This window comes from Lagenorhynchus albirostris, chromosome 14 (assembly GCF_949774975.1).
Source record: "Lagenorhynchus albirostris chromosome 14, mLagAlb1.1, whole genome shotgun sequence".
Lineage (NCBI taxonomy): Eukaryota > Metazoa > Chordata > Mammalia > Artiodactyla > Delphinidae > Lagenorhynchus > Lagenorhynchus albirostris.
In genome coordinates, this window is record NC_083108.1 from 29,872,512 (window position 1) to 30,016,690 (window position 144,179).

The window sequence follows — 144,179 nt, forward strand, 5'->3', positions numbered from 1 at the left end:
ACAACGACCCAAAACCTGTGGGATGCAGCAAAAGCAGTTCTAAGGGGGAAGTTTATAGCAATACAAGCCCACCTTAAGAAGCAGGAAACATCTCGAATAAACAACCTAACCTTGCACCTCAAGCAATTAGAGAAAGAAGAACAAAAAAAAACCCAAAGCTAGCAGAAGGAAAGAAATCATAAAAATCAGATCAGAAATAAATGAAAAAGAAATGAAGGAAACAATAGCAAAGATCAATAAAACTAAAAGCTGGTTCTTTGAGAAGATAAACAAAATAGATAAACCACTAGCCAGACTCATCAAGAAAAAAAGGGAGAAGACTCAAATCAATAGAATTAGAAATGAAAAAGGAGAGGTAACAACTGACACTGCAGAAATAAAAGAGATCATGAGAGATTACTACAAGCAACTCTATGCCAATAAAATGGACAATCTGGAAGAAATGGACAAATTCTTAGAAATGCACAACCTGCCAAGACTGAATCAGGAAGAAATAGAAAATATGAACAGACCAATCACAAGCACTGAAATTGAAACTGTGATTAAAAATTTCCCAACAAAGAAAAGCCCAGGACCAGATGACTTCACAGGCGAATTCTATCAAACATTTAGAGAAGAGCTAACACCTATCCTTCTCAAACACTTCCAAAATATAGCAGAGGGAGGAACACTCCCAAACTCCTTCTATGAGGCCACCATCACCTTGATACCAAAACCAGACAAGGATGTCAAAAAGAAAGAAAACTACAGGCCAATATCACTGATGAACATAGATGCAAAAATCCTCAACAAAATACTAGCAAACAGAATCCAACAGCACATTAAAAGGATCATACACCATGATCAAGTGGGGTTTATTCCAGGAATGCAAGGATTCTTCAATATACGCAAATCTATCAATGTGATAAACCATATTAACAAATTGAAGGAGAAAAACCATATGATCATCTCAATAGATGCAGAGAAAGCTTTTGACAAAATTCAACACCCATTTATGATAAAAACCCTGCAGAAAGTAGGCAGAGAGGGAACTTTCCTCAACATAATAAAGGCCATTTAATCCATTCACATTTAAAGTAATTATCGACATGTTTTCCTGTTACCATTTTCTTAATTGATTTGGGTTTGTTTTTGTAGGTCATTTTCTTCTCTTGTGTTTCCCGCTTAGAGAAGTTCCTTTAGCATTTGTTGTAGAGCAGGTTTGGAGGTGCTGAATTCTCTTAGCTTTTGCTTATCTGTCAAGCTTTTGATTTCTCCATCAAATCTGAATGAGATCCTTACTGGGTAGAGTAATATTGTAGGTTTTTCCCTTTCATCATTTTATATATATCCTGCCACTCCCTTCTGGCCTGCAGAGTTTCTGCTGATAAATGAGCTGATAACCTTATAAGGATTTCCTTGTATGTTATTTGTTGTTTTTCCCTTGCTGCTTTTAATATTTTTTCTTGGTGTATAATTTTTATAGTTTGATTAATATGTGTCTCACCATGTTTCTCTTTGGGTTTATCCTGTATGGGCCTCTCTATTCTTCCTGGACTTGATTGGATATTTCCTTTCCCATGTTATGGAAGTTTTCAACTCTAATCCCTTCAAATATTTTCTCAGGCCCTTTCTTTTTTTCTTCTTCTAGGACCCCTATAGTTCGAATGTTGGTGCATTTAATGTTGCCCAAGAAGTCTCTGAAACTATTCTCCATTCTTTTCATTCTTTTTGCTTTTTTCTGCTCCATGACAGTTATTTCCACCATTCTATCTTCCAGCTCACTTATCTGTTCTTCTGACTCAGTTATTCTGCTATTGATTCCTTCTAGAGTATTTTGAATTTCAGTTATTGTGCTGTTCATCACTATTTGTTTGTTCTTTAGTTCTTCTAGGTCCTTTTTAAATGTTTCTTGTATTTTCTCCATTCTATTTCTGAGCTTTTGGATCATCTTTACTAACATTACTCTGAATTTTCTTTTCTGGTAGACTGCTTATCTTTTCCTCATTTGTTTGGTTTTGTGGGTTTTTACATTGCTCTTTTATCTGCTGCATATTTCCCTGTCTTCTCATTTTATTTAACTTACTGTATTTGAGGTTTCCTTTCTGCAGACTGTAGGGTCATAGTTCCTGTTACGTCTGTTGTCTGTACCCAGTGGGTGAGGTTGGTCCAGAGGCTTGTGTAGGTCTTCTGGTGTGTGGACTGGTACCTTCATTCTGTTGGGTGGAGCTCAATCTTGTCCCACTGATAGACAGGGCCATATCCTTTGGTGTGTTTTGTGCAGTCTGTGAGCTTAGTATGACTTTAGCCAGCCTGTCTGCTAACAGGTGGGATTGTGTTCCTCTCTTGCTAATTGTTTGGTATGAGGTATCCAGCACTGGAGCTTGCTGGCCAATGGGCAGAGCCAGGTCTTAGTGCTGAGATGGAGACCTCAGGGAGAGGTCTCACCAATTAATATTACATGGGGTCAGGGGTTCCCTGGTGGTCCAAAGTCCTGGACTCAGCTGTCCTACTTTGGAGGCTCAGGCCCAACACCCAGTTAGAGCACTAAGACCCTTTTTGGAAGTCTGAGATCCCCTCCTACCATTCAGTAGTTGTTCTGTGGGTGCTGTTCCACAGGTAGATGTATTCTTGATGTATTTGTGTGGAAGAAGGTGATCTCCATGTCTTATTCCTCTGCCACCTTGCAGGTCTCTTTGTCTCATGGCTGTTTTAGGTTGAATTGTGTCTCCAAAAAGATATGTTAAATCCTAATAAGCAGTACCTATGAATGTGACCTTGTTTGGAAACAGGGTCTTCGCATGTGTAATCAAATTAAGATGAAGTTATACTGGATAAGAGTGGATCCTAGGGGCTTCCCTGTTGGCACAGTTGTTGAGAGTCCACCTGCCGATGCAGGAGACACGGGTTCATGCCCCAGTCTGGGAAGATCCCACATGCTGTGGAGCAGCTGGGCCCACGAGCCATGGCCGCTGAGCCTGCACGTCCAGAGGCTGTGCTCCGCAATGTGAGAGGCCACAGCAGTGAGAGGCCCACGTGCCACAAAAAAAAGGGGGGGTCCTAAACCTAATGATTAGTGTCCTTGTAAGGTGAGATATACAGAGCCACAGAGCAAAGCATAGTAAAGAAGACTATATGATGATGGAAATGGGGATTGGAGTGATGCATATAAAAACCAAAGAATGCCAAGAATTGCTGGCAATCATAAGAAGCTGGAAGAAAAAAGGAAAGATTCTTCCCCAGGGCTTTCAGAGGATTATGTCTCCATGGACACGTTGATTTTGGACTTCTAGCCTCTAGAAATCTGAGAGAATAAGTTTCTGTTGTTTTAAGCCACCCAGTTTGTAGTAATTTTTATAGCAGCCCTAGGAAAATAATACATGGACCAAGGTAGTGTCTGGACATTTGCTAATACATCTTGCTGTACCTGGATAAATGCCTCAGTTCAAGTGAAAAATTCAAGATATTAACTATGATATTTATGGTGAGGAAAAAATGAAGTTTCAACTTAGATTTATGAGTATATTTTTTCCATTTTATCTTTGAAATCACACTCTCTACCTGTAGGTATTACTCTGATCTTTCAAGGCCAAGCTAAAAATAATTTACTTCAAGTAATGTCAAAATATCTTAGTAAAATTTAGTATCCCCTTCTCTAAATTCCTTCAATAACCCTTTCAGAACTTTGTTTATCCATATCATCTTGCACTAATTACTTGTTTTTGCATATACAGGTTGAATATTATCAAGGTTGAATGGGATCTCCATTTTATTCATTTTAGTGTCTTCTGGAATAAATACGATGCCTGGCTTATTTTATGCATTCTAAGTTGCCAATTAAAGTTTAGTGAATGGATCAATGCTTTACACCTGTTTATTCTTCATTTTATCTCTCATATGGTTATACTTAATTGCAATTAAAGTATGGAACTGACAGTCATAGTCAAGAGAGCAGAGTAGGAGGATGCAGAGTTCACGTCTGCTCACAACTAGAGCACATACCAGGCACTGGTGGGGGAACCTCTGATCAACTAGGTAGAACATAGGAAGGAGGGAGGGGGAGGAGAAGTGGAGGCAGGATAGAACCAGCACTGCTCAGGGGAAGCTGCGGGAGAGAAGGGGTTCCCACACATGGAGTGGTCCACCTTTGGTGAGGAGAACCATGGGAATGGGAAGAGACCCTTGAGAGATTGCAGGATCAGAAGGGAATGAGGTCAGCATTTACCCTGCTCACTGTGTCCCCAGGAGGTTGCTGAGGTCCTGGGCCTGTTCTTCTACCCTCTGAGGTCTCATCTGGTCACATGGGTCCTGAGGATGTTGTAGGGAGAGATAGGGGGAGAAAAAGGAGATGTCAGATGGGACCAGCACTCCTGGAGGAGGGGAGGGGTTCCTATGCTTGGGAAAGGCGCATCTGCAATGAAGTGATCAGCAGAGATGGGAAGAGACCCTCAGGAGATCGGGGGATCAAAAAAGAACTCAGCCAGCATTTTCCCTGCCCACTCGGCCCCCAGGAGCCTGCTGAGGTCCCAAACCTGATCTTCCACACTCTGAGGTCCCCTCTGGCCATGATGAGGCTACACTCCACCCCTGTATCCACTCCAAGGGCCTTACCTCCAAACTCGGCAATCTAACACCCTCTGCGGCCATGCTGCCTATTCTGGCCACATTGTATTTTCCTGCCTCATGGGTCCTGAGCCTAAGCCCCGCCCCCTGCTTAAACCCCACCTTTTCTAATCCCCACCCCCACCGAGGCTCTGTTACCCCACAGCCAAGGTATTTTCCTGCCTTTTTTTTTTAGGTTGTGGTTCTGTTAACCTTGTTGTTGTTTCATTTATATTTTTATTTTCTCTAATAAATTTTTATTTTTCTAATTTTATTTTATCTTTTATTCTTTTTTTTAAATTTAATTAATTTATTTATTTTTGGCTGTGTTGGATCTTCGTTTCTGTGCAAGGACTTTCTCTACTTGTGGTGAGTGGGGGTCACTCTTCATCGCGGTGCATGGGCCTCTCACTGTCGCTGCCTCTCTTGTTGTGGAGCACAGGCTCCAGATGTGCAGGCTCAGTAGTTGTGGCTCATGGGCCTAGTTGCTCCACAGCATGTGGGATCTTCCCAGAACAGGGCTCAAACCCGTGTCCCCTGCATCGACAGGCAGACTCTCAACCACTGCACCACCAGGGAAGCCCCTTATCTTTTATTCTTTGTTATTCTTCTTGTTTTGTACCCTGCCCTTTCTTTTTGCTTCTATTTTACCTTCTTGTTTCCTCTATATTTTTACTTTTTCTAATATATGTTTTATTTATCTAATTTTATTTGAATTTTTATTCTTTGTTACTGTACTGTTTTTTGTTTGTTTGTTTGTTTTGCCATGCCACACATCTTCTGGGATCTTGGTTCACAGACCAGGGGTGGGACCTGAGCACCTGTGGTGGGGCCACTGAATCCAAGCCACTGGATTAGCAGAGAACCTCAGACTCCAGGGAATGTTAACCAGAGTGAGGTCTCCCAGAGGTCCTCATCTCAGTACCAAGACCCAGCTCTATCCAACTGCCTGCAAACTCCAGTGCTGGACACTTCAGGCCAAACAGACAGTAAGACAGGAACACAGTCCCACCCAACAAAAAAATGACACAACAAAAAATATGTCACAAGTGAAGGAGCAAGATAAAAATCTACAAGAAGAGGAAATAGGCAATCTACCTAAAAAGAATTCAGAGTAATGATAATAACAATGATCCAAAATCTTAGAAATAGAAAGGAAGCATGGCTTGAGGAAATACAAGAAATGTTTAACAAAATCCTAGAACTAAAGAATGAACTATGATGAACAACACAATAACTGAATGAAAAATACACTAGAAGGAATCAATAGCAGAATAACTGAGGCAGAAGAAAGAATAAGTGAGCTGGAAGATAAGATGGTGGCAATAACTGCTGAAGAGCAGAATGAAGAAAACAGAATGAAAAGAATTCAGGACAGTCTCAGAGACTGCTGGGAAACATTAAACACATCCACATTCAAATTATATGGGTCCCAGAAGAAGAAGAGAAAAAGAAAGGCACTGAGAAAATATTTGAAGAGCTTATACTTGAAAACTGCCCTAACATGGGAAAGGAAATAGCACCCAAGTCCAGGCAGCACAGAGAGTCCCATACAGGATAAACCAAGGAGAAACACACCAAGACACATATTAAGCAAACTAACAGAAATTAAATTTAAAGAAAAAATATTAAAAGCAGCAAGGGAAAAGCAACAAATAACATACACGGGAATCCTCATAAGGTTATCAGCTCATGTTTCAGCAGAAACTCTGCATGCCAGAAGGGAGTGGCAGGATATATTTAAAGTGATGAAAGGAAAATACTACAACAAATATTACTCTACCCAGCAAGGATCTCATTCAGATTAGACAGAGAACTCCAAGCTTTTCAGACAAGCAAAACTAAGAGAATTCAGCACCACAAAACCAGCATCACAGCAAATGCTAAAGGAACATTTCTAGGCAGGAAACACAAGACAAGAAAAGACACACAAGAACAAACCCCCCAAAATTAAGACAACTGTAACAGAAACATACATATTGATAATTACCTTGAATGTAAGTGGATTAAATGCTCCAAACAAAAGACACAGACAGGCTGAATGGACACAAAAACAACACCCATATATATGCTGTCTACAAGAGACCAACTTCTGTCCTAGGGACACATACAGACTGAAAGTGAAGGGAAAATGACATTCCATGCAAATGGAAATCAAAAGAAAGCTTGAGTTGCAATACTTATATCAGATAACATGGACAACCTGGAAGAAATGGACAAATTCTTGGAAAGGTACAACTTTCCACAAATGAACCAAGAAGAATTGAAAATATAAACAGACCAATCACAAGTACTGAAATTGAAACTGTAATTAAAATTTTTCCAACAATCAAAGGTCCAGAATCAGATAGCTTCAGAGGTGAATTCTATCAAACATTTAGAGAAGAGCTAAAACCTAGTCTTCCCAAAGTCTTCCAAAAAATTGCAGAGGGAGTAATACTCCCAAACTCTTTCTATGAGACCACCATCACCCAATACCAAAACCAGACAAAGATCCTAAAATAAAAGAAAATTACAGGCCAGTATCACACAAAAATCCTCAACAAAATACTAGCAAACAGAATCTAACAATACATTAAAAGGATCATACTCCATGATCTAGTGGGATTAATCCCAGAGTTGCAAGGATTCTTCAATATATGAAAATCAATAAATGTGATTCACAATATTAACAAATTGTAGGATAAAAAACATATGATCATCTCAATATACGCAGAAAAAGCTTTTGAAAAAATTCAACACTGATTTATGATAAAAACTCTCTAGAAAGTGGGCACAGAGGGAACCTACCTCAACTTATTAAAAGCCATATACAACAAATATCATTCTCAATGGTGAAAGACTGAAAGCATTTCCTCCAAGATCAGGACAAGTCAAGGATGTCCATTCTCACCACTCTTATTCAACATAGTTTTGGAAGTCCTAACCATGGCAATTACAGAAGAAAAAGAAAGAAAATGAATACAAATTTGAAAGGAAGAAGTAAAACTGTCACTGTTTGCAGATGACATGATACTATACATAGAGAATCCTAAAGATGCCACCATAAAACTAATAGAGCTAATCAACGAATCTGGTAAAGTTGCATGATACAAAATTAATGCACAGAAATCTCTTGAATTCCTATACAGTAACAATGAAATATCAGAAAGAAATTAAGGAAACAATCCCATTTACCATCACAACAAAAAGAATAAAGTATCTAGGAATAAACTTAACTAAGGAGGCAAGAGGCCTATATGCAGAAGACTATAAGAGGCTGATGAACGAAATCAAAAATGATAGAAACAGATGGAGAGATATACCATATTCTTGGATTGGAAAAATCAATGTTGTGAAAAATGACTATACTACCACAGATCCAATGTGCAACCATAGATCCAATGTAATCCCTGTCAAATGTTCAATGACATTTTTCACAGGATTAGAACAAAATAATTTACACTTTGTATGGAAACACAAAAGGCCCTAAATAGCCAAAGCAATCTTGAGAAAGAAAAAGTGGAGGATCAGGCACCCTGACTTCAGGCTGTACTACAAATCTACAGTAATCAAGACAGTATTGTACTGGCACAAAAACAGATATATAGATCAATGGCACATGATAGAAAGCCCAGAGATAAACCCACATGCCTATGGTCACCTAATCTATGACAAAGAAGGCAAGAATATAAAATGGAGAAAAGACAACTTCTTCGATAAATTGTGGTGGGAAAACTGCACACCTACATGTATAAGAATGAACACTACCTAACACCATACACTAAAATAAACTCAAAATGGATTAAAGACCTAAATGTAATGCCAGATACTGTAAAACTCTTTGAGGAAAACAGTAAAAGCACTCTTTGATGTAAATCACAGCAAATTTTTTTTTTTTTTTTTTTTGCGGTACGCAGGCCTCTCACTGTTGTGACCTCTCCCATTGCAGAGCACAGGCTCCGGACACACAGGCTCAGCAGCCATGGCTCATGGGCCCAGCCGCTCCGTGGCATGTGGGATCCTCCCGGACCGGGGCATGAACCCATGTCCTCTGCATCGGCAGGTGGATTCTCAACCACTGTGCCACCAGGGAAGCCCACAAAATATTTTTGGACCCATGTCCTAAAGTAATGAAAATAAAAAACAAAACAAGCAAATGGGACCTAATGAAACTTAGAAGTTTTGCACTGCAAACAAACCATAAACAAGACGAAAAGACAACCCTTAGAATGGGAGAAAATTTTTGCAAATGAAACAACGAACAATGGATTAGTCTCCAAAATATACAAGCAGCACATGTAGCTCAATATCAAAAAAACAAACAACCCAATCAAGAAGAGGGCAGAAGACCTAAACAGAGATTTCTCCAAAAAAGACATTCTGATAGCCAAGAGGCACAGGAAAAGATGCTCAACATCACTAATTATTACAGAAATGCACATCAAAACTACAATGAGGTATCACTTCACACCGGTCTACCAACAATAAAGGCTGGAGAGGGTGTGGAGGAAAGGAACCCTCTTGTACTGTTGGTGGAAATGTAAATTGATACAGTCACTATGGGGGAACATTATGGAGGTTCTTTAAAAAACTAAAAATGGAACTACCATATGACCCAGCAATCCCACTACTGGGCACACAGCCAGAGAAAACCATAACTCAAAAAGTTACATGTACCCCAATGTTCATCGCAGCACTATTTACAATAGCCACACATGGAAACAACCTAAATGTCTATCAACAGATGAATGGATAAATAAGATGTGGTACATATATATAATGGAATATTACTCAGCCATAAAAAGAATGAAATGGGATCATTGTAAAGATGTGGATGGAGCTAGGATTTGTCATACATAGTGAAGTAAGTCAGAAAAAAAAACAAATATTGTGTGCTAACGCATATACATGAAATCTAGAAAAATGGTAGAGATGAACATATTTTCAGGGCAGGAATAGAGACACCGATGTAGAGAATTGTTGTGTGGACACAGTGGGGACATGGGATGAATTGGGAAATTAGGATTGACATATTTACACTACCATGTGTAAAATAGACAGCTAGTGGGAACCTGCTGTATAGCACAGGGACCTCAGCTTGGTGTTCTGTGATGACCTGGACAGGTTGGATGAGAGAGGAGGGAGTTCCAAGTGGGAGAGGATATAGGTGCACATATAGCTGACTCACTTTATTGTACAGCAGAACCTAACACGAATCTGTAAAGAAATTATACTCAATAAAAAATAATAATAATAAAATATGGAACTGTGAAATTGATAGGGCATAAGAGTTGATTTATAGCATATAGGTTAAACATCAGCTATGAGTTCAGTCCACCTAAACTTACTTGTGTCAATGAAAAAGTCAGGAAATTATGCATACTTATTCTCACTTTCCTAAGTCCTCCCTTGTTCTCTGGGTCCTTGTTTCAACATTTTGTATTTAAAATGAGGAATCAGTTCTTCCACAGCCATTCCTGTTTTTTAATGTTATTCATTAATGAGGTAATTTTATGCTATTGAGACAAATAAATTTACTAATAGGGTAATGCATTAGAGCTGAGTTAAATTCACTGGAGTGTCTACAGATTCAATGCAATCCCTATCAAAGTACCACTGGCATATTTCACAGAACTAGAACAAAAAACTTCACAATTTGTATGGAAACACAAAAGACCCCAAATAGCCAAAGCAATCTTGAGAACGAAAAATGGAGCTGGAGGAATAAGGCTTCCTGATTTCAGACTATACTACAAAACTACAGTAATCAAGACAGTATGGTACTCACACAAAAACAGAAATATAGATCAAGGGAACAGGACAGAAAGCCCAGAGATGAACCCACACACATATGGTCACCTTATCTTTGATAAAGGCAGCAAGAATATACAGTGGAGAAAAGACAGCCTTTTCAATAAATGGTGCTGGGAAAACTGGACAGGTACATGCAAAAGTATAAAATTAGAACACTCCCTAACACCATACACAAAAATAAACTCAAAATGGATTAAAGACCTAAATGTAAGGCCAGACACTATCAAACTCTTAGAGAAAAACATGGCAGAACACTCTATGACATAAATCATTGCAAGATCCTTTTTGATCCACCTCCTAGAGTAATGGAAATAAAAACAAAAATAAACAAATGAGACCTAATGAAATCTAAAAGCTTTTGCACAGCAAAGGAAGCCATAAACAAGACCAAAAGACAACCCTCAAAATGGGAGAAAATATTTGCAAATGAAGCAACTGACAAAGGATTAATCTCCAAGATTTACAAGCAGCTCATGTAGCTCAATAACAGAAAAACAAACAACCCAATCCACAAATGGGCAGAAGACCTAAATAGACATTTCTCCAAAGAAGATATACAGATTGCCAACAAACATATGAAAGAATGCTCAACATCATTAATCATTAGAGAAATGCAAATCAAAACTACAATGAGATATTATCTCACACCAGTTAGATTGGCCATCATCAAAAAATTTAGAAACAATAAATGCTGGAGAGGGTTTGGAGAAAAGGGAACACTCTTGCACTGTTGGTGGGAATGTGAATTGGTACAGTCACTAAGGAGAACAGTATGGAGGTTCCTTAAAAACTACAAATAGAACTACCATACGACCCAGCAATCCCACTACTGGGCATATACCCTGAGAAAAACATAATTCAAAAAGAATCATGTACCAAAATGTTCATTGCAGCTCTATTTACAATAGCAAGGACATGGAAGCAACCTAAGTGTCCATCAACAGATGAATGGATAAAGTAGATGTGGCACATATATACAATGAAATATTACTCAGCCATAAAAAGAAACGAAATTTAGCTATTTGTAGTGAGGTGGATGGACCTAGGGTCTGTCATACAGAGTGAAGTAAGTCAGTAAGAGAAAAACAATACCGTATGCTAACACATATATATGGAATCTAAGAAAAAAAGAAAAGGTCATGAAGAACCTAAGGGTAGGACGGGAATAAAGACACAGACCTACTAGAGAATGGACTTGAGGATATGGGGAGGGGGAAGGGTAAGCTGGGACAAAGTGAGAGAGTGGCATGGACATATATACACTACCAAACATAAAATAGGTAGCTAGTGGGAAGCAGCTGCATAGCACAGGGAGATCAGCTGGGTGATTTGTGACCACCTAGAGGGGTGGGATAGGGAGGGTTGGAGGGAGGTAGATGCAAGAGGGAAGAGGTATGGGAACATATGTATTTGTATAACTGATTCACTTTGTTATAAAGCAGAAACTAACACACCATTGTAAAGCAATTATACTGCAATAAAGATGTTAAAAAGAAATCTCTGGAGCGTTTCCAACTGTTTTTTTTTTTTTTTTGTCCATCTCCCAGTCAAATATAGGAATGGGCTTCCAATGTCTATTAAGTTATAATTTCCATTTCTACATAGAAAATGGAACTACGGTTCAGATATAAGCACTCTGTTTTGAGCTGGCAACTGACTACTATGTAATTATCATTGCTATTCTTTATTAACTGCCCATATTTGCTTTATGTGGTGATATGTTGATAGAAGTAACCTCAGTCTTGTTGCTATGGTGACAGTAACCGTAGCTGAGAAGAGTTTGTTTGTGGTAAACAAATTCAGGCATATGCTTGAAGCCTGGTGGAACAGTTTTCCTGCTTCTCTTACACTGCTTTCCTTGCATAAAATTAAAGAACCCCAACTAAAAAAACCCACAGCCTGGATTTGAAATGGAAAAATGAGAACCAGTCCTGAGATTATAATTTTCTCTGTGTGTGAGAATATACTGATGTGTATGTCAATGTTCATAAGACAGGGTCTCTTCTGCTGGAGGGTGTTCCCTGTGGGACAGTTTCAGAGAAATGGACCTGAGAGTGAGAGAATGCCTCACACCTCAGGGGACTGTTGGCATAAATAGCAAAGCTGGGGCAACCCATTATCATAATTACAAAAATTGTTTCTCTCTTTTTCTTCCTAAATCCTCTCTGCTACAGCTGCCTGACTGTTTAAATGTTGGAGAGAGAATTCCTTCCAGAAAATACACTCATAAACATTTAAGTCCGTCACACTTAACCCCACTTCTTAAATTTTTGGATTCTATGAAAGTGAACCACCATTTGAAGGAGAATAGCTCTCATGTGAATTAGAGCTATTATGTTTGTGGTTTGTCTGGTTTCAATGACCTAAGACACTCCCCATCTGTCAGTCCCTGTACCTTCAACCTACCTCCTCAAGCGTTTGCTCTCCAACCCAAAAACTGATGTCTACAGTTAAAACACCAAAACTTTTCTCCCCACTCTTCTCCTTTCAAGGAAGACTTTGATGGCTCAACTAATAATGGAAATTTGAAAAACCTTAAGATATTATCTGTTATTTGTGCCCAGTAGTGTGCATGAATTAGAGCTCTTTTCCAAGTACGAAACAATAGAGACAGAAAGTAGATTACCCAATTGCATATGTAAATCTTTCAATAGAGAGCAGAAGGACCACTGGCCTGAAATACCAAGAACCACTTTTTTATACTTAGTAATAGTTTCTGAGGACTAGTAGAATCCTGATGTGCTTGCTTGGATTTTTTGCCTCTTTTTAATAAAAGAGCTTGCTGACACCTAGCTTTCAGGTTCCATGGTCCTCCAGTAACTAGCTCTACTAAAAGGTTGGGTTTTAACATAACAATATAAGGAGACGATTTTCAATCTCTCAACTACAATTAAAGTTCCTGCTAAATATTTTCATGTTTTAACCTTCTATTCATATGTTTGTTTCATAGGCCCATACTGAGATTAGAGTGCCATGGGGTTTGATGTAGCTCATTAATTCATGTCCTCCAATTAGGATTCTGGGGGTAGGAGTGGGGTGAGCAGTACAGGCCAATGTTAAAGTGATTTCTTTCCTAAGAACATTAATCAACATACTACTGGATGGTGTGGGATTTTTTAAAATAATTTACATGTATAAGGTAGTGAAAACAAAAAACAAGTATTTCTTGATAAAGAACTCTGAAATTATAAAAGTGATAACAATAATAAATAAAAGAGAATAGTTTTACAATTTAAAAGAAAATTTTCTGTTTCATACAATCAAAATGTGTTGAAGGGCTTCCCTGGTGGCACAGTGGTTGAGAGTCCGCCTGCCGATGCAGGGGACACGGGTTTGTGCCCCGGTCCGGGAAGATCCCACATGCCGTGGAGCAGCTAGGCCTGTGAGCCACGGCTGCTGAGCCTGCGCGTCCGGAGCCTGTGCTCTGCAACGGGAGAGGCCACAACAGTGAGAGGCCGGCATACTGCAAAAAAAAAAAAAAAAAAAATGTGTCGAAGGCATGAAGCTGAATAAGAAAGATGACTCAAATGGACTTGGTGATGCAGCTTCCCACTCTCAGACTTGGTGTATTTTTAGTTCCTTAGTGTCTTATTTAAAATTTTTGATTGATTCATTGATTGATTTTTAATTTTAGGTGGGATCTTCTTAAAATTTATTTCATTGAAATATAGTTGATCCACAATGTTGTGTTAGTTTCTGCTGTACAGGAAAATATTTTGTTTATATACATACATATATATATATATACACACACATATGTATATATATATTATTTTTCATACTTTTCCATTATGGTTTATTACAGGATATTGAATATATTTCACTGTGCTATACAGTAGGACCTTGTTGTTTACCTATTCTATATATAATGTTTGCATCTGCTAATCCCAAACTCCCAATTCATGCCTTCCCCACCCCCCTCCCTCTTGGCAACCACAAATCTGTTCTCTATATCTGTGAGTCTGTTTCTGTTTCATATATAAGTTCATTTGTGTCATATTTTAGCTTCCACAATAAGTGATATAATATGGTATATGTCTTACTCTTCTGACTTACTTCACTTGGTATGATAATCTAAGGTCTATACATGTTGCTGCAAATGGAATTATTTTATTCTCTTTATGGATGAGTAGTATTCCATTGCATGTATATACCACATCTTCTTTATCCATTCATCTGTTGGTGGACATTTAGGTAGTTTTCATGTCTTGGCTATTGTAAACACTGCTGCTATGAAAATAGAAGTGCATGTATCTTTTCAAATTATACTTTTCTCCATATATATGCCCAGGAGTGGGATTGCTGAATAATATGGCAACTCTATTTTTAGTTTTTTGAGGAAACTCCAACAGTGTGGGAAGTTTCCCTTATCTCCACACTCTCTCCAGCATTTGTTATGTGTAGACTTTTTAATGATGGCCATTCCGATTGGTGTGAGGTGGTAACTAACTGTAGTTTTGATTTACATTTCTCTAATAATTAGTGATGATGAGCATTTTATCATATGCTTAATGGCCATCTGTATGTCTTCTTTGGAGAAACGTCTGTTTAGGTCTTCTTCCCATTTCTTGATTGGGTTTTGGGGTGTTTTTTTTGTTATTGAGTCATATGAGTTGTTTGTATATTTTGGAAATTGTAAGTCCTTGTCAGTCTTATCATTTGCAAATATTTTCTCCCAGTTCATAGGTTATCTTTTTGTTTTGTTTATGGTTTCTTTTGCTGTGCAAACCTTGTAAATTTGTTTATTTTTGCTTTTATTTCTATTGTCTTGGGAGACTGACCTAAGAAAACATTTGTACAATTTATGTCAGAGAATGCTTTGCCTATGTTCTGTTCTAGGAGTTTTACAATGTCATGCCATTTTGAGTTTATTTTTGTCTACTGTGTGAAGGTGTGTTCTAACTTCATTGATTTACATGTGGCTGTCCACCTTTCCCAACACCACTTGCTGAAGAGACTGTGTTTTCTGCATTGTATATTCTTGCCTCCTCTTTTTTTTTTTTTTTTTGGTGGTACGCATACCTCTCACTGCTGTGGCCTCTCCTGTTTCAGAGCACAGGCTCCGGACCCGCAGGCTCAGCAGTCATGGTCCATGGGCCCAGCCACTCTGTGGCACGTGGGATCCTCCCAGACAGGGGGACGAACCTGCATCCCCCACATCGGCAGGCGGACTCTCAACCACTGCACCAGGGAAGCCCTCTTGCCTCCTTCAATGAAGTTTAATTGACCATATGTGTGTGGGTTAATTTCTGGGCTCTCTATTCTGTCCAGCTAATCCATATGTTTATATTTTTGTCAATGTCACACTGTTTTGATTACAGTAGCCTTGTAGTATTGTCTGAAGCCTGGGAGGGTTATGCTTCTTGCTTTGTTCCTTTTCTTTGTTCAGGATTGCTTTGGCAATTCTGAGTCTTTTATGGTTCACTATAAATTTTAGGATTATTTATTCTAGTTCTGCAAAAAATGTCAGGGTTAATTTGATAGGAATCATATTAAACCTGTAGATTGATTTGGGTAGTATGACCACTTTGACAATACTGAATCATCTTCAATTTTCTTTATTCATGTTTTATACTTCTCACCATATAAGTCTTTCACCTCCTTGGTCAGGTTTATTACTAAGTATTTTTAATGCGATTTTAAAAGGGATTTATTTTTTGTATTCCATTTCTGATATTTCATTATTAGTGTAAAGAAATGCAACCAACTTCTGTATGTTAATACTGTCTCCTGTTACCTTGCTGAATTCATTTATCAATTCTAGTAGTTTTTGTGTGGAGCCTTTAGGATTTCCTACAATACATAGAGTATTACATCATCTGCATATAATGACAATTTTACCTCTTCCCTACCAACTTGAATACAATTTTTTTTGGTGTGATTGCTGTGGCTAGGACTTCCAATACTATGTTGAAGGGAAGTGGTGAGAGTGGGTATCCTTGACTTGTTCCACATTTTAGTGGGAAGTCTTTCCATTTTTCACCATTGAATATTATATTGGCTGTGGATTTGTCATAAACAGCTTTTATTATGTTGAGATATGTTCCCTCTTTACCTACTTTGGTAAGAGTTTTTTATCATAAATGGATGTTGAATTTTATCAAATGCTTTTTCTACATCTATTGAGATTATTATGTGGTTTTTGTCTTTCGTTGATTTGGTGTATCACACTGATTGATATGCGGGGTTTTTTTGTTTTGTTTGTTTTTTTTTTTTTTGTGGTACACGGACCTCTCACTGTTGTGGCCTCTCCCGTTGTGGAGCACAGGCTCCGGACGTGCAGGCTCAGATTTCCTGTATCTGGAAATCTGTTTCCTACTTTAGGTTTGGGAATTTTTTCAGTCATAATTTCTTCAAATACAATTCCAGTCTCCTTTTCTCTTTCTTCTCCTTCTGGGATCCCTATTTTCTGTAGATTAGCATGCTTTATATTATCCCATAGGTCTCTTATATTGCTTTCATTTTTTTATTTGTCTTTCTGTTTGCTGTTCTGATTGGGTGGTTTTCATTATTCTAGCTTTCATATCATTATTTATCACTTATTCATTCTTCTGCATTACTCAATCTGATATTTATTGCTTTAAGCTCAGCTTTCATCTTGGCAAATGAGTTTTTTAATTTTTCTTGGTTCCTCTTTATATTTTCTATTTCCTTTTTAAAAGTAATCTGCATTTCTATCCCTAGCCCTTCTTAATTCCTTCAGTATTTTCATTATCTTCTTTGTGAACTCTTTGTCTTTTACACTGAAGAGGTCTGTTTCATTGTTTGTTTATTCAGAGGTATTCTCTTGATCTTTTAATTGGGAGAAGTTCCTCTGCTTCTTCATTCTACTCATATTTCTATCACTCTAAAAGTAAGGAAAAACAATTATCCACTGTGGTATTGGGGGTATATTTTTATGTGGGAGCATCCCTGCGTAGGCTGTGTGGATTTAATATTTTTGGTATGAGCACCATTTTTTAGTATATATGACTGCCAAATCTTCCCTTGGTGTGTGCTGGCCATTATTCCCTAGATAGGGTATGTGACTGGTGTTGTGGTGGCCATAGCCCACACTGTTGAATGGGGCCTCCTCTTTGCTCTATGGTTGACACAGCCCTGCTGGAGGCAGGGTCTGCTCCCTATTGTTGGAGTAGAAGCCCCCAGATTCATTTCTAACCTGTAGTGTGAAGTAGGCAGGATTGGAGCACTCATTCTGGGAGAAGAGCCACTGAGTATTCCTCCACTAGAGCTGTCCAGTGGGAAGTGAGCTTTGTGGTGTCATCTGTCACCCATTGTGCAGGCTTACAAAGCACACTGTTGTTCACACTGCCTCAGCCCTGCCTCCACTCTGGGAATGAAGGCAATCAGCCCTGGTGCCCCTCAGGCACTGTGTTCACAAACCAAAAGTGCAGATCCATAGGCACCAATTCACTAAAGTTAGGTACAAGGACTGCAGTAGTGGTGTACCTGGGCCTGCTATAGGGGCTATGGAAGCAGCTTATACCCCAGCTCTGCCTCCGTGTGCATGCACCCAAAAAGCCCACAGCTGTTAAAGTCAGACCAATCACAACCAAGGGAGCACCCATTGTCCACTTGGATGTCCTGCAGTCACTGAGTTTATCAAGCTGGTTGCAGGGGCATAAATCTATGGATTTCACAGCTGTGGGGAGAGGGCTCTGATTTCAGTCCCACCTCCATGTGTGGGCAAACCATAGACATTTGCATGCTTCCAGAGCTCATAGAGCTGTGACCAAGAAAGAGGCTGCTATGGCAGGCCCCAACCCTCCCTTCACGTGCACAATTACAAAGGGGTTTCAATGGTGGTGCACACCAGCAGTGAGCACGCCAAAAATGAGGCTGCTATGACAGGCCTCGCACCTCCCTTTGGGCACCCATTAACAACGGTACTTTGCTTCTATGGTGGACTGGGTTTCTTCCATGTACAGGCCCTTGTTGTGGCCTGTAGCACACTCCAGCCCCTTCAGGCTGTCTCTGAACAGCTAAATCCAGTCCTCTCCCCACGTCTGTCCTCTAAAGGCTGACTTTTGCACCAAGCCACCAAAGCTGCACGCCTTGGGCTAGAGATTGCAGTGACATAGCACATATCCTCTGTGCTGGCCTCTCTCTGTTTTGCCTGTGGCAAACCGAGTGTTGTGCTCTCCTCCAATCCTCTGAAACTCCCTTTCTGCCCCAGCTGATCTCCCCACCAATGAAGTGGCTTCCCATGGCACAGGAACATTTTCTCTTTCCAGCTCCCTCCCAGGGATGCAGGTTATATCCCATTTCGGTTTTTTTTGTTTTGTTTTGTTTTGTTTTGTCCTATTCGGTTATGTGGAGATCTTTCTTAATTTCTGGGTGTCTGAGGATTTCTGCCAGTGTTCAGTAGGGATTCTGTGAGAATTATTCCATGTGTGTGTGTAAGTATGTATATATACATACATACTGAATATATATATTCAGGTACACAACAAAGAAACTCAGCAATACAGATACATGTATTAATTCTCCTCCAAACTCCCCTCCCATCCAGGCTGCCACATAACATTGAGCAGAGTTCTCTGTGCTATACAGTATGCCCTTGTTGGTTATCCATCTTAAATATAGCAGATCCCAAACTCCCTAACTATCTCTTCCCCACACCTTTCCACCCTACCCTGATAACAATAAGTTCAACCTCTAAGTCTGTGAGTCTGTTTCTGTTTTGTAAATGAATTCATTTGTGTCATTTCTTTTTATATTCTACATATATGGGATGTCATACGATATTTCTCTTTCTCTGTCTGACTTACTTCACTCAGTATGACAATCTCTATGTCCATCCATGTTGCTGCAAATGGCATTATTTCATTATTTTTAATGGCTGAGTAGTATTCCACTGTGTATATGTAGCCCATCTTCTTTATAAATTCCTCTGTTGATGGGCATTTTTGTTGCTTCCATGTCTTGGTTATTGTAAACAGTGTTGCAATAAACATCGGGGTGCATGTATCCTTTCAGACTATCTTTTTCTCTAGATTAAAGACCTAAATGTGAGACTGGACACTATAAAACTCCAAGAGGAAAACAAAAGCAGAACACTCTCTGACATAAATTGCATCAATATCTTTGTTGATCTGTCTCCCAGAATGATGGAAATAAAAACAAAAATAAGCAAATGGAAACTAATTAAACTCAAAAGCTTTTGCACAGCAAAGGAAACCATAAACAAAGCAAAAAGCCAACCCACAGATTGGGAGAGAATATTTACAAATAATGTGACAGACAATGGATTAGTCTCCAAAATTTACAAACATCTCATGAGGTTTAATATTATCAAAAAATGTGAAGGAGACCTAAATAGAGATTTCTCTGAAGAAGATATACTGATGGCCGAGGCAAATGAAAATATGTTCAACATCGCTAATTATTAGAGAAATCTAAATCAAAGCTGCAATGAGATATCACCTCACACCAGGCAAAATGGCTATCATCAAAAAATCTACAAACAATAAATGCTGGAGAGGGTATGGAGAGAAGGGAACTCTCATACACTGTGGTGGGAATGTAAATTAGTACAGACACTAAGGGGAACCATATGGAGGTTCCTTTACAAACTAAAAGTAGACCTACCATGTGACTCTGCAATCCCACTCCTGGACATACAACCACATGTAGATATATTTTTGATGTATTTGTGGGATTACTTGAGTTCCATGTCCTTCTATTCCACCATCTTCATTGGAGCCTTAGTGTCTTAGTATATTAATAGCATATATGCTCATAGCATATAAGTTTGAATCCACTGATATTCTAGTTCACTTTCTGGGACCTTCACCCATAATATTTACCCTCTCACCTGCTAGTTTTTAGGGTCCTTCTATTCTTCTGTAGTTGCTCAAATACCATTTACACACACATACACACTGCCCTACTCTTCACATGTGCCCTGTTTATTTATTTTTTGAGGTGTGTGTGTGTGTGTCTGTGTGTGTGTTTGGCATCATTTGTGTGTGCCTTTTTTTTTTCTTCTTTTTTTTTTTGCAGTACACGGGCCTCTCACTGTTGTGGCCTCTCCCATTGTGGAGCACAGGCTCCGGACGTGCAGGCTCAGCGGACATAGCTCACAGTCCCAGCCACTCCGCGGCATGTGGGATCTTCCCAGACCGGGGCACAAACCCGCGTCCCCTGCATCGGCAGGCGGACTCTCAACCACTGCACCACCAGGGAAGCACTGTGTGTGTCTTTGGTATCATTTTATTTTTCTTCTTCCAGTTTCATTGAGATATAATTGACATGCAGTGTAAGCTTACGACGAACAGTATAATGATTGGACTTACAGACATCACGAAATGATTACCAAAATAAGTTTAGTGAATATCCATTATCTCATTTAGAAACAAAATAAAAGAAAAAGAAAAAATATATTTTTCCTTCTGATGAGAACTCCCAGGATCCACTTCTTAACAACTTTCATATATACAGAACAGTAAATTGTATTTTTTATGTTGTACATTAAAGCCCTAGTATATGTTTATCTTATCACTGGAAGTCTATACCTTCCAGTTCTTTTTTATAGTATCAGAGATTACATATTTGCATTTTCCAAGTTTTCTGTGATACTGAAAATTACTTGTCATCCATAAAAACATGCTTATTAAAAAAACAAATAACCTAGAAGTAAATGATGTAAATTACATAGACCCCCTTTAATTCTTCCTCTCCCAATCCTAGTGCCTTGGGCAGAGAAAACCGTCAACATCTTGATATGCATTATTACAGACTTTTCTCTAGGCACAAACAGACACACACATGTCATATATATGTAAACAGGTCCATAACCATATAAACATAAACAGGAGTGTGCGATTCAGTATTATTGTGCAACTTGTTTTTCATATCACTATGTCTTAGAAATATTTTCATGTCCACATGATAGAACTCTTTTTATCTGCTGCAGAGTATTGCATGGTAGGAGTTGGTATGTATTACTTCAAAAAGTTCTTCATTTATGTACAATCATGTTGTTTCAAATTTTTTATTATTTCAAAAAATGCTTTGATACACATACTTATACCTGACTCCTAGGACTTGCATGAAGATATCTTCAGGTAGGATGCTTACACTCAGAGCTGTTAAATCAGAGGCTAGCCACCATTTAAGTATTGATATACACTGCCAAGTGGTCCACCTGAAAAGCTACATGGATTTATACTTTCTCCAACAATGACAGAGTGCTCACTATCTCCAGCACTAGTTATTAACAATCCTTCCATATCTGCCTTTTCAAGGGATGGGAAAATGGTATTCATTTTAATTTTTGACTGCTTATGAAGTTGAAAGTTTATACATGTTTGTTTATATTTCTTCTTTATAAAAATATTTTTATATCTTTTTTTGGTCTCTAGGTGATTTTATATTAAGGATCTTTAACTTTCTGTTATATTTCACATAATCCCCCAAACTTTTGTCTCCTATTTATATTTGTGTACAAAAGTTTTTTTTTTAAGGTAGTAAAATCTATCAGTTATTTTTTCTTTTTTCTTTCACGAATATTGGGCTTTGTGTGTGTGTGTGTGTGTGTGTGTGTGTGTGTGTGTGTGTGTTTGGTAACATTTTTATTAGTGTATAATTGCTTTACAATGGTGTGTTAGTTTCTGCTTTATAAAAAATTGAATCAGTTCTACATATACATATATAGCCATATCTCTTCCCTCTTGCATCTCCCGCCCTCCACACTGCCTATCCCACCCTTCTAGCTGGTCACAAAGCACCAAGCTGATCTCCCTGTGCTATGCACCTGCTTCCCACTAGCTATCTATTTTATATATGGTAGTATATATATGTCCATATATACACTACCACTCTCTCACTGTCCCAGCTTACCCTTCCCCCTCCCCGTGCCCTCAAGTCCATTCTCTAGTAGGTGTGTGTCTTTATTCCCATCCTGCCCCTAGGTTCTTCATGACCATTTTGGGTTTTTTTTTTAGACTCCATATATATGCGTTAACATACAGTATTTGTTTTTCTCTTTCTGACTTACTTCACTCTGTATGACAGACTCTAAGTCTATCCACCTCACTACAAATAACTCAATTTTATTTCTTTTTATTCCATTGTATATATGTGCCACATCTTCTTAATCCATTCATCTGTTGATGGACACTTAGGTTTCTTCCATGTCCTGGTTACTGTAAATAGAGCTGCAATGAACATTATGGTACATGAGACTTTTTGAATTATGGTTTTCTCAGGGTATATATCCAGTAGTGGGATTGCTGGGTCATATGGTAGTTCTATTTGTAGTTTTTTAAGGAACCTCCATACTGTTCTCCATAGTGGTTGTATCAATTAACATTCCCACCGACAGTGCAAGAGGGTTCCATTTTCTCCACACCCTCTCCAGCATTTACTGTTTGTAGATTTTTTGATGATGGCCATTCTGACCAGTGTGAGGTGATACCTCACTGTAGTGTTGATTTGCATTTCTCTAATGATTAATAATGTTGATTATTCTTTCATGTGTTTGTTGGCAATCTGTATATCTTCTTTGGAGATATGTCTATTTAGATCTTCCACACACTTTTGTATTGGGTTGTTTGTTTTTTGATATTGAGCTGCATGAGCTGCTCAAAATTCTGGAGATTAATCCTTTGTCAGTTGCTTTATTTGCAAATATTTTCTCCCATTCTGAGCGTTGTGTTTTTGTCTTGTTTATGGTTTCCTATGCTGTGCAAAGCTTCTACGTTTCATTAGGTCCCATTTGTTTATTTTTGTTTTATTTCCAATTCTCTCAGGGGTGGGTCAAAAAGGATCTTGCTGTGATATATGTCATAGAGTGTTATGTCTATGTTTTCCTCTAAGAGTTTGATAGTGTCTGGCCTTACATTTAGGTCTTTAATACATTTTGAGTTGATTTCTGTGTATGGTGTTAGAGAGTGCTCTAATATCATTATTTTACATGTAGCTGTTTTCTCAGCACCATTTATTGAAGAGGCTGACTTTTCTCCACTGTATATTCTTGCCTCCTATATCAAAGATAAGGTGACCATATGTGTGTGGGTTTGTCTCTGGGCTTTCTATCATGTTCAATTGATCTATATTTCTCATTTTGGGCCACTACCATACTGTCTTGATTACTGTAGCTTTGTAGTATATTCTGAAGTCAGGGAGCCTGATGCCTGCATCTCTGTTTTTCTTTCACAAAATTGTTTGGCTATTCGGGGTCTTTTGTGTTTCCATGCATATTGTGAAATTTTTGTTCTAGTTCTGTGAAAAATGCTGGTGGTTGTTTCATAAGGATTGCATTGAATCTGTAGATTGCTTTGGGTAGTATATAAATTTTCATGATGTGGATTCTTCCAATCCAAGAGCATGGTATATCTCTCCATCTATTTGTATCATCTTTAATTTCTCTCATCAGTGTCATAATTTTCTGCACACAGGAATTTTGTCTCCTTAGGTAGATTTATTCCTATGTATTTTTTTTTATTTTTTGTTGCAATGGTAAATGGGAGTGTTTTCTTAATTTCACTTTCAGATATTTCATCATTAGTGTATAGGAATGCAAGAGATTTCTGTGCATTAATTTTGTATCTGGCTATTTTTCCAAATTTATTGATTAGCTCTAGTAGTTTTCTGGTAGCATCTTTAGGATTCTCTATGAATAGTACCATGTCATCTGCGAACAGTGACAGTTTTGCCTCTTCTTTTCCGATTTGAATTCATTTTATTTCTTTTTCTTCTTTGATTGTGGCTAAAACTTCCAAAATTCTGTTGAATAATAATGGTGGGAGTGGGCAACCTTGTCTTGTTCCTGATCTTAGTGGGAATGCTTTCAGTTTTTCACCATTGAGGACATTGTTGGCTGTATGTTTGTCATATATGGCCTTTATTATGTTGAGGTAAGTTCCCTCTCTGCCTATTTCCTGGAGGTTTTTTATCACAAATGGGTGTTGACTTTTGTTGAAAGCTTTCTCTGCATCTATTCAGTTGATCATATGGTTTTTCTCCTTCAATTTGTTAATATGGTGTAGCACATTGATTGATTTTCATATACTGAAAAATCCTTGCATTCCTGGGATAAACCACACTTGATCATGGTGTATGGTCCTTTTAATGTGCTGTTGGATTCTGTTTGGTAGTGCTTTGTTGAGGATTTTCGCATCTTTGTTCAACAGTGATACTGGCCTGTATTTTTCTTTCTTTGTGACATCTTTGTCTGGTTTTGGCAACAGGGTGATGGTGGCCTCGTAGAATGAGTTTCAGAGTGTTCCTCCCTCTGCTATATTTTGGAAGAGTTTGAGAAGGATAGGTGTTAGCTCTCCTCTAAATGTTTGATAGAATTCACCTGTGAAGCCATAGGGTCCTGGGCTTTTGTTTGTTGGAAGATTTTTAATCACAGTCTCAATTTCAGTACTTGTGATTGGTTTGTTCATATTTTCTATTTCTTCCTGATTCAGTCTCAGAAGGCTGTGCATTTCTAAGAATTTGTGCATTTATTGCAGGTTGTTCATTTTATCGGTGTATAGTTGCAGGTAGTAATCTTTCATTATCCTTTGTATTTATGCAGTTCAGTTGTTAATTCTCCTTTTTCATTTCTAATTCTATTGATTTGAGTCTTCTCCCTTTTGTTCTTGATGAGTCTGGCTAATGGTTTATTAGTTTGTTTATCTTCTCAAAGAACCAGCTTTTAGTTTTCTTGATCTTTCCTATCGTTTCCTTCTTTTCTTTTTCATTTATTTCTCATCTGATCTTTATGATTTCTCTCCTTCGGCTAACTTTGGGGTGTTTTCATTCTTCTTTCTCTAATTGCTTTAGGTGTAAAGTTAGGTTGTTTCTTGTTTCTTAAGGTAGGGTTGTATTGGTAAAAACTTCCCTCTTAGAACTGCTTTTGCTGCATCCCATAGATTTTGGGTAGTCGTGTTTTCATTGTCATTTGTTTCTAAGTATGCTTTGATTTCTTCTTTGATTTCTTCAGTGATCTATTGGTTATTAAGTAGTGTATTGTTTAGCCTCCATGTGTTTGCATTTTTTACAGATTTTTCCCTGTATTTGATATCTAGTCTCATAGCATTGTGGTCAGAAAAGATACTTGATATGATTTCAATTTTCATAAGTTTACTGAGGCTTGATTTGTGACACAAGATATGATCTATCCTGAAGAATGTTCCATCAGCACTTGAGAAGACAGTGTATTCTGTTGTTTTTGGATGGAATGTCCCATAAATATCAATTAAGTCTATCTTGTTAAATGTATAATTTAAAGCTCGTGTTTCCTTATTTATTTTCACTTTGCATGATCAGACCATTGGTGAAAGTGGGGTGTTGAAGTCCCCTACTGTGATTGTGTTACCTTCAATTTCCCCTTTTATGGCTCTTAGCATTTGCCTTATGTATTGAGGTGCTCCTATGTTGGGTGCATATATATTTACAATTGTTATATCTTCTTCTTGGATTGATCCCTTGATCATTATGTAGTGTCCTTCCTTGTCTCTTGCAATAATCTTTATTTCAAAGTCTGTTTCATCTGATATGAGATTTGCTACTCCAATTTTCTTTTGATTTCCATTTGCGTGGAATATCTTTTTCAATCCTGTCACTTTCAGTGTGTATGTGTCCCTAGGTCTGAAGTAGGTCTCTTGTAGACAGCATATATACGGGTCTTGTTTTTGTATCCATTCAGCCAGTCTGTGTCTTTTGGTGGGAGCATTTAATCCATTTACATTTAAGGTAATTATCGATATGTATGTTCCTATTCCCATTTTCTTAATTGTTTTGGGTTTCTTATTGTAGGTCTTTTCCTTTTCTTGTGTTTCCTGCCTAAAGAAGTTCCTTTAGCATTTGTTGTAATGGTGGTTTGGTTGTGCTGAATTCTCTTAACTTTTGCTTGACTGTAAAGGTTTAAATTTCTCTGTGAAATCTGAATGACATCCTTACCTGATAGAGTAACCTTGGTTATAGGTTCTTCCCTTTCATCACTTTAAATATGTCTGGTCACTCCCTTCTGGCTTTCAGAATTTCTGCTGAAAGATCAGCTGTTAACTTTATGGGGTTTCCCTTGTATGTTATTTGTTTTTATTCCCTTGCTGCTTTTAATATTTTTTCTTTGTATTTAATTTTTGATACTTTGATTAATATACATCTTGGTGTATTTCTCTGTGTAGTATCCTGTATGGGACTCTCTGTGCTTCCTAGACTTGATTAACTATTTCCTTTCCCATATTAGAGAAGTTTTCAACTATAATCTCTTCAAATATTTTCTCAGTACCTTCTTTTTGTCTTCTTCTTCTGGAACCTTATATTTCGAATGTTGGTGCCTTTAATCATGTCCCAGAGGTCTCTGAGACTGTCCTCAATTCTTTGCATTCTTTTTCCTTTATTGTGCTCTGCAGTAGTTATTTCCACTATTTTATCTTCCAGGTCACTTATCCATCTTTCTGCCTCAGTTATTCTGCTCTTGATACTTTCTAGAGAATTTTTAATTTCATTTATTGTGTTGTTCATGATTGTTTGTTTGCTCTTTAGTTCTTCTAGGTTCTTGTTAAAAGTTTTTTGTATTTCCTCCATTCTATTTCCAACATTTTGGATCATCTTTTCTATCATTATTCTGAATACTTTTTGAGGTAGATTGCATATTTCCTCTTCATTTGTTTGGTCTGATGTGTTTTTACCTTGCTCCTTCACCTGCTTTGTGTTTCTCTGTCTTCTCATTTTGCTTAACTTACTGTGTTTGGAATCTCCTTTTCATAGGCTACAGGTTCGTAATGCCCATTGCTTTTGGTGTCTGCCCCCATTGGCTAAGGTTGGTTCAGTTTGTTGTGTAAGCTTCCTGTTGGAGGGGACTAGTGTCTGTGTTCTGGTGTATGAGGCTGGATCTTGTCTTCCTTGTGGGCAAGTCCACATCTGGTGGTGTGTTTTCAGGTGTCTGTGACCTTATTATGATTTTAGGCAGCCTCTCTGCTAATGAGTGTGGTTGTGTTCCTGTGTTCCCAGTTGTTTGGCATAGGGTGTCCTGCCCTGTAGCTTGCTGGTTGTTGTTTGCAGCTGGGTCTTGGGGTTGAGATGGAGATATCTGGGAGATTTTCGCTGTTTGATGTTACACGGAGCTAGGAGCTCTCTGGTGGACTAACGTCCTGAACTTGTCTCTCCACCTCAGGGGCACAGCCCTGACACCTGGCTGGAGCACCAACAGCCTGTCATCCACATGGCTCAGGATAATAGAGAGAAAAAAAGAAAGAAAGAAAGGAAAATAAAATAAAATTAAATAAATTTAAGAAGTTATTAAGATAAAAAACAAAAAGTAATTATTAAATAAATTTTTAAGTAATAAAAAAAAAAGAAAGAAGAGGACAACCAAACCAAAAAACAAATCCATCAATGATAGCAGGCACTGAAAATTATACAAAAAAAAAAAAAAAAAACAGAAAAAACACTAGGACAAATGATAAAAGCAAAGGTATACAGACAAAATCACACACAGAAGCATACGAATACACACTTACAAAAAGATAAAAAGTGGAAAAAAAATGTATATATATCGTTGTTCCCAAAGTCCATCTCCTCAGTTTGGGATGATTCTTTGTCTGTTCAGGTATTCCACAGATGCAAGGCACATCAAGTTGATTGTGGAGATTTCATCCACTGATCCTGAGGCTGCTGGGAGAGATTTCCCTTTCTCTTCTTTGTTTGCACAGTTCCTGGGATTCAGCTTTGAATTTGGCCCTGCCTCTGCATATCGCCTGAGGGCATCTGTTCTTCACTCAGACAGGAAGGGGTTAAAGGAGAAGCTGATTAGGGGCCTCTGGCTCACTCAGGCTAGGGAGAGGGAGGGGTACAGAGTGTGGGGTGAGCCTGCGGTGGCAGAGGCTGGTGTGACGTTGTACCAGCCTGAGGCACACCGTGTGTTCTCCTGGGGAAGTTGTCCCTGGATCACGGGACCCTAACAGTGGCGGGCTGCACAGGCTCCCGGGAGGGGAGGTGTGGATAGTGACCTGTGCTTGCACACAGGCTTCTTGATGGTTGTAGCTGCAGCCTTAGTGTCTCATGTCCGTCTCTGTGGTCCATGCTGATAGCCACAACTTGCGCCCATCTCTGGAGCTCCTTAAGCAGCACTCTTTTTTTTCTTTTTGCTGTCCGCGGTCCTCTCACTGTTGTGGCCTCTCCCGTTGCAGAGCACAGGCTCCGGACGTGCAGGCTCAGCGGCCATGGCTCACGGACCCAGCCACTCCACGGCATGTGGGATCTTCCTGGACTGGGGCATGAACCCGTGTCCCCTGCATCGGCAGGCAGGCTCTCAACCACTGCGCCACCAGGGAAGCCCAAGCAAGCACTCTTAATCCCCTCTCCTCGTGCACCCGGAAACAAAGAGGCCAGAAAATGTATCTTGCTTCTTTGCCAGTTCCAGACCTTTTCCTGGACTCCCTCCCTGTCAGCCATGGCGCACTAGCCCCCATCAGGCTGTGTTCATGCAGCCAACCTCAGTCCTCTTCTCGGATCTGATGTCCGAAATCCAAGCCTCAGCTCCCACCTCCCACCCGTCCCGGCGGGTGAGCACACAAGTCTCTTGGGCTGGTGAGTGCTGGTGGGCACCAATCCTCTGTGTGGGAATATCTCCGCTTTGCCCTCTGCATCCCTGTTGCTGCGCTCTCCTCCGTGGCTCTGAAGATTCCACCCTCCACCACTTGCAGTCTCCACCCACAAAGGGGCTTCCTAGTATGTGGAAACCTTTCCTCCTTCACAGCTTCCTCCCTCTGGTGCAGGTCCCATCCCTATTATTTTGTCTCTGTTTTTGCTTTTTTCTTTTGCCTTACCCAGGTACGTTTGGAGTTTCTTGCCTTTTGGGAGGTCTGAGTCTTCTGCCAGCATTCAGTAGGTGTTCTGTAGGAGCTGTTCCACATGTAGATGTATTTCTGATGTATTTCTGGGGAGGAAGGTGATCTTCACTTCTTATTCTTCGTCCATCTTGAAGCTCCTCCACCAAAACAATCTTATTCACTCCTCCTCATAACAACTTTGTTATTAACTCCCTGCTCTGGGCGAAATCCCAGGTTCTAGGCCTTGGGGCCTCGTTTACTCAGTGTGCCCCACCTTTTGCTTCCTCTGACAGGCAGACACTAGGCACGTCACAGGGAGCCGTTCAGTGAGGATTGCACGAGCTACCAACGCCAGGCCTGACCTGGATGCCAGATGCTGCCTGGGGCCTGGTTCAGCTCCGACCCATGGAACTCAGAAGCTCTGGAAGTCTATACCTTCTGAGTCCCTTCATCCCATTTCTCCTACCCCCTCCCCATGCTTCTGATAACCAAAAGTCTGATGTCTTTTTTAAAAGTTTGTTTGGTTTTGAAGTGCAGTTGATCTACAACACTATGTAAGTTCCTGGTGCACAGCATAATGATTTGATATTTCTATAGATTACAAAATGATCACCACAATAAGTCCACTTACCATCTTTGATCATACAAATGTATTACATAGTTATTGACTATGTTCCAGACACTGTACATTACTTAACTCTGACTCATTTATTTTGGAACTTGAAGTTTGTAACTTTTAGTTTCCCTCATTTATGACTTTCATCTCCCCACCCCCACCTCTGGCAACCACCTGTTTTTTCTATGTATCTATGACTGTTCCTATTTTTTGTGTTTGCCCATTTGTTTTGCATTTTAGATTTCCATGTATAAGTGAAATCATGAGGTATTTGTCTTTCTCTCTCTGATTTACTTTGCTTAGTATAATACCCTCTCTATCCGTGCTGTCACAAATGGCAAGATGTCATTCTTTTTTAATGGCTAATAGTAATATACTAACAGTAATTAGTAATAGTAATATATATAAAATAGATATTATATATACCACTACATATATATATATATATATAAAATACATATTATATATACCACTATATTTCTACCACAGCTTCTTTATCCATTCATCTATTGATGAACATTTAGGTTGTTTCATAATTGGCTATTGTAAAAATGCTTCACTGAAAACAGGGGTGCCTATATCTTTTTGAATTAGTGTTTTCATTTTCTGAGATTAATATCCAGGAGTGGAATTGCTGGATCATATGGCAGTTCTAGTTTTCATTTTTTGAGGACTCTCCAAATTGTTTTCCATAGATGCTGTAACAATGTACACTCCCACCTACTATGCACTAATGTTCCCTTTTCTACACATTCTCACCAACATTTGTTATTTATTGTATTTTTGATGATAACCATACTGAAAAATGTGAGGCAATATCTCACTGTGGTATTGATTTGCATTTCCCTAATGATTAGTGATGTTAAGCATATTTTTATGTGCCTCTTGGCCATATGTATGTCTTTTTTGGAAAAATGCCTATTAAGATACTCTGCTAATTTTTAAACCATATTGCAAATATCTTTTATCCCATTCTGTTGCCAGCTTTTCATTTTGTTGATATTTCCCTTCACTATGCAAAAGCTTTTTAGTTTGATATAGTCACAGTTGTATATTTTTGCTTTTGTTTCCCTTGCCTGAGGAGACATATCCAAAAAACGTTGTGAAGACCTACATCAGAGAGCATAATATGCATGTTTTCTTCTAGAATATTTATGATTTCAGGACTTACATTTAAGTCTTTAATTCATTTTGAGTTTATTTTTGTATATGGTGTCAGAAAGTAGTCCAGTTTGATTCTTTTGCATGCCACTGTTCAGTTTGCCGAACAACATTGTTGAAGAAGTATTTCTTCCCCATTGTATAATTTTGCCTGCTTTGTCCTAGATTAATTAACCATAGAACTGTGGGTTCATTTCTGGGCTCTCTATTCTCTTCCATTGATCTATGTGTTTGCTTTTGTGTCAGAATCATACTGTAGTTCTGTAGTATAGTTTGAAATCTTTGCTACTGTACATCTAACAGTTTTGAGAGTACATGTCTTTTGCCTCCTTAGATTTATTCCTAGGTATTTTGTTCTTTTTAATATGAATGTAAATGGGATTTTCTTAATTATTCTTTCTGATAGTTTATTGTAAGTTTATAGAAAGCAGTGGATTTCTGTAGATTAATTTTGTATTCTGCAACTTTACCAAATTCATATGATGAGTTCTAATAATTTTTTACTGGTGTCTTTAGGATTTTCTATGTATGATATCATGTCATAGGCAAACTGTGACAGCTTTACCTTTTTTTTTCCAATTTTGATTCCATTTATTTCTTTTTCTTGTCTGATTGCCTTGGCTAGGACTTCCAAAATTATACTGAAGAAAACTGACAATAGTGGGCATTCTTGTTTTATTCTTGATATTAGAGGAAATGCTTTCACTTTTCATCATTGAGTGATATTAGCTGTGGGCTTATCATATATGACCTTCATTATATTGAGGTATGTTCCCTCTATATCAACCTTTAGAGTTTTTAATATTAAAAGGATGTTGAAATTTATCAAAAGTATTTTTCTGAGTTTATTGAGATAATCATATGATTTTTATCTTTGTTTTGTTAATGTGATGTATCACATTGATTGATATGCAGATATTGAACCATTCTTGCATCACTGGGATGAATCTCACTTGATATTGGTGTATGATACTTTTATTGTATTGTTGAATTAAGTTTGCTAATATTTTGTTGAAATTTTGCATCTATGTTCATCAGTGATGTCAGCTTGTGTTTTTCCTTTTTGTAATGTCTTTGGTTTGGTATTAAGCTGATGCTGGCCTTTTAGAATGAGTTTGAAAGTATACATTCCTCTTCAATATTTGGAATAATTTGATAAGGATAGATGTTAACTCCTCTTTAAGTGTTTGAAAGAATTCACCTGTGAAGCCATCTTGTCCAGGACTTTTGTTTTGCGGAAGTTTTTTGATTAGTGAATCAATTTGATTATTGGTAATTGGTCTGTTCATATTTTCTACTTCTTCCTGATTCAGTCTTGGAAGACTGTACATTTCTAGGAATTTGTGCATTTATTCTAAGTTGCACATTTTATTAGTGTATAATTGTTCATAGTATTCTCTTATTATTCTGTGTATTTCTGTGGTATTGGCTGTAACTTCTTTTTCATTTCTGATTTATTCATTTGGGCTCTCTCTCATTTTCTTTTTTCTTGATGGGTCTGGCTAAGGGTTTATCAATTTTGTTTACCTTGTCAAAGAACGATCTCTTAGTTTCATTGAACTTTGCTATTGATTTTTGTCTCTATTTCTATTTATTTTTGCCTGGATTTTTATCATTCATTCCTTCTAGTAATTGTGCATTTTGTTTATTCTACTTTTTCTAGAGCCTTTAGGTATAAGCTTTGGTCATTTATTTGGATTTTTCTTGTTCCCTGAGGTAGGCTTATATTGCTATAAAGTTTCCTCTTATAACTGATTTTGCTGTGTCCTATAGATTTTGGATAGCTGTGTTTTTGTTTTATTTTGTCTCCTGGAATTTTGATTCCTTTTTTTCTTTCTTTAGTGACCCATTCATTGTTAAGTTGCATATTGTTTAGCCTCCACTCCATGTATTTGTGGTTTTTGCAGTTCTTTTCTAGTCTCATAATATTGTAGTTCAAAAAAAATGCTTGAAATGATTTCAACCTTCTTAATTTACTGAGATTTGTTTTGTGTCTTAGCATGTGATCTGTCATGAAGAATGTTCCATGTGCAGTTGAGAAAAATATATTCTACTGTTTTTGGATGGAATGTTCTTTATATATCTATTAAGTCTATTGTTCTACTGTATCATTTAAGGGCTGTGTTTCTTTATTGATTTTCTGTCTGGAATGATATGTCCATTGATGTAAATGGTGTGTAAAAGACCCTTACTATTATTGTGTTCCTATCATTTTTTCATATTTTATGTGTTAATATTTGTTGTATACATTTAGGTGATCCTATATTCAGTGCATATATATTTACAATTATTATATCTTCTGGTTGAACAGATCCCTTTATCATTATGCAATGTTCTTTTTTGGCTCTTGTTACAGTCTTTGTTGTAAAGTCTATTTTGTATGGTACATTTATTGCTACCTCCACATTCCTTTTATTTCCATTTGCATGAAATAACTTTTTCAATCCTTGTTTTTTCAGTTTGTGTGTTTCTTTAGATCTGAAGTGAGTCTTTTGTAGCCAGCATACATATGGGTCTTGTTTTTATATCCATTCATCCACTCCACGTCTTTTGATTGCAGCATTTGTTCAATTTACCTTTAAAGTAATTATTAAAATATATGTACTTATTGCTATTTTATTAATTATGCTGGGGTTGCTTTTGTAGTTTTTTGTTGTTGTTGTTCCTTTTTTCTTCTTTTGCTCTCCCTTGTGATTCAATATCTGTCTTTAGTGTTAGTTTGGATCCCTTTCTCTTTTTTCTTTATGTATCACAAATTTTGGTTGGTGGTTACAATGAGGTTTATTTTTAGCAATCTCTCTCTATATATATACATGATTAATTTAACTTGATGATCTAAGTTTGAATGTATTTTTTCCTCCTCCCACCCAATGATTAATATCTTTGATATCATATTTTACATCTTTTTGGTTTTGTATCTATCCCTTAACCACATATTATGGATATAGATGATTTTACTACTTTTGTCTTTTAACCTTGCTCTTAGCTTTATAGGTCATCGATAATCTACTTTAACTTTATATTTTCCTTTAACAATACTATTTGTCTTTTCATACTTTTTTTATTTCTAGCTGTGGCCTTTGCTTTCCTTTTAAAATTTCTTGTAGAAACACTTCTGTGGTGCTGAAGTCTTAGTTTTTGCTTGTCTGTAAAACTCTTGATTTCTCCTTCAAACCTGAATGATAGTCTTGCCAACTAAAGTTCTCTAAGTTCTAGGTTTTTGTTTTTGTCCTTTCATTACTTCCTTTTGGCCTGGAGAGTTTCTGCTTAGAAGTCCATTGATAGCCTTATGGGAGTTTCCTTGTACATAACTAGTTGCTTTTTCCTTGATGTATATAATATTCTCTTTTTAGTTTTAATTCTTACCATTTTAGTTACAATTTAGTTACAATTTACCAATTTAATAACAATATGTCTTGGTGTAGACCTCATTTGGTTGATTTTGTTTAGGATACTCTGTGCTTCCTGTGTCTGGATGTGTTTCTTTTCAATTTTAGGGATGTTTTCAGCTATTATGTCTTAAGATACATTCTCTGTCCCTTTATCTCTTCTCCTTCTGGTACCCCTACAATATAAATGTTAGTACCCTAGATGTTGTCTGAAGTCTCTTAAACTCTCTTTTTTAAATTATTTGTTTTCCCTTTTTCTGTTTAGCTAGGTTGATTTCCACTACTCTGTCTTTGAGTTCACTGATCTTTTCCTTTGTATCAACTAATCTACTGTTGATTCCTCCTAGTGTATTTTTATTTCAGTTATTATATTATTCAGCTCTGTCTCATTCTTACTTATATTTTCTAACTCTGTTAAAATTCTCACTGTGTTTGTTCATTCTTTTCCTGAGTTCTCTGAACATATTTATGTCACTACCCTGAACTCCTTATTGGGTAATTTGCTTATTTCCATCTCACTTAGTTCTTCTTCTGAGGTTTTATGTTTTTCCTTATTTTGGAACTCATTCCTCTGTTGCCTCATTTTTTGCCTAATTCTCTGTTTTTATTTCTGTGTTTTAGATAGATTGATTATGTTTCCTGATCTTGGAAAAGTGACCTTATATAACAGACATTCTACAGGTTCTAGCAGTGCAATAACCAGAGGTATATGCTCTAGGGGTGCTCTCTATGTGGGCTGTTTGGGCCCTTCTACTGTGATAGGGCTAACTACTATGGACACAGTGATAGGCATGGCTGGCTCCTAGCCTGGTTGTTGCCAGGCCTGCCTAGTGTGGAGGTTTCCATCTGCTTGTGTTCAGCCCATGTACTGGGCTTGTGTTCAGCCCATGTACTTATATATCTATTAAGGAGTCAAGGAGTCCTTGTCCTGGTGCCACCCTGTTGCTTGGTGGGTTAGGTCAAGGAGTGGCTGGATGCATGGCCCTTGGTTCGTGGATCTGGTGTCAGCCCACTGGCAGGTGAGCTGGGTGCTGACATGACTATCTGTAGGGATGCAGTGTTCCCAGATCTTTTGTCACTTGTGGATGGACAGGGTCTGGGCCTTGTGCTAGTGCCATCCCACACTGGTGGGTGGGGCTGGATCCTGGTATGGTTGGCTGAAGGTCCTAAGTTGTCCCATAGCTGATGTTGTTCACTGGTAGGTGGGGCTATATCCCAGTGAGACCTGAAGCTGATACCCACTCACTGGTGGATAAGGTCCCAGGACTAGTGTTAGCTTACTGGTGGGTGAATTTTTATCTTGAGGTCTTTGGCTATTGGGTTCAGGATTCTCAGAGCTGACATTGGTTCTTTGGTTGGTGAGGCTAGGTTCTGCATCTAGAACAAGTCCACTGGTGGGTGGGATCAGATCCCTGAGTGGCTGACTGAGGGGTCCAAAGTGACCTGGAGTTGGTGCTGGCCCACTGGTGGCAGAAATTGGGCCCCAAGATCTCTGACTGTGGGACCCTGACAACCCTGGAGTTGATGCCAGCCTTTTGGTCGGTGAGGTTGTGTCCTGATGGGACTCAAGGGATCCCAGGGATAGTGCTGGACCACTGGTGGATGGGGCTTAGTCCTGGGCCCTCTTGTGGGTGTCAGGATACTGGGACGCCTGGGGCCTTAGGGGTCTCTACAGCTGTTTCCAATCTGCTGTTAAGTGGAGCTGTGTCCCCATGCAGCTAGCTGCTTGGTCTGGGAAGTCCCAGAAATGGTGCTGGCTGGGTGGTGAGTGGGGCTGGGTCCTGGTGCTAATAAGCTAGAGGGAAACTCCAAAATTCTGCTTGCCAGCACCAGTGTACTCCTGGTAGAAGTGTTCTCTAAAAGCATTGCCATCAGTGTCTATGTTCCCAGAGTGAGTCCCAGTTGCCTCTTGCCTCTCCAGAAGGTTCTCCAAGATTAACAAGTTGGGTCTGATCCAGGCTCATCTTAAATTACTACTTCTGCCCTGGGTCTCAGAGCATGTGAGATTTTGTATGCACCATTTAAAAGCAGAATCTCTGTTTCATACAGTCCTTTGGCTCTTCTGAAATCCAGCCCTTCTGACCTTCAAAGCCAAACTTCTGGAGGCGAATCTTCCTGGTACAGGATTCCCAGGCGCAGGATCCCAATGTGGGGCTTGGACCCACCCCACCATCACTTCTTGGGGATCACCCTTGCAATTGTGATTATCCTCTTATTTGTGGGTCACCTACCCAGGGGTCGGATCGTGACTATACCTTGTCTCTGGCCTTACTGACTTTTTGTGGTTCCTTCTCTATATCTTTAGTGGTAGGTTATATATTCTGATAGTTTTCAGGCCATTATCATTGATAGTTGCTCTGTAAATTGTTGTAATTTTGGTGTGCCTGTGGGAGGAGGTGAGCTCAGTGATTTCCTACTCCACCATCTTGGTCACTACTTTTGCCCTGCTTTCTTTTCTAACTCTGTGAAAACATCCCATTTAGCCACTCACCACTATGACTCCTCATTGTTTGGAAATTACATTATATTTGTGAGTATCTAATGAGAATATTGGCAAACATTATCTCTTTTTTTTTATGACAACCAGTTGAAATATATGTACTATTTCTCATGTGTCTGATGGAGAAATTGGGTATGGAAGGTCACACATATCTAAGAATCACAGTTTTAACTCATGCCTATCTGACTACAGAGCCCATGTCCTTTATCAAAAATACTTTGTTCCTGAGCAAAGCTTCTGCCCATAAAACCTGTTTCCCTACTTTTCATGCTGAGAATATCTGTGAATCCTAGAATAAAACTTCAAAGACTCACTTACCTCTCGATTTTAGAGTCTGGAGCCAAATCTGGCCAAAAACAACTAGTGCCCAATCCTTCTCTTCTTTCCCCTACCATGTGCCTCTAGCTCTGCTTAGAGAGTCTCATCCATTAAATGTAACTTCAAATATGTCTTCCCATCTCAAAATTCCAACCATAGAGGGAAGAGGTCAGAATTTATTTGTCCATGGAAATTATGATACTTTTTAAAATAATTTCAAGGCTGATGCTTGATCGTCATTTGAATTGTAAACACTTGGCAGTTACATTCAGTCTTATCCTAAGAAATACAGCATAATAATGGAGCAGAAGGGAAGAATGTGGATCTAGCATGCCTCAGGAACTAATAATTCATTAATGTTTCACTTTCAAACTAGTCTTATTGTGGTGATCATTTTGTAATGTATATAAATATTGAATCACTATGTTGTGCACCTGGAATTAACACTCTGTAGGTCAATTATCTTTCAGTTAAAATAATTAATTAATTAAAAAAATAACAACAGTATTTCACTTCCAACCTCTTCTACAAAAGTCTGGGGACTCCCCTGGTGGTGCAGTGTTAAGAATCTGCCTGCCAATGCAGGGAACACGAGTTTGATCCCTGGTCCGGGGAGATCCCACATACTGTGGAGCAACTAAGCCTGTGTACCACAACTACTGAGCCTGCACTCTAGAGCCCTCAAACCACAACTACTGAAGCCCACATGCCTAGAGCCTGTGCTCTGCAACAAGAGAAGCCACCACAATGAGAAGCTGCATACCTCAAGAAGAGTAGCCCCCACTCTCTGCAACTAGAGAAAGCCTGTGCATAGCAATGAAGACCCAATGCAACCAAAAATAAATAAATAAATAAATTTAGGGGGGAAAAAGCAATCTCTCTTACAGGAAGGACTGCATTATAAAAGTCTGACTATGCAAGGTCAAGAATAGCTGACTGTAAGCTCCTTCTCACTGTACAGTTCAAGAGGTTTTCACATTTTAAGAAATAAATGGGAGGTGTTAGAGGTAAATAGGGGATTTTTAAGGCAGTGAAACTATTCTTTATGATACTATAATGGTGGGCATGTTATTATACATTTTTCAAAACTCATAGAACTATATAACACACAAAAATATTTTTTACTTAATAATATTAATATTTTTCATCAGTTGTAACAAATGTTCACACTAATGCAAAATGTTAATAATAGGGTAAACTGTGGGGAGGAGAAGAGGGGAGCATATGGAACTGTACTTTCTGATCAAATTTTCTGTAATTCTAAAACTGCTGTAAAAGCAAAGTCTATTAATTAAGAAAGAGAGAGGTTAGTCCATATTTCTGGCAAGGGGAAATGGAAACTGAAGAATGTCAGAGGTTGAAGGTGAGGGTGTTTGGCTCTTCTTAGTACCCTTAGTTATTCCTCTACTTATTTCTGAAAATGTTTAGACTGTTATGTCTACCCATGTAAACCAGTCATCTGGGCTCTGAGGTGAATTGTATTTAAAATTATTATGAAGGTAAAAATTATTGAACAGCCCTCCTTCCTCCCCCAAGAGAAAAAACAATTTACCTATGCTTCCGTTTCTATAAAATTCACTGGTTTCCTCGAATTTAGTTGTCTTCCTGGGGAACAGTAGTGTTCTGAAGTTTTTAAATACTGGAAAATCACAGGACCTGACACTGTTTTGGAACACAAAGTAAGAGATAAACCCCAAATTAAAAGCAGTATTACTTGGGACACTGTAGTTTAACACATATTACAGTCAATCTTTCCCTGTCTACTAAGTTTTCTTTCTTATTTCTTGCAGAATACCTTGTGTCATGATACTAAGGGCAGGCCTTGATTCAATCTTTCATCCTAACATAAGAGGAGGAAGATTAGGTGAAGATTACATGTGTAGTCTTTTGACAAAAACTGCATGTACTGTTTTCCAACACTTTAATTGTCAGCCTCAGTGCCAGCATTGTCACCCATTTCTAGAACCTTCACATCTTTCAGAGATTAGATCAAATCTACCTCCTAAAACTATATCTTGATAGTCATCTTCACCCGTGCTTTCAGCTTCTCACTGAGCACTTCAGCTGGCCAACTCAAAGTTCAGAACTTGACCACATGCCATTGTATTGTACATTGTACTTTCAATTTACAATCTTGTCTAACTTAAAATATAGAATATATATATGTATATGTATTCCTAAAGCTAGGACTTTCTTATTACATCTGTTGAAACTTTACTTCTAACCACTCTCAATGCCTGCCACTGTGTGTGTTTGTTCAAAGCAATATGTTGGAGATTTGAAAGGAAAAAAACCTCAGAAGCCCTCTGTGTGCACTATTTCCTTTCCTAATTAGACCCTGAAACTCTAAATTTTTACCGTTACATTCCTAGGCTTACTGGGTTGACTCTGATATTATCCTATTTGATATTTATTATGAAAATTTTGTTTCATTAGTCAATTAATACAGACCCTTTTAGCTTATGCTTGAGATTTTAGGAAAGCAAGGTATCCTGTTTAAATAAGGAATGTGAGAATAGAGTCTTTCTATGAATAGAGAGGAAGAACAGAATAGCAAAGCTGTGGGACAGAGGGCACAGGCCCTGTATGATTAGATCAGTTTGGAGCATCAACCACACAGTGTTGGACCCTGAGATAGAACATGTTCCCAAGGAAGAAATAAGGATTTGGGATTCAAATACTTGTTCTAATACTTTAAAGTCCTGTGAGCAAGTTTCTTACCTTAAAACTCAGTTTTCACATTTGGAAATAAGTTTTGCTTCTGTCTCACACACATCAGTGAAAGCCACATAAGACAATACCTAAGAAAGTTACAAAGTGCAAACTACAGGTATGGATTTGTCAGTGATAAATGAAAAGTTAGCATGATAGCATTTTCTATTTTAGGAAGGTGGGATGTATAATGAGAGATATAGATTCTAGAAAAACAGGAAGTGATTGCCAATTATAAAGTTTCCCTACTTCTTTATTTGAGATTAAGCCTGTTCAAAGAAACAGAGAATTCAAAATGACTGAAACAAACTTTGATAACTGTTTAGTTGAATGTCTTTGTTTTCTAAATAATGAGATTGAGTCACCAAAAGATTAAATGCAAGCCCAAGTTTCGATACATGAAACATAGTCACATTCATATATCTTTGGCCAAAGCATGTGAAGATTTCCAAATTATTGGCTTGAACTTGGGCAATTTTTTCTTATTGATTATCTTAGCCATAGTTTTTATTCTTATCATGGAAATTTTGAAAGCCATCTGGCAAAAGACCTGTCAATTTACCTCTTTGGTTTTCAGTATTGAATCAACTACTTTGCCTAATGTTAGCACTAACTAGCACCCCAAAATGGTTAGGAAAAATTTATGTTGTACTTTGCATTTATACAGTTTTGCTTTCTCCCATCTATGTAATACAGTGACATTTTCTGCAAAGTAGAAGGAGAAATTTGTCCTCTGCTGGTGTTCCTTTTCCTATAAACTCCTCCCAATCACTTGCATTCCCAAAAGTGAATTCTCTCATGGAATTCTGTATCAATGACAGACTAAACCTAAGGCTTGTTTGTTTTCCTTTCTTTTCTTTTTTTTTTTTTTTGTCACAGAACTGACCAAGAACTGATGAATAGTCAATTAACCAGGATTTATTGAGAGCTTACTATGTGTTAGATAAAGATCAAAAAGGACGCATAAAGACCCTGCCTTATTCAAGGAGGCAAGCTATATACTTCACAGAAACAAAAGAGGCTATGATGTGGGGCAAACTGAACTCTAACAATGATACATGGAGTTCATTGGAAGGGTAGTTGTACTAAATATGGAAGCTCAGAGGTTGATGCACAGAATGGATCATGTTGAAGATGTTCTGAGAAATGTCAAGGTTTAAATCAGCAGAGTGGAGGAGAGGAGAATGCCATGTGTAGGAAACTGGAATTAACGAAGGGCAGGATTAGGCAAATCAAATAATAAGCTTGAGGAGAAGATTGTTATGCCTGGAATGTAAAGTTGGTCTGGGGAGATGATGAAAAATGAGGCAGAAAAACATTTTAGGATAGACTGTGGATCACCATTCCTGCCAGGATGAGAAACCAGGACTTCTGTTGTTAGCACTGATGTGTGAACACAGAATGGGTTTTCAGAGCCTGAGCACAGAGCCAGAGACATTCAATTTTGACTTGTGACACATAAATCCACCATCTGCAGGACTGGGGTAACTTGCATGATTTCTCTGATTCTTGATTTCCCTCAATGTAAAATTAAATTAATAAAATCTCATAGGTCTATGTACTATGTAAAGTAAAGTAGGTACTATAATAGAGTAGGTGCTGAAAATTGTTTGGGGGCTATTGCTTTACAGTATTGGTTTATATTTTGTTTGTTTTGGAATAGCAGTCATGTTGATGTGATTGTTTTTCTTCTTAGCTTCTTAGTAATTATCTGACTTAGAATACTACTTTAAAAATACATCTTTTTCTATCTATTCTCATTAATGGTTTTCAGAGCCAACATATTCTTCCTGATTATGGGATCATGAACTTTAAATTTCAATTTCCCTCTAGTCAGCACTTCTTTACATTTTGGGAGCTACAACCATCAGTCATCATCTGACCTTGTGTCATTTTCATAAATTAAAAGTTATAGAATAAATCTTTATAATGAAAAATGACAAGTAACCTGCAAATAACTTTTATTTTTATACTAAAAGAAAAAAGCTGCTTCATGAGTAGGTAAAATCAGCAACTTTAAAAGAGTTTTCTTCTTCAACAGAAATATTTCCCTCACTGACCTCCCATGGTGCCTGAAATTCCACCATATGCTCTCCTCCTTAAAACGTCATGGACCCAACATGAGCACATTGATACGATTATGGCTTTCATGGGCATTATATTCTCTGGGAAAGGTAACACATTTACAAGCCAATACACCAAAAGTATATCTTTCATCTCATATTGGTCACCCTGTTACTCTCCTCTAACATCATGGAAGTGCTTCAAAGGTGGTCAATGACAAAATAAGAATTATAGAAAATACCTATAGTACTTGCTATATGCCAGGTATGTAAAATTCTTATAACATTTTTTGGAGATGAGTACTAATACTACCCTCATTTTACAGTCAAAATAACTGAAGCAGAGAGAGATGACTAAGTTTAAAAAATAAGTTACAGGACTGGAATTTGATTGAACTCAGATCCTTTGGCTTTAAGTCTAGTGCTTAACCATTGCTTGAAACTATCTTGATCTATAAAATGGTTGCTTATTTCCTCCTCCATGATCAATGATGGGACCTTTTTGGGAGACATGAGGGAAATAGAAGTAGATCTGATGACAGAATTTTTTTTGCGTCTATAGGGCTTCGTCAATAATTGTGTACATCTGTGTTCCCTCCTCCTCCACCTTTGGAGATTGTAATTGCCATTTCAGGGCGGCTTCACCTGCAAAGCTTTGTAAGGCTATCAATGCTTATCTTTACCTGATCAGGGGAAATTAAAGTAGTTGCCTTCTTATGCCTGGCCTTGTTTCAAAACTTTAAAACTGAAAAGCAAACGGTATTTTATTAAAGTTTTTACAGTACACATTCAAGGTCTCCACAGCCTTGTATAGACTAAATTCTAGCCAGCAATGAAAAGCATACATTCTGTTAAAGTACTTGAACAAGGAGGCCATTAGGCTATTAAACAAGGTGGGTCTTATGACTTGGCAGCATAGGTAAGCAAACCAAAACCTAAGCTAGTCTCAATTCTTATAAATGCCTCAAGGTTAATAAATCAAAATTTAAGAAAAACTAATCACAAATAGCCAATTAGACTTTCCCAAATAGGGCAACAGCTTAAGTTATAGTCAATCAAATCATTTCCCTGTTTGCTTGTTTTGCTTCCAGTCTGCCCGATAAAAGTCTTTCCCTTAGCTCCTGCTGATGGAATATTTCTAATCATTTTTTGGCTTGTTGCTGCCTGATTCAAATAGATCTTTGCTCAAATAAAATCTTCAAAATTTTAATGTACCTCAGTTTACCTTTTAACAGTCACATTATGCTAAATCTCCTCGGAGTCTCATTTTATCAGCAAAGACCTGGGAAGATGTATATAGAAAAAGAAAGGAAAATGTCCCACATCATGTATGATTACCCATCCTGACAGAATGGAAACAAGATCAGATAACTTTGATAGGGGAAGAAGCTGAAAGAATGATGCTCAAAAGAGCATGAAAGCTCAGAATTTTTCATGAAGTAGAACATATAAAGCAGAAAGAGATCTAAAAGACAAGGCTGTAATATATGGAGGATTTGGCACATACTATCTGAAGCTTAACAACCCAGAGATTGCATATCAATAATTGTGGAAGATTATATTTTCCAATGATGACCACAACAGTATCTACCATTCCTTTGTTCTGCAATGTGACTTTGCTGCTCTTCCATCAAGAGTAAAATCTATATCTCCATACTCCCTCTTTGAATCTGTATGACATGGGGTCAGTGACTGTTATCTAATATAATCTGGTAGTAGTGACACTGAGAATCCAGTAAACATGCTGGGACATCCAAGGTGCATGGAGTAATCATGTATAGGTGTTCCCATAGACAGTCCCAGCTTCCAGCTAACAGCCAGCATAAACTACAACCACATAAGTGATCTTAGTTATCTAAACTAGTCCATTCTATCAATGGTTCCAGCTCCAGCTGTTGTCTGACTGAAGCTACGTATAAGGCCTTGAGCAAACACTGGGCTGGTAAGCTCAGTCAACCCACAAAACCACAGAGATAATAATAAATTGCTGTTTTAAACTACTAAGTTTTAGGATGACTTATTATACAGAAATAAGATAACCAAAAGAATACTGCAACCAAAGGGGGCAGAACATAATACTACATAAAGAATTCTTAATATCTAAGAACTAAGCAGAAGAAATTCTAGGGTACTGATACACCAGCATATGACAACCACACTAGACATACCTTCCCCTTTATTGAGGTCCTATGCCCTAATTCTAATGAAGACCACCATTCTCACTTCCTTTAGCACAGAAAAGACTTAATTTCTTCTTGAGATTTTTGGCCTCTTTCTTCTGAATCAATGTACTGCAGATTTACACTGGAGGTTTTATCTCTAGGTCCTGCTGTAGTTCCTATGAGGAGTAATTCCTCCCCTGAACCCACCAGACCTAATAATAAAGACCTATCAGGAGATGGGGAGTAATGGACAGGAGATCACTTGAAACTCAGAAAGAGGCCAATAATTCCACTCTCATCTTTCATTCTTCAAATATCAATGAACATTTTTCATGAAAAAGATAAAAATAAATACAGCATTGACCAAAATAATACCTCCTGCACCAGTGAATTATTGGTGAGTTTCTCTATTTCCATCTTCATCTTCCAAATTCCTTTCAAATCTTCTGCAGGTGTGTCATGAAAATTCAAACAGGATATCTTTGAAATACTCTGGCCACTTGCTGTTGAACTTGGGCCTCTAGAACCTCCATGAAGTTATTATACTTCTTCCTATTCTCCTATGCTTTTGATGTGGCTGCTTGCAGCTTGTTATCTGTATTCTACCCTCTCAGGTGCCTTCAAAGTATGTCTGATAGTTTCACTAGTTTAGTCAATTTATATGTATTTGATTTTTTCCTGCTTTGATTAAATGTCAGTGGCACTTCAGTTGATAGCACAAACACATTAATGTTACCAGTAAGCTTAACAAAAAGCACAAGTTTTTCTCCAGCTTCTTAAACTTCCATTTCTAGATATTATTTTGGAGAAGATTACATCATAATTCTAAGATTTTCTTTCTTATCAAAATAAAGGTACAATAATAGATCCTTTCTTGAACTCATCTATTAATAGAACTCAAAGTGTTCCTAGATACCAAATGCCAAGGTGGCTAAATAAATCACATTATTTAGATATGTAATAGATTAACAACTATCTACTTGAGTATACTTTGCTTTGAAAAGTCTACTGTGAAGTGGTCCAGGGGGTTATAAATCCCTGAGAAGAGCCTTTTTAGGCATGGTGATTCAAAGTAGAGTTGGGCAGTGGCAATCAAAGAGTTGGAGCTGTCGCTAGGTGATAAACTGAGCCTAGAATTAATACAGTTCAGGAGCGAAGGCACATTTCTGCCTGGATTCTTGTCTAGCAGATAAGGTAGGCTTGGGGTTCATGAGCGTGGGTGGAATTTAACAGCAGTATAATTGCTAGCTCTCTGCTGTATTAGTTTTGGTGAAGATTGACCCTATGCTCGTGTCCTTGCAAAAAAAGTTGTCCTTTTATTAAAAGCTGATGCTTGAAGAAAGTGTCCAAATTTCCTTGTGCATAGAATCATTCAGTGGCTGTGTCCACCAAGAAGAGTAACTGCTCCATGCAACTGAGAGAGTATGTAGAATATTTCTGTCTTGGCATAATTTGTCAATTTTATTTTTTAATCTCTTAGTGTGATCTGCTAAATAAGCTGCTTTAAAAACTAAAATAAGACCCAGAAAAAAGATCATTTCATAAAATCAATACAGATTTTTAGCTCCAAAGGTAAATCTAAACAACAGATTGCCTTCAGTAAATTGCTTTTCCCACTGCACAGTATAGTTTTTGTTTTGTTGCATGTACAAGTGTGTGTGTCTTTGTGTAGGTCATAGGTCATCATCATGATGTTTTTCTTTCACTCATTAATTTACTATTCTTTTTTAAAAAAATTTGTTCAGCAAATGATTGTAGAGTACCTACTAAGTCCCATGCTCTCTTTAAGTACTGGGATATGATATTGAATAACACGCTCAAAACCTGATCAGAGAGACAAAGGAATAGTAACAGTAGAGGGTAAGGGCTGAGAGGCAAACATGGACCTTGTGCTAAAGGAACACAAATGAGAGGGTGACTTACTTTTCCTGGAAGTGTCAGAAAACCTTTGCAGGAGTGGGAACTGAAGCGAATATTAAGGGATTTTCCAGGTTGTAAGCTATATTTTTAAAAAGTGTACATTTTAGAAAAAGAAATAGAAAAATAGAACGCACAGTGCACTTGGGGTTTAGTATGGCAAGTAACAAAGCCCCGTGTTAAAGAGGGTAAGCACCAAGCAGGCTTAATCCCTGGTCTACCTGGCTGGTTGTGGGAACTTAAATAAGCCTCTGACCTCCCTGTGTCTCACTTTCCTCATCTGGCAATAATAATTATATCTACCTCATAAGGTTGTTCAGCAGACTAAAACAGTTAGTTCCTGTCAAGTTCTTACAAAAATGAATGACTACATAAATGTTTTATTGAAACATGGTGATTCAAAGTAGAGATGGAAAAGTGACAATAAAAGACTTGATTTTTATAGATGAAATTAAGGGTCTGATTTGGGAAAGAGACGGGAATGAAATTAAAACTTAGGAAGGTATAGAGCATAACTGAAGATTGTAGTATGAAGTTTGGATTTTATTTCTATCCAAGATCATGCCTTAGAAGTGCTTTTAAGTAGAATGATTGCCTAATTAAGTACTCATCTATAAAAAGTTCCTTGATGGTGATATATAGGAAGGAAACTCAATTTTGAGCTCCTTACAATAATGCAAATAAGATAAATACTTGAGCTAGAAACAAGGGAACTGGAGGAGTGAGAATGTATATTAAAGATTATAAAGACAACCTATAGCTTTTGGGAACTATATTTTGGATTATAAGTAGCCTAAAATAATTGACATATTCTTGTTTACATAACTAGATGTACAGTTTCTATTCATTAAAATAGAAAATTCAGGAAAAATGTAAGTTGAAAATAGTATAATGAGTTGGTTTTCAGACATGATGAGCTTGAAGTATTTAGGGCTATCACGGTAGGCAGCTATATGTCCTGATGTCAGGTGTTGAATATTTATTCAATATGAATCTTGAAATATAGAATTAATAATCCAAAGCTTAAGTATGGTTAAGCCATAGAAACAGTTAGATAATAAAACTAGAATTTACTGAGTACTTATTATATGCTAGGACACAAACTAATCTCTCTGCATGGATAATCCTACATGTTATAAACGTCAAAGGGAAGAGTCTTTAAAAGCTTAGGTAACTTGCGAAAGTTCACATAGCTAAAAAGTGGAGAACAGGAATGAACAAATTGCTACTAAATTCTTGTGAGTGACAGATCCCTCAACACAATAGTGAGTTAAATAATGTTAATGCATTTCCTTTTCATCTCAAATAAATCTAAAGGGACCCAATTTCCTTCTAATTTATTTCTCTGCAATACTTAGCATCTGGTGTTCTTTTCAAATTCCATTGTGTCTGTATTCCAACCAGCAGAAAAGAAGAAACTAAAGTATGTTACTCTGGTATGAACTCTCTCTAGAAGTTGGACCCAATGCTTCTTCTTACATTCTACTGGTAGTACTTAGTCACATGACATTCTACCTTCAAGGGAATCTGGAAAATGCTGTGTTTTAATTTTTCCTCCTGGGGAGCTATTGCTCAGGTAAAAATTGCAGATTTAATTACTACATAGAAATTGGAAAATAGATACTAAAACAGAAATAACAACCTCTACTTCAGGGATCCACTAAAAAAGGTAAAGTTTAGAAAACTTAACTGAATACATCAGTTAGATTCCTGGAGAACTTCAGCATTAAATGGAGAAGCTGAAGGAAATGAGTCAAAAAACATACTCAGATATCCTAGCAGACTAGGATAGGTCTGAGACTTATTATTGTTATCATCATGAGTACATTAATGGGATGAATATTGAGGCCTAACAGTAGGTTGGGCACACTGAAAAATGAATATTCTTGGTAGGAACTTGGTGTACGTAATACACACAACTCTGTTGAAGAGAAACATGGAGAAATCTGGAGAGCTATAACTAGATATGTCAAGGCATCAATTTAGTTCAACCCTCACTTTAACACCACTACAAATAAACCAAGCATAATGAAACGATGATTATTTACTTATTAAATGTTTGCTCAAATTACAAAAGGATTTATCTCAAGGTTTCTGTAAATAATGAACTCCCCTAGTGCACTTAAAATATAATTCATTTTAAGACATTGAATTTGCAGGAACTTTTCAGAAACATATTTATGAGGTAAGCAAGATGTACCTAAATCTCAGGAATAGAAAGGAGTGATTAGCGCAAAGAGGATCATTGCATGTAAATATTTAGATTTGAGGAGAGAAACTAAGTGTTTATGTTCTGAGGGAGCTCCTTTAGGGAGAGAGGTTTTTATATAAGATGCTTACCTTCAATAGTTTTTCTTAAGAATACCTGAAAAGAATCTTCAAATAGAATTCTCCTGAATGTTCTTGGTTTTATGTCAAAGCTAATTCTCAAATGTATACTTCCATATAATTTTGAAAAAAAAGTTGTGAATGATGAAGAGGTTTTATAAATTGCCTCACAGACCTGACTTATGTGAGAGGAGAATAGAGAGGCAAATCATCACACTGTCCTGCCTATACATTTCCTGTTTTTCAGGGATACATAGATACATAAAAACATACATATATACCATTCACCTAGAAACATTTGCAAATTAAAATTGAATCAGAGATTCAATAACTGGCTTTGAATCCTTAGGATGTGTACGACAGTCCTTACATTTGTAAGTCAAAGACAGTGCCTTTTGCCCCAAAGGTAACCTGGTCTCATCCTTAGTCTAATTCTGTGTTTAAACTTTTTGCTGAAATCTAGACACATTGATTTACTACAAAAGTCTCTTTAGCACCTCCCCAAAACCCTATCCTTCATATCTGTCATTTTAGTTTGGTGAAACCTGCAATTTCATCATTACAAATGTATGGCTTTAGTTTAAGCACAATGGGATATTTTACCTTTATACGAAGGGTTCTAGTAATAGAACATAGAAATCTTGCCACCTATTTACACCTTAGTTACCAAAGGAAGAACTAAAGTACCTGAAGATGGTGTATAAAGGGTATAGAAATATGAACTGCGAGTATATTTCTATACTGTACTTGATATTCAGAGAGTAAATTGCAAATTGTTTAAGAGTCTCCTCAGCAGAGTTTCCTCTAGGCTATTTCTTTTCTTTTTAATTAACTTTTTAGTGAGGTATAATTGACATTTAACATTACATTAGTTTCAACTGTACAACATAATGATTTGATATTTGTATACACTGAAAGATGATCACCATAATAAGTCTAGATAACATCCATCGCCATATATAGTTACAAAAGTATTTTTCTTGTGATGGAACTTAATTATTTTTATTTAAGTATCCTTGACATACAATATTATATCAGTATCAGGTGTAAAACGTAGTAATTAAATATTTTTATAGATTATACTTCACATAAAGTTATTACAAAATATTTACTATATTAACTGTGCTGTATATCAAATGATTGTAACATTTATTCTGTACCTAGTACTTTGTACCTCTTAATCCCCTTCACCTATTTTGCCTGGACCCCCACCTCACTGTCCTCTAGTAAAACACTAGTTTGTTCTCTGTATCCATGAATCTGTTTCTGTTTTGTTATATTTGTTCATTTGTTTTATTTTTTATTCCATACATAAGTGAAAATATATATTATTTGTTTTTATCTGTCTGACTTATTTCACTAAGTATAACACACTCCAGGTCCATACATGTTGTCACAAATAGCATAATTTCATTCTTTTAGATGTCTGAGTAATATTCCAGTGTGTGTGTGTGTGTGTGTGTGTGTGTGTGTGTGTATAACATCTTCTTTATCTGTTTATCTGTTGATTTACAGCACTCAGGTTCCATATCTCAGTTATTATAAATAATGCTGCTATATCAATTGAGGGTGCATATATCTTTTCAAATTAGTGTTTTCATTTTCTTTGGATAAACACTGAGGAGAGAAAATGCTGAGTCTCATGGTAGTTCTATATGTAATTTTTTGAGGTGTCTCCATACTGTTTCCATAGTGGCTGCACCAATTTACTTTATCACCAACAGTGCAAGAGGATTCTCTTTTCTCCACATTCTTGCCAGCATGTGTTATTTCTTGTCTTTCTGATGATAACCATTCTGACAGGTGTGAGGTCACAGCTCATTGTGGTTTTGATTTGCATTTCCCTGATGTTGAGCATCTTTTCATGTGCCTGTTGGCCATTTTTATGTCTTCTTTGGAAAACGTGCCTATTCAGGTCCTCTGCCCATTTTCTAATCTGGTCATTTTGTTTTTTGGATGTTGAGTTGTTTATATATTTTGAATAGTAAACTTTTATTGGATGTCATGTTTGCAAATATCTTCTCCCATTCAGTAGGTTGTCTTTTTTGATTTGTTGATGGTTTCCTTAGATGTGCAAAATCTTTTAAGTTTAATTAGGTCCCATTTATTTTTGCTTTTGTTTCCCTTGCCTAAGGACACAGATATAAAATATATTGCTAACACCAATGTCAAAGAGCATCCTGCCTATGTTTTCTTCTAGGACTTTTAGGGTTTCAGGTCTTACAGGTCTTCAGGTCATACATATAAGTCTTTCATCCATTTTGAGTTTATTGTGGTACATGGTGAAAGAAAATGTTTTAGTACCATTTTTTACATGTAACTATACAGTTTTAGTGGCACTACTTATTGAAGAGACTGTCTATTTTTCATTATATATTCTTACCTCATTGTTGTATATCCATTGACCATATGTGCATGGGTTTATTTCTGGGTTCTCTATTCTGCTCCATTGATCTATGTGTCTACTTTTGTTCCAGTACCACACTATTTTGATTACTATAGCTTTTACTATACTCTGAAATCAGGGAGTGTGATACCTACATGTTTATTCTTTTTTCTCAAAATTACTTTGACTATTCAGGGTATTTTGTGGTTTCACACAAATTTAGGATTATTTTTTTTTAGTCCTGTGAAAAATGCCCTTGTTATTTTGATAGGTATTACATTGGATCTGTAGATTGCTTTGAGTAGTATGAACATTTTAACAATATTAATTCTTCCAGTGCATGAACACATAATATCTTTCAATTTATTTTTATTTTCTTCAATTTCCCTCATCAATTCTTATCAGTTTTAGAGTACATTCTTTTACCTCCTTGGTTAAATTTATTCCTGGGTATTTTATTCCTTTTCATATAATTTTATAAGGGGTTGTTTTCTTGATGTTTCTTTCCGTTTATTGTTAATGTATAGAAATGCAGCAGATTTCTGTATATTAACTTTGTATCCTGCAAGTTAACAGAATTCACTGACTAGTTCTGATAGTTTTTTGGTGGTGTCTTTAGGGTTTTCTATATATAATATTATGTCATCTGGAAATAGTAACAGTTTTACTTCCTCCCTTCCAACTTGGGTGCCTTTTCTTTTCGTTTCTTGTCTGATTACTGTTACTAAGACTTCCATTACTATGTAAAATTGAAGTGGTGAGAGTGGGCATGTGTCTTATTCCTGATATTAGAGGAAAAGCTTATAGCTTTTCACCCTTGAGTATGATGTTAGCTTGTCATAAATGACCTTCATTATGTGGAAGGAGGTTCCCTCTATAACAGCTTTGTTGAGAGTTTTAAACATGAATGGATGTTGAATATTGTCAAATGCTTTCCATGCATGTATTAAGATGATCGTATGATTTTTATATTTCATTTTGTTAATGTGGTGTATCACATTGATTGTTTTTTGGTTATTGAACCATCCTTGCATCCCTGGAATGAATCCCACTCAATTATGATATATGATCCTTTTTATATATTGTTGAATTTAGTTTGGTATTATTTTGTTTGTGATTTTTGCATCTGTGTTTATTAGAGATTTGGTCTGTAGTTTTCTTTCTTGGTAGTGTCTTTGTCTTGTTTTTGTATCACATATGCTGGTCTTGTGAAATGAGTTTGGTAGTGCTCCTCTCTCTTCAATTTGTTGAAATAGTTTGAGAAACTGTCTTTAAATATTTGCTAGAATTCCTCTGTGAAGACTTCTGATACTGGACTTTTGTTTGTTGGGAGTTTTTGATTACTGATTTAATTTTTTTACTAGTAATTGGTCATTTCATATTTTCTATTTCTTCCTGATTCAGTCATGAGAGATTGTACATTCTAGGAATTTATCCATTTCTTCTAGGTTGTTCAGTTTGTTAGTGTGTAACTGTCTATAGTGTTTTCTTATGGTTGTGCTTTTGTGATATCAGTTGTAATGTCTCCTTTTTAATTTCTAATTTTATTTTGGGGGTCTTCTTTCTTTACCTGGAGGAGTCTGGCTAAATATTTATCGATTTTGTTTATCTTTATAAATAACTGGCTGTTAAATTTATTGATATTTTCTATTACTCTTTCGTCTCTATGTATTTCCACTCTGGCCTTTATTATTTCCTTCCTTCTGCTTACTTTGGGCTTTTTTTCCTCTACTTTTTCTAATTCCTTTAGCTAGAAAGTTGGGTTGTTTATTTGAGATTTTTCTTTTCTTGAAGTAGGACTGTATCATGATAAACTTCCCTCATAAACTTCCCTCAAAACATTTGACTACAGACCTAGGCCATGAAAGGTTTCATCTTTGTTTACTACTCTAGAAGTTTTTACTTTTGTTTAATAGTGGCTTTACTAAGATGAAATTCACATTCCATACAATCTACCCATTTAATTGTTTAGAGAACAATTAAGGTTTCTTTTTATATTTAAAGATTTACACGTATTTACAGATATGTGCTACCATATGGGCTACCAGATATGGGCTACAGATATTTACACATATTTACAGATATGGGCTACCATCATCACAGTCAATTTAGATCATTTTTGTCACTTCAAAAAGAAACTCTGTACACTTTAGCTATCACTCTTGTAATTCCCGATATCCCCAAGCCATAAGCAACCACAAATTTACTTTTAGACACAATTAATTTACCTATTTTGGACATTTAATAAAAATAGAATCAAATAATATATGTAATTTGTTACTGATTTCTTTTCACTAAACAATATTTTCAAGGCTTTCCTATGTTATATTTATCAGTACTTTCTAGTTTTCTGTGACTGAATAATATTTAATGGTATAGATATAAACATTTTGTTTACCCATACATCATTTGATGGATATTTAGAGGTCTTTGTTTTTCATTTTACCTTTTATATTTATATTTACTGTCCATCTGAAATTGAATTAGGTGGTGATATAAAGTAGAAATTCAAGACTTGTTTTTTTTTTTCCTTATGGATACTGAATTGATGCAGTACCATTTATTGAAAAGGTCATTCTTTCCTCACTACATCAATATTAGGAAGTTTGTTTGTTGTTTTACTCTTCTGTTGCTGTTTATTATCATGCACCAGGTCATTCTATAATGTGTGTTTGTGGCCTCTTTCTTCTGTCTCCCCTGTATTTTTTTTTTTACATCTTTATTGGAGTATAATTGCTTTACAATGGTGTGTTAGTTTCTAGTGTATAACAAAGTTAATCACTATAGGTACACATATATCACCATATTCCCTCCCTCTTGCATCTCCCTGCCACACTCCCTATACCAATCTTCTAGGTGGACACAAAGGATCAGGCTAATTTCCCTGTGCTATGCAGCTGCTTCCCACTAGCTATCTATTTTATATTTGGTAGTGTATATATGTCTATGTCACTCTTCCATTTCATCCCAGCTTACCCTTCCCCACCCTGCGTCCTCAGGTCCATTCTCTATGTCTGCATCTTTATTCCTCTCCTGCCCCTAGGTTCTTCAGAACCATTCTTGGTTATATTTAGATTCCATACATATGTGTTAGCATACGGTATTTGTTTTTCTCTTTCTGACTTACTTCACTCTGTATGACAGTCTCTAGGTCCATCTACCTCACTACAAATAACTAACTTTCGTTTCCTTTTCTGGCTGAGTAATATTCCATTGTATATATGTGCCACATCTTCTTTATCCATTCATGTGTTGAGGGACATTTAGGTTGTTTCCATGCCCTGGCTATTGTAAATAGAGATGCAATGAACATTGTGGTACATGACTTTTTCTGAATTATGGTTTTCTCAGGGTATATGCCCAGTAGTGGGTTTGCTGGGTCATATGGTAGTTCTATTTTTAATTTTTTAATTTTTTAATTTTTTACTGTTCTCCATAGTAGCTCTATAAATTTACATTCTCACCAACAATGCAAGAGGGTTCCCTTTTCTCCAAACCCTCTCCAGCATTTATTGTTTCTAGATTTTTTGATGATGGTCATTCTGACTGGTGTGAGATGATACCTCATTGCAGTTTTGATTTGCATTTCTCTAATGATTAGTGATGTTGAGCATCCTTTCGTGGGTTTGTTGGCAATCTATACCTTCTTTGGAGAAATGTCTATTTAAATCTTCTGCCCACTTTTGGATTGGGTTGTTTGTTGTTTTGCTATTAAGCTGCATGAGCTGCTTATAAATTTTGGAGATTAATCCTTTGTCAGTTGCTTCATTTGCAAATATTTTCTCCCATTCTGAGGATTATCTTTTCATCTTGTTTATGGTTTACTTTGCTGTGCAAATGGTTTTAAGTTTCATTAGGTCCCATTTGTTTATTTTTGTTTTTATTTCTATTTCTCTAGGAGGTGGGTCAAAAAGGATCTTGCTGTGATTTATGTCACTGAGTTTTCTGCCTATGTTTTCCTCTAAGAGTTTTATAGTGTCTGGCCTTACATTTAGGTCTTTAATCCATTTTGAGTTTATTTTTGTGTTTGGTGTTAGGGAGTGTTCTAATTTCACTCTTTTACATGCAGCTATCCAGTTTTCCCAACACCACTTATTGAAGAGACCTTTTCTCCATTGTATATTCTTGCCTCCTTTATCAAAGATAAAGTGACCATATGTGAATGGATTTATCTCTGGACTTTCTATCTTAATTCATTGATCTATATTTCTGTTTTTGTGCCAGTACCATGCTATCTTGATTAATGTATCTTTGTAATATAGTCTGAAGTCAGGGAACCTGATTCCTCCAGCTCCATTTTTTTTCCTCAAGATTGCTTTGGCTATTTGGGGTCTTTTGTGTTTCCATAGGAATTGTGAAATTTTTACTTCTATTTCTGTGAAAGCTGCTCTTGGTAGTTTGATAGATTGCATTGAACCTGTAGATTGCTATGGGTTGTATAGTCATTTTCACAATGTTGATTTTTCCAGTCCAAAATATGGTATATCTCTCCACCTGTTTGCATCATCTTTAATTTCTTTCATCAGTTTCTTATAGTTTTCTGCATACAGGTTTTTCTCTCCTTAGGTAGGTTTATTCCAAGGTATTTTATTCTTTTTGTTGCAATGGTAAATTGGAGTCTTTCCTTAATTTATCTTTCAGAGTTTTCATCATTAGTGTATAGGAATGCAAGAGAATTCTGTGCCACACCCTATTTGCTGGCAGAGTTTCTGCTGAAATATTGACCTTATGGGGATGTCCTTGTATGATATTTGTTGCTTTTCCCTTGCTGCTTTTAATTTTTTTCTTTGTACTTAATTTTTGATAGCTTGATTAATATGTGCCTTGGCATGTTTCTCCTTGGATTTATCCTGTATGGGATTCTCTGTGCTTCCTGGACTTGATTATTTCCTTTCCCATATTAGGGAAGTTTTCAACCATGATCTCTTCAAATATTTTCTCAGTCCCTTTCTATTTCTCTTCTTCTTCTGGGACCTCTATAATTTGAATGTTGGTACATTTAATGTTGTCCCAGAGTTCTCTGAGACTGTTCTCAATTCTTTTCACTTTATTCTACTCTGCAGTTGTTACTTCCACTACTTTATCTTCCAGGTCACTTATCCGTTCTTCTGCCTCAGTTATTCTGCTATTGATCCCTTCTAGAGAATTTCTAATTTCATTTACTGTGTTGTTCATCACTGTTTATTTGCTCTTTAGTTCTTCTAGGTCTTTGTTAAACGTTTCTTGTATTTTTTCCATTCTATTTCCAAGATTCTGGATCATCTTTACTATCATTACTCTGAATTCTTTTTCAGGTAGGCTGCCTATTTCTTCTTCATTTGTTTGGTCTGGTGGGTTTTTACCTTGCTCCTTCATCTGCTGTGTATTTCTTTGTCTTCTCATTTTGCTTAACTTACTGTGTTTTGTGTCTCCTTTTCACAGGCTGCAGGTTCATAGATCCCATAGGCTTTGTTGTCTGCCCACAGTGACTAACGTTGTTTCAGTGGGTTGTGTAGGCTTCATGTTGGAGGGAACAGGTGCCTGTGTTCTGGTGGATGAGTCTGCATTTTCAGCAAATATTTGTATAACACCTTCTAAGTTGAAGGCACTGTTCTAGGAAGTAGGAAGAGAACAAAGTTCTTGCCCTTACGTACTTTACATTCTAGTGGGGGAGAGAGGTGAATAAATAAGTCAATATATGGAGTGTCAAGTGGTGGTAAATGCTGTGGAGAATAACAAAAGAAGATGAAGAGGTGAGGGAATGTGGTAGGTGATCAGGGAAGTCCCCTCTATTAAAATGTCGATTGAGCAGAGCCTTGAAGTGAGAAACAAGCCATTGGATATGTGGGAGAGTGGAGATGGGGTGGGAGGGTGTGTCCTGGGAGAGTGGAGATGGGGTGGGAGGGTGTGTTCTGAAGCAGAAGGAATAGTATGTGCAAAGTCCCTGGGGCACGATTGTGCTTGGCATATTTGAGGAATAGTAAGGAAGCCAGTGGGGCTGGACAGGGGAAAGTGAGTGAGGGCAGGGCAGTAGAGGATGAGATCAGGGAGGCTGGCAGGGCAAAGGAGGGAGGTGGATGATGTAGGTCCTTGTAAGTCATAGTTTCAACTTATAATTCAGTTGGAGAAACAAACTGATATTTGTTTATTAAGAGTTCTCAATGCTATGCTAAAAACTTGGGCTTTATTCTGTGCTAAGTGAAGATGTTTAAGCAACAGAGCAATCCAGCCAAGTTTATATTTTAGAAAGGTAACAGCGTCACTATCCAAGACACATTGTAGACTAAGTATATAGTATGTACATAGTATGCTGCTCTTCTATAAAATACAGGATATCTGTTACATACAAATACTTACATACAAGATACAACTGTGAATGTAAGCACTTGGGAAATATCTGAAAGAGCCACACAAGAAACTGGGAGAGTGGGACAACTTTCCATGTCCCATATGATTGGTATTCTGAAGGGTACACACACGAACTAATGGACGTGTGCTACCAGCCTCCGGCTAAGGAGGGAAATTGCAGGCATCAGAATCCTCTTTACTAATCAAGTGCGTTAATCCGCCTGCGTGATGACGTCATCTCGATGCGGGGTGACGCATGCGCAGTAAAAAAGTGGTCCGCGAGCTGCGTGGGCTTGTGCCTAGGCGCCTGTGGTTCTTGGCCTTGTGCTGGCACCGGGGGCGCCGGGTTGGCAACTTTGTTACTCCTGGCATTGGGTGGGCGGTATCTTGGGGGTGACGTGAGCCAGTGGCATCATACCCGCGGGCGTTGGGGTCAGCATTGCGGCTTTCCCGGACGTTCGTTCGTCAGCATGAGGAAGGGTGGAAAGCACATCCCGGAAAGGTAATACGCCTTGGGCCCTGGGCGTTGCTGGTGGAGTTCAGAGCCCCTGGGCCTGAGCTTCGTCTCTTGTGCTGTCGCCTGTCACAGTTGCCCCCGCGCGCTGGCCCGTCCGCGCTGTGCTGGGGGTATTGGTCGTCTCGTGGCTCAGTTCACAGTAGCTGAAAGGGACAGTGTGTGATGTTCTGCTTTCTCCCCATCGTTTTAAAAGGGAGGCTCTGGCCATTGCTCCTTGGGTAAAATGCAGAGGGACTGCTTTTTAAGATGGGACTGTCAGTGTTGGGGACACTCCTTAATTACCAAAATGGAATTCCCTTCAGTTCCTCAAGCTGTGTTGTTTAGGCACAGAAAACGTGCGTAATAGTTACTGGAACTAAGTTTGAGTGAAAAAACGCACGGGTAGCGCCGAATTTTCCATCGAAACAGTTGATTTGTGTTGTCTCTAGGAATTATAAAGGCCGTACTGTTGCTTCCTAACCAGTGTCATTTGAGAGATCTACCTCTGTACGTTCAAATGATTAATTTTGAGGCTGTGCTCATGTGTATAGTAAACCCTGAAATTCCCTAAGACCTTCCTTTCCTCCATCTCATACCCCATTAAGCCCGCTTCAGTTTATCTCCTGAATTTCTTCCGAATCTGTCACCTCTTCCTCAACATCCTAATACTGAACTTGCCTGTGTGCTGCAATTAGGTCCTAACTAGTGTCCATATATCTTGTTTCCTTCCAATCCATCCTGCACACAAGAAACCATAAAAGCAAGTTGGAACATTGCTCATAAACATCGCTCAAAAGCATTGTTTTGAGAATAGAAAACAAACTGTTGGCCTTTAAGACTCTGCGTGGTCTAGAATCCTCTCTGATTCTCTAACCCCATCTTGTGCCACTATTGCCCTCACTTTCTATGCTTCAGATATACTGAATTAACCTTAGTTCTAACTCATCTTACAGAAGTCAGTTCAGATATTATTTTTCACTGTGATTCCTAGCATCAAGGAATTTTATTATTCAGGTTTTGTATAAGGACTAAAAGTAAATTATGAAGTGGAATAATTGAGTTTAAACTATTTCAATCAACACGCATGTATTAATGATACCTTAGTAGTCCACACCAGGCTAGGTTCTATCAGGGATACAGAAGTTCTGGCCACCTCTGGTTTTAGATATCCCTTATTTGTTGAGACCGTTGCATTGTTTTGTTGCCTTTTATCTGTTTTCAAGATGGGAAAACAGGAACAAGGGAAGTATAGCTTATTACAAGGTGGGGTTGAATAAGTGGAGCAGCAAAGTGCAAAGCAGAAAGAAGAGGGACCTACTATAGAGGGATATGATTTCCATTTTCAAGGCGCATTCATCCTATGCAGGGAGACAGCCTAACATAAAATTTGCCTAACAAAAAATATACTAACAGGCGGTAAGACTATCTCCCAGTTGAACAGCGGATGCCTGGGACTCGTTTCATTGCTTTCAAAGTTACTTTAAAAAAGGTAAGCAAAAGTTAATACCGTATTCTTCCAGAAATCTGAATTCACCATATAGAGCCCTGACTCTCAACCCCATCGTACTCCATTTTCCCTTTATATAGCAAATTATTTTTACTACCACTTTTGCTATCCAGAAATGGAATTCATAGATAAATACAACCTACTTTTGTACTTAATTTAAAAAAACAACAAAAACAATGGAATACCCTAACTATAAATAAAGAATATAGTAATGTATAAGAAAGTAATATGTATCTCTGTATGTAAATGCTTGGGGATGACTATACTAGAAATAAAGAAATAGTCAGTTACTTGTATCAGGAATGCAATAAACTATGGACTTTGATTGATACTGATGTGTCAGTGTTGGTTCATGAATTCTCACAAATGAAGCACACTGGTATGGCATGTTGATAATGGGGAAGGCTGTGTGGTTTGAAGGAGAGAGGGTATAAGTGGGAACTGTGTACTTTTAGCTCAGTATTTCTGTGAATCTCAAACTGCTCTAAAACTAGTCTACTAATTTAAAAAGAAAAGTGTGTTGCTGGCACTTGAATAACCAAACAGATCAATCGAACAGAGTACATAAATAAGCCAAATACATAAAAGATTATTTAGCAGTGAAAACCATCCTTGATATAGGTAGATATTCAAGAACTATTTATTTATGTGTCTATTCACAGGCACTCTGCTTGGAGCTGGCAGTACAGCGGTAGGCAAAATTGATGTAGTCCCTGCCTTCTGGGAGTTTACAGTCTGGTTAGGAGACCAACATGAAATAAAGAAACAGAGAAATAAATATATAGAGGTGAGCTTATTTTCTTCCGTCTAATCTCTCTGGAAGAAAGGATCGTAATACCGCTTGTAAACTCCAGAGGAAGAAACTTTACTTTGAATCTCATATGTTAGCATCACAGAGTTTGAATAAATGGATAATATAATAAAGGATTTTAAACGCATGTTCTTTCTTACTTTATTCTTTCTGACAGAGTTTTGAAAAGAATCTTGCTCCAGAAGAATGTATTTCCACCTTGGATTTTTTTTAACAAACTCCAAGAACACAACGAAGAACTTGGGCTGATTATTGAGTTAACATATACTCGCCGCTATTATAAGCTAGAGGTAAATGGAACCCGTAATTGAAAATGACCTTCTTTCTGATACTGTAATAATTCATAGTAGTTCAGTAATTATCATCTTATGCTAAGGTGAATCCTGACCTTCTTTCATGGGTTCAAAAAGGGAAGCTAGTCGTTTCCTTAAATACACATTTGTAATTGCTGTTTCAAAATTAGATTAAAGATATGAATTGCACTATTGTATTTGGCAGTAGGCTCTAGATATGCTTAAGAAGTGCTATAAGCTTCCATGTTCTATATTTTGAAAATGAAGTAAACTTTTAGTAAGAATAGTAGTAGCCTAAAAGGAAAGAAAGGTATGTCCATTATGTCTTTAGCACTTATTTTAAGCAGTTGCCTGAGCATGTTTAAGCATCGGGGTAAAAGACAATTGTTCTCTAAGTTTTATGCTTTCTTTTCCTAATACCTTCTGATATAGTACAGAAACCCATATATTCTCTTGGCCCATGTAGGACATACCAGTGCAAAAGAATTATCCTTCTTCTGACCTGTTCCATAGCTTTGGGAGACAGTAACACCTAATGTTTGTTAATATTTGTATAGCAGTTTGCCATTTATAAGGTTCTTTCATATCCATTGACTTAGTTAATCTTCACAAGAGTCCTTTGCTGTTGAAGTGGAAGTAGTACTGATACCTCCTACTGAATGCTTACTCTTCACTAAACTCAGAGGATAGACAACTACAATTACGAATTTTAAAGACGATGAAACTGACTCTCGGACAAGGAAGAATTGAAATTTCAACTCAGTTATTCCTCTTTTTTATTGTGGTTAAATATACATAAATCATATTTATTTTAACCATTTATAAATATGCAGTTCAGTGGCATTAAATACAGTCACCGTGTTGTGTAACTATCACCACTGTCTATAACCAAAACATTTTCATCATCCTCAACAAAAACTCTGTAACCATCAAAAAGTAACAACCCCATTATCCCTCCCACCAGCCCTTAGAAACCTCTATTCTATTTTCTGTCTCTATGAATTTGCCTATTCTAGGTACCTCGTGTAAGTGGAATCTACAATATTTATCCTTCTATGTCCGGCTTATTTCACTAAACCTATTGTTTTCAAGGTTCATCCATGTTATAGCATGTAACAAAATACCATTCCTATTTTGGCTTAATAAATCCCACTGTGTGTATATACCATATTTTGTTATTCATCGGTTGATTGACACTTGGGTTGTTTCCACCTTGTAGTTATTGTGAATCTTGCTGCTATGATCATTGGTGTACAAATATTTGCTCAAATCCCTGCTTTCAGTTCTTTTAGATGGGCAGTGTAGGTAGTAGCAGAGTTGTTGGATCATACGGTAGCTCTACATTTAATCTTTGAGAAACTGCCAAACTGTTTTCTACAGTGTCATCTTGATTTTAAACAATTATCACAAATTTTAAACATTTACAAAAGTATACAAAATACTGTAAGTGTTCCTTGTATACCCATGAACTCATCCAGCTTTAATATTTACCAACTGATGGCTGTCATGTTTTATCTGTACCCCCACCTGTTTCACCCCATTCCATATTATCTTGAAGCAGCTCCGAGACAACATGTAATTACACCTATACATTTTTTAAAATTAATTATTTAGTTTATTTATTTTTTGGCTGTGTTGGGTCTTCGTTTCTGTGAGAGGGCTTTCTCTAGTTGCGGCAAGCAGGGGCCAGTCTTCATCGCGGTACGTGGGCCTCTCACTATCGCGGCCTCTCTTGTTGTGGACCACAGGCTCCAGACGCGCAGGCTCAGTAGTTGTGGCTCAGGGGCCTAGTTGCTCCGCGGCATGTGGGATCTTCCCAGACCAGGTCTCGAACCTGTGTCCCCTGCATTGGCAGGCAGATTCTCAACCACTGCGCCACCAGGGAAGCCCCAGCTATATATTTTTGGTATGTATATTTAAAATCTAGGACTTCTATTCCTTAATATCATTTTTTAATAGTAAATACCCAGTGACTGCTCAAATTTGCAGTTGTCTCCTAAATGTCATAAAAAATTGTTTTTAAGAATTTTGAGTTAGATCCAAATAAGGTCCACACTTTGCCGTTGATTGTTAGGTCTCTGAAGTCTTCTTTAATCTCTAGGCTCTCCCTCCATGTCTCTGTCACTTTTTTTTTTCCTCCTTGACTTTTATTTTTAAACAAACCAGGTAATTTGTCCCATCTAGATTTTGATGATTATATTCACCTCTCTAAGTGAAGTGGCACAGGAATACTGGCCTTGCCTGTCATTGCCAGGATTAACTGAATAGTTCATTAGCTGCCCTGGTGCTCAGGTGTTGAGTACATGGTGATTTACACACCAGGCCCTATTCGTGGGCCTCCTGATGCAGCAGTTCCCTTGGCTCTGCCCCTGTCGTCAGCTACCCCTAGGATAACTCTGAGCCCTAGCCACCTCTCTCGTAGATTTCCCTATCCCCCCACTATAATCACACCTGAATAAGGCAACTCAAACCTTTCAGAGGTGTGTCCTGAACCTCTTGTTTTCTTAAATACCTATCTGGTGGTTGTGAGACTTAAGGCCAGCCTCCCCAAGAGACCTTTTCTATTTCTCCTAGTACACCTAGAGTCACCTTCTGTCATCTTCAACTCTACTCAGATTTGGTTCTTTCAACCCTGACCTCTGACCCTGCTTTTCACTTCTGCCATTTCATCCTCACTCCTGCTTCCTTTCATAAATCCATAAATCTCTTTTGGCCTTCCTAGCCCTGGGCCAAGTTCCTTCCTCTTTCCTCAGTTTTTACGCCTTCATTCTCCTATCCAACATTCAGTTCTTCCTTTCTCATGCAGACTTTGATTCCAACCCCATCAAAAAAAAAACAAAAAAACACGCCACAGTTAGCAGCATCTCAAAATTCAAAAGGTTTATTACTCATCTATTAATTCTGTTACATTTTTTATTCAGTTTTATTGTTTTAAAATATACCAATATAAATAAATTTATGCCTATCTTGTCTATATATGGAAGAACAGCTGGTCCCCAAGGTGGCACCAGCAATCCTAGCAGCTCTTACTTTAAATATCTGTAGTAGTCAGCAATTTCCATTTCTTTTTCCCTCTCAATGAAAAATTGCAGTTTCCCCAAAGAGGTGTATTTGGCAGCATTCTCACCTTGTTGTTGGGCCCGCCTCTTCATGGCCTCCCGCTCTGGCCTCTGCTCTTTTTTGATGGGCTTTGACATTACTGCCTCAGGAACATTGCGTTCCCTCCATGGAACTGGTTGCTTGCTGAAGTCTTGGAGTAGAAATGGGGTTTGGAGCTTGGCTGGGGACTGGCGCTTAGTCACAGCCGGGGGAACAGGCTCTCGCTGGAGAGAAGTGCAAGATAAAGTTCTGTAGGGTGCAGGCCTAGGAGCAGCAGACTGAGGGACACTAGGCTGGGTACGGTCGGTCCAACCTGGTTACGTTGGGTTGGTCACAGTTGGCTGAGATGGTTTGGCAGGACCTGGCAAAGAGGCAGGAGCTGGCTGGGAAGAACTGACTGCAGCAGGTTGAGCTGAGTTAGTAGAAGCAGGGTGGGCACGGTCAGCAACAGCAGGCTGATGAGAGGCCAGAGACTGTGGCCTCCGAGGAGCAGGTCGACCTTGGGGCTTGTCCCAGGCAGAGAAAGGCAGAGGTATCAACTTGACCTTCCCAGGAAGCAGCAGCTCATACTGGGGTGGAGACGGACACTCTCTTTCAGCACTGCTGTCTGGTTTCTGGGCTTTGACTTGAGTTTTCTCAGGACCCTTACCCTCACGTGGGGTATTCCGCCATGGCTGGATAGCTGGGGGTGGCTGGGGGTCTTTAGGTTTGCTTGAATTTCCCAAGACCCAACAGGAGGAGAGCCCAGTTCTCTTATCATTCTTCTTCCCCAGTGCATGAAAAACCTTCACAGACTCCAGCATGCGCATGCCTATGGAGGTTCGAGGCTTTTTAAAGCTCTCTTGGATAAGCTCAGTTTGGTGTTGCTTTCGCTTCGTCTGGGGAATTGTTGGCTTCTCTTCTGCCTTGACTTTGTTCCCTGACTGCTTTTTCTCTTCAGCCTTCTTTCTTCCTCTGGTGCTTTTTGTCTTTTCCTGCCCATGGCTCGCTCATTTTGCTGATCTTTCTGGATGCAGCTTTCTGAGGTTTGCCTTTAGAATCCTTGGCCGTGTTCACAGGAGCCCTGTCACTGACTGCAGCATTGCATAGAACCACTTCTCCCCCTAACAGGCACTCGATTCTTTGGCTGGATTTTGGCCTTGGGAGCACCACTGATAGGCTCAGAGGCTTTATGTTTGTTCTTCCTGGGTTGATCAGAGGGAAGCTTTATGACACCTGTCTTTTCCTGCACCTGATTCACCTTAATGGCTCTGTTGCCTTTGGCTTTGATCATGTTGGGACCTTTTGATTGATCAAAATCTTTCAAAGAATTAAAGAGCTGGGGAAGGTGAATATCCTCTGCCAATGTAGTAATGTCTGCAAAACCACTGCTAGATTCCATCCCATTTTCAACTGTCCCTCGGTCCTCAAGACTCAGGCTGTTCTTTCCCAGATCAGCATTTTCAGAACCAGCCTTCTCCTCTTGGCTGAGGGGATCAGTGCAAGCCAGGAGCTGGTGAGTATCAGGGATTTCTTGAAAACTTGTTTCTGTGATGGGTTGAGCATACACAGGGTAGTAGATTCCAGAGGTGGAAGCTGGTGGTTGGATATTTGTGGGCTGAACCTCCCTTAGTACCATTACCAATTCTGGTTGCACAGAGGCCCTACTTCCTGTGTATGACACAGAGCCATAGGATTGCAGGCAGGAGCCAAGTTCTCCATACAGTAAAGACCCCAATGTGCCGTAGTTATAGTAATATACCTGGCTTCCTTCCTGGTAGGGAAGTGACAGGCTGTGTCCCTGATTGGGAATTTGAGATGGTGTTCCCTGAGCAAGTCTGGAAGAAAGTGATGGATATAGAGGGGCCATGTTATTGGGGCCTGCAGTTTTATCATACTGGGCTGCCATAAACATGGAGGAAGCAGCTGTGTGTGGGTCAGTGACTGCCAGAGTAAAGTCTCCGAGTGAAGAAGAATTCTTTTCAGTGCTTCCTGTGATGTCCCAGTCAAGAACACCTGGATAGGAAGCAGCTGAAGTGGAGATCTGGCTCTGGTCAGTGACTCCAGATAACATAGTTGTGCTAGACTGTTGGTGAAGGTAGGCACTACACATGAGTGTCCGGAAGGAGATACCAGTAGCTGATGCCAAACTGACGGCAGGAGCAGAGACTCTGGAGAAGTTGCAGACACTTCCTGTTATGGAAGTTGCATTCCTCACCACAGGAAGAGAGTGCTGCAGAGAATTTAGAGTTCCAAGTACAGGTGGATTTTGGAAATTTTCTGTAAGAACAAGAGAGTAATGAAAAAATCAGGGAGATTGATAAATTCTCACTATGTTTGAGGAACAGCATTATCTTAAGATTCTTGCTATCAGGACACCTCTAACGTCAATACTTAACTGAGAAACCAAAAATCAGACCGTTATGATGGTTGTAAGGACTGAGCAGTTTTACACTCTTCTGTATTAACTGCCTGTGCTCCCATATTGGGCACAGATGGGCAGAAGACCCAAGTGGTATGGTTCAGACATTGTTCTCTAGGCTGGAAGCAACCTTCTCCCTGCCCTATCTTTCCCTTCAGCCTGCGCTAGTATTGACTTCTATGCTGTTTCCTAGACTGGAAGCATTTTAGAACTAGGAGGTCCTTAGAGAACTTCTATTTTCACAGTCTCATTTCATGAGGAAGGAAACTGAGGCTCAGAGAGGTCGGGTTGAATTGTTCAAATTCTCTCATTATGTTAGTATCCTTACCAGGTTTCAGAACCTAAGTATCCTGACTTCCTTGGCAGGACGCTACTCTGAGCATGATACTGCCAGAAAGCAGGAGAAATAGAACTTATACTATAGGCAGTTTTTTTTTCTGTTAGAAAACAGTACGGCTATTACCATTGTAATCTTCAGTGTCTCACTTTGCTTGTGCAGTTCCCATGCTATTACCTAGAGTTCACATATAGCTCAGTCCACCTGGTAAATTTAAAGAGTCATTTTTACCCTCTTCAAGCCTGGTTTCTCATCCTACCTCAAAATGATTACCTGAAAGTGAATTTCTTAAGAAAGTGAATTTCTTTTCTTAAGAGAAAAGTTATCTGATTACTTCAGATTACTCATCTATAAAGTGGTTATAACACCACCACCAATAATAATAGCAGTAATAATTAATACATGAATAAACTGTTATATTGTATATGATTTATATGGAGGAAGATACAATAAGTTCTAGAAAGACAAAGAAAAATCATGAAAAACATATTACATAATGAAAACGAAATACGTAGTTATGAAAACTGGGGTATGTGGCAAGTATCAAAGCATAATGAGTTTACTAACAAATGACATTCTGTACCATACATGCAATGTTATGAAAATGAATTTTGCCCACTGTATTTTAGTGAATACTATTAACCAAAAAACACGATAGAAGGTGATTTTGAATGAATTCCTAGCCAATACATACAGACAGAGAAGATATATCAGTAAAAATGCATAAAAAGCAACAAAATTCAATCAATGTGAAAGTATAGGTAGCCACAATATATGCAGACAAGTATTTCAATGAAAACTGGTACAAAGCAGACAGCAAAATAATAAGTGTAAAAGAATTTCATTATTGTGCTCATTCATATTTTTACACAGCAAGTAACAGGTATTAAGCCTGGTAGAAATATATGTTTCAAAGAATAGAAATATATAATAAGCAGAAAGGAAGCTTAAAAAGTATCAAGAAGGTTTTTGTATTTATCCTAGAACTTAGATTATAATCATCTTCAACATCCAAGAAGATGACATCCCAAAACCTAAAAAAAACATCATCACTAGAGTCCAATTAAAAAAGATTTTTCAAATTTAAGAACATCGAAAGGACTCCGCAATATTGTTCTAGATAAATGTGGAATTTTTTTTTTTTTTGCCACGCCGCGTGGCCCTGGCAGTGAAAGCACCGAGTCCTAACCACTAGACCCCCAGCGATTTCCCTCAATATGGAATTAGAAATGTGGGGCTTGACTTTTTCTTTTTCTTCTTAGGTAGCTAAGATGTAAAAACGAAGGATGGCTGTTGATCAATGTGCTCTCTGTGTTAGGAAGGAAAGAACTGTAAAGATGAAAAGCAACCTTGCCTTAGAAGCTACATATCACACAAAGGAAATAGTCCTTCTGATTCAATTTCGAAGATACCATTTAAAATGTTTAATTGGTAAAATGTCTACATAGTTTAAACATTAGAAAGAATAAAACATTGAAAAGCAGACCCCTAGATAACCACTTTGGTTTCTTGTATATAGGAAGCATCATTTCTAGGACATATTTCTAAAATGTTTATATTGAAAACTGTCAAGTGCCAGCTGTATTCAGAGAGGCAATAAAAGAAAAAAAAAACTGAGTATGACTTTTCTGGTAAGCTGCCTTTCCTGGTGATACCCTCTTCTGTCCTTACTTTCCTCTTAGTCTGTTAAAATAAGGATTTGCTACAATCAACTTTGTTTTGCCCTGCTCTGAGCAGAATTCACTCTATGCTGTTTCTGCTTTAATTTAAAATCTTTGGTTCCCATCAACATTCCATTGCAAACTACGTTTTTCTTGAGAGCTCCTCAATGCTTTCCCTCTTCATTCTTATATTGTTTCCTATCTCTTGGTTCCTGTTGACCTGTGCTGATGAAAACAATCCTAAACTTCCTTACGTTTGACTCTGTGCCTCCCTATATAGCCCAGTACTCTCCATCCTCTCTCCCTGTTTTCTCTTTTCAACTAGTCGAAATATTAGTGGAGGGAGACCAGTAGAGATGAAACATCTTGCTATATATTGCTAGTTTTCTATGTCACCTGGCTTTTCTGTGTTTCTGTTGAAACACTCTTGAGAAGTCCCTGCTTTCATTTTCTACATGGGTACCCTTTAAGGCTCAATATTAGAGAAGAAAGGGATCAGAGTGATCAACCAATGTAGTATCCTAACGTAACAGATAAGGAAAATATCAGGCTTTGTGAGACAGTCACTGATTTGTCCAAAGTCACACAGATAGTAAAGTCAAACCTGAAATTAGGTCTCCAGACTTCTAGTGCAATACGTTCCCTCATTATTCCATGCTATTTTGAATCTACTAGTAAATTTAGGGGCAAAATAAATCTAATGAAAAACTTTTAAAAGTTTCTTTTCTTAGCTGACATGGTCAGAGAAGAAGAGAAAACATCAACTGCAGATACAAGGGATGAGGAGGCAACACCAGAGGATGTCTGAGTGGCTGCAGCTGAATGGCGCATGTGTCCAGTACAAAGGTCACTGGTTACTGCTCACTGGTCACTTATATGATATAGGAGAATGATGTCACAAAGCAGGCAGTTTCAAGGTATGAGATAGCCAATAGGGAGGTCTGATCCCCAACAGGAAGGCGGGGGTGGATGGAGAGAGTGTAGGAGAGCTAAAACAACACCTAAATTTCTGAGCTCTGGGGAGGAAATCCTAGAAGACAGATTTACCTCCCCCAGGCTCTTACATTAGGGAAATCATTACAACATTTCTTACAGACGTTCATTAATATAATTTACTAACAGTTACCTATATCCTACACAGTATTATATTTTATGTATCATATACTTAGAGCTATATATATCTTATTTAATTAATATCCTTAGGAAGGCAAGAGCCATCTAGTTTGAACTATTACAGTTGCTCTGAAATCATATCTGTCTAATTAGTGAACTTATAGCAGCTTTTAAGGAGCAAAAGTAAGGATTAAGAAGCTCTTTTTGTAACTTGGTTAAAGCATAGGGTGAAGTTCGTTGAGTGTACCTTGTGGAGAGTGTTGTGGTCCAAGGCTCTTCTCTTTTAATTTCGTCTCCTTGACTCCTACCTTCCTTGGGCTGGGCCAGGCTGGGCCAGGTTGGACTTGCGACTTACATTTCTCTTCTGCTTTCTTTTTTTTTTTTTTTCCATTATGGGCATTGTTTCTAGGACAAGCCTTGATCTTACCCTCATGGATGTTACTTCCTGTCAACTTCAAGCAGCAGGAGTCTTCTTTTCAGTGTTTGATGCTTCACAAAATAGACTCTGCCCGTTGGACGCAAATACCAGAGAGCTAGGAGACAGAGCTGGTTGCAAACATTTCCTCTTCCAGCCTTTGGTTACAGTTGTTTTCCCCATAATTTGCTACCTCTAGTTCCTTGGGCCACACAGGTATCCTGCCGTCCAGCTCTTTTATATGTGAGAGACATTCTGAATACTGTCCCTTTTTCTTTGCACAGAAGTATATACAGTGTGGCAGTTACTGTAATCTCCTCCTCCCCCTTGCAAACAGCCACTCTAGAATCTTGGACCTCTAGGATTCTCTGTCTTGCATGCTTGGGTGCAAGGCCAAGCAAAATGAAGAGGAGAATAATTAGAGAAGGAAGAGGACATTCGTGGAGAACTGGGAGCAGATAAGGTGAAAGGGCACAGGAGAAAAGTGATTCATGTAGATTTTTTGGTTTCTGTGGGAAACAAGTTGACACACTTTGGCCTCATTTTGTATTACCAGAACAGACAGTCATAGATGTAAGTAGCTCGATAGTGCAGCAACTGCCATGAATTCTGTACACTAAAGGGAACAGTCTTACATATATTTCTCATTTTGTTTTATGTCATATTACCTTATTAATAGCATTCACTGGTATGTTTGTAGAATACAGATTATTTTAAATGCTCTGGTTTTGTCTACATGGTTATCTCCTTGTCATATTTTTAAGGACTGCAACATTGTAAGACACATTGCATGTTTTTCTCTTGACAATTGTTTATCTCAAAGCATCATGAACGAACATGACCTGTTGGATTTTGTGGAGAAACTTTAAAAAGGGTCTGTGAAAAAGGCATTGTGGCGAGTCGCATTATGCACCCAAGCGTAAGGAGCAGATATCTGCCATCAGCCCAACTTGGCCTGGGTGACCTCTGTTTTAGTTCCCGTGGTTAGTGCTTTGCTCCCTAACCACTCTCGTGACTGTGATAATGTGAGTAAAGGCTGAGTTGCTAATGATTTATGTTTGAGGTAAGCTGGTTTGAGGGAGGAAAGCTATGGATCTAGTCATTTTCCTTGGTGGTAAGCTTTCAGGGAGGGGTGCAAAGATTGATCTTTCTGGCGACTTTTCTAGTACCAGGAAGATATCCCATAGATGGGACCTCCAAAGACACACATTTAATATTTAGGCCTGTTTTTATTATTATGAGATATGAGTTTTTTCACTGATGGGGATGATGCTTATCTGAGAAGAAATTGTGAAAGGTGGTGTAGTATGGAGATGTGGCTTAAGATTTTAAGTGTTTTTCAAGGTTTTTCCCCTTAGCTTCCTACTTCAGATGGCCTACTTACATGATACTAGTATGTGATGTGAGGCTAACAACTTACTAAATACCTGCAAGCCAGATCAGTGTCTCTTTTCTCTATATTTCCATGGAAATCAAGGGACCCATAGCCACTGCAGGTTAGGGTGGGCGGTGTGAGATTGGGGGGAGTGTGGTAAGCCACATTTTGGGGTCAGTAAAATGTTTACATATTAAAATATTCAGTTCCAACATTCAATTCTGTTTAGTTAGGCAAACCGTTAGTTAGGCTTTTCCTGGTTCCGAGCCTATGTAACTTAGTTTCCCTCCCTGGTTCCAGCCATTTAACTTTAGCTTGCAGGCTCAGAATCATCTTAACCTCTAAAAGAATCTTACATGTAGGAGGAAGAAACTAAAGAGCTCTATTTCAACACTTAGGAACATGAGGCCCTACCCTGACCGAAACCTTTATTCTTACAGTTAGGGTATTGTCTTGTCCCGTATACCCACTTCCTGCATTTTGAACCCATCAGGTTAACTGAGACATGTCTTGGTGTAAACATCCCCAGTTCGTCTACCCCTGAGGCTGTCCTTAATTCTTCCCATTGTCACATTTTGATTTAATTAAATACTGGAATCCCTCAAACCCTTGCATGGTACCTGAGGCCCTATGGGATACTGGTAGATTTTGTTAGTGTCAAATACTTAGCTGTCTGATTCTCCAAATATCCCTTGTTCCTATATTTTCCATCCCAGCATACTACATACCCATTAAGGCATTATTTCATCTCATGTTGGACCCACTCCCATCCAGAGGCCTACTCTTTGCTAGTTCCCATACTTTCTGGAAACCCCGTTATGGCCAGGTCTGGATTTTTTTGTGTTCCCACCCAAAGCCTGTATCTTTTAGCAAGCTGGAACTATAAGACCAACATAGATTTTCTAGTTTCTGATAGATTTATGTCACAATTTGTACATTGTCATGTCTATAGATATTTGTATCATTTGTACTTTTTGGCCATTACATGCCTATTGGATATTTTTCATAAATTGCAAAAGAATATTTTATGACTTAGCACCAAATTGAATGTGCCTAATTGTAAGTTTGTGAACTAGGTTGTGCTAACTTGTATCTTTTCTTTATCCAAGTAGTAATTGACTACTATTGTCCCATTTGTAATTATGTGGAAGTTTTCAGAATTGTAAATAAATGCTTGTGGATTGAAACTTGGTTAGACTATGGACTGTCCCAGATACATTAAAGCTACTGAACTTTTTACTCATTCATTCATTCATTCAATAATTCTGACCTTCCTGACTCAGTTTACCCAGCTCAAATGGTTGTGAAGAAGATTACTAACAGTGTATGTCAGATACTTTCAGAAATTAGAAACTGAAAAGTAAAACTAACAAAAAACATAGGTTATTATAAATAACAATGGAATTTAGTATGCTATTATACCTTCAGACCTACTGTAGGACATGCTGTTCTTTGCTGTTCCACTTGTGGCAGGATTCATAGTTTTTCTAACAGGTACAGATCCCTATGCCTGATACTGTGAGGAAATGTTATACTTGAGCTCCACTCTTATCTCTCTCAGGCATATTTTGGTATTGTCTAAAATGTAAATCCATACTGTCAACCTCCAGCATGATACCAGGCACATAATAGAAACCCAATAAATGTTTCACTGTGAGTGGAGTATAAGTTGATAGAGTATTTTTGAAGGTTGATTAGGCAGATTAGATGGATTGAAAATCTTTCAATATTTTAAGTTTGCATCTCTTTCATTCAAGAATTTCTATGTCTAGAAATTTGTATATAGCTATACACATGTATAAGAGGTTCACATTGCAGCCTATCTATAACAGAGGACAAAAACAAACAAACAAAACAAACAAACAAAATACCCCCAAACTGATAACAACTAAAAGTCCGTCACTATTGGACTGGCCATGTAAAGTATGTAATCTGACGCAGCTATTAAAGAGAATCGAATGGATGTACGCAAAAATTGACTGGCAAAATCACTATCCAAGACAGATTGTAGACTATGTATAGTATGCTGCTCTTGTATAAAATACAGGATCTCCATTACGTAGAAATACTTACATACAAGATACAAGTGTGAACGTAAGCACTTGGGAAATATCTGAAAGAACCACACAAGATACTGGGAGAGTGGGACAACTTTCCATGTCCCATATGATTGGAGTTCTGAAGGGTGCACACACGAACTAATGGACCTCTGCTACCATCTTCTGGCTAAGGAGGGAATTGCAGGCGTCAGACTCCTCTACTAATGAAGTGTCTCGGCGTGAGGACGTCATCTGGACGGGCGGTGACGCATGCGCAGTAGAAGGAGGTCCGCGAGCTGTGTGGGCTTGTGCCTTGGCGCTTGTGGTTCGGGGCCTTGTGCTGGCACCGAGTGCGCCGGGTTGGCGACTTCAGCACTCTTGGCGTTGGGTGGGCGGCATCTTGGGGGTCACGTGAGCCAGTGGCATCATGCCCGTGGGCGCTGGTGTCAGCGTCGCGGCTTTTCCGGAGGTTCGTCGGCCAGGAGGAAGGGCGGAAAGCACATCCCGGAAAGGTAATACGCCTTGGCCACTGGGCGTTGCTGGTGGAGCTCAGAGCCCCTGGGCCTGGGCTTCGTCTCCTGTGCCGTCACCTGTGACTGTTGCCCCCGCGCGCTGCCCCGTCCGCGCTGTGCTAGGGGGTATTGGTCGTCTCGCGGCTCAGTTCACAGTAGCTGAAAGGGACAGTGTGTGATGTTCTGATTTCCCCTCATCGTTTTCAAAGGGAGGCTCTGGCCATAGCTCCTAGGGTAAAATGCAGAGGGACTGCTTTTTAAGATGGGACTGTCAGTGTTGGGGACACTCCTTAATTACCAAAATGGAATCCCCTTCAGTTCCTCAAGCTGTGTTGTTTTGGCACAGAAAATGTGAGTAAGAGGACCTGGAACTAAGGTTGAGTGAAAAAACGCACGGGTACTGCCGAATTTTCCATCGAAACAGTTGATTTGTGTTGTCTCTAGGAATTATAAAGGGCGTACTGTTGCTTCCTAACCGGTGTCATTTGAGAGATCTACCTCTGTACGTTCAAATGATTAATTTTGAGACTTTGCTCATGTGTGCAGTAAACCCTTTAATTCCCTAAGACCTTCCTTTCCTCCATCTCATACCCCATTAAACCCGCTTCGGTTTATCTCCTGAATTTCTTCCGAATCTGTCACCTCTTCCTCAGCATCCTAATACTGAACTTGCCTGTGTGCTGCAATTAGGTCCTAAGTAGTGTCCATATTTCTTGTTTCCTTCCAATCCATTCTTCACACAAGAAACCTTAAAAGCAAGTTGGAACATTGCTCATAGACATCGCTCAAAAGCATTGTTTTGAGAATAGAAAACAAACTGTTGGCCTTTAAGACTCTGCGTGGTCTAGAATCCTCTCTGCTTCTCTAGCCCTATCTTGTGCCACTATTGCCCTCACTTTCTATGCTTCAGATACACTGAATTAACCTTAGTTCTAACTCATCTTACAGAAGTCAGTTCAGATATTATTTTTCACTGTGATTCCTAGCATTAAAGAATTTTATTATCATGTTTTGTGTGAGGACTAAAACTAAACTGTGAAGGGGAAGAATTGAGTTCAAACTATTTCAGTCAACATGTATGTATTAATGATACCATAGTAGTCAACACCAGGCTAGGTTTTATTAGAGATACAGAAGTTCTGGGCATCTCTGGTTTTAGATATCCCTAATTTTTTGAGACTTTTGCATTGTTTTGTTGCCTTTTATCTGTTTTCAAGATGGGAAAACAGGAACGAGGGAAGTATAGCTTATTACAAGGTGGGGTTGAATAAGTGGAGCAGCAAAGTGCAAAGCAGAAAGAAGAGGGACCTACTATAGAGGGATATGATTTCCATTTTCAAGGCGCATTCATCCTATGCAAGGAGACAGCCAAACATAAAATTTGCCTAACAAAATATATATAAATAGGTGGAAAGACTATCTCCCAGTTGAACAGCGGATGCCTGGGACTCGTTTCACTGCATTCAAAGTTCCTTTAAAAAAGGTAAGCAAAAGTTAATACCGCATTCTTCCAGAAATCTGAATTCACCCTATAAAGCCCTGGCTCTCAACCCCATCATATTCCATTTTCCCTTTTTATAGCAAATACTTTTTATACCACCTTTACTATCCAGAAATGGAATTCATAGATAAATACAACCTACTTTTGTACTTAATTTAAAAAAAACAAAACCAGTGGAATGCCCTAACTATAAGTAAAGAAAAATGTAATTTATAAGAGAGTAATATGTATCTCAGTATGTAAATGTTTGGGGATGACTATACTAGAAATAAAGAAATAGTCAGTTACTTGTATCAGGAATGCAATAAACTATGGATTTTGATTGATACTGATGTGTCAGTGTTGGTTCATGAATTCTCACAAATGAAGTACACTGGTATGGCATGTTGATAATGGGGAAGGCTGTGTGGGATGAAGGAGAGAGGGTATAAGTGGGAACTGTGTACATTTTGCTCAGTTTTGTTGTGAATCTCAAACTGCTCTAAAACTAGTCTACTAATTTAAAAAGAAAAGTGTGTTGCTGGCACTTGAATAACCAAACAGATCAATCGAACAGAGTACATAAATAAGCCAAATACATAAAAGATTATTTAGCAGTGAAAACCATCCTTGATATAGGTAGATATTCAAGAAGTATTTATTTATGTGTCTATTTACAGGCACTCTGCTTGGAGCTGGCAGTACAGCGGTAGGCAAAATTGATGTAGTCCCTGCCTTCTGGGAGTTTACAGTCTGGTTAGGAGACCACCATGAAATAAACAGATATAGAAATAACTATATAGAAGTGAGCTTATTTTCTTCCATCTAATCTCTCTGGAAGAAAGGATCGTAATATCGCTTGTAAACTCCAGAGGAAAAAACTTTACTTTGAATCTCATGTTAGCATCACAGGGTTTGAATAAATGGATAATATAATAAAGGATTTTAAACGCATGTTCTTTCTTATTTTATCCTTTCTGACAGAGCTTTGAAAAGAATCTTGCTCCAGAAGAATGTTTTTCCCCCCTTAACAAACTCCAAGAACACAATGAAGAACTTGGGCTGATTATTGACTTAACATATACTCGCCGCTATTTTAAGCCAGAGGTAAATGGAACCCGTAATTGAAAATGACCTTCTTTCTGATACTGTAAAAATTCATAGTAATTCAGTAGTTATCATCTTATGCTAAGGTGAATCCTGGCCTTCTTTCATGGGTTCAAAAAGGGAAGCTAGTCGTTTCCTTAAATACACATTTGTAATTGCTGTTTCAAAATTAGATTAAAGATATGAATTGAACTATAGTCTTCAGCAGTAGCCTCTAGAGATGCTTAAGAAAGTCTATAAGCTTCCATGTTCTATATTTTGAAAATGAAGTAAACTTTTAGTAAGAATAGTAGTAGCCTAAAAGGAAAGAAAAGTATGTCCATTATGTCTTTAGCACTTATTTTAAGCTGTTGCCTGAGCATGTTTAAGCATCACTGTTAAAGACAATTGTTCTCTAAGTTTTATGCTTTCTTTTCCTAATATCTTCTGATATAATACAGAAACCCATGTGTTCTCTTGGCCCATGTAGGACATACCAATGCAAAAGAATTATCCTTCTTCTGACCTGTTCCATGGCCTTGGGAGACAGTAACACCTAATGTTTGTTAACATTTGTATAGCAGTTTGCCATTTATAAGGTTCTTTCATATCCATTGACTTAGTTACTCTTCACAAGAGTCCTTTGCTGTTGAAGTGGAAGTAGTACTGATACCTCCTACTGAGTGCTTACTCTGCACTAAACTCAGAGGATAGACAACTACAATTACGAATTTTAAAGACGATGAAACTGACTCTCGGACAAGGAAGAATTGAAATTTCAACTGAGTTATTCCTCTTTCTTTTACTGTGGTAAAATATACATAAATCATATTTATTTTAACCATTTATAAATATGCAGTTCAGTGGCATTAAATGCAGTCACAGTGTTGTGTAACTGTCACCACTGTCTATAACCAAAACGTTTTCGTCATCCTCAACAAAAACTCTGTAACCATCAAACAGTAACAACCCCATTTTCCCTCCCACCGGCCCTTAGTAACCGCTCTTCTATTTTCTGTCTCTATGTATTTGCCTATTCTAGGTACCTCGTGTAAGTGGAATCTACAATATTTATCCTTCTATGTCTGGCTTATTTCACTAAACCTATTGTTTTCAAGGTTCATCCATGTTATAGCATGTAATAAAATGCCATTCCTATTTTGGCTTAATAAATCCCACTGTGTGTATATACCATATTTTGTTATTCATCGGTTGATTGACACTTGGGTTGTTTCCACCTTGTAGTTATTGTGAATCTTGCTGCTATGATCATTGGTGTACAAATATTTGCTCAAATCCCTGCTTTCAGTTCTTTTAGATGGGCAGTGTAGGTAGTAGCAGAGTTGTTGAATCATACGGTAGCTCTACGTTTAAACTTTGAGAAACTGCCAAACTGTTTTCTACAGTGTCGTCTTGATTTTAAACAATTATCACAAATTTTAAACATTTACAAAAGTATACAAAATACTGTAAGTGTTCCTTGTATACCCACGAACTCATCCAGCTTTATTATTTACCAACTGATGGCTGTCATGTTTTATCTATATCCCCACCTGTTTCACCCCATTCCATATTATCTTGAAGCAGCTCCGAGACAACATGTAATTACACCTATACATTTTTTTAAATTAATTATTTAGTTTATTTATTTTTTGGCTGTGTTGGGTCTTCGTTTCTGTGAGAGGGCTTTCTCTAGTTGCGGCAAGCGGGGGCCAGTCTTCATCACGGTGCGCGGGCCTCTCACTATTGAGGCCTCTCTTGTTGTGGAGCACAGGCTCCAGACGCGCCGGCTCAGTAGTTGTGGCTCAGGGGCCTAGTTGCTCCGCGGCATGTGGGATCTTCCCAGACCAGGGCTCGAACCTGTGTTCCCTGCATTGGCAGGCAGATTCTCAGCCACTGCGCCACCAGGGAAGCCCCAGCTATACATTTTGGGTATGTGTATTTAAAATATCGGACTTTTATTCCGATGATATCATTTTTTAATATTAAATACCAAGCGAGTGCTCAAATTTGCAGTTGTCTCCTCAATGTCATAAAAAATTGTTTTTAAGAATTTTGAATTAGATCCAAATAAGGTCCACACATTGCCTTGATTGTTAGGTCTCTTAAGTCTTGTTTAATCTCTTGGTTCTCTCTCCATATCTCTCTCACTTTTTTTTTCCTCCTTGAATTTTATTTTTAAAGAAACCAGGTAATTTGTCCAATCTAGATTTTGATGATTATATTCCATGTGTTGTTAACATATTCTTCAATCCTTTTATTTCCTGTAAATTGGTAGTTGATCAGAATGAAGCTTGCATGTTTTGTTTTGGCAAGACAGTTTCGTAGGTGATGATGTTTTCTTCCATGGAGACATATAATTGTCTCTTTCTGTGATATTAGCAGTCACTGATGATTCATACCTACATCCATTAATTCACTTGAGGCTTCAAATGTTGGTGAATTCTGTTGTTCTTTTTTTCACTTATTAGCTGGGTATATTTCTATGGGGAGAAGATTCCCCTCATCAGCTATTTGGTTGCCCAGTTGTAGAGGCATGATTCTCTTCTCTTGTTTAACAGTTTTCAAAATAATGAGTTGATTCACAAATATCCTCCAGTGGTGACCAGTTTTGTAAAATTTATTTATTCATATCACCGTGGACTCTGTTACAGTTATTATTCTAACTGAGACCCTATCTTTGGCCAGTTGGAGCTTCTCAGTGACTCCTGAGTCCTTTTGACATGACATCAGTTTTTTCTAGACTTTTTCAGTGGTCAGAGCTAGGAAATATGTATGTTTGTTTTTAATATTTTTAAAATATGTCATAGGTTCATACTGCTACTTTCCATTTAAATTCAGAACTAGAGAATTTTCACTTATCCTTTTCTGTCTTCTATTGATAGTCTATTTCTCCCATGCCAGGCATACCAGTTGTCAACAATGCCTGAAATTTGCTCTATTTCCTAATTCGAATCCAAGTTCTTCTGACTCTATTCTACTATTCTACTTAAATCACAGCTGCTTTATGGCCCTTGAAATGTAAGATAGAACATAAATGTAAGTAGAACTGTTTATATCATTTTGAGTTACATGTGCATTCATTCACATAGATTTGCTTTTCTTTTTGCATGCCTAGTAACTGTCCATTCTGCAGTTTTAATGAAAATCAAGTGATAATTACTGGTTAAAACAGCTTTGGAAAAAATGGCTCTTATCAGAATGACTGACATACTAAGTTTAATGTACTCTCCTGGTTTATATTCTGCCTTCTCTAATGAATATTTTATTCTTTTCCTACAAAGGAAATAATACATATTTTCATGGTTTTGCCTTATAGGACTTACCAGAAACTATTCCTTATTTAGAAATTTGTACAATTGGGTATCAGGTGCCAGATGACGACACTAGTTTTAAATTCCAGTGTGCTGTTAATGGGTTTCTGAAAGAAAATAAAGATAATGGTGAGTTGTTTTTGTTTTTGTTTTCCTTTACCAGAACTTTGGTATGCATTTTGAGTGGGGTTGGGGATTTTTAACATTTTTAATACTTCTGACATTAGGCCTGTTGTGCTTGGTAACATTAAGGTGGAAATGTCAGATGGTGCTAATAGAGGACGGTGTTTTTCCTGTTCATGGTCACAAACAATTTAGTTTGGAAAGTGATTTTGTGAGAAATATGAACTGAACTAGCTTACTTATCTCTTTTTTAAAAATTTGAATGGAAAATACATAAAAAAATTAAAATGTTCTTTTGTCCTATTTATTGGTTGAGCGGTGGAAGAAAAGGTTAAGACTCTCAGGTTCTTAGCGTATATAAAAGAGAAAACATAAAGCAAAGGTTTGCAGTGAGACAGATCCCTAGAGGCAAAGCAAAACAAGTGGACCAGAAGAGTGGCTTCCTTATCATACTTGTTTAAGATATTTTTGCTGCCTTTACACTTTGGGTGCAAGTGAGGAAGTACACTACCACCTCTTATTCTCATCTTCAGGCAGGAAGAACTTAAAAGGCTGGTGTTTTATTGTTTCTGCTTTAGGATCTACTCTGTTGATAGTAGATCTTAAAAGCATGTGAATTTTAAGGATCCACATGCCTTTTTCTAGCATCTATCTATCAGAAGGAACATGGTGTTTGCCATGTTTTAAGACTGAGGAATCTTTTGTCTTTGGAACGCCACTCACCCCCATGAGAAAGTGTTCATTTTGTCCTCTTTCTAAATTGAGCCTGAGGAGTGTGCACTTTATTAAATAAATCTAACAGACAGTAAATATTCCGTGTATATATAAAATGATGCACATATATACATAAAACAGGGAGTAGGGGAGAAGGAATAGAGATGGAGGTGGGAAGATAGGGGAAAGGAGGTGAGAGAGAGAGGAAGAGACTGGAATTTCAAGATAAATTTTCATTCTATAACCTGGTGGCTTAATGCAGGTACTAGCTCTTAAATATCTTAAGCCCTATTCACAGATTGTCCCTGTACTTTAGCTTTAAAACTTTACAGGCTTGGTCTTGCGTGTGATAACCAGGGTGTCTAGAAAGGAGGCAAATTATCTGATTTGTGTAAGCTGTAGTCACAGAAATGTTACCTCTTAAGATGTTAGGGTGCAGCTGCTGACCAACTTGCTTCCTCCAGGCTCCTTTGTGTGTGTGTTCTGTCTGTTCCCCATGGGCTAGAAGATCCTTACAAGTGCATGAGAACACGTTTGTAAACCTTGATTGTTCACATGTTATACCAAGTGTAGTCCATTGCATATGCTGACTCCTCTGTGGGTCTTCTGCCTCCAGTGAGCTAACTTCACCATACTCTCTGCCATTGCAGTCTCAGGACCTTAGTTATGATCCTTTGGTGACTTCCTCTGCTATAAGCCCCTCCCACAGATGCTAGGCTCACTGATAATGAGGAGGAGACTATACTATCCACTCCCTAGAATTGGTAGAGACTCAGAAAATAAATTGTTTCAGTAAACACCGAGAGCCTTATAGGTTTGTTGTTATGGCACGGGGATACAGAGGTGAGTAGAAGTCTTTGTTCAGTAGCAACTTACAGTTATCTAGGAAGATAAACATGTAGTGACTATAAGTGGGTTAATTATGATAAAAGAATCAAGTGCATCAGGAATATAGAGGAGAAATTGAGGAAGGCCTGACTGAGGAGACAGTGTTTGAGCTGGGCTTGGGGTAAGAGGATTTTGCGGAATGAGGAAAGGACAGCCCAGGTATTGGGAACAGGTACAAAAGGCACAGGGCTTGAACTTGTGCTCTGGAAGGGCAGCCTCTGGTGTGACTAGAGGGTAATGTGAAAGGGCAAAGAATCCATACATTCATTTTCAGCAAATATTTGTATAACACCTTCTAAGTTGAAGGCACTGTTCTAGGAAGTAGGAAGAGAACAAAGTTCTTTCCCTTACGTACTTTACTTTCTAGTGGGGGAGAGAGATGAATAAATAAGTCAATATATGGATTGTCAAGTGGTGGTAAATGCTTTGGAGAATAACAAAACAAGATGAAGAGGTAAGGGAATGTGTTAGGTGATCAGGGAAGTCCCCTCTAATAAGATGTCGGTTGAGCAGAGCCTTGAAGTGAGAAACAAGCCATTGGTTATGTGGGAGAGTGGAGATGGAGTGGGAGGGTGTGTTCTGGGAGAGTGGAGATGGGGTGGGAGGGTGTGTTCTGAAGCAGAAGGAATAGTAGGTGCAAAGTCCCTGAGGCACAACTGTGCTTGGCATATTTGAGGAATAGTAAGGAAGCCAGTGTGGCTGGACAGGGGAAAGTGAGTGAGGGCAGGGCAGTAGAGGATGAGATCAGGGAGGCTGGCAGGGCAAAGGAGGGAGGTGGATGATGTAGGTCCTTGTAAGTCGTGGTTTTTTTGTGGGGTTTTTTTTGCAGTACGCGGGCCTCTCACTGTTGTGGCCTGTCCCGTTGTGGAGCACAGGCTCCGGACGTGCAGGCTCTGCGGCCGTGGCTCACGGGCCCAGCCGCTCCGTGGCATGTGGGATCCTCCTGTACCGGGGCACGAACCCATGTCCCCTGCATCGGCAGGTGGACTCTCAACCACTGCGCCACCAGTGAAGCCCGTAAGTTATAGTTTGAACTTATAATGCAGTTGGAGAGAGAGACTGATACTTGTTTGTAAAGAGTTCTCAATGCTGTGCTAAAAACTTGGGCTTTATTCTGTGCTAAGTGAAGAAGTTTAAGCAACAGAGCAATCCAGCCAAGTTTATATTTTAGAAAGATAACATCTTCCATGTTGTGGATTAGTTGAAATAGAAGAGATTTTTAGAATTGTAGGGCGATAGTAATCCAGGCAGGAGATGACGAATGCCAATCACCACATAGTCACAGACATATCTTTTGCAGAGATCAGCTACGTGTTGTTGTGTTTTATTTACTTTCTCATATAATTTTTTTAAGTGCTGGACCACGAAATACTGTGGCATAGTTGGGAAAACCTGAGACTCAATTCTAGTCTTTTTTCTGTTTGCCTGCTGTGCAGCTTGGGCTTACGTCTTAAGCCTTACTTTTTCATTGTGAAACAAAAACGGTACTAGTTAACCCAGGAACTCCACAAGCACATAGACCCGTGGCATGTGAGGAGCACTGAATGAGAGAAGGAATGGAAGTGCTTTGGGACCCCAAGAGCCCTTCAGAAACCGTTTGTTCTTTTTAATATTGAGCATTGAAAGTGAAGGCATTCCATCTGTTTCACTCAAAAACAAATGCTATTCTTCTGGTAGCCTGTTTTTTTTTTTTAATCCACTCCCTTTTTCTATAGTCACATAAGTTCCTGATGGGCATTCTCCAGTCCACGCTACTGCATCTGATTGGAGGCTATGCAAAATTTCCCAGAGACAATGAATTTTGACATATAGTAGTTAATTCTTGATAGTACATTCCTGCAAAAACACTCTTTTCTTCAGAGTTTTTCCTTTTCAGGATAGTGGTAGTGTTGTGGTAACTAATAAAGGCTACTCTTCAGAAAATTGTATAACTTGGTTTTAGTGTATTTGCTTACTTAATTCCATATTCCCTGTTTTATAGACAGACTTATTGGTGTCCACTGTACCCATAATTTAAACAGGACTGGCTACCATATCTGCAGGTGAGTTGCCAACCCCAAGAGGCAGACCATGTTTAAATTGTTCTGTTTACAGCAGTAATGTAAGCTAATGTAAGCTGAATGCAAAAAATGCAGTCATAGAAATGTATGAAGTGGAAGGCAATTGTGCCCCCTACTCAGAGGTTACCACCAGTAATAATTTAGCACATATTTTTTCAGATGTAAAAAATGCAGATAGAAGCATATACAGTGGTCCCTTGGTATCTGCAGGGGTTTGGTTTTAGGACTTCCCATGGATACCAAAATCCTCCGATGTTCAAGTCCCATATGTAAAATGATGTAGTATTGTCAGCCTTCCATATCTGCAGGATATGGAACCGTTGGATATACAGCACTGACTGTACATTTGATTTAATGGTATAGTATTTAGACATTCTGGTTTATAATTTAATATATGGTGGACATCTTCCTATGAAAATATTTGGAGACCTCAATCTTATTTATTTATTTATTTATTTATTTATTTCCCTCCAAATTTGCTTTATGTAGTTGGATATAAATTAATGAACCAAAACTTAAGCAAGATACATGTAAGGATTTAATAGAACCTGATACTCTAATTCTTTCAGGTTTTCTCAAACTCATCATGGGGCTTGTAAGAAAATTAACCAACACGGATACTACTACAGTTGAATGTCAAATCCTTAAGTGCTTATGACATACTAAATTCTTCTATAATGCACTTATGAAGAACCCTTCAAGAGACTTGTGTTTTGTATGTAGAAAAGTGTTGATTTCTTTGAGGAGAGAAGAATTCAGCTTTCGTGGATAAATCCTTGTTAGGCTGAGGCAATCATTATCATATCCCTCCTTGCCATGAATTGTCTTATGAATGGTCATATCAATCTGTTTTGGCAAATGAGTAATTAGGGGAAGACTGTTATTGTGCTTATGAGAATGATATTTTTCTCTGAAGAAAGATAAATATGCATTAGGAAAATGACCGTTGGGACTCTTTTTCTGCTTCCTCCTTGTTTTGTTAGAATATGATACTTGGTTTTACAGCAGCCATCTTGTGACCCTGAGATGATCGTATGCCAATAATGACAAATGGTAGATTAGAAAGAACCAGCAAAGACAGAAAACAGCAGCATCAATAGGAACAACAATCACAGCAAAAGAACAATGGGACCTTAACTTGTGGAGTTCCTATAAAGTAAAAAATAAATGCTCTATGTTTATTCTAAAAAAAAAAAGAACTATGCAAAAAAGCTTAAAACTACTTTTTTTGTGCCAGTGTTATAAAATGTAGCTTTAAATAAAACCTTGACCTAAATGCCAGCAACTTCAGAAAAGAATTTGGGTAGGGGAAAGAAGAAAGATATCTCACTTAGGAAAAACAACCACTATCTTTATCCTAATCTTCGACACACAACTGAAACATATATAGCTGCTGTAACACTTTACACAAATCCTATGTACTGGAGCAATAACAAGATCTAAATACAATTATATTTTTAAACACTGAGCGAAGGCTTTACATAAAAATAGCATCCTACTTTTCCCCCTAAATTTCTAAACTATTACGTACTTTTCCCCAACATCTGCAGCCGTTCAGGAATTTTTAGGAAACTTTCATGCATGATCTTATTCCTAATCCCCCGCTCTTTGGGCTCAATGACAAAAGATCAAAACCACCAAAAATGATGGTTCTCTTGAAGTCAGGTGAGAGACACTGGCTCAGTTAGTCTCGTAGGACAAAAGCAGTGCTGCATCAACTGTCTCCATGCAGGAGGGGCACGTGAAGGATCTCATCAGCCAGTCATCTGTACAGCCCAGGTGATCTGCATACACAGCAGAAATAAAATTGGGTTCTCATAAACAAAGTCCATCATACAGATCACACACTCCCGGATCTTTTTTTATAATATTTGTTTTATTCTATTGATTGATTTTTTTTTTTTTTTTTGGTTGTGCTGGGTCTTAGTTGCAGCCAGTGGGCTCCTTTGTTGTGGCATGCAAACTCTTAGTTGTGGCATGCGTGTGGGATCTAGTTCCATGACCAGGGAATGAACCCGGGCCCCCTGCATTGGGAGTGCAGAGTCTTTATCCAGTACACCACCAGGGAAGTCCCCCGGATCATTTTTTCTGATCCATTTCTTCCAGGGTCATAAACTGCTTTAGGCTGATGTTGTATGAGGCCTGTTCTTTTGAGCTATCCTATTTTGTTCCTCTCAGCTGAGTTGCTAGGCAAGTCTGGCTAGGTGTTGGATGATAGACTAAAACTGGAACTTGATCCAGATATGGCAGCAGCGGCTCCTGATCCAGCTCCGTCCCCTTGCCAAAGCTAGCCCAGTCGGACTGAGACTTGTGAGGCAGGGAGATGTCATCCAAAGTGGGGGACTTACGGCACTTCCCCATCTTCTGGGGCTTGAGTATGTGATCTGTGTGCTGTTTTGACAGTCTTCCAACCTCATTCTTTTTTTTTTAATTATTAATTAATTTTTTATTTATTTATTTTTGACTTTTAAAAATTTATTTTTTATACAGCAGGTTCTTACTAGTTATCTATTTTATACATATTAGTGTATATATGTCAATCCCAATCTTCCAATTTATCTCACCACCACTGACCCCCGCCCTGCCCCGCTTTCCCCCCTTGGTGTCCATACGTTTGTTCTCTACATCTGTGTCTCTAGTTCTGCCTTGCAAACCGGTTCATCTGTACCATTTTTCTAGATTCCACATTTATGCATTAATATACAATATTTGTTTTTCTCTTTCTGAATTACTTCACTCTGTATGACAGTCTCTAGGTCCGTCCACGTCTCTACAAATGACCCAATTTCATTCTTTTTTATCTCTGAGTAATATTCCATTGCATATACGCACCACATCTTCTTTGGCCTTTCATCTGTCGATGGGCATTTAGGTTGCTTCCATGACCTAGCTGTTGTGAGTAGTGCTGCATTGAACATTGGGGTGCATATGTCTTTTAGAATTATGGTTTTCTCTGGGTATATGCCCAGTACTGGGATAGCTGGGTCACATGGTAATTCTATTTTTATTTTTTAAGGAACCTGCATACTGTTCTCCATAGTGGCTGTATCAGTTTACATTACCACCAGCAGTGCAAGAGGGTTACCTTTCCTCACACCTTCTCCAGCATTTGTTGTTTGTAGATTTTCTGATGATGCCCATTCTAACTGGTGTGAGGAGATACCTCATTGTAGTTTTGATTTGCATTTCGTTAATAATTAGTGATGTTGAGCAGCTTTTCATGTGCCTCTTGGCCATCTGTATGTCTTCTTTGGAGAAATGTCTATTTAGGTCTTCTGCCCATTTTTTGATTGGGTTGTTTGTTTTTTTAATAATGAGCTGCATGACCTATTTATATATTGTGGAGATTAATCCTTTGTTGATTCGTTTGCAAATATTTTCTCCCATTCTGAGGGTTGTCTTTTTGTCTTGTTTATACTTTGCTGTGCAAAAGCTTTTAAGTTTCATTAGGTCCCATTTGTTTATTTTTTTTAAGGCTGCATTGTTGCTTTGCTCACTGATGAACATATAAAAGTCCGAAGTTTTTGATATTATAAAACGTCATAGTAATGAACATTGCTGTGTGAACACCTTTGAATATATATGCTTTATCTCAGTTAACTTCACTCAGAATGGGACTTCTGCATCAAAGAATTGATGCCCTTATGCTTTTTGTGGATGTTGCTACACTGTACCAATTTATGGTGGTTCATGCAGGAAATACTTATTGAGCATGTGTTATGTTTAAACACTGTGCTGGTTGCTAGCAAAAAGACTTGTGAAATTTTGTGAGTGAAGAGACTTGACCTGCCCTTTGTGAATTCTAACAGTCCAGAGAGGGAAGAATAGATATTCAAGAATCATACTCTGCATGTAGAATTACAACTCTGACAAGTGCCAAGGAGAGGAACATGGTACCATGAGAGCATATTTTAGGGAGGATTTGATCTCATCATGGAGATTAGAGAAGGTTTATTTAGGGATGTTTCAGCTGATATCTGAAGGATGAGTAGGTATTAAGCAGATAGGGACGTTTCGGAGAGATTTCTGAGCATAAGGAATAACAAAAGACCCTATAAGAGGAAAGCATATGTTGTGTTGGAGGAACTGGCCAGGAAGGTGGGGCTGTTGGGGGAGCATGTGATTATAATGGAGCTACAAGTGAGGGTAGGAGCTCAATCGTGCAGGCTTATGTTTAAGGTTTCAGACTTTAAGAGTAAAAGGAAACCATTGAACTTTTTTTGTTGAAGGTGAGTGTGTGGAACATACCCAATTGCATTTTCAACCTATCATTTTGCTACCGAGTGGAGAATACACTGCAGGGAAAAAGAATGGAAGTGAGGAAACAAGTTAGGAGACTTTTGTAGAAATTGGGCATAATGGTGGCTTGAACCAGGGTATGGTGGTCATTTTGGTGGAAAGATGTGGACAGATTCTAGAGGTATGTAGGCAGTATCATTGTTAGCACTGGTGGTGGGTTGAGGATGAGGGTGAGGGAGAAATAGCTGTCAGTGATGGTGATTCCTAAGTTTCTGGCTCCTATGGTTGGTTAGATAGGATTTTTTAGATATGATGTTAATATTTATCCTAATTTGTCTTTTGTTATTTGTTGGTTCTTGATGAATACTCTGTCATATTAAGTCTCCTCTTTTTAGCGTACAGAGCATTTTCACCGAAACTGTTGCATGTTATCAGATAACTTTTTAACATCTGCCAGTTTGGTCCTGTATTTTATTCTCTTTCATTTATTAGTTAAGTTGTTGTATTAATGTAAATAATTATATTAATAGAGTTTCTAAAGTTGCATTATTCTTGCATCCTTGGAATAATGCCTTTTTGTAGTCCTGGTGTATATCATTCTTTAATAATTATTGATTAGATGTGCTGATAGTTTCTTACGATTTTTATATCTATATTTGTAAAGTGAAATTGGACCTTTTTTTGCAAAAAGGTTTTTTTTTTCTTTTCTTTTTATTTACAAATAACTCGAATTTTGTTGTTTTGTAGATATTTGATTGATGTAGAAGGTATGTGGCCAGATGATGCAATTGGATGTAAGTATAACGGTTGTCACTACTTTTCCCTTTTTATAAAATTTGAAGGTAGAAGCGTAGGGGAATTTCTCAAATTTTGGACAAAAAGAAAAGTTTGTAATTCATTTGTTCTGACATAAGATAACCTTTTACCAAAAGTTTTTAAAGGGATGTATCTGGAAATAGCGGGATATAACAGCCTGAATAATTAGTCAGTGGATTTCGGCATTTTTTTTTTCTTTTTTAAATTTATTTAATTAATTACTTTATTTTTGATATTATATCCACTGCACCACCAAGGAAGTCCCTTTTTCTTCCTTCCTTCCTTCCTTCCTTTCTTCCTTTCTTTAAAGCTCCAAGTCATTTAAAATATTTGACTTCTTACTAAAAATCTCCAGTTCATATAACCAAGGGGTTTATAACTTCTCCTCTAAAAGTTATATTCCTGGGACTTCCCTGGTGGTCCAGTGGTTAAGACTCTGCATTTCCAGTGCAGCAGGCATGGGTACAATCCCTAGTTGGGGAGCTAAGATCCCACATGCTGCATAGCCAAAGAAATTTTTTTAAAAAGTTATATTCCTGTATTATTGAATTTAGTGGTTTAGATTTTCTTTTAATGTTTAGAAGATTTCAATTTATTTACCAGGAACAAACAAAACAAAATGTAAAAATAGTTTTCCGGAAACTATTTCCATCATTCTCTTCTCCCCTTTCTCCTGCAGACTGGTGTTTTATCTTTACAAGTTCTCCATCATTCCATAAGAAAGCTGCTCTTCTTCTGGTTTCATAAGAGATGGTGAACAGTGGTAAAATATCCAGTTTACCTAAATTTCTAGAGTACACTTCGGGGAACGAATGATGGGGTGGGATGTTGGGGCAGAGTGAGAGATACAGATTCTGGTGAGACTGAGAGTCATTCACAGAAATTACTGGGCTGTGGTGAAGGGAGAACAAAAATAAATCAGGTTCCTGCTGGTGGACAGGAAGCCAAAATGAAGAAGAATAGTGCGTAGCTGGGCAGTATAATTAGGCCCATAAGTGCTGTGTCTTCTGATAGTAATTATGAACAGAAACCAACTAATAATTACTAATAACATGTAGGTGACCAATCCTTGAGAGCTGAGGCAGAGAGAAGGAAAGATGGCATTATACCTTGTCTCTGGTTCATTGAGTTTCCCAGGCTGGTTTGTGACCAATCTTGGGTGAAACCATAACTAAATCATTTTTGCTAAGGTGATCAGCTTTCGTGGGGTCCTTTCTCTGCACTCTGTCCAATGATAAAGCCCACTGGTTTATGCCTCCTGGAAAACAGTTATTTCAAAACAGTATAAGTAGGGCTTCCCTGGTGGCGCAGTGGTTGAGAGTCTGCCTGCCGATGCAGGGGACACAGGTTCGTGCCCCGGTCCGGGAAGATCCCACATGCCGCGGAGCAGCTGGGCCAGTGAGCCATGGCCACTGAGCCTGCACTCCACAACGGGAGAGGCCACAGCAGTGAGAGGCTCGTGTACCAAAAAAAAAAAAAAAAAAAAAAAAACACCAGAATAAGTGAAGCATTGATGAAACAGCCATGAGGAACATGTTTCCACATGGCCTCGCACCTCCTTTTCAAAGTGCTTTAAACCTATTTTCATCCAAAAATCAATAAAAGAAAAGGATTGGGATCAAATCCCGTACAGAGGTAGTGTAAGGGAAAAGAGAATAAGAATAGCATCTCTTCAGACAATAAAATAAATTTGGAAAAGACAGGTCCACAAAACAGATCAAAACTGTAACCTATTATTTCAAAGTGGGCTAAAAGATGTTAGGAAAAACAGTGGAAAAGATGAAAGAACGTGGATCGAAGAGGGAATGGGAAGTTATTGTTTAATGGCTCTAGAGTCTGTTTGGGATGGTGAAAAAGTTCTGGAAACGGTAAATGCTGATAAATGCCACCTATGGGTGTTTGGTTTTAGTTGATCTTCTTCCATGAAAGGGTTTGGAGAGATTCAGAAACTATGCTGCTGCCTCCATCTTTCTGAGGTCCTGCTCAATCTTTAGACATAATTATTTTGAATTTGGATAGTGGTGATGGTCACACAGCATTGTGAATATATTTAATGTCACTGAATTGTATACTTGAAAATGGTTGAAATACTAAATTTTGTTTTATATATATTTTACCATAATGAAAAAAAAGTGAACGAACAGCATAAACCAGAATTAGGTAAGATGTTAGAACTCAGGACAGAATTCAAAATAAAGGAAAAAAATTCAGAAATGAGGACTAAATTTAAAATAATACAAGAGTGGGGACTTCCCTGGTTGTCCAGTGGTTAAGAATCTGCCTTCCAATGCAGGGGATGCAGGTTCGATCCCTGGTTGAGGAACTGAGATCCCCCATGCCGCAGACAAACTAAGCCCGCACACTGCAACTACTGAGCCCACGTGCTGTGGAGCCCACGCGCCACAACTAGAGAGCCCACGAGCTGCAAGGAAGAGCCCACGCACTGTAACGAAGAGCCCACATGCTGTGACTAATACCCGACACCTCCAAAAGTAAATAATTTAAATAAAATCATATGAGTGAATGAACATAATACCTTAAGAGAAACAAACAGGAAAAGGAAAAATTATTTTTGAAGATAAAAAGAATTTTAGAGAAATGGAAAACATAAAAGATAGGCAAAAAGAGTCAGGACAGCTCTGAAAAGAGTAATATAAATATGTATAAGAATCTATTATAGGGCTTTCCTGGTGGCGCAGTGGTTGAGAGTCTGCCTGCTGATGCAGGGGACATGGGTTCATGCCCCGGTACGGGAAGATCCCACATGCCGTGGAGCGGCTGGGCCCGTGAGCCATGGCCACTGAGCCTGCGCGTCCGGAGCCTATGCTACACAACGGGAGAGGTCACAACAGTGAGAGGCCCGCATACCGCAAAAAAAAAAAAAAAAAAAAGAATCTATTATACCATAAAAGTGACATTTCAAATCAGTGGGACAGGTTAGTCAATAAATTGTGATACATACATGTTGAGGTATAAATTGTTCTCTGGAAGGATCCACAGCATGGCAAAAGCAGATGTCTCTGAGGAGGGAAATGTGTGGCTGGGGAACGTGGGGAAAAGGTTGACTTTTCATTGAATACCCTTGTGTACCTTTTCTAATGTTCTGTCATGTGAATTTATTACCTCTGAAGTTCGCCTGAGTTCAAACCCCAGTTCCCCAAATTACTAGCTCTTGATCTTGGGCAAACTCTTCACACTCTCCAGGCCTCTTTATCTGTGAAATAAGGTCAGTAACTTAGCCTGGTGCTGCCTGGCACAGAATAAACTGTCAATAAATGGAGATTATTAGTGTAAAAAAACCAAATGCCCATCAATGGATGAATGGATTTTTTAAATGTGGTGTATATGTGAAATATTATACAGTCATAAAAAGGAATGAAGTACTGACACATTCTACGACATGGACGAACTTGAAAACATTATGCTAAGTGAAAGAAGCCACACACGGTGGTCACATTTGTATTATTTCATGAAATGTCCAGAAAAGGCAAAACTATAGTGACAGAAAGGAAATTAATGGTTGCAGGGACTGAAGGAGGAGGGGATGAAGAGGGCCTGCTGATGGTTACGCGGGGTTCTTTGTGGGGTGATGAAAACGTGATGGGTTAGATGACGGTGATGGTTGCATAGGCTTGTGAATGTACGAAATGACACTGAATTTGCAGTTTCAGAAGGTGAATGTTATGGCATGTGAATAACATCTCAAAAAATTAATTTTGAAAATGAAAATTGCCAGTTTTCCCATGGTCACTATCCAGTATCCACTGTCTCCATCTCTCCCTTCTCCCCACTATATTCCTTTTGACGCCCACCCCTGCCACTCTCTCCCATCCTCACTCCCTCGACCTGCCCCACAAGGCCTCCCAGGGAACCCGTGAACCGCTGGGCACCTGGGTCCTGTGGCTGTTGGAGCGACTGCCCAGTGTGCGTGCCTCCACCGCTTTCACCCGTGAGAGTGGACGCTTCCGTCGGATTTTTCTTGTGCGTTTCAGTTGATGGTGATGTTTACAGAAGGCGGCACACACCCTGGTCAATGGAGGAAGCCCCTCAAGATAATATTTAGGCCCGTCCAGAAGTTTGATCTCGTCCACCAGTAACCTCAGGATGCTGTTCTCTGAAAGCCAGGTTGGCCGCCTGCGGGCATTTGTAAATACTGAGGACTTCGGAGGCATTTGGGCCTCCAGTTGAGGCCTTGTACCTCCACATGCGACGGGACCTCAGCCCTTTGCTGCACCTCTCTAAGTGAAGTGGCACAGGAATACTGGCCTTGCCTGTCGTTGCCAGGATTAACTGAATAGTGCATTAGCTGCCCTGGTGCTTAGGTGTTGAGTACAGGGTGATGTACATACCAGGCCCTATTCGTGGGCCTCCTGATGCAGCAGTTCCCTTGGTTCTGCCCCTGTTGTCAGCTACCCCTAGGATAACTCTGAGCCCTAGCCACCTCTCTCGTAGATTTCCCTATCCCCCCACTATAATCACACCTGAATAAGGCAACTCAAACCTTTCAGAGATGTGTCCTGAACCTCCTGTTTTCTTAAATACCTATCTGGTGGTTGTGAGACTTAAGGCCAACTTCCCCAAGAGACCTTTCTCCTAGTAAACCTAGAGTCACCTTCTGTCATTTTCAACTCTACTCAGATTTGGTTCTTTCAACCCTGACCTCTGACCCTGCTTTTTACTTCTGCCCTTTCATCCTCACTCCTGCTTCCTTTCATAAATCCATAAATGTCTTTTGGCCTTCCTAGCCCTGGGCCAAGTTCCTTTTTCTTTCCTCAGTTTTTACCCCTTTCCTTCATTGTCCCATCCAACTTTCAGTCCTTCTTTTCTCATGCAGACTTTGATTCCAACCCCATCAAAAAAAAAAAAAAACAAACACACACCACAGTTAGCAGCATCTCAAAATTCAAAAGTTTTATTACTCACCTATTAATTCTATTACATTTATTTATTCAGTTTTATTGTTTGAAAATACATCAAAATAAATAGAGAAATTTATACCTATCTTATCTATACATGGAAGAACAGCTGGTCCCCAAGGTGGCACCAACAATCCTAGCAGCTCTTACTTTAAATATCCGTAGTAGTCAGCAATTTCCATTTCTTTTTCCCTCTCAATGAAAAATTGCAGTTTCCCCAAAGAGGTGTATTTGGCAGCATTCTCACCTTGTTGTTGGGCCCGCCTCTTCATGACCTCCCGCTCTGGCCTCTGCTCTTTTTCGATGGGCTTTGACATTACTGCCTCAGGAACATTGCATTCCCTCCATGGAACTGGTTGCTTGCTGAAGTCTTGGAGTAGAAATGGGGTTTGGAGCTTGGCTGGGGACTGGCGCTTAGTCACAGCAGGGGGAACAGGCTCCCACTGGAGAGAGGTGCAAGATGAAGTTTTTTAGGGTGCAGGCCTAGGAGCAGCAGACTGAGGGACACTAGGCTGGGTACAGTCGGTCCAACCCAGTTGGGTTGGGTTGGGTTGGTCACAGTTGGCTGAGATGGTTTGGCAGGACCTGGCAAAGAGGCAGGAGCTGGCTAGGATGAACTCACTAAAGCAGGTTGAGCTGAGTTAGTAGAAGCAGGGTGGGCACGGTCAGCAACAGCAGGCCGATGAGAGGCCAGAGACTGTGGCCTCCGAGGAGCAGGTTGAGCTTGAGGCTTGTCCCAGGCAGAAAAAGGCAGATATATCAACTTGACCTTCCCAGGAGGCAGCAGCTCATACTGGGGTGGAGACGGACACTCTCTTTCAGCACTGCTGTCTGGTTTCTGGGCTTCGACTTGAGTTTTCTCAGGACCCTTACCCTCACGTGGGGTATTCCGCCATGGCTGGATAGCTGGGGGTGGCTAGGGGTCTTTAGGTTTGCTTGAATTTCCCAAGACCCAACAGGAGGAGAGCCCAGTTCTCTTATCATTCTTCTTCCCCAGTGCATGAAAAACCTTCACAGACTCCAGCATGCGCATGCCTATGGAGGTTCGAGGCTTTTTAAAGCTCTCTTGGATAAGCTCAGTTTGGTGTTGCTTTCGCTTCGTCTGGGGAATTGTTGGCTTCTCTTCTGCCTTGACTTTGTTCCCTGACTGCTTATTCTCTTCAGCCTTCTTTCTTCCTCTGGTCCTTGTGGTCCTTTCCTGTCCATGGCTCTTCATTTTGCTGATCTTTCTGGATGCAACTTTCTGAGGTTTGCCTTTAGAATCCTTGGCCGTGTTCACAGGAGCCCTGTCACTGACTGCAGCATTGCATAGAACCACTTCTCCCCCTAACAGGCACTCTGGATTCTTTGGCTAGATTTTGGCCTTGGGAGCACCACTGATAGGCTCAGAGGCTTTATGTTTGTTCTTCCTGGGTTGATCAGAGGGAACCTTTATGACACTTGTCTTTTCCTGCACCTGATTCGCCTTAATGGCTCTGGTGTCTTTGGCTTTGATCACGTTGGGACCTTTGGATTGATCAAGATCTTTCAAAGAATTAAAGAGCTGGGGAAGGTGAATATCCTCCGCCAGTGTAGTAATATCTACAAAACCACTGCTAGATTCCATCCCATTTTCAACTGTCCCTCGGTCCTCAAGACTCAGGCTGTTCTTTCCCAGATCAGCATTTTCAGAACCAGCCTTCTCCTCTTGGCTGAGGGGATCCGTGCAGGCCAGGAGCTGGTGAATATCAGGGATATCTAAAGGGAGTAGTGAAGGCTCTTGGTTTTCTCTTGGGATCTGGTAGGCATCCAGAGGCTTTGAAAGCTTGGTTGTAATATCCTCCAAGTGCTTCCTGTCTATTTTTCCCTGGCTTGGAGCTGGAGGCAGGGCCAGGAGACTACTGGCACTCTGGACTGGAGCTGTCCCTGAAATGTCCCCAAGTTCAGGTGGTGGGTTACTCTCAATTATCTGAATATTTCTGCCCCTGCAGGACTTGGGGAGTTCTTGAGTTTGTGTCACACAAAATGTCTGGCTTGGAGGCTGCAATCCCAGGGAATTTTTCATCACCAGGGAAGTCTCCATCCCTACAAAGGAATCAAGGTAGAAGTCATTCCCTGGTAAGTGAGATGGTCCCCCTAAACACCAACACAGCAATCACGTACCTTTCAAGGTACGTGATTGCTGTGTTGGTGCTTAGGGGCAAGATGGGCAAGGCATTTCTACTAACTCTTCTTAAGAATCACAGACAGTGCCCTATGCTACGAGATAAGTGGAGACTGTTGTAATTCTTACTGGTGATCATTTCATGTCACTGATTTCTTGGCTTTCTTTGTATTTCATAGGATTGTTAGAAGTCAAATAAAAAATGAGTCTTATTTTTTTTAAAATGAAATGTTTTACAAAGCCTAGCATTCTCATATAGAGTCCTTTCAATTCTCCCCACTTTCCTGAAAGGCTAAGAACACTTCACACCATGAACTAGGAGAGGGAGTAGAGCCCTTCCTGATGAAACATATAAACAAAGACAGAGTCTTAGCCTACTTGCTCTGGACAGGATCCCGGACCACAAGGTCTTAAATCCTGGTATAATTTAAGGAAGTGAGGACAGGTAAACTGGCACTATCATAATAAGAGATCTGAAACACCTTCCAAAGAGACTCTAGCAGTAGATCAGGGAAGGGAGTGATACACTGTGGTAGTACAGGGGGAATGATCGGCTACAACAGTGAAAAATGTGGTACCTATTGGTATGCTCTCAGGGTTCTTGTACATGTAGCATAGATGACCTTTAGAGAGTCCCTCCCACCTTCCCACCTCAATTAGGTGTTCTTTTTTTTTAATTTATTTTTATTTATTTTTTTTGCACTTATTTATGTTATGCATGAATTTTTTTGGCTGCACTGGGTCTTCATTGCTGTACACGGGCTTTCTCTAGTTGTGGCTAGCGGGGGCTACTCTTGGTTGCAGTGTGCGGGCTTCTCATTGCGGTGGCTTCTCTTGCTGCGGAGCACGGGCTCTAGGCACGTGGGCTTCAGTAGTTGTGGCTCACGGGCTCTAGAATGCAGGCTCAGTAGTTGTGGCACATGGGCTTAGTTGCTCCACGGCATGTGGGATCTTCCCAGACCAAGGCTCGAACCCGTGTCCCCTGCATTGTCAGGCTCAGTAGTTGTGGCACATGGGCTTAGTTGCTCCACGGCATGTGGGATCTTCCCAGACCAAGGCTCGAACCCGTGTCCCCTGCATTGTCAGGCGGATTCTTAACCACCGCACCACCAGGGAAGCCCTAGGTGTTCTTATATAGAGTCGAAAAACAGAGAGCCCTGAGTGAAGGTAGTGGTTATTAAAGGCTCAGGATCTAAATTCTACCTGTCTGTACACCACTTTCCAGCTGTAGACATGACCCCATTTTTTAATGCTGACCTCATTGTTCAACTTTCTTGCTGTTTGTACTCACCTTGAAAACTTGTTTCTGTGATGGGTTGAGCAGGCACAGGGTAGTAGATTCCAGAGGTGGAAGCTGGTGGTTGGATATTTGTGGGTTGAATCTCCTTTAGTACCATTACCATTTCTGGTTGCACAGAGGCCCTACTTCATGTGTATGACACAGAGCCATAGGATTGCATGCAGGAGCCAAGTTCTCCATACAGTAAAGACCCCAATGTGCCGTAGTTATAGTAATATACCTGGCTTCCTTCCTGGTAGGGAAGTGACAGGCTGTGTCCCTGATTGGGAATTTGAGATGGTGTTCCCTGAGCAAGCCTGGCAGAAAGTGATGGATATAGAGGGGCCATGTTATTGGGGTCTGCAGTTTTATCATACTGGGCTGCCATAAACATGGAGGAAGCAGCTGTGTGCTGGTCAGTGATGGCCAGAGTAAAGTCTCCGAGTGAAGAAGAATTCTTTTCAGTGCTTCCTGTGATGTCCCAGTCAAGAACACCTGGATAGGAAGCAGCTGAAGTGGAGATCTGGCTCTGGTCAGTAACTGCAGATAACATAGTTGTGCTAGACTGTTGGTGAAGGTAGGCACTACCCATGAGTGTCTGGAAAGAGGTAGCCGTAGCTGATGCCGAACTGATGGCAGGAGCAGAGACTCTGGAGAAGTTGCAGACACTTCCTGTTAGGGAAGTTGCATTGCTCACCATAGGAAGAGAGTGCTGCAGAGAATTTAGAGTTCCAAGTACAGGTGGATTTTGGAAATTTTCTGTAAGAACAAGAGGGTAATGAAAAAATCAGGGAGATTGATAAATTCTCACTATGTTTGAGGAACAGCATTATCTTAAGATTCTTGCTATCAGGACACCTCTAATGTCAATACTTACTGAGAAACCAAAAATCAGACCGTTATGATGGTTGTAAGGACTGAGCAGTTTTACACTCTTCTGTATTAACTGCCTGTGCTCCCATGTTGGGCACAGATGGGCAGAAGACCCAAGTGGTATGGTTCAGACATTGTTCTCTAGGCTGGAAGCAACCTTCTCCCTACCCTATCTTTCCCTTCAGCCTGCACTAGTATTGACTTCTATGCTGTTTCCTAGACTGGAAGCATTTTAGAACTAGGAGGTCCTTAGAGAACTTCTATTTTCACAGTGTCATGAGGAAGGAAACTGAGGCTCAGAGAGGTCGGGTTGACTTGTTCAAATTCTCTCATTATGTTAGTATCCTAGCCAGGTTTCAGAACCTAAGTATCCTGACTTCCTTGGCAGGACGCTACTCTGAGCATGATACTGCCAGAAAGCAGGAGAAATAGAACTTATACTATAGGCAGTTTTTTTGTCCATTAGAAAACAGTACAGCTATTACCATTGTAATCTTCAGTGTCTCACTTTGCTTGTGCAGTTCCCACGCTATTACCTAGAGTTCACATACAGCTCAGTCCACCTGGTAAATTTAAAGAGTCATTTTTACCCTTGTCAAGCCTGGTTTCTCATCCTACCTCAAAATGATTACCCGAAAGTGAATTTCTTAAGTGCTTTTGGAAAGAAAAAAGTTATCTGATTACTTCAGATTACTCATCTATAAAGTGGTTATAACACCACCACCAATAATAATAGCAGTAATAATTAATACATGAATAAACTGATATATTGTGTATGATTTATATGCAGGAAGATGCAATAAGTTCTAGAAAGACAAAAAAATCATGAAAAACATATTACATAATGAAAACAAAATACATAGTTATGAAAACTGGGGTATGTGGCAAGTATCAAAGCATAATGAGTTTACTAACAAATGACCTTCTGTACCATACGTGCAATGTTATGAAAGTGAATTTTGCCCACTGTATTTTAGTGAATACTATTAACCAAAAAACACTATAGAAGGTGATTTTGAATGAATTCCTAGCCAATACATACAGACAGAGAAGATATATCAATAAAAATGCATAACAAGCAACAAAATTCAATCAATGTGAATGTATAGGTAGCCACAATATATGCAGGCAAGTATTTCAGTGAAAACTGGTACAAAGCAAACAGCAAAATAATAAGTGTAAAAGAATTTCATTATTGTGCTCATTCATATTTTTACACAGCAAGTAACAGGTATTAAGCCTGGTAGAAATATATGTTTCAAAGAATAGAAATATATAATAAGCAGAAAGGAAGCTTAAAAAGTATCAAGAAGGTTTTTGTATTTATCCTAGAGCTTAGATTATAATCATCTTCAACATCCAAGAAGATGACATCCCAAAACCTAAAAACACCATCATCACTAGAATCCAATTAAAAGAGATTTTCAAACGTAAGAACATTGAAAGGACTCCACAATATTGTTCTAGATAAATGTGGAATTTTTTTTTTTTTTTGCCGTGCCGCGTGGCCCTGCCAGTGAAAGCACCGAGTCCTAACCACTAGACCGCCAGCGAATTCCCTCAATGTGGAATTAGAGATGTGGGGCTTGACTTTTTCTTCTTAGGTAGCTAAGATCTAAAAATGAATGATGGCTGTTGATCAATGTGCTCTCTGTGTTAGGAAGGAAAGAACTGTAAAGACGAAAAGCAACCTTGCCTTAGAACCTACATATCACACAAAGGAAATAGTCTTCTGATTCAATTTAGAAGATATCGTTTAAAATTTTTAATTGGAGAAACATCTACATAGTTTAAAAATTAGAAAGAATAAAACATTGAAAAGCAGACCCCTAGATAACCACTTTGGTTTCTTGTATATAGGAAGCATCATTTCTAGAACATATTTCTAAGATATTTATATTCAAAACTGTCAAGTACCAACTGTATTCAGAGAGGCAGTAAAAGAAAAAAAACAGAGTATGACTTTCCTGGTGAAAAGTTGATGAAAACTATCCTAAACTTCCTTACCTTTGACTCTGGACCTCCCTATAGCCCAGTACTCTCCATCCTCTCTCCCTGTTTTCTCTTTTCAACTAGTCGAAATATTAGTGGAGGGAGACCATTAGAGATGAAACATCTTGGTATATATTGCTAGTTTTCTTTGTCACCTGGCTTTTCTGTCTTTCTGTTGAAACACTCTTGAGAAGTCTCTGATTTCATTTTCTACATGGGTACCCTTTAAGGCTCAATATTAGAAAAGAAAGGGATCAGAGTGGTCAGCCAATGTATTATCCTAATGTAACAGATAAGGAAAAAATCAGGCTTTCTGAGAGAGTCAATGATTTGTCCAAAGTCACACAGTTAGTAAATGCCAAAATCAAAACTGAAATTAGGTCTCCAGAGCTCTAGTTCAATACTTTCCCTCATTATTCCGTGCTATTTTGAATCTACTAGTAAATTTAGGGGCAAAATAAATCTAATGAAAAACTTTGAAAAGTTTCTTTTCTTACCTGACATGGTCAGAGAAGAAGAAGCAGCATCAACTGCAGATACAAGGGATGAGGAGACAACACCAGAGGATGTCTGAGTGGCTGCAGCTGAATGGCGCATGTGTCCAGTACAAAGGTCACTGGTTACTGCTCACTGGTCACTTGTGATGATCCAAATTTATTTACAGACAACTCCACGGAAACCCCAAGACTGTACCAAGTGGTAGTGGGTTTGGTAGGAGAATGATGTCACAAAGCAGGCAGTTTCAAGGTATGAGATAGCCAATAGGGAGGTCTGATCCCCAACAGGAAGGCGGGGGTGGATGGAGAGAGTGTAGGATAGCTAAAACAACACCTAAATTTCTGAGTTCTGGGGAGGAAATCCTAGAAGACCAGTTTACCTCCCCCAGGCTCCTACATTAGGAAAATCATTGCAACATTTCTTACAGACATTCATTAATATAATTTACTAACAGTTACTTATATCCTACAGAGTATTAATATTTTATGTATCATATACTTAGAGCTATATATATCTTAATTAATATCCTTTGGAAGGCAAGAGCCATCTAGTTTGAACTATTACAGTTGTTCTGAAATCGTATCTGTCTAATTAGTGAACTTATAGCAGCTTTTAAGGAGCAAGTGTAGGGTTTAAGAAGCTCTTTTTGTAACTTGGTTAAAGAGTAGGGTGAAGTTTGTTGAGTGTAGCTTGTGGAGAATGTTGTGGTCCAAGGCTCTTCTCTTTTAGTTTCATCTCCTTGACTCCTACCTTCCTTGGGCAGGGCGAGGATGGGCCAGGTTGGACTTACATTTCTCTTCTGCTTTCTTTTTTTTTTTTTTTTTCCATTATGGGCATTGTGTCTAGGACAAACCTTGATCTTGCATTCTTACCCTCATGAATGTTACTTGCTGTCATCTTCCAGCAGCAGGAGTCTTCTTTTCAGTGCTTGATGCTTCACAAAATATACTCTGCCTGTTGGAAGCAAATACCAGAGAGCTAGCAGACAGAGCTGGTTGCAGACCTTTCCTCTTCCAGCCTTTGGTTGTTCTGATTCTTTGGGCCACACAGGTATCCTGCCATCCAGCTCTTTTATATGTGAGAGACATTCTGAATACTGTCCCTTTTTCTTTGCACAGAAGTATATACAGTGTGGCAGTTACTGTAATCTCCTCCTCCCCCTTGCAAACAGCCACTCTAGAATCTTGGACCTCTAGGATTCTCTGTCTTGCATGCTTGGGTGCAAGACCAAGCAAAATGAAGAGGAGAATAATTAGAGAAGGAAGAGGACATTCGTGGAGAACTGGGAGCAGATAAGGTGAAAGGGCACAGGAGAAAAGTGATTCATGTAGATTTTTTGGTTTCTGTGGGAAACAAGTTGACACACTTTGGCCTCATTTTGTATTACCAGAACAGACAGTCATAGATGTAAGTAGCTCGATAGTGCAGCAACTGCCATGAATTCTGTACACTAAAGGGAACAGTCTTACATATATTTCTCATTTTGTTTTATGTCATATTACCTTATTAATAGCATTCACTGGTATGTTTGTAGAATACAGATTATTTTAAATGCTCTGGTTTTGTCTACATGGTTATCTCCTTGTCATATTTTTAAGGACTGCAACATTGTAAGACATATTGCATGTTTTTCTCTTGACAATTGTTTATCTCAAAGCATCATGAACGAACATGACCTGTTGGATTTTGTGGAGAAACTTTAAAAAGGGTCTGTGAAAAAGGCATTGTGGTGAGTCGCATTATGCACCCAAGCGTAAGGAGCAGATATCTGCCATCAGCCCAACTTGGCCTGGGTGACCTCTGTTTTAGTTCCCGTGGTTAGTGCTTTGCTCCCTAACCACTCTTGTGACTGTGATAATGTGAGTAAAGGCTGAGTTGCTAATGATTTATGTTTGAGGTAAGCTGGTTTGAGGGAGGAAATCTATGGATCTAGTCATTTTCCTTGGTGGTAAGCTTTCAGGGAGGGGTGCAAAGATTGATCTTTCTGGCGACTTTTCTAGTACCAGGAAGATATCCCATAGATGGGACCTCCAAAGACACATTTAATATTTAGGCCTGTTTTTATTATTATGAGATATGAGTTTTTTCACTGATGGGGATGATGCTTATCTGAGAAGAAATTGTGAAAGGTGGTGTAGTATGGAGATGTGGCTTAAGATTTTAAGTGTTTTTCAAGGTTTTTCCCCTTAGCTTCCTACTTCAGATGGCCTACTTACATGATACTAGTATGTGATGTGAGGCTAACAACTTACTAAATACCTGCAAGCCAGATCAGTGTCTCTTTTCTCTATATTTCCATGGAAATCAAGGGACCCATAGCCACTGCAGGTTAGGGTGGGCGGTGTGAGATTGGGGGGAGTGTGGTAAGCCACATTTTGGGGTCAGTAAAATGTTTACATATTAAAATATTCAGTTCCAACATTCAATTCTATTTAGGCAAACCATTAGTTAGGCTTTTCCTGGTTCCGAGCCTATGTAACTTATTTTCTCTCCCTAATTCCAGCCATTTAAATTTAGCTTGCAGGCCCAGCATCATCTTAACCTCTAAAAGAATCTTACATGTAGGAGGAAGAAACTAAAGAGCTCTATTTCAACGCTTAGGAACATGAGGCCCTACCCTGACCAAAACCTTTATTCTTACAGTTAGGGTATTGTCTTGTCCCGTATACCCACTTCCTGCATTTTGAACCCATCAGGTTAACTGAGACATGTCCTGTTGCAACATACCCAGTTCATCTATCCCTGAGGCTGTCCTTAATTCTTCCCATTGTCACATTTTGATTTAATTAAATACTGGAATCCCTCAAACCCTTGCATGGTACCTGAGGCCCTATGGGATACTGGTAGATTTTGTTAGTGTCAAATACTTAGCTGTCTGATTCTCCAAATATCCCTTGCTCCTATATTTTCCATCCCAGCATACAACATACCGATTAAGGCACTGTTTTATTTCATGTTGGACCCACTGCCATCCAGAGGCATACTCTTTGCTAGTTCCCATACTTTCTGGAAACCCTGCCAGGTCTGGATTTATTTGTGTTCCCACCCAAAACCTGTATCTTTTAGCAAGCTGGAACTATAAGACCAACATAGATTTTCTAGTTTCTGATAGATTTATGTCACAATTTGTACATTGTCATGTCTATAGATATTTGTATCATTTGTACTTTTTGGCCATTACATGCCTATTGGATATTTTTCATAAATTGCAAAAGAATATTTCATGACTTAGCACCAAATTGAATGTGTCTGTTTGTAAGTTGGTAAACTATGTTGTGCTACCTTGTATCTTTTCTTTATCCAAATAGTAATTTACTACTATTGTCCCATTTACAATTATGTGGAAGTTTTCAGAATTGTAAAAAATGCTTGTGGATTGAAACTTGGTTAGACTATGACTGTCCCAGATACGTTAAAGCTACTGAACTTTTTACTCATTCATTCATTCGTTCAATAATTCTGACCTTCCTGACTCAGTTTACCCAGCTCAAATGGTTGTGAAGATTACTAACAGCGTATGTAAGGTACTTTCAGAAATTAAAAATTGAGACAGGAGAAGATGGTGGAAGAGTAGGACGCAGAGATCACCTTCCTCCCCACAGATACATCAGAAATACATCTACATGTGGAACTGCTCCTATAGAACACCCCTGAACGCTGGCATAAGACCTCAGACCTCCCAAGAGGCAAGAACCTCCCCCACATACCTGGGTAGGGCAAAAGAAAAACGAAAAAACAGAGACAGAAGAATAGGGATGGGACCTGCACCAGTGAGAGGGAGCTGTGAAGGAGGAAAGGTTTCCACACACTAGAAGCCCCTTTGTGGGCAGAGACTACGGGTGGTGGAGGGGGGAAGCTTCAGGGTCATGGAGGAGAGTGTAGCCACCAGGGTGTGGATGGCAAAGCGGAGAGTTTTCCGCACAGAGGATCGGTGCCTGCCAGCACTCACCAGTCCCAGAGGATTGTCTGCTCACCCGCCGGGAAGGGCGGGGACTGGGAGCTGAGACTTGGGCTTCTGAGCTTAGATCGCAGGGAGAGGACTGGGGTTGGCGGCATGAACATAGCCTGAAGGGGTTAGTGTGCCACGGCTAGCCAGGAGGGAGTCCGGAAATGTCTGCAGCTGCCAAAGAGACAAGAGACTCTTTCTTGCCTCTGTTTCCTGGTTCGCGACGAGAGGAGATTATGAGCACTGCTTAAAGGAGCTCCAGAGAAGGGCGTGAGACGTGGCTATCAGTGAGGACCCCAGAGACGGGCATGAGCCGCTAAGGCTGCTGCTGCAGCCACCAAGAAGCCTGTGTGCGAGCACAGGTCACTATCCCTACCTCCCCTCCCGGGAGCTTCTGCAGCCCGTCACTGCCAGGGTCCCGTGATCCAGGGACAACTTCCCCGGGAGAACACACAGCGCGCCTCTGGCAGGTGCAACATCATCTCGGCCTCTGCCGCCGCAGGCTCACCCCATATCCATACCCTTCAGTCCACACGGCCTGAGTGAGCCAGAGCCCCGGAATCAGTGGCTCCTTTAACCCCGTCCTGAGTGAAGAACAGACACCCTCATGCGACCTACATGCAGAGGAGGGGCCAAATCCAAAGCTGAACCCCGCGAGCACTTTCACCATGAGCACTGTCACCATGGGTACAGTCACCATGGGCACTAATACCGTGAACTATATTCCCGTGAGCACTATAACCGTGAGCTCAGTCACTATCGGTACTGTCACTGTGAGTACTGTCACTGTGAGCACTGTCAACATGGTTACTGCAACCATGAGCACTGACACCATGAGCACAGTCACCATGGACACTATCACTGTGTGCACTGTCACCATGGGCACTGTCAGCATTTTGCACTGCCACCATGTGCACTACCACCATGGACACTCACTGTAGAAACTGGCACCATGAGCACTATCACCGAGAGCACTGTTACCATCGGTACTGTCACCATGGGCATTACCACCATGAGCACAGTCACCATGGACACTATCACCGTGAGCACTGTCACCATGGGTATAGCGACTATGGGCACTGTCACCATGGGCAATATGACTGTGACTACTGTCACCATGGACAATGTCACCATGTGCACTGTCACCATCGGCACTGCCACAGTGGGCATTGTCACCATGGGAACTGCCATCATGGGCACCGTCACCATGGGCATTATCACCTTGAGCAGGGTCACCATGGGCAATGTTACCATGTGTGCTGTCACCATGGGCATTGCCACCATGGGCACTTCCACTGTGAGAACTGTCTCCATGGGCACTTCAACCATAAGCACTGCCACAATGAGCACTGTCACCATGGGCACTGCCACCATGAGCACTGTCACCATGGGCGTTGTCATCGTGAGCATTGTCACCATGGGCACTGTAACCGAGAACCCTGTCACCATGGGCACTCTGACCCTGGGCACTGTCACAATGGCCACTATCACCATGGGCAATATCACAATGGGCACTGTCACTGTGGGCACTGCCACTGTGACTATCACCATGAGCACTGCGACCATGGGCACTGCCACCATGGGCACTGTCAGCATGAGTACTATCACCATGAGCACTGTTCCAAGAGCACTGGCACCATGGGCACTATCACCCTGAGCACTGTCACCAAGAGCACTGCCACCATGAGCACTGTCACTATGAGTACTGTCACCATGAGCACTGTCACCATGGGTGCTATCACCATGAGCACTCTCACCATGGGCGCTGCCACAATGAGCACTGTCACTATGAGCAATGTCACTATGGGCACTGTCACCATGGGCACTGCCACCATGGGCACTGCCACAGTGGGCATTGTCGCCATTGCAACTGGCACCATGGGAACTGTAACCATGGGCATTATCACCTTGGGCAGTGTCACTGTTGGCACTATTACCATGGGCACTATCACCATGGGCACTGTCACCCTGGGCACTGCCACCGTGAGCACTATCACCATGAGCACTATCACTGTAAGCACTTTCAATGTAAGCACTGTCACCATGAGCAATGTCACCATGGGCATTTTCACTGTGAGCACTCTCACCATGGGCAATGTCACCATGTGCACTGTCACCATGCACACTATCACCGTGAGCACTGTCACCATGGGCACTGTTACCATGGGCACTATCACTGTGAGCACTGACACTGTGGTCACTGTCACCATGGACACTGTCACCATGAGCACTGTCACCATGGGCACTGCCGCCATTGGCACAGTCACTGTGAACCCTGTCACCATTGGTACTGCAACCCTGAGCACTGACCCCATGAGCACTGTCACCATGGGCACTATCACCATGATCACTGTCACCATGAGCAATGTCACCATGGGTACTTTCACCATGAGCACTGTCACCATAAGCACTGTCACCAGGGCGCTATCACCATGAGCACTATCACCGTAAGAACTAGCACTGTAAGCACTTTCACCGTAAGCACTGTCACCATGAGCAATGTCACCATGGGCATTGATACTGTGAACATGGTCACCATGGGCACTGCCACCATGGGCACTGTCACCATGGGCTCTATCACCATGAGCACTATCACCATGGGCACTGTCACCATGGGCACTAAGACTGTGAGCACTCTCACCTTGTGCACTATCACAGTGGGCAATGTGACCATGGGCACTTTCACTGTGAGCACTGACCCCCATGGGCAGTATCACCATGGGCACTGTCACTATGAGCATTTTAATTGTGAGCACTGTCAACATGGGCATTGTCACTGTGGTCACTGTCACCATGGGCACTGTCACCATGAGAACTCTCACCATGGGCACTGTCACCGTGAGCACTGTCACCATAGGCACTATCACCATGGGCACTGTCACCATGGGCACTGTCACCATTGGCACTGTCATCGTTAGCACTGTCACCATGGGCATTTTCACTGTGGGAAATGTCACAATGTGCACTGTCTCCATGCACACTCTCACCATGGAGACTGTGACCGTGGGCACTGTCACCATGGGAAAAGTCACAGTGGGCACACTCACCATGGGAACTGTGCATACTGTCACCCTGAGCAGTATCACCAGGAGCACTGTCACCATGAGCAATATCACCGTAAGCACTGTCACCATGGACACTGAAACCATTGACAGTGTCACTGGGAGCACTGTCAACATAAGCACTATCACCATGAGCACTGCCACAATGAGCATTGTAACCATGGGAACTGCCACCATGAGTGTTGTCATCATGAGCAATCTCAACATGAGCACTCTCACCATGGGCACTGTCACCGTGAGCAATATCACCATGAGCACTCTCAGCAAGGGCACTGTCAACATGGCCACTATCACCGTGAGCTCTGTCACCTTGAGCGTTATCACTGTGGGCAATGTCACCATGGGCACTTTCACCGTGAGCACTGTCACCACTGGCACTATCACCATGGGCACTGTCACAATGGGCAGTTTAACCATGAGCACCATCACCATGGGCATTGTCACCATGAGCACTGTCACCATGGGCAGTGTGACCCTGGGCACTTTCACCATAGGCACTGTCTCCATGGGCACTTTCACTATGGGCACTACCACCGTGTGCACTATCACCATGAGCACTGTCACAATTGGCACTGTCACCATGGGCACTGCCACCATGGGTACTATCACTGTGAGCACTGTCACCATGGGCACTGCCACCATGGGTGCTATCACTGTGTGCACAGTCACCATGGGCACTGTCACCGATAGCACTGTCACCATGGGCACTACCACCATCGGCAGAGTCACTGTGAACCCTGTCACCATGGGTACTGCAACCCTGAGCACTGACCCCATGAGCACTGTCACCATGGGCACTGTCACCATGAGCACTGTCACCCAGGGCGCTATCACCGTGAGCACTATCACCATAAGCACTAACACCGTAAGCACTTTCACCATAAGCACTGTCACCATGGGCATTGACACTGTGAACACGATCACCATGAGCACTGCCACCATGGGCACTGTCACCATTGGCACTGCCACCTTGAGCAATGTCACCATGAGCACTGCCACCATGGGCACTATCACCTTGTCCAGTGCAACCATGAGCACTGTCAGCATGAGTACTGTCAGCAAGAGTAACGTCATCATGGGCACTGTTACCGTGAGCAATATCACCATGAGCACTATCACCTTGAGAACTGTAACCATGAGCACTCTCACCATGGGCACTGAAACCATTGACACTATCACCGGGAGTACTGTCACCATGGGCACTGTCAGCCTTTTGCACTGACACCATATGCACTAAAACCATGGGCACTCTCACCGTAGACACTGTCACCATGGGCACTATCACTGAGAGCACTGTCACCATGGGTAGTGTCAACATAGGCACTGCCACTATGTGCACTGCCACCATGGGCATTATCTCTGTGAGCACTGTCACCATGGGCAGTGACACCATGGGCACTGCAACCATGAGAACTGTCAATATGGGCACTGTTACCGTGGCCACTGCCACCATAGGCACTATCACAGTGAACACTGTCACCATGTGCACTGTCACCATGGGCACTGTGACCGTGGGCACGATCACCATGGGCACTATCACTGCGGGCACTGTCACCATGGGAACTATCACCGTGGGCACTGTCACCATGGGAACTGCCACCTGAGCAATATCACCATGAGCACTGCCAACGTGAACACTATCACCATAAGCACAGTCACCATGGGCACTATCACCTTGAGCACTGTCACTATGGGCACTGCCACCATGGGCACTATCACCGAGTGTACAGTCACCATGAGCACTGTCACCATGAGAATTGTCATAGTGACAGTGCTCTTGGTCACAGTGCTCATGGAGATAGTGCCCAATGTGACAGTACCCATGGTGGTAGTTCACATGGTGAGTGCACAATGGTGAGATTGCCCATGGTGACAGTGCACACGGTGATAGTGCCCATGGTGGCAGTACCCATAGTGACATTGCCCATGGTCACAGTGCTTATGGTGATAGTGCTCACAGTAGCAGTGTTCATGGTGATAGTGTCCACGATGACAGTGTCCATAGTGAGAGTGCCCATGGTGACAGTGCCCATGGTGAGAGTGCCAACAATGAGAGTGCCCATGGTGAGAGTGCTCACGGTGACAGTGCCCATGATGACAGTGACCACGGTGACAGTGCTCATGGTGATAATGTCCATGGTGACAGTGCTCATGGTGAGAGTCCCCATGGTTCCAGTGCCCATGGTGAGAGTGCTCATGGTGACAGTGCCCATGGTGATAGAGCCCATGGTGACAGTGCTTATGGTGATACTGCTCACAGTGGCAGTGCTCATGGTGATAGTGCCCATGGTTGTAGTGCCTACGGTGACGTACACTATGGTGTTGGTGCACACGGTGACAGTGCCCATGGTGACATTGCCCAGTCACAGTACCCATGGTGACAGTGTTCACAGTGGCAATGCGCATGATGAAAGTTCCCATGGTGACACTGCCCATGGTGAGATTTCTCACAGTGACATTGCCCATGGTGAGAGTGCCCATGGTGATAGTGCCCATGGTGACAGTGTTCATGGTGATAGTGCCCATGGAGACAGTGCTCACGGTGATAGTGCCCATGTTGAGAGTGCTCACGGTGATAGGGCCCATAGTGACTCTTCCCACCATGACAGTGCCCATGGTTATAGTTCCATGGTGACAGTGCTCACAGGGAAAATGCCCATGGTGAGATTGCCCAGGCTCACAGTGCTCACAGTGATAGTGCTCACAGTGACAGTGCCCATGATGACAGTACCCATGGTGACAGTGCTCATGGTGACAGTGCTCATGGTAGCAGTGCCCATGGTGACATTACCCATGGTGATAGTGCTCCTGGTGACAGTGCCCATGGTGACAGTGCTTATGGTGCTAGTGCTCACTGTGGCAGTGCTCATGGTGATAGTGCACATGGTGACAGTGCACATGGTGACAGCGCTCACTGTGATAGTGCCCATGGTGAGAGTGCCAATGGTGGTAGGGCACATGGTGTCATTGCAAAATGGTGACACAGCCCATGGTGAGACTGCTCATAGTGATAGTGCCCATGGTGACTGTGCTCATGGTGACTGCTCACGGTGACTGCTCACGGTGACACTGCTCATGGTGGCAGTGCCCATGGTGCCAGTGCGCTTGGTGATAGTGCTCACAGTTGCAGTGCCCACAGTGACAGTGCCAATGTGGACAATGCCCAAGGTGATACTTCCCATGTTGACATTGCCCAAGGTGAGAGTGTCCATAGTGACAGTGCCCAAGATTACAGTGCCCATTGTGACAGTGCTCACGGTGACAGTGCCCATTGTGAAAGTGCCCTTGGATAAAGTGCTCACGGTGACAGTGCCTATAATGACAGTGCTCACAGTGACAGTGCACATGGTGACAGTTCTCATGGTGATAGTGCACATGGTAATAATACACTTGGTGGCCGTGCCCATGGAGACAGTTCCCAAGCTGACAGTACACATGGTGACAGTGCTCATGGTGATAGTGTCCATGATGACAGTGCCCATGGTGGTAGGGCCCATGGTGTCATTTGAAAATGGTGACACTGTCCATGGTGAGAATACTCATGGTGATAGTGCCCATGGTGACAGTACTCATGGTGACAGTGCTCATGGTCATAGTGCCCATGGGAACAGAGCTCACGATGAAAGTGCCAATGGTTAAAATGCCCATAGTGCCAGTGCTCAAGGTGATAGTGGCCATGTTGAGAGTGCCCATGGTGACAGTGCCTATGGTGACAGTGCTCATGGTGACAGTGCCCATGGTGGTAGTTCACATGTTGGCAGTGCAACATGGTGACAGTGCCCATGGTGACCATGCCCATGGTGGCATATACCATGGTGACAGTGCCCATTGTGGTAGTGCCCCTGGTGAAACTTCTCATGGTAACAGTGCCCATAGTGACAGTGCTCATGGTATTGGTGCCCATGGGGACAGTGCCCATGGTGAGAGTGCCCATGGTGACATTACTCACAGTGGTCGTGCCCATGGTGACAGTGCCCACTATGACAGTGCCCACGGTAACAGTGCTGGTGTTGATAGTGCCCATGGTGATATTTACCATGGTGGCTGTGCCCATGATGGCAGTGCCCATGGTGACAGTGTTCATGGTGATAGTGCCCATTGTGAGAATGCACATAGTGTCCATGCCCATGTTGATGGTGTCCACTATGACAGAGCCCATGGTGACAGTGACTACAGTGATAGTGCCCATGGTATCAGTACCCGTGTTGATAGTGCCCATGGTGACAGTTACCATGTTAGCTGTGCCCATGATGGCAGTGCCCATGGTGACAGTGCCCATGGTGACAGTGCCCATGGTGGTAGTTCATATGTTGACAGTGCAAAATGGTGACAGTGCCCATGGTGACAATGCTCATTGTGACACTGCTTATGGTGATAGTGCTTACGGTGATAGTGCCCATGATGACAGTGCTTTGGTGACAGTGCTCATGGTGATAGTTCCCATGGTGACAGTTCTCACTCTGATAGGGCTCAAGGTAACAGTACTCACGGTGATAGTGCCCATGGTGATAGTGCTCACGGTGATAGTGCTCACTGTGACAGTGCACACCATGATAATTCCCATGGTGGCAGTGCCCATGATGAAAATGCCCATGGGGACATTGCACATGGTGACACATTCATGACAGTGCTCACGGAGATAGTGCTCTCGGTGACAATGCCCATGGTTAAAATACCCATGATGACAGTTCTCATGGTGAAAGTGCCCATGGTGGCAGTGCGCGTGGTGAAAGTGCGCATGGTGACAGTGCTCATGGTGGCAGTGCTTGTGGTGAAACTGTTCATAGTGACAGTGCCCTTGGTTGCAGAGCTCATGGTGTCAATTTCCATGGTGACAGTGACCACGAAGACAGTGCTCACAGTGACAGTGCACACCGTGATAGTGCCCATGGTGGAAGTGCCCATCTTGATGCTGCCCATGGTGACAGTGCCCATGGTGACATTGCTCATGGTGACAGTGCTTATGGTGATAGTACCCATGATGACAGTGCACATGATGACAGTGCTCATGGTGACAGTGCACACCGTGATAGTGCCCATGGTGGCAATGCCCATGGTGACACTGCCCATGGTGACATTGCCTATGGTGAAAGTGACAATGGTGACATTGTTCACGGAGATAGTGCTCACAGTGACGGTGCCCATGGTGAAAATACCCATGATGACAGTTCTCATGGTGAAAGTGCCCATGGTGGCATTGCGTGTGGTGACAGTGCTCATGGTGACAGTGCTCATGGTGAAACTGTTCATGGGACAGTGCCCATGGTCACAGTGCTCATGGTGACAATTCCCATGGTGATAGTGACCATGATGACAGTGCTCACAGTGACAGTGCCCATTGTAACAGTGCACATGGTGGCAGGGCTCAGGGTGACAATGCTCACAGTGACAGTGCCCATGATGACAGTAACCACGGTGACAGTGCTCACGGTGAAAGTGTCCATGGTTACTCTGCTAGTGGTGACACTCCCAATGATGTCAGTGCCCATGGTGACAGTGCCCATGGTGACAAAACCCATGGTGACAGTGCTCATGGTGAAAGTGCCCATGGTGGCAGGACTCATGGTTACAGTTCTCATTGTGACAGTGTTCATGGTAGCATTGCCCAAGGTGGCATTGCTCGTAGTTACAGTGCACATGGTGACACTTCACATGGTGGCAGTTACCATTGTAACAGTCCACATTGCGGCAAAGACCATGTTGACAGTGCTCATGGTGGCCGTGCCCATGGTGATAGTGCCCATGGTGACAGTACCCATTGTGATAGTGAATTCGGTGATAGTGCCCATGGTGACAGTGCCCATGGTGGTAGTGCACATGGTGAGAGTGCAAAGTGTTGACAGTGCCCATGGTGACATAGCTAATGGTGACAGCGCTTATGGTGATAGTGCTTCTGGTAATAGTGTCAATGGTTACAGTGCACACGGTGACAGTACTCATGGTGACAGTGCTCACAGTGATATTTCTCATGGTGATAGTGCTCACAGTGATAATGCACATGTTGAAAGTGCGTATGGTGACAGTGCTCACTGTGACAGTGCACACCGTGATAGTGCCCATTGTGGTAGTGCCCATCGTGAGGCTGCCCATGGTGACAGTGTTCATGGTGACAGTGCCTACAATGATAGTCCTTACGGTGATGGTGCGCATGCTGACAGTGCACACAATGACAGTGCTCGTGGTGACGGTGCTCACGGTGATAGTGCCCATGATGAGAGTGCTTTGGTGACAGTGCTCATGGTGATAGTTCCCATGGTGACAGTTCTCACTGTGATAGGGCTCACGGTAACAGTGCTCACGGTGATAGTGCTCACAGTGACAGTGCACACCATGATAGTTCCCATGGTGGCAGTGCCCATGGTGTCACTGCCCATGGAGACATTGCCCATGGTGAAAGTGACAATGGTGACATTGCTCACGGAGATAGTGCTCACGGTGACGGTACTCATGGTGAAAATACCCATGATGACAGTTCTCATGGTGAAAGTGCCCATGGTGGCATTGCACGTGGTGACAGTGCTCATGGTGACAGTGCCCTTTGTTGCAGTGCTCACGGTGACAATTCCAATGGTAACAGTCACCACGATGACAGTGCTCATGGTTACCGTGCACATGGTGGCAGTTCCCATTGTAACAGTGCACACTGTGGCAAAGACCATTGTGACACTGCTCATGGTGACAGTGCCCATGGTGGCATTGCCCATCGTGACAGTGTGCATGTTGAGAGTGCTTATGCTGATAGTACTCACGGTAGCAGTGCTCATGGTGATAGTGCTCCTTGTGGCAGTGTCCACGGTGACAGTGCCCAGGGTGACAATGCCCATGCTGACAGTTACTACGGTAACAGTGTTCATGATGAAAGTCTCCATGGTTACAGTGCTAGTGGTGACAGGCCCAATGGTGCCAGTTCCCATGGTGCCAATGCTCATGGTGATAGTGTTCATGGTGACAGTGCCCATGGTGACAAAACCCATGTTGACATTACTCATGGTGAAACTGCCCATGGTGGCAGGTCTCATGGTTACAGTTCTCATAGTGACAGTGTTCATGGTGGCATTGCCCAAGGTGGCATTTCTCATGGTGACAGTGCACATGGTGACACTGCACATGGTGACAGTTACCATTGTAAGAGTGCACATTGTGGCAAAGACCATGTTGACAGTGCTCATGGTGACAGTGCCCATGATGACAGTGCCCAGGATGGCAGTGCCCATTTTTACAGTGCTCACGATGATAATCCCCATGGTGACATTGCATATGGTGGCCGTTCTCATGGTGACCGTGTCCATGGTGAAAGTACCCATGGTGACAGTGAATTTGGTGATAGTGCCCATGGTGACTGCCCATGGTGGTAGTGCACATGGTCATAGTGCAAAGTGGTGACAGTGCCCATGGTGACATAGCTCATGGTGTCAGCGATTATGGTGATAGTGATTTTGGTAATAGTGCCAATGGTAACAGTGCACATGGTGACAGTACTCATGGTGACAGTGCTCACAGTGATATTTCTCACGGTGATAGTGCTCACGGTGATAGTGCCCATAGTTACAGTGCTCATGGTGACAGTGCTCACTGTGATAGTGCCCATACTGACAGTGCACACGATGACAGTGCTCATGGTGACAGTGCTCTCGTTGAGAGTGCCCATGTTGGTAATGCCCATGGTGACAGTGCTCACAGTGATAGTGCCCATGGTTACAGTGCCCATGGTGACAGTGCTTATGGTGAAAACCCTTACAGTGGCAGTGCTCATGGTGATAGTGCTCATGGTGGCAGTGCCCATGCTGACAGTGCACACAGTGACATTGCACACGGTGTGAGTGCCAATGGTGAAAGTGCTCATGGTGACGGTGCTCACGGTGATAGTGCCCATGATGAAGGTGCCCCTGGTGACAGAGCTCACGGTGACAGTGCACATGGTGACAGTGCACATGGTGGTGTGCGCGTGGTGACAGTGTCCATGGTGACAATATGCATGGTGACAGTGCTCACAATGATAGTACCCATGGTGACAGAGCCCATGGTGGTATTACACATGGTTGCAGTGCAAAATAGTGAGAGTGACCATGGTGACAGTGCTCATGGTGATATTACCCATGGTGAGTGTGCTCATGGTGGCAGTGCCCATGGTGACAGTTCTCCTTGTCACAGTGCTCAAGGTGAGAGTGCTCACAGTGGCAGTGCCCATGGTGGCACTGCACATGGTGACAGTGCCCATGGTGACAGTGCCCATGGTAACCATGCCCATGGTGGCACTGCACATGGTGACAGTGCCCATTGTGGTAGTGCCCCTGGTGAAACTTCTCATGGTGACAGTGCCCATAGTGACAGTGCTCATGGTGTTGGTGCCCGTGGGGACAGTGCCCACAGTGAGAGTGTCCATGGGACAATACTCACGGTGGCCATGCCCACGGTGACAGTGCCCACTATGACAGTGCCCACGGTGACAGTGCCCACGGTACCAGTGCCCATGTTGATAGTGCCCATGGTGACAGTTTCCATGGTGGCTGTGCCCATGATGGCAGTGCCCATGGTGACAGTGCTCGTGGTGATAGTTCCCATTGTGAGAGTGCACAGTGTCCATGCCCATGTTGACGGTGCCCATGGTAAGAGTACCTATGGTGACAGTCTCAGGGTGGTAGTGCCCATGGTGGCAGTGCCCATGGTGGTAATTCACATGTTGGCAGTGCAAAATGGTGACAGTGCCCATGGTGAAAATGCTCACTGTGACAGTGCTCACGGTGATAGTTCTTACGGTGATAGTGCCCATGATGACAGTGCTTTGGTGACAGTGCTCACGGTGATAGTTCCCATGGTGACAGTTCTCACTGTGATAGGGCTCACGGTAACAGTGCCCTTGGTGATAGTCCCCATGGTGATAGTGGTCATGGTGATATTGCTCACGGTGACAGTGCACACTGTGATAGTGCCCTTGGTGGCAGTGCCCAAGGTTACACTGCTCATGGTGACATTGCCCATGGTGAAAGTGACAATGGTGACATTGCTCACGGAGATAGTGCTCACTTTGATGGTGCCTATGGTGACAATACCCATGATGACAGTTCTCTTGGTGAAAGTGCCCATGGTAGCATTGCACGTGGTGACAGTGCTCATGGTGACAGTGCACATGGTGGCAGTGCCCAAGGTGACAGTGCTCATGGTGGCAGTGCTCGTGGTGAAACTTTTCATGATGACAGTGCCCTTGATCACAGTGCTCACAGTGAAAATTCCCATAGTGACAGTGACCACGATGACAGTGCTCACGGTGACAGTGTTCATGGTAAGAGTGCACATGGTGGCAGTTCCCATTGTAACAGTGCACACTGTGGCAAAGACCATGGTGACACTGCTCATGGTGACAGTGCCCATGGTGGCACTGCCCATCGTGACGGTGTGCATGTTGAGAGTGCTTATGCTGATAGTACTCATGGTAGCAGTGCTCATGGTGATAGTGCTCATTATGGCAGTGTCCATGGTGACAGTGTCCACTATGACAGTGCCCATGGATATAGTGCCCATGGTGACAGTGCCCATGGTGACAGTTACCACGGTGATACTGCTCATGGTGAAACTGTCCGTGGTTACAGTGCTCGTGATGACAGTCCCAATGGTGCCAGTGCCCATGGTGCCAGTGCTCATGGTGACAGTGCCCATGGGGACAAAACCCATGGTGACAGTACTCATGCTGAAAGGGCCCATTGTGGCAGGACTCATGGTTACAGTTCTCATAGTGAAAGTGTTCATGGTGGCATTGCTCAAGGTGGCATTGCTCTTGGTGATAGTGAACATGGTGACTCTGCACATGATGGCAGTTACCACTGTAAAAGTGCACATTGTGGCAAAGAACATGTTGACAGTGCCCATGGTGACTGTGCCTATGGTGACAGTGCCCATGATAGCTGTGCCCATTTTTACAGTGCTCACGATGATAATCCCCATGGTGACATTGCACATGGTGGCTGTGCCCATCGTGACAGTGCCCATGGTGACAGGACCCATGGTGATAGTGAATTCGGTGATAGTGCCCATGGTGACAGTGCCCATGATGGTAGTGCACATGGTGACAGTGCAAAGTGGTGAGAGTGCCCATGGTGACATGGCACATGGTGGCAGCGCTTATGGTGATAGTGCTTCCAGTAATAGTGCCAATGGTTACAATGCACATGGTGACAGTACTCATTGTGACAGTGCTCACGGTGATATTTCTCAAGGGGATAGTGCTCACAGTGATAGTGCCCGTAGTGACAGTGTTCACTGTGATACTTCCCAAGGTGACAGTTCTCACGGTGATAGGGCTTATGGTGACAGTGCTCACGGTGATAGTGCCCATCGTGGCAGTGCCCATGGTAACAGTGCTCATGGTGATAGGGATCACGGTGACAGTGCTCACAGTGGTAATTCACATATTGAAAGTGCTCACGATGACAGTGCTCATGGTGACAGTGCACACCGTGATAGTGCCCATGGTGGCAGTGCCCATCGTGATGCTGCTCATGGTGACATTGCTCATGATGACGGTGCTTACGGTGTTAGTCCTATCATTGATAGTACCCATGCTGACAGTGCACACGATGACATCATTCATGGTGACAGTGCTCACGGTGATAGTGCCCATGGTGGCAGTGCCTATGGTGAGAGTGCTCACAGTGATAGTGCCCATGGTTACAGTGCCCATGGTGTCAGTGCTTATGGTGAAAGCCCTCATGGTGGCAGTGCTCATGGTGATCGTGCTCCTGATGGCAGTGCCCACGCTGGCAGTGCACATGGTTACAGTGCACATGGTCTGAGTGCCGATGGTGAAAGTGCTCATGGTGATGGTGCTCAAGGTGATAGTGCCCATGATGAAGGTGCCCGTGGTGACAGAGCTCACGGTGATAGTGCCCCTGGTGACAGTGCACATGGTGGTGTGCGCATGGTGACAGTACCCATGGGGACAACATGCATGGTGACAGTGCTCACAATGATAGTACCAATGGTGACAGTGCCCATAGTGGTATTACACATAGTCGCAGTGCAAAATGATGACACTACCCATGGTGAAATTGTTCATGGTAATAGTACCCATGGTGAGTGTGCTCATGGTGGCGGTGCCCATGGTGACAGTTCTCCTTGTTGCAGTGCTCAAGGTGAGAGTGCTCACAGTGGCAGTGCTCCATGTTGACAGTGCCCATGGTGACAGTGCTTATGCTGATAGTGCTTATGGTAGCAGTGCAAATGACGAGAGCGCTCATTGTGACAGTGCCCATGGTAACAGTGCTCATGGTGAGAGTGACCATGGTTTCAGTGCCCATGGCGACATTGCACATGGTGGCTGTGCCCATTGTGACATTGTGCACAGTGACAGGGCCCATGGTGGCAGTGCACATGGTGACAGTGCTTATGGTGGCAGTGCCCACGGTAACAGTGCCCACCATGACAGTGCCCATTGTGACTCTGCCCAGTGTGTCACTTACCATGGTGACAGTGCCCATTGGGGTAGTGCCCATGGTGAAAGTGCTCATGGTGACAGTGCCCATATTGACAGTTCTCACGGTAACAGTACCCATGGGAATAGTGCCCATGGTGACAATGCCCATGGTGAAAGTGCACATGGTGGCAATGCCCATGTTGACAGTGCCCATGGTGACAGTGCTTATGCTGATGGTGCTTATGGTAGCAGTGCAAATGGTGACAATGCTTATGGTGACAGTGCCCATGGTGACATTTACCACACTAAGCATGCTCACGGTCATAGTGCCCATGCTGAGAGTGCTAATTGTGACAATGCTCAGGGTGGCAGTGCCCATGGTGACAGTGCCCATGGTGACCATGCCCATGGTGGCATATACCATGGTGACAGTGCCCATTGTGGTAGTGCCCCTGGTGAAAGTTCTTATGGTGACAGTGTCCATAGAGACAGTGTTCATGGTGTTGGTGCCCGGCTTCACATTCCATCTAGGACCTCATGCCTGAAGTCCCGCTGCCTCCAAGAGAACGTCACCTTGCATTCTTACTGCAATTTAAGTCCTGTTCTTCATGTTCCACTGCAAACTTTTGAATAGCCACAGGCCCAGAGGCATAGCTACAGTGTTCCTTGGTAGAAGAAGTTCCCTTGATGCAGAACACCCTACTTCGAGAAGTTGATTCAGGGAAGGAAACACTGAGAAAACTGTTGTCTCTTTTGACTTCTTAGAAACCACAGGAATATATGCTGCATGTGGCCATGGAAACTGGGACATGCTGGAACTAGCCTTGCTTCCCGTTTTGAAGGCTGCAGTCATACTGCCTTGAAGCTACCTGACATTCACTGCTGTTGACAGGCCTGTAGCCCCTGTACACATGCATCTGGGAGAAAAATGAGTTTCCTCTGGCTAAACCAGGTGTTTCCATGACAGCAGTGTAGCTCAGCCTGCCAACCTCTAAAGCTCAATGTGAGAACTTGCCTCCAGGTTAGGCCATGAGTAGCTGTGCAGAAAGGGAGGCATTCAGCTGTTTCCATGAGTTCTAAGTCGCTGTTCTGCTATATTTTAAAGGAAGTACCCATTTAAGGACTCCTAGGTGCCTCGTGTGTGCATCGTTTTCCCTCCAAGGACACTGAATACCTATAGACACCTGTGGGCCGGCTGAGCAACATCGTGGCCCATTGGTCTGTCCCTCGGAGCCACTCTGTGCATGCCAAGTGATGGGCAACACACTTCACGTTCCTTGAGAGCTACATTTCCAGAGCCCACGAACAGCCTCAAGACCACATTTCTGGTGAGTCCGAAGTGCCCAGGAAGTTTTGTACAGAAAGGGAGGCATGCAGCTGTTTCCATGCGGTCTTAGTCGCTGTTCTGCTTTATTTTATAGGAAGTACCTTTTAGAGGATGCCTAGCCCCTCGGGTGTGCATCATTTTCCCTCCAATGTCACTGAGTATCTCCAGAGTCCTGTGGGCCAGCTGAGAAACATCGAGACCCATTGGTGGGTCCTTCGGAGGCCCTGTGTGTACCGAGGGCTGGGCAACACACTGCATGTTCCTTAAGGAGAGGTACATTTCCAGAGCCCTTGAACAACCTCTGGCCCAGGATTCTGGTGAGTCCGATATGCCCTGGAAGTCTTTGTCATGGCCCACATGTGAGCTGCCATGAGAAAACACTCTGCTTTGAAAACTTCAAGGACCACGTACCTGAAGTCACTCTGCTCGAGAGGAAGTCAGCATCTTACCATGCTGTGTCACTAACGGCACACCCAGCATGAACACATGCTTGAAGGTTAGGCCCTGATTTGTAGTGCAGAAGCAGAGACGTGCAGCAGTTTCCATGAGGCCGTGGTCTCTGCTCTACATATCCTTAATGGCAACACAGTTTTATGGAGACCTAAGAGGCTCGTGTGGGCACCCTGTTCCCGGCAGGAATACTGAGTACCAACAGGCCCCTCTGGGTCTGCTAAGCAACATCCAGGCCCGTAGTCCTTTGGAGCCACTCTGTGTAGGCCCAGTGTAGGGAAACGCACTGCACTGTCTTTTGGAGCAGCTTAATTTCCCCTGCACTCCCACACGTTCACGAACACCGTTCTGGCACGGCCCACATGCCCTCGAAGTCTTCAGCATTGCCCTAGTCCGAGTTTCACTGAGAGAAACCCTCGGCTTCGCATTCCATCTAGGACCTCCTGCCTGAAGTCACCCTGCCTCCAAGAGAAAGTCGGCTTGCGTTCTTCCTGCAATTTAAGTCCTGTTCTTCCTGTTCCAATGCAGGCTTTTGAAGAGCCACAGGCCATGAGGCATAGCTACAGTGTTCCTTGGTTGAGGCAGTTCCATTGATGCAGAATACCCTACATTGAGAAGTTGATTCAGGGAAGGAAACACTGGGAAACCTGTGTCTCTTTTGACTTCTTAGAAACCACAGGGATATATGTTGTGTGTGCCCATGGAAACTGGGGCCTGCTGGAACTAGACTTGCTTACCGTTTTGCAGGCTGCAGTCATGGTGCCTTGAAGCTACCTGACATTCACTGCTGTTGACAGGCCTGTAGACCATTTATGCATGCTTCTGGGAAGAGAAATGAGTTTCCTCTGGCTAAACCTGGTGTTTCCATGGCCGCGGTGTGGCTCAGCCTGGCATGCTCTAGAGCTAAAGGGAAACTCAACGTGAGAACTTACCTCCAACTTTGGCCCTGAGTAGCCTTGCAGGAAGGGAGGCATGCACCTGTTTCCATGCGGTCGTAGTCGCTGTTCTGCTTTGTTTTAAAGGAAGTACCATTTAGAGGATTCCTAGCCCCTCGGGTGGGCATCATTTTCCCTCCAGTGTCACTGAGTACCTCCAGACCCGTGTGGGCCTGCTGAGCATCATCGCGGCCGATTGATTGGGCACTCAGAGGCTCTCTGTGTGCCGAGTGATGGGCATCACACTGCACGTTCCTTAAGGAGAGCTACATTTCCAGAGCCCTCGAACAGCCTCAAGACCACATTTCTGCTGAGTCCGAAATGCCCAGCTAGTCTTTGTCATGGCCCTGGTGTGAGCTGCCATGAGAAAACCCTCTGCTTTGAATACATCGAGGACTTCGTACCTAATGTCACTCTGCACGAGGAGTAGGTCAGCATCTAACCATGCTCTGTCCGTCACGGGACACCCAGCATCTAACCATGCTCTGTCCGTCACGGGACACCCAGCCTGGGGGATAGGCCCTGATTTGTCGTGCAGAAGCGGAGGCGTGCAGCAGTTTCCATGAGGCCGTGGTGTCTGCTCTGCATATCTTTACCGGCAGCAAAGTTTTCCGGGGACCTAGGAGGCTCGCGTGGGCACACTGTTCCCGGCAGGAATACTGAGTACACACAGGGCCCTCTGGGTCTGCTAAGCAACATCTAGGCCCGTAGCCCTTTGGAGCAACTGTGTATGCCGAGTGTAGGGAAACGCACTGCACTGTCTTTTGGAGCAGCTTAATTTCCCCAGCACTCGCACACGTTCACGAACACCGTTCTGGCACGGCCCACATGCCGTCGAAGTCTTACGCGTTGCCCTAGTCTGAGCTGCACTGAGAGAATCCCTCGGCTTCGCATTCCATCTAGGACCTCCTGCCTGAAGTCACCGTGTCTCAAAGAGAAAGTCGGCTTGCGGTCTTACTGCAATTTATGTCCTGTTACTCCTGTGGCACTGCAGCCTTTTGAATAGCCACAGGCCCATAGGCCTAGCTACGGCGTTCCTTGCTTGAGGCAGTTCCCTTGATGCAGAACAGCCTATTTCGAGAAGTTTATTCAGGGAAATAAACACTGGGTAACCTGTGTCTCTTTTGACTTGTTAGAAACCACAGGGGTATATGCTGCGTGTGCCCATGGAAACTGGGACCTGCTGGAACTAGACTTGCTTCCCGTTTTGAAGGCTGCCATCATACTGACTTGAATCTACCTGACATTCACTGCTGTTGCCAGGCCTGTAGCCCCTGTACGCATGCTTCTGGGAGAAAAATGAGTTTTCTCTTGCTAAACCGGGTGCTTCCATGGCCGCAGTGGGACTCAGCCTGCCATGCTCTACAGGTAAAGGGATACTCAACGTGAGAACTTACCTCCAGGTTAGGCCCTGAATAGCCGTGCAGAAAGGGAGGCATGCAGCTGTTTCCATGAGTTCTTAGCCGCTTTTCTGCTTTATTTTAAAGGGAGTACCCTTTTGAGGACTCCTAGGCCTCACGGGTGTGCATCATTTTCCCTGCAAGGTCACTGAGTACCTCCAGACCCCTGAGGTCTGGCTGAGCAACATTGAGGACCATTGGTCTGTCCCTCGGAGGCCTTCTGTGTGTGCCAAGTGATGGGCAACCCACTTCACGTTCCTTAAGGAGAGCTACATTTCCAGTGCCCTCGAACAGACTCAAGACCACATTTCTGGTGAGTCCAACGTGCACTGGACGTCTTTGTCATGGCCCTGGGCTGAGCTGCCATGAGAAAACGTTGTGCTGTGAATATTTCGAGGACGTCGTACCTGAAGTCACTCTGCTCGAGGAGAAAGTCAGCTTCCTACCATGTTGAGTCACTAAGGGGACACTCAGCGTGAGCACATGCCTGGATGTATGGCCCTGATTTGCCGTGCAGAAGCGGAGGCCTGCAGCAGATGCCATGAGGCCATAGCCGCTGCTCTGCATTTCTATAATGGCAGTACGGTTTTCAGGACACTTAGGAGGCTCGCGTGGGCACCCTGCTACCGGCAGGAATAGAGATTACCCACAGGACCCCTGGGTCTGCTAAGCCACGTGCAGAACCGTAGCCCTTTGGAGCCACTCTGTGTATGCCGAGTGTATGGAAACGCACTGCACTCTCTCTTGGAGCAGCTTAACTTCCCCAGCACTCCCTCACGTTCCCGAGCACCGTTCTGGCACGTCCCACAACCCTCGAAGTCTTACCAATTGCCCTAGTCTGAGTTGCACTGAGAGCAGCCCTCGGCTTCACATTCCATCTAGGACCTCCTGCCTGAAGTCACCCTGCCTCCAGGAGAATGCCGGCTTGCATTCTGGCTGCAATTGAAGTCCTGATATTCCTGGGGCACTGCAGGGTTCTGAATAGCCTCAAGCCCACAGGCGTAGCAAGGGCGGTCCTTGGTGGAGGCAGTTCTCTTGATGCGGGACACCGTACTTCGAGAAGTTGATTCATTGAAGGAATCACAGGGTCACCTGTGTCTCCTTTGACTTGTTAGAAACCACAGGGATATATGCTGCGTGTGCCCATGGAAACGCGGGCCTGTTGGAACTAGCCTTGCTTTCCCATTTTGAAGGCTGCACTCATGCTGCCTTGAAGCTACCTGACATTTCCCTGCTGTTGACAGGCCTGTAAACCCTGTAACAATGCTTCTGGCAGGAAAACGAGGTTCCTCTGTCTAGAGCAGTTGCTTTCTTGGCCGCGGTGGTGGTCAGCCTGACACGCTCTAGAGCTAAAGGGAAAATCAATGTGAGAACTGGCCTCCAGGTTAGGCCCTGAGTATCCGTGCAGAACGGGAGGTATGCAGCAGTTTCCATGAGATCTAAGTCGCTGCTCAGCTTTATTTTAAAAGAAATACCCGTTTGAGGACACCTGGACCCCTCGGGTGTGCATCATTTTCCCTCCAAGGTCACTGAGTACCTCCAGGCCCCTGTGGGCCTGCTGAGCAACTTCGAGGCCCTTTGATCATTCCCTCGGAGGCCCTCTGTGCGTGCCAAGTGATGGGCAAACCACTGCACGCTCTTGGAGGAGAGCTAGGTTTCCAGAGCCCACGAACAGCCTCAAGACCACATTTCTGGTGAGTCCGAAGTGCCCAGGAAGTCTTTGTCAAGGCCCACGTGTGAGCTGCCATGAGAAAACACTCTGCTTTGAATACGTCGAGGACCTCGTACCTGAAGTCGCTCTGCTCGAGGAGTCAGCGTCTTACGGTGCTGTGTCGCTAACGGGACACCCAGCATGAACACGTGCCTGGTGGTAGGGCCCTGATTTGCCGTGCGGAAGCGGAGGCGTGCAGCACTTTCCATGAGGCCGTGGCCTCTGCTCTGCATACCTTTAGCAGCAGCACGGTTTTCTGGACACCTAGGAGGCCCGCGTGCGCACCCTGATCCCGGCAGGAACACTGAGTACCCACAGGCAGCCCTGGGTCTGCTAAGCAACATCCAGGCCCGTCGTCCTCTGGAGCCTCTCTGTGTGTATGCCGAGTGTAAGGAAACGCACTGCACTCTCTCTTGGAGCAGCTTAACTTCCCCAGCACTCCCTCACGTTCCCGAGCACCGTTCTGGCACGTCCCACAACCCTCGAAGTCTTACCAATTGCCCTAGTCTGAGCTGCACTGAGAGCAGCCCTCGGCTTCGCATTCCATCTAGGACCTCCTGCCTGAAGTCACTCAGCCTCCAGGAGAACGTCGGCTTGCATTCTGGCTGCAATTGAAGTCCTGATATTCCTGGGGCACTGCAGGGTTCTGAATAGCCTCAAGCCCACAGGCGTAGCAAGGGCGGTCCTTGGTGGAGGCAGTTCTCTTGATGCGGGACACCCTACTTCGAGAAGTTGATTCAGGGAAGGAAGCACAGGGTCACCTGTGTCTCTTTTGACTTGTTAGAAACCACAGGGATATATGCTGCGTGTGCCCATGAAAACGCGGGCCTGTTGGAACTAGCCTTGCTTTCTCATTTTGAAGGCTGCACTCATGCTGCCTTGAAGCTACCTGACAATTCCCTGCTGTTGACAGGCCTGTATACCCTGTAAAAATGCTTCTGGGAAAACAACGAGTTTGCTCTGTGTAGACCAGGTGCTTCCTTGGCTGTGGTGGTGGTCAGCCTGACACGCTCTGGAGCTAAAGAGAAACTCAAAGTGAGAACTGGCCTCCAGCTTAGGCCCTGAGTAGCCATGCAGAAATCGAGGCATGCAGCAGTTTCCATGAGTTCTATGTCACTGCTCTGCTTTACGTTAAAGGGCATACCCTTGTGCGGACACCTGGGCCCCTCGGGTGTTCATCATTTTCCCTCCAAGGTCACTGAGTACCTCCAGGCCCTGTAGGCCTGCTGAGCAACGTCGAGGCCCTTTGGTCATTCCCTCGGAGGCCCTCTGTGCGTGCCAAGTGATGGGCAAACCACTGCACGTTCTTTGAGGAGAGCTAGGTTTCCAGAGCCCACGAACAGCCTCAAGACCACATTTCTGGTGAGTCCGAAGTGCCCAGGAAGTTTTGTCAAGGCCCACGTGTGAGCTGCCATGAGAAAACCCTCTGCTTTGAATACGTCGAGGACCTCGTACCTGAAGACGCTCTGCTCGAGGAGTCAGCGTCTTACGGTGCTGTGTCGCTAACGGGACACCCAGCATGAACACGTGCCTGGTGGTAGGGCCCTGATTTGCCGTGCGGAAGCGGAGGCGTGCAGCACTTTCCATGAGGCCGTGGCCTCTGCTCTGCATACCTTTAGCGGCAGCACGGTTTTCTGGACACCTAGGAGGCTGGCGTGGGCACCCAGATCCCAGCAGGAACACTGAGTACCCACAGGCAGCCCTGGGTCTCGTAAACAACATCCAGTCCCGAAGCCCTTTGGAGCCTCTCTGTGTGTATGCCGAGGGCAGGGAAACTCACAGTATTCTGTCTTGGAGCAGCTTAACTTCCCCAGCACTCCCTAACGTTCCCGAGGACCGTTTTGGCACGTCCCACATCCCTCCAAGTCTTACGCATTGCCCTAGTCTGAGCTGCATTGAGAGCAGCCTTCGGCTTCGCATTCCATCCAGGACCTCCTGCCTGAAGTCACCCCGCCTCCAGGAGACTGTCGGCTTGCATCCTGGCTGCAATTGAACTTCTGATATTCCTGGGGCACTGCAGGGTTCTGAATAGCCTCAAGCCCACAGGCGTAGCAAGGGCGGACCTTGGTGGAGGCAGTGCTCTTTCTGAAGCTCCCAGCAAGGAACTGAGAGCAGCAGGCCTCACACGAGTACACTCAGACGGCTTCCGTCACGAGTAAACTCAGGCCTCTTATGTGAGGCCTTCCGGCACCAAAGAGAAGGTGGGTGCAAGGAGTGTGCTTCAGGCAGCTTAGGACACAACTTAGGCAGCTTAGGACTCCGTCTACGACGGAGGGGAATAAGGTTTGCCCAGGGTCGCCCAGGTTCAAAGCGGAGCTCACGTAGTCATCCTCGGTGGTTTCTGATTACCTCAAGGAAACACACGGGAGGAACAGGGCCCTTCCGTGGAGGCCCTTTTGGGCACAGGGACCTCTGCGTGGGATCTAGTGGGTAAGTATGGCAGTACCTTAGATAGGCCTCAGTGACCAAGGCTGTCGTCTGGCTCATGCCTTAGCTGTGTTAAGTGTGGAAAACGTGCTGGTCCTCAGGCTGGGCCCACAGCCTAGCTTTCGCTTCTGTGAGACTGCTGTCCCGAGTCTCCTCCTGGAGCCAGTCGCCAGCACGGTGCCTTTGGGCACTGCAGTTCTCTTTCAGTCAAGGAGGCCGTGCGACTGGCAAAGGGAGTCTGCGCAGCACTGCCTTCGCGAGGCTCTTTGACGACTGGGGCACTCAACCCAGGCAAGCCAGAGAGCAGTACGTTGCCCTTGCTATGAACGTGAAGAGCTTTCTCCAGGGGCCTGTTTCGGCTAAGGTTCCTCAGAAGCCAGGAGCCGCCGTTCCGGCACGGAGAGAAGTCATCCTGCGAAACTGGCGAACGAGCTCCTATCCTGTGTGCCCCCAGGAGCGTCGCAGAGTTAAGGCACTCCGTGGTGGAGTATGGCCTCATGGAAACCGCTGCACACCCAACTCCCCCGACGTGAAACACTGGAACTTACCTTGAGGCCTGAGGTCACCTTCCGTTCGGCCGGAGCTGGACCTGGGGTGCCGTGGGAGGAGTTCCTAGAAAGGGATTGCCAGCACGGTTTTCGCGTTGAGAGAACACGCAGCCCCGGCCCACAACGACAATCCTGCCGTGCAGAGACGTCGGGCCGCTAGTGCTGTTCAAGGCCGCTTTGAAGCCAAGCGCAAGGCGCCTCCAAACGGGGAGAAAGCGTACTCTCCCCTCCGCGTCCCACGTTCAAGCTGAATGACGCAGCATGTTTCTCGGAAGGCTCTGCCGAGCTATCTAGTACCAGGGAGAGAGTGCCTGCCTCTGCTGAGAAAGGTTTTGACGCGGGGATTGCTGGACGTGAGGAAGGGCGTTCCCCAGGCCGTGCAACGTTGAGGCTTTGGTGATTCTGGATGGTCCCAAGGGTCCAGAATTGTCCCCGGGAAAGCTGTCCTCTTTTTCTTTCTCCGGCTGGAAGTAAACAGCTGGCAACCGACTGCCGTACGCAGACGTCCCGGGGGAGCCCCCCGGTTTCATTTGGGACGCACATTGGTGTCTCACAGAAGAGCCCAAATTCCCAGTTGGGGGCACACCAGCATGGAATGTAAGGCTGTTTAGAAGTGCGTGCCCTGAGGCCGTTGGCAGGCCGTACAAACGAGAGCTTTCGAGCGAACAGGGCGGCGCTTGGCCATCGTCGTTGCACGTTCACGGAGCTTAATCAAACGAATGCATTTACTTCCTGTGGCTCAAACGCAGCAGAGGAGTTGGAAGGCATACAGCGCCCTCTGACAGCTGTTACAACGAACGTGAGTGCACAGTGTCTGGTGAAATGAATCCCTAGCACTGTTGAGGCATTCCGTGAACGCATGCTTCTTCGCTCCTATGGCACTCCGAGGTGTTACTGACGGGGGAAATCTGGACTTTTACTGGAGGCCGGGGGGGCTCACAATTCTTCTGCCGGCGAGCTCCAGAGCGCTCCTGCTGAAGCTCCCAGCAAGGAACCGAGAGCAGCAGGCCTCACACGAGTACGCCCAGACGGCTTCCGTCACCAGTAAACTCAGGCCTCTTATGTGAGGCCTTCCGGCAGCAAAGAGGAGGTGGGCGCGAGGAGTGTGCTTCAGGCAGCTGAGGACCCGCGACTGTCCCGTCTACCACGGAGGGGAGTAAGGTTTGCCCAGGGTCGCCCAGGTTCAAAGCGGAGCTCACGTAGTCATCCTCGGTGGTTTCTGATTACCTCAAGGAAACACACGGGAGGAACAGGGCCCTTCCGTGGAGGCCCTTTTGGGCACAGGGACCTCTGCGTGGGATCTAGTGGGTAAGTATGGCAGTACCTTAGATAGGCCTCAGTGACCAAGGCTGTCGTCTGGCTCATGCCTTAGCTGTGTTAAGTGTGGAAAACGTGCTGGTCCTCAGGCTGGGCCCACAGCCTAGCTTTCGCTTCTGTGAGAGTGCTGTCCCGAGTCTCCTCCTGGAGCCAGTCGCCAGCACGGTGCCTTTGGGCACTGCAGTTCTCTTTCAGTCAAGGAGGCCGTGCGACTGGCAAAGGGAGTCTGCGCAGCACTGCCTTCGCGAGGCTCTTTGACGACTGGGGCACTCAACCCAGGCAAGCCAGAGAGCAGTACGTTGCCCTTGCTATGAACGTGAAGAGCTTTCTCCAGGGGCCTGTTTCGGCTAAGGTTCCTCAGAAGCCAGGAGCCGCCGTTCCGGCACGGAGAGAAGTCATCCTGCGAAACTGGCGAACGAGCTCCTATCCTGTGTGCCCCCAGGAGCGTCGCAGAGTTAAGGCACTCCGTGGTGGAGTATGGCCTCATGGAAACCGCTGCACACCCAACTCCCCCGACGTGAAACACTGGAACTTACCTTGAGGCCTGAGGTCACCTTCCGTTCGGCCGGAGCTGGACCTGGGGTGCCGTGGGAGGAGTTCCTAGAAAGGGATTGCCAGCACGGTTTTCGCGTTGAGAGAACACGCAGCCCCGGCCCACAACGACAATCCTGCCGTGCAGAGACGTCGGGCCGCTAGTGCTGTTCAAGGCCGCTTTGAAGCCAAGCGCAAGGCGCCTCCAAACGGGGAGAAAGCGTACTCTCCCCTCCGCGTCCCACGTTCAAGCTGAATGACGCAGCATGTTTCTCGGAAGGCTCTGCCGAGCTATCTAGTACCAGGGAGAGAGTGCCTGCCTCTGCTGAGAAAGGTTTTGACGCGGGGATTGCTGGACGTGGGGAAGGGCGTTCCCCAGGCCGTGCAACGTTGAGGCTTTGGTGATTCTGGATGGTCCCAAGGGTCCAGAATTGTCCCCGGGAAAGCTGTCCTCTTTTTCTTTCTCCGGCTGGAAGTAAACAGCTGGCAACCGACTGCCATACGCAGACGTCCCGGGGGAGCCCCCCGGTTTCATTTGGGACGCACATTGGTGTCTCACAGAAGAGCCCAAATTCCCAGTTGGGGGCACACCAGCATGGAATGTAAGGCTGTTTAGAAGTGCGTGCCCTGAGGCCGTTGGCAGGCCGTACAAACGAGAGCTTTCGAGCGAACAGGGCGGCGCTTGGCCATCGTCGTTGCACGTTCACGGAGCTTAATCAAACGAATGCATTTACTTCCTGGGGCTCAAACGCAGCAGAGGAGTTGGAAGGCATACAGCGCCCTCTGACAGCTGTTACAACGAACGTGAGTGCACAGTGTCTGGTGAAATGAATCCCTAGCACTGTTGAGGCATTCCGTGAACGCATGCTTCTTCGCTCCTATGGCACTCCGAGGTGTTACTGACGGGGGAAATCTGGACTTTTACTGGAGGCCGGGGGGGCTCACAATTCTTCTGCCGGCGAGCTCCAGAGCGCTCCTGCTGAAGCTCCCAGCAAGGAACCGAGAGCAGCAGGCCTCACACGAGTACGCCCAGACGGCTTCCGTCACCAGTAAACTCAGGCCTCTTATGTGAGGCCTTCCGGCAGCAAAGAGGAGGTGGGCGCGAGGAGTGTGCTTCAGGCAGCTGAGGACCCGCGACTGTCCCGTCTACCACGGAGGGGAGTAAGGTTTGCCCAGGGTCGCCCAGGTTCAAAGCGGAGCTCACGTAGTCATCCTCGGTGGTTTCTGATTACCTCAAGGAAACACACGGGAGGAACAGGGCCCTTCCGTGGAGGCCCTTTTGGGCACAGGGACCTCTGCGTGGGATCTAGTGGGTAAGTATGGCAGTACCTTAGATAGGCCTCAGTGACCAAGGCTGTCGTCTGGCTCATGCCTTAGCTGTGTTAAGTGTGGAAAACGTGCTGGTCCTCAGGCTGGGCCCACAGCCTAGCTTTCGCTTCTGTGAGAGTGCTGTCCCGAGTCTCCTCCTGGAGCCAGTCGCCAGCACGGTGCCTTTGGGCACTGCAGTTCTCTTTCAGTCAAGGAGGCCGTGCGACTGGCAAAGGGAGTCTGCGCAGCACTGCCTTCGCGAGGCTCTTTGACGACTGGGGCACTCAACCCAGGCAAGCCAGAGAGCAGTACGTTGCCCTTGCTATGAACGTGAAGAGCTTTCTCCAGGGGCCTGTTTCGGCTAAGGTTCCTCAGAAGCCAGGAGCCGCCGTTCCGGCACGGAGAGAAGTCATCCTGCGAAACTGGCGAACGAGCTCCTATCCTGTGTGCCCCCAGGAGCGTCGCAGAGTTAAGGCACTCCGTGGTGGAGTATGGCCTCATGGAAACCGCTGCACACCCAACTCCCCCGACGTGAAACACTGGAACTTACCTTGAGGCCTGAGGTCACCTTCCGTTCGGCCGGAGCTGGACCTGGGGTGCCGTGGGAGGAGTTCCTAGAAAGGGATTGCCAGCACGGTTTTCGCGTTGAGAGAACACGCAGCCCCGGCCCACAACGACAATCCTGCCGTGCAGAGACGTCGGGCCGCTAGTGCTGTTCAAGGCCGCTTTGAAGCCAAGCGCAAGGCGCCTCCAAACGGGGAGAAAGCGTACTCTCCCCTCCGCGTCCCACGTTCAAGCTGAATGACGCAGCATGTTTCTCGGAAGGCTCTGCCGAGCTATCTAGTACCAGGGAGAGAGTGCCTGCCTCTGCTGAGAAAGGTTTTGACGCGGGGATTGCTGGACGTGAGGAAGGGCGTTCCCCAGGCCGTGCAACGTTGAGGCTTTGGTGATTCTGGATGGTCCCAAGGGTCCAGAATTGTCCCCGGGAAAGCTGTCCTCTTTTTCTTTCTCCGGCTGGAAGTAAACAGCTGGCAACCGACTGCCGTACGCAGACGTCCCGGGGGAGCCCCCCGGTTTCATTTGGGACGCACATTGGTGTCTCACAGAAGAGCCCAAATTCCCAGTTGGGGGCACACCAGCATGGAATGTAAGGCTGTTTAGAAGTGCGTGCCCTGAGGCCGTTGGCAGGCCGTACAAACGAGAGCTTTCGAGCGAACAGGGCGGCGCTTGGCCATCGTCGTTGCACGTTCACGGAGCTTAATCAAACGAATGCATTTACTTCCTGTGGCTCAAACGCAGCAGAGGAGTTGGAAGGCATACAGCGCCCTCTGACAGCTGTTACAACGAACGTGAGTGCACAGTGTCTGGTGAAATGAATCCCTAGCACTGTTGAGGCATTCCGTGAACGCATGCTTCTTCGCTCCTATGGCACTCCGAGGTGTTACTGACGGGGGAAATCTGGACTTTTACTGGAGGCCGGGGGGGCTCACAATTCTTCTGCCGGCGAGCTCCAGAGCGCTCCTGCTGAAGCTCCCAGCAAGGAACCGAGAGCAGCAGGCCTCACACGAGTACGCCCAGACGGCTTCCGTCACCAGTAAACTCAGGCCTCTTATGTGAGGCCTTCCGGCAGCAAAGAGGAGGTGGGCGCGAGGAGTGTGCTTCAGGCAGCTGAGGACCCGCGACTGTCCCGTCTACCACGGAGGGGAGTAAGGTTTGCCCAGGGTCGCCCAGGTTCAAAGCGGAGCTCACGTAGTCATCCTCGGTGGTTTCTGATTACCTCAAGGAAACACACGGGAGGAACAGGGCCCTTCCGTGGAGGCCCTTTTGGGCACAGGGACCTCTGCGTGGGATCTAGTGGGTAAGTATGGCAGTACCTTAGATAGGCCTCAGTGACCAAGGCTGTCGTCTGGCTCATGCCTTAGCTGTGTTAAGTGTGGAAAACGTGCTGGTCCTCAGGCTGGGCCCACAGCCTAGCTTTCGCTTCTGTGAGAGTGCTGTCCCGAGTCTCCTCCTGGAGCCAGTCGCCAGCACGGTGCCTTTGGGCACTGCAGTTCTCTTTCAGTCAAGGAGGCCGTGCGACTGGCAAAGGGAGTCTGCGCAGCACTGCCTTCGCGAGGCTCTTTGACGACTGGGGCACTCAACCCAGGCAAGCCAGAGAGCAGTACGTTGCCCTTGCTATGAACGTGAAGAGCTTTCTCCAGGGGCCTGTTTCGGCTAAGGTTCCTCAGAAGCCAGGAGCCGCCGTTCCGGCACGGAGAGAAGTCATCCTGCGAAACTGGCGAACGAGCTCCTATCCTGTGTGCCCCCAGGAGCGTCGCAGAGTTAAGGCACTCCGTGGTGGAGTATGGCCTCATGGAAACCGCTGCACACCCAACTCCCCCGACGTGAAACACTGGAACTTACCTTGAGGCCTGAGGTCACCTTCCGTTCGGCCGGAGCTGGACCTGGGGTGCCGTGGGAGGAGTTCCTAGAAAGGGATTGCCAGCACGGTTTTCGCGTTGAGAGAACACGCAGCCCCGGCCCACAACGACAATCCTGCCGTGCAGAGACGTCGGGCCGCTAGTGCTGTTCAAGGCCGCTTTGAAGCCAAGCGCAAGGCGCCTCCAAACGGGGAGAAAGCGTACTCTCCCCTCCGCGTCCCACGTTCAAGCTGAATGACGCAGCATGTTTCTCGGAAGGCTCTGCCGAGCTATCTAGTACCAGGGAGAGAGTGCCTGCCTCTGCTGAGAAAGGTTTTGACGCGGGGATTGCTGGACGTGGGGAAGGGCGTTCCCCAGGCCGTGCAACGTTGAGGCTTTGGTGATTCTGGATGGTCCCAAGGGTCCAGAATTGTCCCCGGGAAAGCTGTCCTCTTTTTCTTTCTCCGGCTGGAAGTAAACAGCTGGCAACCGACTGCCGTACGCAGACGTCCCGGGGGAGCCCCCCGGTTTCATTTGGGACGCACATTGGTGTCTCACAGAAGAGCCCAAATTCCCAGTTGGGGGCACACCAGCATGGAATGTAAGGCTGTTTAGAAGTGCGTGCCCTGAGGCCGTTGGCAGGCCGTACAAACGAGAGCTTTCGAGCGAACAGGGCGGCGCTTGGCCATCGTCGTTGCACGTTCACGGAGCTTAATCAAACGAATGCATTTACTTCCTGTGGCTCAAACGCAGCAGAGGAGTTGGAAGGCATACAGCGCCCTCTGACAGCTGTTACAACGAACGTGAGTGCACAGTGTCTGGTGAAATGAATCCCTAGCACTGTTGAGGCATTCCGTGAACGCATGCTTCTTCGCTCCTATGGCACTCCGAGGTGTTACTGACGGGGGAAATCTGGACTTTTACTGGAGGCCGGGGGGGCTCACAATTCTTCTGCCGGCGAGCTCCAGAGCGCTCCTGCTGAAGCTCCCAGCAAGGAACCGAGAGCAGCAGGCCTCACACGAGTACGCCCAGACGGCTTCCGTCACCAGTAAACTCAGGCCTCTTATGTGAGGCCTTCCGGCAGCAAAGAGGAGGTGGGCGCGAGGAGTGTGCTTCAGGCAGCTGAGGACCCGCGACTGTCCCGTCTACCACGGAGGGGAGTAAGGTTTGCCCAGGGTCGCCCAGGTTCAAAGCGGAGCTCACGTAGTCATCCTCGGTGGTTTCTGATTACCTCAAGGAAACACACGGGAGGAACAGGGCCCTTCCGTGGAGGCCCTTTTGGGCACAGGGACCTCTGCGTGGGATCTAGTGGGTAAGTATGGCAGTACCTTAGATAGGCCTCAGTGACCAAGGCTGTCGTCTGGCTCATGCCTTAGCTGTGTTAAGTGTGGAAAACGTGCTGGTCCTCAGGCTGGGCCCACAGCCTAGCTTTCGCTTCTGTGAGAGTGCTGTCCCGAGTCTCCTCCTGGAGCCAGTCGCCAGCACGGTGCCTTTGGGCACTGCAGTTCTCTTTCAGTCAAGGAGGCCGTGCGACTGGCAAAGGGAGTCTGCGCAGCACTGCCTTCGCGAGGCTCTTTGACGACTGGGGCACTCAACCCAGGCAAGCCAGAGAGCAGTACGTTGCCCTTGCTATGAACGTGAAGAGCTTTCTCCAGGGGCCTGTTTCGGCTAAGGTTCCTCAGAAGCCAGGAGCCGCCGTTCCGGCACGGAGAGAAGTCATCCTGCGAAACTGGCGAACGAGCTCCTATCCTGTGTGCCCCCAGGAGCGTCGCAGAGTTAAGGCACTCCGTGGTGGAGTATGGCCTCATGGAAACCGCTGCACACCCAACTCCCCCGACGTGAAACACTGGAACTTACCTTGAGGCCTGAGGTCACCTTCCGTTCGGCCGGAGCTGGACCTGGGGTGCCGTGGGAGGAGTTCCTAGAAAGGGATTGCCAGCACGGTTTTCGCGTTGAGAGAACACGCAGCCCCGGCCCACAACGACAATCCTGCCGTGCAGAGACGTCGGGCCGCTAGTGCTGTTCAAGGCCGCTTTGAAGCCAAGCGCAAGGCGCCTCCAAACGGGGAGAAAGCGTACTCTCCCCTCCGCGTCCCACGTTCAAGCTGAATGACGCAGCATGTTTCTCGGAAGGCTCTGCCGAGCTATCTAGTACCAGGGAGAGAGTGCCTGCCTCTGCTGAGAAAGGTTTTGACGCGGGGATTGCTGGACGTGAGGAAGGGCGTTCCCCAGGCCGTGCAACGTTGAGGCTTTGGTGATTCTGGATGGTCCCAAGGGTCCAGAATTGTCCCCGGGAAAGCTGTCCTCTTTTTCTTTCTCCGGCTGGAAGTAAACAGCTGGCAACCGACTGCCGTACGCAGACGTCCCGGGGGAGCCCCCCGGTTTCATTTGGGACGCACATTGGTGTCTCACAGAAGAGCCCAAATTCCCAGTTGGGGGCACACCAGCATGGAATGTAAGGCTGTTTAGAAGTGCGTGCCCTGAGGCCGTTGGCAGGCCGTACAAACGAGAGCTTTCGAGCGAACAGGGCGGCGCTTGGCCATCGTCGTTGCACGTTCACGGAGCTTAATCAAACGAATGCATTTACTTCCTGTGGCTCAAACGCAGCAGAGGAGTTGGAAGGCATACAGCGCCCTCTGACAGCTGTTACAACGAACGTGAGTGCACAGTGTCTGGTGAAATGAATCCCTAGCACTGTTGAGGCATTCCGTGAACGCATGCTTCTTCGCTCCTATGGCACTCCGAGGTGTTACTGACGGGGGAAATCTGGACTTTTACTGGAGGCCGGGGGGGCTCACAATTCTTCTGCCGGCGAGCTCCAGAGCGCTCCTGCTGAAGCTCCCAGCAAGGAACCGAGAGCAGCAGGCCTCACACGAGTACGCCCAGACGGCTTCCGTCACCAGTAAACTCAGGCCTCTTATGTGAGGCCTTCCGGCAGCAAAGAGGAGGTGGGCGCGAGGAGTGTGCTTCAGGCAGCTGAGGACCCGCGACTGTCCCGTCTACCACGGAGGGGAGTAAGGTTTGCCCAGGGTCGCCCAGGTTCAAAGCGGAGCTCACGTAGTCATCCTCGGTGGTTTCTGATTACCTCAAGGAAACACACGGGAGGAACAGGGCCCTTCCGTGGAGGCCCTTTTGGGCACAGGGACCTCTGCGTGGGATCTAGTGGGTAAGTATGGCAGTACCTTAGATAGGCCTCAGTGACCAAGGCTGTCGTCTGGCTCATGCCTTAGCTGTGTTAAGTGTGGAAAACGTGCTGGTCCTCAGGCTGGGCCCACAGCCTAGCTTTCGCTTCTGTGAGAGTGCTGTCCCGAGTCTCCTCCTGGAGCCAGTCGCCAGCACGGTGCCTTTGGGCACTGCAGTTCTCTTTCAGTCAAGGAGGCCGTGCGACTGGCAAAGGGAGTCTGCGCAGCACTGCCTTCGCGAGGCTCTTTGACGACTGGGGCACTCAACCCAGGCAAGCCAGAGAGCAGTACGTTGCCCTTGCTATGAACGTGAAGAGCTTTCTCCAGGGGCCTGTTTCGGCTAAGGTTCCTCAGAAGCCAGGAGCCGCCGTTCCGGCACGGAGAGAAGTCATCCTGCGAAACTGGCGAACGAGCTCCTATCCTGTGTGCCCCCAGGAGCGTCGCAGAGTTAAGGCACTCCGTGGTGGAGTATGGCCTCATGGAAACCGCTGCACACCCAACTCCCCCGACGTGAAACACTGGAACTTACCTTGAGGCCTGAGGTCACCTTCCGTTCGGCCGGAGCTGGACCTGGGGTGCCGTGGGAGGAGTTCCTAGAAAGGGATTGCCAGCACGGTTTTCGCGTTGAGAGAACACGCAGCCCCGGCCCACAACGACAATCCTGCCGTGCAGAGACGTCGGGCCGCTAGTGCTGTTCAAGGCCGCTTTGAAGCCAAGCGCAAGGCGCCTCCAAACGGGGAGAAAGCGTACTCTCCCCTCCGCGTCCCACGTTCAAGCTGAATGACGCAGCATGTTTCTCGGAAGGCTCTGCCGAGCTATCTAGTACCAGGGAGAGAGTGCCTGCCTCTGCTGAGAAAGGTTTTGACGCGGGGATTGCTGGACGTGGGGAAGGGCGTTCCCCAGGCCGTGCAACGTTGAGGCTTTGGTGATTCTGGATGGTCCCAAGGGTCCAGAATTGTCCCCGGGAAAGCTGTCCTCTTTTTCTTTCTCCGGCTGGAAGTAAACAGCTGGCAACCGACTGCCGTACGCAGACGTCCCGGGGGAGCCCCCCGGTTTCATTTGGGACGCACATTGGTGTCTCACAGAAGAGCCCAAATTCCCAGTTGGGGGCACACCAGCATGGAATGTAAGGCTGTTTAGAAGTGCGTGCCCTGAGGCCGTTGGCAGGCCGTACAAACGAGAGCTTTCGAGCGAACAGGGCGGCGCTTGGCCATCGTCGTTGCACGTTCACGGAGCTTAATCAAACGAATGCATTTACTTCCTGTGGCTCAAACGCAGCAGAGGAGTTGGAAGGCATACAGCGCCCTCTGACAGCTGTTACAACGAACGTGAGTGCACAGTGTCTGGTGAAATGAATCCCTAGCACTGTTGAGGCATTCCGTGAACGCATGCTTCTTCGCTCCTATGGCACTCCGAGGTGTTACTGACGGGGGAAATCTGGACTTTTACTGGAGGCCGGGGGGGCTCACAATTCTTCTGCCGGCGAGCTCCAGAGCGCTCCTGCTGAAGCTCCCAGCAAGGAACCGAGAGCAGCAGGCCTCACACGAGTACGCCCAGACGGCTTCCGTCACCAGTAAACTCAGGCCTCTTATGTGAGGCCTTCCGGCAGCAAAGAGGAGGTGGGCGCGAGGAGTGTGCTTCAGGCAGCTGAGGACCCGCGACTGTCCCGTCTACCACGGAGGGGAGTAAGGTTTGCCCAGGGTCGCCCAGGTTCAAAGCGGAGCTCACGTAGTCATCCTCGGTGGTTTCTGATTACCTCAAGGAAACACACGGGAGGAACAGGGCCCTTCCGTGGAGGCCCTTTTGGGCACAGGGACCTCTGCGTGGGATCTAGTGGGTAAGTATGGCAGTACCTTAGATAGGCCTCAGTGACCAAGGCTGTCGTCTGGCTCATGCCTTAGCTGTGTTAAGTGTGGAAAACGTGCTGGTCCTCAGGCTGGGCCCACAGCCTAGCTTTCGCTTCTGTGAGAGTGCTGTCCCGAGTCTCCTCCTGGAGCCAGTCGCCAGCACGGTGCCTTTGGGCACTGCAGTTCTCTTTCAGTCAAGGAGGCCGTGCGACTGGCAAAGGGAGTCTGCGCAGCACTGCCTTCGCGAGGCTCTTTGACGACTGGGGCACTCAACCCAGGCAAGCCAGAGAGCAGTACGTTGCCCTTGCTATGAACGTGAAGAGCTTTCTCCAGGGGCCTGTTTCGGCTAAGGTTCCTCAGAAGCCAGGAGCCGCCGTTCCGGCACGGAGAGAAGTCATCCTGCGAAACTGGCGAACGAGCTCCTATCCTGTGTGCCCCCAGGAGCGTCGCAGAGTTAAGGCACTCCGTGGTGGAGTATGGCCTCATGGAAACCGCTGCACACCCAACTCCCCCGACGTGAAACACTGGAACTTACCTTGAGGCCTGAGGTCACCTTCCGTTCGGCCGGAGCTGGACCTGGGGTGCCGTGGGAGGAGTTCCTAGAAAGGGATTGCCAGCACGGTTTTCGCGTTGAGAGAACACGCAGCCCCGGCCCACAACGACAATCCTGCCGTGCAGAGACGTCGGGCCGCTAGTGCTGTTCAAGGCCGCTTTGAAGCCAAGCGCAAGGCGCCTCCAAACGGGGAGAAAGCGTACTCTCCCCTCCGCGTCCCACGTTCAAGCTGAATGACGCAGCATGTTTCTCGGAAGGCTCTGCCGAGCTATCTAGTACCAGGGAGAGAGTGCCTGCCTCTGCTGAGAAAGGTTTTGACGCGGGGATTGCTGGACGTGGGGAAGGGCGTTCCCCAGGCCGTGCAACGTTGAGGCTTTGGTGATTCTGGATGGTCCCAAGGGTCCAGAATTGTCCCCGGGAAAGCTGTCCTCTTTTTCTTTCTCCGGCTGGAAGTAAACAGCTGGCAACCGACTGCCGTACGCAGACGTCCCGGGGGAGCCCCCCGGTTTCATTTGGGACGCACATTGGTGTCTCACAGAAGAGCCCAAATTCCCAGTTGGGGGCACACCAGCATGGAATGTAAGGCTGTTTAGAAGTGCGTGCCCTGAGGCCGTTGGCAGGCCGTACAAACGAGAGCTTTCGAGCGAACAGGGCGGCGCTTGGCCATCGTCGTTGCACGTTCACGGAGCTTAATCAAACGAATGCATTTACTTCCTGTGGCTCAAACGCAGCAGAGGAGTTGGAAGGCATACAGCGCCCTCTGACAGCTGTTACAACGAACGTGAGTGCACAGTGTCTGGTGAAATGAATCCCTAGCACTGTTGAGGCATTCCGTGAACGCATGCTTCTTCGCTCCTATGGCACTCCGAGGTGTTACTGACGGGGGAAATCTGGACTTTTACTGGAGGCCGGGGGGGCTCACAATTCTTCTGCCGGCGAGCTCCAGAGCGCTCCTGCTGAAGCTCCCAGCAAGGAACCGAGAGCAGCAGGCCTCACACGAGTACGCCCAGACGGCTTCCGTCACCAGTAAACTCAGGCCTCTTATGTGAGGCCTTCCGGCAGCAAAGAGGAGGTGGGCGCGAGGAGTGTGCTTCAGGCAGCTGAGGACCCGCGACTGTCCCGTCTACCACGGAGGGGAGTAAGGTTTGCCCAGGGTCGCCCAGGTTCAAAGCGGAGCTCACGTAGTCATCCTCGGTGGTTTCTGATTACCTCAAGGAAACACACGGGAGGAACAGGGCCCTTCCGTGGAGGCCCTTTTGGGCACAGGGACCTCTGCGTGGGATCTAGTGGGTAAGTATGGCAGTACCTTAGATAGGCCTCAGTGACCAAGGCTGTCGTCTGGCTCATGCCTTAGCTGTGTTAAGTGTGGAAAACGTGCTGGTCCTCAGGCTGGGCCCACAGCCTAGCTTTCGCTTCTGTGAGAGTGCTGTCCCGAGTCTCCTCCTGGAGCCAGTCGCCAGCACGGTGCCTTTGGGCACTGCAGTTCTCTTTCAGTCAAGGAGGCCGTGCGACTGGCAAAGGGAGTCTGCGCAGCACTGCCTTCGCGAGGCTCTTTGACGACTGGGGCACTCAACCCAGGCAAGCCAGAGAGCAGTACGTTGCCCTTGCTATGAACGTGAAGAGCTTTCTCCAGGGGCCTGTTTCGGCTAAGGTTCCTCAGAAGCCAGGAGCCGCCGTTCCGGCACGGAGAGAAGTCATCCTGCGAAACTGGCGAACGAGCTCCTATCCTGTGTGCCCCCAGGAGCGTCGCAGAGTTAAGGCACTCCGTGGTGGAGTATGGCCTCATGGAAACCGCTGCACACCCAACTCCCCCGACGTGAAACACTGGAACTTACCTTGAGGCCTGAGGTCACCTTCCGTTCGGCCGGAGCTGGACCTGGGGTGCCGTGGGAGGAGTTCCTAGAAAGGGATTGCCAGCACGGTTTTCGCGTTGAGAGAACACGCAGCCCCGGCCCACAACGACAATCCTGCCGTGCAGAGACGTCGGGCCGCTAGTGCTGTTCAAGGCCGCTTTGAAGCCAAGCGCAAGGCGCCTCCAAACGGGGAGAAAGCGTACTCTCCCCTCCGCGTCCCACGTTCAAGCTGAATGACGCAGCATGTTTCTCGGAAGGCTCTGCCGAGCTATCTAGTACCAGGGAGAGAGTGCCTGCCTCTGCTGAGAAAGGTTTTGACGCGGGGATTGCTGGACGTGGGGAAGGGCGTTCCCCAGGCCGTGCAACGTTGAGGCTTTGGTGATTCTGGATGGTCCCAAGGGTCCAGAATTGTCCCCGGGAAAGCTGTCCTCTTTTTCTTTCTCCGGCTGGAAGTAAACAGCTGGCAACCGACTGCCGTACGCAGACGTCCCGGGGGAGCCCCCCGGTTTCATTTGGGACGCACATTGGTGTCTCACAGAAGAGCCCAAATTCCCAGTTGGGGGCACACCAGCATGGAATGTAAGGCTGTTTAGAAGTGCGTGCCCTGAGGCCGTTGGCAGGCCGTACAAACGAGAGCTTTCGAGCGAACAGGGCGGCGCTTGGCCATCGTCGTTGCACGTTCACGGAGCTTAATCAAACGAATGCATTTACTTCCTGTGGCTCAAACGCAGCAGAGGAGTTGGAAGGCATACAGCGCCCTCTGACAGCTGTTACAACGAACGTGAGTGCACAGTGTCTGGTGAAATGAATCCCTAGCACTGTTGAGGCATTCCGTGAACGCATGCTTCTTCGCTCCTATGGCACTCCGAGGTGTTACTGACGGGGGAAATCTGGACTTTTACTGGAGGCCGGGGGGGCTCACAATTCTTCTGCCGGCGAGCTCCAGAGCGCTCCTGCTGAAGCTCCCAGCAAGGAACCGAGAGCAGCAGGCCTCACACGAGTACGCCCAGACGGCTTCCGTCACCAGTAAACTCAGGCCTCTTATGTGAGGCCTTCCGGCAGCAAAGAGGAGGTGGGCGCGAGGAGTGTGCTTCAGGCAGCTGAGGACCCGCGACTGTCCCGTCTACCACGGAGGGGAGTAAGGTTTGCCCAGGGTCGCCCAGGTTCAAAGCGGAGCTCACGTAGTCATCCTCGGTGGTTTCTGATTACCTCAAGGAAACACACGGGAGGAACAGGGCCCTTCCGTGGAGGCCCTTTTGGGCACAGGGACCTCTGCGTGGGATCTAGTGGGTAAGTATGGCAGTACCTTAGATAGGCCTCAGTGACCAAGGCTGTCGTCTGGCTCATGCCTTAGCTGTGTTAAGTGTGGACAACGTGCTGGTCCTCAGGCTGGGCCCACAGCCTAGCTTTCGCTTCTGTGAGAGTGCTGTCCCGAGTCTCCTCCTGGAGCCAGTCGCCAGCACGGTGCCTTTGGGCACTGCAGTTCTCTTTCAGTCAAGGAGGCCGTGCGACTGGCAAAGGGAGTCTGCGCAGCACTGCCTTCGCGAGGCTCTTTGACGACTGGGGCACTCAACCCAGGCAAGCCAGAGAGCAGTACGTTGCCCTTGCTATGAACGTGAAGAGCTTTCTCCAGGGGCCTGTTTCGGCTAAGGTTCCTCAGAAGCCAGGAGCCGCCGTTCCGGCACGGAGAGAAGTCATCCTGCGAAACTGGCGAACGAGCTCCTATCCTGTGTGCCCCCAGGAGCGTCGCAGAGTTAAGGCACTCCGTGGTGGAGTATGGCCTCATGGAAACCGCTGCACACCCAACTCCCCCGACGTGAAACACTGGAACTTACCTTGAGGCCTGAGGTCACCTTCCGTTCGGCCGGAGCTGGACCTGGGGTGCCGTGGGAGGAGTTCCTAGAAAGGGATTGCCAGCACGGTTTTCGCGTTGAGAGAACACGCAGCCCCGGCCCACAACGACAATCCTGCCGTGCAGAGACGTCGGGCCGCTAGTGCTGTTCAAGGCCGCTTTGAAGCCAAGCGCAAGGCGCCTCCAAACGGGGAGAAAGCGTACTCTCCCCTCCGCGTCCCACGTTCAAGCTGAATGACGCAGCATGTTTCTCGGAAGGCTCTGCCGAGCTATCTAGTACCAGGGAGAGAGTGCCTGCCTCTGCTGAGAAAGGTTTTGACGCGGGGATTGCTGGACGTGGGGAAGGGCGTTCCCCAGGCCGTGCAACGTTGAGGCTTTGGTGATTCTGGATGGTCCCAAGGGTCCAGAATTGTCCCCGGGAAAGCTGTCCTCTTTTTCTTTCTCCGGCTGGAAGTAAACAGCTGGCAACCGACTGCCGTACGCAGACGTCCCGGGGGAGCCCCCCGGTTTCATTTGGGACGCACATTGGTGTCTCACAGAAGAGCCCAAATTCCCAGTTGGGGGCACACCAGCATGGAATGTAAGGCTGTTTAGAAGTGCGTGCCCTGAGGCCGTTGGCAGGCCGTACAAACGAGAGCTTTCGAGCGAACAGGGCGGCGCTTGGCCATCGTCGTTGCACGTTCACGGAGCTTAATCAAACGAATGCATTTACTTCCTGTGGCTCAAACGCAGCAGAGGAGTTGGAAGGCATACAGCGCCCTCTGACAGCTGTTACAACGAACGTGAGTGCACAGTGTCTGGTGAAATGAATCCCTAGCACTGTTGAGGCATTCCGTGAACGCATGCTTCTTCGCTCCTATGGCACTCCGAGGTGTTACTGACGGGGGAAATCTGGACTTTTACTGGAGGCCGGGGGGGCTCACAATTCTTCTGCCGGCGAGCTCCAGAGCGCTCCTGCTGAAGCTCCCAGCAAGGAACCGAGAGCAGCAGGCCTCACACGAGTACGCCCAGACGGCTTCCGTCACCAGTAAACTCAGGCCTCTTATGTGAGGCCTTCCGGCAGCAAAGAGGAGGTGGGCGCGAGGAGTGTGCTTCAGGCAGCTGAGGACCCGCGACTGTCCCGTCTACCACGGAGGGGAGTAAGGTTTGCCCAGGGTCGCCCAGGTTCAAAGCGGAGCTCACGTAGTCATCCTCGGTGGTTTCTGATTACCTCAAGGAAACACACGGGAGGAACAGGGCCCTTCCGTGGAGGCCCTTTTGGGCACAGGGACCTCTGCGTGGGATCTAGTGGGTAAGTATGGCAGTACCTTAGATAGGCCTCAGTGACCAAGGCTGTCGTCTGGCTCATGCCTTAGCTGTGTTAAGTGTGGACAACGTGCTGGTCCTCAGGCTGGGCCCACAGCCTAGCTTTCGCTTCTGTGAGAGTGCTGTCCCGAGTCTCCTCCTGGAGCCAGTCGCCAGCACGGTGCCTTTGGGCACTGCAGTTCTCTTTCAGTCAAGGAGGCCGTGCGACTGGCAAAGGGAGTCTGCGCAGCACTGCCTTCGCGAGGCTCTTTGACGACTGGGGCACTCAACCCAGGCAAGCCAGAGAGCAGTACGTTGCCCTTGCTATGAACGTGAAGAGCTTTCTCCAGGGGCCTGTTTCGGCTAGGGTTCCTCAGAAGCCAGGAGCCGCCGTTCCGGCACGGAGAGAAGTCATCCTGCGAAACTGGCGAACGAGCTCCTATCCTGTGTGCCCCCAGGAGCGTCGCAGAGTTAAGGCACTCCGTGGTGGAGTATGGCCTCATGGAAACCGCTGCACACCCAACTCCCCCGACGTGAAACACTGGAACTTACCTTGAGGCCTGAGGTCACCTTCCGTTCGGCCGGAGCTGGACCTGGGGTGCCGTGGGAGGAGTTCCTAGAAAGGGATTGCCAGCACGGTTTTCGCGTTGAGAGAACACGCAGCCCCGGCCCACAACGACAATCCTGCCGTGCAGAGACGTCGGGCCGCTAGTGCTGTTCAAGGCCGCTTTGAAGCCAAGCGCAAGGCGCCTCCAAACGGGGAGAAAGCGTACTCTCCCCTCCGCGTCCCACGTTCAAGCTGAATGACGCAGCATGTTTCTCGGAAGGCTCTGCCGAGCTATCTAGTACCAGGGAGAGAGTGCCTGCCTCTGCTGAGAAAGGTTTTGACGCGGGGATTGCTGGACGTGGGGAAGGGCGTTCCCCAGGCCGTGCAACGTTGAGGCTTTGGTGATTCTGGATGGTCCCAAGGGTCCAGAATTGTCCCCGGGAAAGCTGTCCTCTTTTTCTTTCTCCGGCTGGAAGTAAACAGCTGGCAACCGACTGCCGTACGCAGACGTCCCGGGGGAGCCCCCCGGTTTCATTTGGGACGCACATTGGTGTCTCACAGAAGAGCCCAAATTCCCAGTTGGGGGCACACCAGCATGGAATGTAAGGCTGTTTAGAAGTGCGTGCCCTGAGGCCGTTGGCAGGCCGTACAAACGAGAGCTTTCGAGCGAACAGGGCGGCGCTTGGCCATCGTCGTTGCACGTTCACGGAGCTTAATCAAACGAATGCATTTACTTCCTGTGGCTCAAACGCAGCAGAGGAGTTGGAAGGCATACAGCGCCCTCT

General features: G+C 43.5%; 3 protein-coding genes and 2 pseudogenes across 3 annotated transcripts; 2 read left to right on the forward strand and 3 right to left on the reverse strand.

Moving 5' to 3' along the window:
• Window positions 1–63,162: 63,162 nt before the first annotated feature.
• On the reverse strand, window positions 63,163–68,465 carry LOC132504368 (uncharacterized protein C2orf78-like; annotated as a pseudogene).
• Window positions 68,466–72,846: 4,381 nt separating this feature from the next.
• Window positions 72,847–91,128, forward strand: LOC132504369 (RNA/RNP complex-1-interacting phosphatase-like). Its single transcript, XM_060121733.1, has 8 exons — window positions 72,847–73,088; window positions 74,496–74,571; window positions 75,553–75,675; window positions 78,974–79,097; window positions 82,675–82,735; window positions 87,740–87,786; window positions 88,488–88,571; window positions 90,102–91,128. The coding sequence occupies exons 1-7, from the start codon at window positions 72,847–72,849 to the stop codon at window positions 88,553–88,555; spliced, it is 741 nt and encodes a 246-aa protein (XP_059977716.1). The 3' UTR covers window positions 88,556–88,571; window positions 90,102–91,128.
• LOC132504314 (RING finger protein 11-like) lies at window positions 84,434–85,153 on the reverse strand (annotated as a pseudogene).
• Window positions 91,129–92,870: 1,742 nt separating the features above from the next.
• On the reverse strand, window positions 92,871–99,608 carry LOC132504370 (uncharacterized protein C2orf78-like). The gene is given in 4 exon segments (XM_060121734.1): window positions 92,871–93,242; window positions 93,245–94,788; window positions 96,159–96,905; window positions 99,509–99,608. Coding segments are annotated over 4 exon segments (2,763 nt in total).
• Window positions 99,609–106,524: 6,916 nt separating this feature from the next.
• Window positions 106,525–107,207, forward strand: LOC132504386 (mucin-3B-like). Its single transcript, XM_060121739.1, has 2 exons — window positions 106,525–107,059; window positions 107,091–107,207. The coding sequence occupies exons 1-2, from the start codon at window positions 106,558–106,560 to the stop codon at window positions 107,129–107,131; spliced, it is 543 nt and encodes a 180-aa protein (XP_059977722.1). The 5' UTR covers window positions 106,525–106,557; the 3' UTR covers window positions 107,132–107,207.
• The last annotated feature ends 36,972 nt before the right edge of the window (window positions 107,208–144,179 follow it).

Excerpts from the sequence above, each read along its gene's own strand:
- LOC132504386 (XM_060121739.1), top strand. The coding sequence starts at position 106,558 with ATGAGCAATATCACCGTAAGCACTGTCACCATGGACACTGAAACCATT. Across the intron at positions 107,060-107,090 it reads GGGCACTACCACCGTGTGCA|TGTCACCATGGGCACTGCCA; the intron begins CTATCACCATGA and ends CACAATTGGCAC.
- LOC132504369 (XM_060121733.1), top strand. The coding sequence starts at position 72,847 with ATGCGCAGTAGAAGGAGGTCCGCGAGCTGTGTGGGCTTGTGCCTTGGC. Across the intron at positions 75,676-78,973 it reads GCCGCTATTTTAAGCCAGAG|GACTTACCAGAAACTATTCC; the intron begins GTAAATGGAACC and ends TTTGCCTTATAG. Across the intron at positions 79,098-82,674 it reads GAAAGAAAATAAAGATAATG|ACAGACTTATTGGTGTCCAC; the intron begins GTGAGTTGTTTT and ends CCTGTTTTATAG.